Below are 106,451 nucleotides of genomic sequence, written 5' to 3'. Positions count from 1 at the left end.
TTATAGTTGTTAATTGGTTAACAAACATATATACGTTTGTTTGATCGATAAGCCATCAACAAAATAGTGATTCACCACTACTATTTGTCCAGAAAAAAATGAAAGTGATCTTCGTCTTGCATTCCATACCATCTGTATCTGTGCCCACGAGGATCTGCGTGTACCAAAACCAAACTCTCTGGTGTATAGTGGGCAAAGCCCGACTGACGTCAACGTAGAAATAAGTTTCGATAACGTTTTCACCGTCGAGTCTCCCATCCAACTTATTGCGGTCTACCAAAACTCGACACCGGCGATTTCAATGTTGGTGCGGCATACGAACCTCGCCTCAGAAATAACCGCGACGTCACGGAGTTATGTCGGACGAACGAACGAACATCTATTCGACCTCGACGTAACATTAAGTACCAAATTTTTGTGCTTACGATGGGGCCCGATTCAGTGATAACCTGTGACAATGTGGTGCGATTAATATTCTGTTTTGTGCTTCTGTTCGCATCAAATGTTCAACAGGTGAGATAACCGTTGCCGTGACTGCTTTTTGCCCATCCCGCGACATATAACGTACTGTTTATTTTAAATGTCAACATACATTTTGTTATTTAGCTACGATTGATGAATAATTTCAACATAAACCTTATGATGACACTGCGTTATTATTAAATTTAAATTTAAAGTCTATAACCGTTTAATCTATTAATCTTTTTGTAATAACTGTTCCATTTGCTCATAATCCGTAAATATATTTATACGTTTAACTGTTTAATATATTTTCTTCTAATTGAAAACGTATGTTCTATAAATATTCAATAACCTAAATAACCCACCTGCTATGACTAATTATTATTGAGAGAATCTTCTAGGTATAGGTTTCATAACGTCATTCGTCCTTTCCTCACATACTAATTTTGCGATAATTGTATATTGACTCATTCAAACAAACGTGTGCATTGTGTACTAAACCAACAAAGCTCTGGAATGCGGCTTAATGTAAAAAACGTCTTTTAAAATGAGTCGCTTATGTTCCAGGAAGTTAATAGTTATGCAAATATGTGATTCTAAGAAAATATTCTTGGGCAATAATCGTCTGTTATATCATATACTAACGTGAAAATTGTCTAGATTCAATCGACTATATCCGTGGAATCGACTATTGTTAGCTCGTGCCACTGTCCTTAAAAACGATCATTTGTTACCTTCCTTCTTTGCCATTCTTAAGGCTATTCTTAAGGATATCACGTTCGAGTTCGCGTTTAGAATTCTCTTTGCTAAGAATCAAACCCACATATGTTACAAAACAAGGCCGAATCGGCGAATTGCCGCATATGCAATACACACCATTGACACAGCTACCCACATCCAAGTGTTTAATGGCCTCCAATCAAGTCCAAACAGAATTGGGCGTAACTAGAAACGATTATACAACTAAAATTACTTTCGCAAGATGCTATAACTCTCCGTCAACTAACGTTAACGTTAACGTTCACGTAATTGATGCGAAGAATCTTTAACACCATCCGGAAAACACGCGAGATTGTTTTGGTCACGTAATTCCGCGAAACGTTCTTTCCAACAGTGTTTTAGCATTTCCGTGCACAGTTATAGTTTAAGAAACTCTATAGTTTTAAATTGGTTCGACTACGATTGCATTAAAAGAAAGCACTTGTAACGGACACGTGCTTCTCGTACAATAAAGTTGTTTAATTTGCAATAATTGGACAATTTTGTGGTTAAACTAAATCCGGAAAACCCTTTCAGTTTAATTGTCAATAGCTATTTAGCTATCATGTGGTACTTGATTAAGTCTATTAAGTACTAAGACTATTATCGTCTAATAATGTTAACGCAATTACATCGATGATTCTATATTTGACGCAGCATATCGAAAATGAATGGAAATAAAGCAATTTCACTCTTATTCTGTTTTATGGTATATGTGGCGATTGTGGTAAACTCAAATATTGTTATTTACTATTTCCAACAGTAATCTGTGGTCAATATTTGGTTAAACACGATTTTTATATTGGGACGTTTTTAAATTCCTTGTTATATTTTATTTTAGATTGTGGTAAATAATATTGTGGTTATAAAAAAATAGACAATGAGATAAATTTATTTCAATCTATATCATTCTAGGAGATATTTTTATTTTTCCAACCAGAATGATGTTGGAGAATTCTAGTAAAAGGAAATTTTGAAAAAGGATTGTTTCAGTGTGTAGTTTGCAAGAGGTCAGGAGTTGATGACGAGTTCAATTTGGATTACTTAATAGGTTACTGTACTCTTCAATTATTAATAACATAATTTCCTGTGTTTATAGCATCATCGATCACTCTCCTGGGATGAATCGGAGTTTTCGATCAACTCCTACTAAATTAGTTCCACAGTTTCTTGGGAGAGTTACGCAAACATCGCTTCTACACATTAATCTCTTATATACAGTAAAAAAATCTAGAAGAGTAATCAGAACAACGTTAGCGTCATATTCTATAAAAAATCAAATAGATACTAATCATTTTAATTTTGCATCGTAAAACATAAATACAAATCAACGCTTAACCTAACGTTAAGTAGAAAGTTAGCTACTAAAATCCAAGAAAAAAAAAATTGAAACCGTGTTTCACCAGTCATAGATTCCAAAGTTCAAGAAAAACTTTAACTTTATATTGCAGATTTCAGATTGCACCAAGAAATCTAAAAGAAGCTTAATATTTGGAATTACATTAGTCAAATTTTAGATTTCAAGATAAAACAACTTATTAGGAGATGGAAGTCTCAACAGAAGGACACGTAGTAATTCCTAAAATTGGCATCTTTCCATTATATCCCAAAGTCTTCAAACTTCCCGCGGACAATTTATTTTGATGAGCCTTTTTAATAAGACACAAATCCAAATAAAGTTAGAGCATTTTAGAATGTTGTGAACAGTGATCAATTTACTGGGCTTGGTTGATCTGCTGATCAATATATCCTTGAAACTCTTTTAAATCATATCAAAATCATTCTTGATTATTCTTTTATGCTCGTTAAGTATTCTAGTGATGGTTTGAACTAATTAGAACCATTTTAATTCAGAACATTCAGATTTCATCATATTCTAAATTCTTTGAATGTTCTGGAAATTTCCATCTTTAATGTTATCAACTTACTTTGTGTTTTTCAAACAATAATCAAATATTTCTAATCAATTAGTACCTTTTTGACATACCAACACGTTTCTTTAATTCCTAGTATCTTTGAAACAGTTTCAAAAACCATTATAATCAATTCTTTTAATCCCTTATCGTCTCTAAATATTATAGAGATATTTCTAATTCATTGGAATCATTTTGAATCACACCAAATCACCTTTTTCCATATTGTAATAACTTGAAAAAATTTGAAGAAAATTTTTACGTTTTTGACTATTTTCTGGTATCCTTGAAACTCTTTCAAAAAGCATCAAAATTATTTTGTTTCATTCTTTTATCCTCGTTAAGTACCCTCGCGATGTTTTGAATCTATTAAATCCATTTTGAATCACACCAGTTAACTTTTCTCATATTCCAAATTCTTTGAATTTTCTGCAAAACGTCTTTTTTATGTTTTTAAGTTCTTACGTGTTTTTAAACATTAAAATAAGTCTTCTTTATTTCCTGGTATCCTTCTAACAGATTCAAAAAACATCATAATTAATTCTTTTATTTATTTCATTGTCTTTTAACATTCTTGAGATGTTTTTAATCCATTGAAAGTATTTTAAGCCACAAATTAGCTTTTCCCATGTTGTAATAACTTTTTAACTTAGCAAGACACACATCTAAACAAAGTTTGAGCATCATCAATCAATTTAATGGGCTTAATTGTTCTGCTGATCAATAATAAAACCGATGTTTTACACGTCAGCTTTCACTATATTCTGAAACGTTGGAAATTTCAGAAGACCATCCTCATCAACTTTTCTACCTCCTCTCGTTTTTGATAAGTAATTTGAAAACGTTTTCAGCCGATATGAGCCATTTTGACATATCCCAGTCAAAATATTCTATTTTCTCATATCCTTGAAACTCTTTTAAATCATATCAAAATCATTCTTGATTATTCTTTTATGCTCGTTAAGCATTCTAGTTTGATTAGAACCATTTTAATTCATAACATTCAGATTTCATCATATTCTAAATTCTGTGAATTTTCTGGAAATTGCTCTCTTTAATGTTATCAACTTACTTTGTGTTTTTCAAATAATAATAAAATATTTCTAATCAATTAGTACCTTTTTGACACATACCAACACGTTTTTTTTAATATTCCTAGTATCTTTGAAACCGTTTCAAGAAACATTATGATCAATTCTTTTAATCCCTTGCGTTTTTAAGTATTATAGAGATATCTCTAATTCATTGGAATCATTTTAATTCACATAAAACCAGCTTTTTCCATATTTCATTCTCTTATCCTCGTTAAGTATCATCGCGACGTTTTGAATCTATTAAAACCACTTTGAATCACAACAGTTAACTTTTCCCAGATTCTAAATTCTGTAAATTTTCTGCAAAACAGCTTTTTTTATGTTATTAACTTATTACGTGTTTTCAAATAAAATAAGTGTTTCCAAGCAATTAGTACCATTTTGAGACACACCAAATCTTATTTATAAGAAAATTGGAAGGAAATTAGTGTTCTTTATCCTGGTATCCTTCTAACCGACTCAAAAAACATCATAATTAATTGTTTTAATTATTTCACTATTCTTTAACATTTTTGAGTTGTTTTTAATCCATTGGAAGTATTTTAAGCCACAAATTAGCTTTTCCCATATTGTAATAACTTTTCTAACTTGTTTCGTCTTTGGCAAGTAATTTGAAAATGTGACACTTTAAATAACGATGAAAAGTCTATAAGTTGCAGCAGAAACTGCTTATATAAAGAATACTGTTACCTTTTTGTTTCGGCAGATTTAGATAGTAGTATAATAATCATTTTGTGATAAACAAATTGTATTTATTGCTATAATCTCATAATTGTTTGGTTTTCAAAAGTGTCCTTGATGTACCCCTATCAGAATTTCTATTTCTTTGAATATCACGTCATCTACTCGCGCTGTTGCTGTTTGCCCGTGGAAGTAATTTGAAATTATTCTTTTGTGTCTGAGGTCTATCATTCTCTTTATTGGCATTTGTGTGAGTTCCTAGACCTTTACGGAATCCAAGTTGATGTCTGCATCTAGTTTTCTGTACATTCTATTATGGATCACTTTCAATAAGACTTTTCATGTCTACATCTAGTTTTCTGTACATTATATTATGGATCACTTTCAATAAGACTTTTCATGTATTAGCCATTAGGTTTATCATGTGGTAATGGCAGCAATATTTTGTACTGTTCTTTTTTTGAGGGTAATGAAAGTTAAACTAAAGCTAGAACTAATAGTAGCACTATCACTAGAACTAACACTAAACCATGGTGATCTCATGGTTGCACCTTCGCATTGCTCGTAGAATTCTCGTTTCCAGCTACAATATGTCGATGATAGGCAGTACTCCACTAGTCCTGCGACATCCTTCGGCAAACCTTACAGGATGAGTTCTGGCGAAGACCATTCACCAGAGTGGTGAATAGAGATTCCAGGTCGAAACTTGCCAAGATATCCTGGGGGTCTAACTGTATACTCCTGATTGATTCTACAAAATGTGTGAAATCTCTGACATTTAATTCTGTTTTACCTGTAAAAGGACACAGAATCTTGGCAACGTGTTTTACTAGTTGATAGGTGGGAGAATTTATGGCACTGACAATAGGGCGTTGTGGGACATCTTGTTTATGGATTTTGGGTAATCCATATACCTATGGAGGTACTGGGTCCTGTACAAATTCTTACAACTTCTGTTGCTCTGCTGAGATTCCTGTAGATTTTCACAATTGTTTCATCTTCCTGGCTATCTTCTCGGTTGGGTTCTTTTTTATTTTCTTTAATGTAATGAAAGTTGATAGCAGCCATTTATTTGGTATCATTCAGTTTTGTGCAGTTTCGATACACTTCCTTGTTTTTTGAACTTATAAAGTAATAAAAAATCTTCCGTTACAAAATCTTTACTTGAAATGATTTCAATAATACTCCAAACCAGCGAAAATTAAATCAAGTATCAAAAAGTGCCATTCAGATTGTGTCAGGTAAAAGTGTTAATCTCACAAAAACGTTGCGGTGATTAATTTAATAGAATTCTAAAGAAAAAATGTCGGTTATTAGAAAAAGGGTTCAACCATAACAATGTAAAAGTTGCTTAACAGTTTATATAACAGTTAGTAACAATAAACTCCGACACAATTTTTGAGCGTAGTAATAGTAACGGTACGAAATTTAAGTGTTACGAAACGTTTGCAGTCCGCCCGTTCATCACTTCAGCTTTGCATATCAATGACCAACGTTAAAAACAGACTATCAAAGTATGACAATCTTTAAGTTCACTGAACTGTTATTTAGTGGTATCGCTCTGACCCACTGGAAACTGCGTTTCCGGAAATCGATGGCACGTCAAAATGTAAATTCAAATTTTTAAAACAGATTACCTTAAAAGGGGTATAAAAATGAGTCATTCATATCATTTTTCGATTATAAATACATAGCAGTAAATCAAGTTGGATATATCGCAATATGTCAGTTATATAACATGAATTTAAAGATTTATTTAATTTATTTTTTAATTTTATGAATTCAATAATTTTTTATTTGCTTTTAAGGACAATAACATTTCTTATTTTAACTCACGAAATAAGCGTAGATTTCTCCGTTTAAACTCACATCTGGAGGTAAATGCCAAGTGAAAGTGGTCATGTAAATCAACATGTGGTCAGACATGATATTTTATGTAACGAAATGGCCGAACGATTTTATTCACAAAAGAAAAAAGATTTTCAATTCTCTACGAATCACTTACGATAAAAGGAAAGTGGTTGGACTTTCAGATTTTTTATTAAAGCATTATTTTCATGCAATTATAACCAATCGAAGACCTTTCGCGTTTAAGACGTAGCAATAAACCTAATTAGCTACTTAAGACCTACCATTACATTTGTGGTCACGCGAGAACTCAATTATAAATAATGCCGTTTTTATTTATGATTTTACGATGAGGCAATTATATTTGAAGTTTTATCGATCTTGATCTTTAATGCAACCCACACACGAAACATGACAAAATAACGAAATAATCCCGCTGGACATGTCTTCACTTGTAAGGAATTTTTTATTGTATGTTTTATGATTGTGTCCACGTAGGAAGACGTTGTCGGAGTCCAACATCCAAAAAAGGCGTCTCAGAAATGAAAAAATTTAACAATAAACCTACACGAACATTAACCAACAATACCAATACGAAGTATTTGTCCTTAATTGAATGTTGTATTTCAAATACATTATGCATCTACGATTGTCGTGATAATCTTTAAAAAGTGATAGTACGTTGTCTTCACATCCTTGACCTTATAGAAATACCCCTACGTATTTACTTAAGAATTTATGTATTCAATGTAACACGTGTCTCCATAATGATGCATAATAAAAACAAAGATATTATTCAAACAATGAAAATATCTTAATCTTTACTTTTTCCTAACTAACTTTCTTGTGTAAGCTTCTGCGGAGCATTCAGAATATAAATTTTCTCACTTAATCTGGTTCGGGTTCTGACCGCTTTCCCTTTCTTCATTAAATTCTCTTTCTCTGACCTTTCTCTTAAGTTTCAATGTTTAACAACCCGGAGGAAAAAGGAAATTTCTTTTACATAAAATTACGATGTTTTAATTAAAATTTATTCCAGAGTAAAATTATATGGTATTTAAAAAGGCATGTAACCAGAAAGTCAATGATCGAACATTTGCAAGGGTAATTTGAGAGAATTAAGTTTCACAAACCGGACCCGGTGCGCGATCGTAATATCCAAGTTATTGTTGGTGGTCAGTCGGCATTAAAACTATTCGCCTCTGATTAGAAAGTTTGTCCGCAGACAATTATTTCACTGGAAATATCAACGAGGAATTCGTCCTTGGTTTCAAACATGTTAACACACCTTTTTGAACCGCAAGAAACACCCAACGAACAAAAGGCGGCCGCCGTTTGTTAAGAAAACGTGCGTTTGTTGCTATTCACGTGGCTTGTGATGTGGACTCACGGGGATAAAATAAATTTATACGGAACAGGACCGGAAAGATAAATGTTCATGATATATTTTGTTATTCTAGACCAACGTTTTTCAAAATGTGTTCCGTGAAACCATGTTTGCTTAAAACGAGTTTCTTTAGTAAAAAATATTTTTATTATATTCCTTTCCTTTGTAATAATTAGAAAGAGGTTCACAATATCTTGAGTGCGCTATTGTAACTGATAAAATTGGACAACAAAAGCCCATAAACATTAATCGATTCTTTATGGCAGCGAACAGTTGATAACCCAGAAAATGTTATCGCATTTCAGAAAAAAAGTACTGATATAATAATATCCATGGAGGAAATAAATTGAAAGCTTCCGTTATTGTTGATAAATAAAAATTTCTCATACCTTTGCGATAACTATTTTTCTTGAAATTCTTTATGATGCAAAAAGACGCTAAGTGTAGAAATTAATATTGATTTATTCTGCATTAAATTTATTAATAAAGAGAAAGTGATACTAAGTTGGTAAATTGATTAATTAAAACTTCTATAATCGCTATTATTTGTAATAGTTAAGTTGCTCTAATACTACTTAGAGATTTTGAAACATTAACGAACAGTTAGAGAGAGTTTGGAGTTATAAAGGAACATTTCAGGTTTGGTTATACCACATTATAGAAGCCTAGAAGTTAGGGTTAAATATAATAATTAATTTCTCCAAAACGGCTTGCAATTAAGAATTATAACTTTTTGAAGTTATAAAGAATCGTTTGAGGTTAGGTTATGCCAAATTATAGGTGACCACGGTGATCACTTTATTTTATATAAAACTAAAATATGTCGATTTCATTTGGCGATTGTTGTAAATGAGATTAAATATAAAAAATGATTTTTCCAAAACGGCTTGAAATTAAGAATTGTAACTTTTTGAGGTTATAAACAATCGTTTGAGGTTAGGTTATGCCAAATTATAGGTGACCACGGTGATCACTTTATTTTATATAAAACTTTAAAAATGTCGATTTCATTTGGTGTTTGTTACAAATGGAATTAAATATAAAAAATGATTTTTCCAAAACGGCTTGAAATTAAGAATTGTAACTTTTTGAGGTTATAAAGAATCGTTTGAGGTTATTTTATGCCAAATTATAGGTGACCACGGTGATTACTTTATTTTATATAAAACTTTAAGAAACCCCGATTTCATTTGGTGTTTGTTGTAAACGGGATTAAATATAAAAAATGATTTCTCCAAAACGGCTTGAAATTAAGAATTGTAACTTTTTGAGGTTATAAAGAAACGTTTGAGGTTAGGTTATGCCAAATTATAGGTGACCACAGTGCTCGCTTTATTTTATATAAAACTTTAAAAATGTCGATTTCATTTGGTGTTTGTTATAAATGGAATTAAATATAAAAAATGATTTTTCCAAAACGGCTTGAAATTAAGAATTGTAACTTTTTGAGGTTATAAAGAAACGTTTGAGGTTAGGTCATGCCAAATTATAGGTGACCACAGTGATCATTTTATTTTATATAACATTTTAAAAAACGCCGATTTCATTTGGCGTTTGTTGTAAACGGGATTAAATATAAAAAATTATTTCTCCAAACCGGCTTGAAATTAAGAATTGTAACTTTTTGAGGTTATAAAGAAACGTTTGAGGTTAGGTTATGCCAAATTATAGGTGACCACGGTGATTACTTTATTTTATATAAAACTTTAAAAATGCCGATTTCATTTGGCGTTTGTTGTAAACGTTATTAAATATAAAAAATGATTTCCCCAAAACGGGTTGAAATTAAGAATTGTAACTTTTTGAGGTTATAAAGAAACGTTTGAGGTTAGGTTATGCCAAATTATAGGTGACCACAGTGTTCGTTTTATTTTATATAACATTTAAAAAAACGCCGATTTCATTTGGCGTTTGTTGTAAATGGGATTAAATATAAAAAATTATTTCCCGAAAACGGCTTGAAATTAAGAATTGTAACTTTTTGAGGTTATAAAGGAACCTTTGAAGTTAGGTTATGCCAAATTATAGGTGACCACGGTGATTACTTTATTTTATATAAAACTTTAAAAATGCCGATTTCATTTGGCGTTTGTTGTAAACGAGATTAAATATAAAGAATGATTTCCCCAAAACGGCTTGAAATTAAGAATTGTAACTTTTTGAGGTTATAAAGAAACGTTTGAGGTTAGGTTATGCCAAATTATAGGTGACCACGGTGATTACTTTATTTTATATAAAACTTTAAGAAACCTCGATTTCATTTGGCGTTTGTTGTAAACAGGATTAAATATAAAAAATGATTTCTCCAAAACGGCTTGAAATTAAGATTTGTAACTTTTTGAGGTTATAAAGAAACGCTTGAGGTTAGGTTATGCCAAATTATAGGTGACCACGGTGATTACTTTATTTTATATAAAACTTTAAAAATGCCGATTTCATTTGGCGTTTGTTGTAAACGTTATTAAATATAAAAAATGATTTCCCCAAAACGGCTTGAAATTAAGAATTGTAACTTTTTGAGGTTATAAAGAAACGTTTGAGGTTAGGTTATGCCAAATTATAGGTGACCACGGTGATTACTTTATTTTATATAAAACTTTAAGAAACCTCGATTTCATTTGGCATTTGTTGTAAACAGGATAAAATATAAAAAATGATTTCTCCAAAACGGCTTGAAATTAAGATTTGTAACTTTTTGAGGTTATAAAGAAACGCTTGAGGTTAGGTTATGCCAAATTATAGGTGACCACGGTGATTACTTTATTTTATATAAAACTTTAAAAATGCCGATTTCATTTGGCGTTTGTTGTAAACGTTATTAAATATAAAAAATGATTTCCCCAAAACGGGTTGAAATTAAGAATTGTAACTTTTTGAGGTTATAAAGAAACGTTTGAGGTTAGGTTATGCCAAATTATAGGTGACCACAGTGTTCGCTTTATTTTATATAACATTTTAAAAAACGCCGATTTCATTTGGCGTTTGTTGTAAATGGGATTAAATATAAAAAATTATTTCCCCAAAACGGATTGAAATTAAGAATTGTAACTTTTTGAGGTTATAAAGGAACCTTTGAAGTTAGGTTATGCCAAATTATAGGTGACCACGGTGATTACTTTATTTTATATAAAACTTTAAGAAACCTCGATTTCATTTGGCGTTTATTGTGAATGGGATTAAATATAAAAAATTATTTCCCCAAAACGGCTTGAAATTAAGAATTGTAACTTTTTGAGGTTATAAAGGAGCGTTTGAGGTTAGGTTATGCCAAATTATAGGTGACCACGATGATTACATTATTTTATAGGTATAAAACTTTAAGAAACCTCGATTTCATTTGGCGTTTGCTGTAAACAGGATTAAATATAAAAAATGATTTCTCCAAAACGGCTTGAAATTAAGATTTGTAACTTTTTGAGGTTATAAAGAACCGTTTGAGGTTAGGTTATGCCAAATTGTAGGTGACCCCGGTGATCATTTTATTACCACAGTGCTTGCTTTATTTCATATTACATTTTAAAAACCCATCGAAAAAGTCAAAAAAACATTCTTAGTAATTTGATTTATTTCTCTAAACCGGTTTCGATACTTGAAGTGTTCATCCTCAGGAGATTCTATTAGAAAACACATTTGTATTTACAATATTAACCTATCTAAAGTGGTTAGATTGATATAAAAAATCATAATGTCGAAATTTATTGAGCTAAGGAAATAATTTTCAATTAATTCAATATTAATTACATTTCCTTTAAAACGGTTTCTGTTTCATGACGATATCTCAATTCATTATCGAAGCACTATACTTTAAATTGCATTTTTATCGATTAAACCTCAGTAACCACAGAGTTGAATTAGAAATATTATAGATTTTATATTTATTATAACATAGTTTTTACTACACCTTAATATCTCATTTCTACTTTTATTGATATGATCTTCTATGATAACATCGAAATTTCTAACGATAATGAAATAATTTCCAACTCATTAAGTGTTAATTAAAATCTATTTTATTTCACAATTACATCTCAATTTATTCTTGAGATGCAATGTTGTAAATTGAATTTTTATCAACTTAACCTCAATAACCACAGAAATAAATTAAAAAGTCGGGATTTATAGGAACAAATGATTTAATCTTGGTGTATTGAAAATAGATTAAATTTATTATATGATATATTAATTTATCTTGATATCGCGAATTATTTTTAAGATATGATTTTTGAAAGTTTTAATTTATAAACTTAATCTAATCGTGTGTCAAAATTTGCGGAAATTAAATTAAATTTTGCTCTGCAATGGTTCGTATTTCATGATGGTATCTCAATTCATTTTGCCAATGTATTGCCAATGCATACATTAAACGATTCAGAAATTCGTTCATGACTTTAATGAACATATCTGTTTATAATTACCGAAGTATTTAGTATCCAGAAGAATATGCAGTCAATAAAAGAACCAACAGATCACCAGTAGTCAACTGATCAAGTAGTAACTGTCCTTGTTAGCCGTAACCATAGAATATTTAAAACAAAATAACTCAAAACACGTAGAGAAACGACACATACACCTGAGACCAAGATTTTGTATGAACAGAGGAGAGACTCAGAAAATGTACACGAATTGTAACTAAAGTGAGGTAGGGAGATAACCTCAGCCCACTCCTGTTCAATTTAGTGACGAACGAAATAATTGACAAATCGATGCAAAGGGCGTTCAAGTTGGGCGAGAAGGCTATAATGATGCAGTCTTAATCTGTGAAGAGAAGGAGGTGAGGAGATGAGGTTATGTGGTTGAAATATCTTGGAGTAAACATTACTTCTGGACGGGCACAAGGGCTTTTTCGAAACAAAACGATAAAAATCCTTCAAGCAATTGTCGGCTACTCTTTGCTGAATGTGGGGTGCAGGACATAATTAGATGGGCGCACGTTAGACGGAAAGGACAAAGAGGCCATGCCGGCAGAATTCCAGAACACAGATGGTCGAAAGAAAAAACAACCTCCTGAACGTCCCTGAAGAGATGATACGAAAACTGGACTTCAGCATCCCAGTCAAGAATGCACTATTAAAATCGGTCTGAAGGGCCGAAGCGTATAACTCACGAACTCATTCCACCAAGGTAGGGGTAACTACCAGGAATTTACATCTCAGAAAAATATCTCTTCAAAGTATTGTTTTTATACAAAGAATTAGTATATTAGTAATAATATAATAATAATAAAATTTTAGTATATTACGATACAAAAGAAATGTACTAATCAAAATCATGAAAACATGTTTTTGGGGTCAAAAGTTGGGTTGGATTTGATCAACATTATTGAAGTTCTATCAGATCACAATTCTTTTTGACAATTACTTTAAGAGTCATGGACTTTTATATATTTTGGAGAAAATCTATTTCAAGTACTAACAGGTACGATACAATACACCACAGAACAAAAAAGTCTGCATCTTTGAAATGAACGTTTAAAAACAAACATGGTATTTACTAATATTTTCATGATATAGAGAGTTTACTTTTGTCTTTTGCGTCTACAGTAAGTAAGTATGATGTAATGCTGAATCACCAAATGTGTATTTTGCATACTACCACAGCATGGCAGTGTATGGCATAGCAATATGGGGTGCTTCCATAAAAGAAGTTTTCAAACTACAAAAGAAAACGATAAGAACGCTAGTAGGTCTAGAACAAAACCAGAGTAGTAGAGGTCATTTTAAAACTCTAAAAATACCGACATTACCATCCTCATAATATACTTACGTGCCTAGACTATATACACAAAAACAAGGATTCACTAACCACAATTACAGAGTCTCGCCCCAACTCCACCAGACAAGGAGATTGACATCAAACTTCCATATCACAGAACACCAAAATCACAAAAAAATTTCAACTATATATCTATAAAGTTATACAATGAATTAATCATCCCATTTAAAAACATTGAATATGAAGAGTTTGAAGAGACAGGTCAAGAATATGCTCTTAGAAAAGGAATTCTACTCCATAGACGAATACTTTGCAGCAATGAAGATAAACTTTATTTGTCGAGAATATTGTACATTTTGATGCATATTCAATAAACTTATTATTATTATTATTATGAAATCCCATCAAACGGTGAAAAGATGGTCAAAAGAGCACAGAGAAAGAATCGATTTAACTCAACCTCGTATATTCTCTTCATATAATCTAACCATGACAGGAGTTAATCTTGTAGATCAATTAATTAATGATTATAGGCTCACAATTGGGGGAAAACAGGTGGTGGCTGTTATGGACTTACTTCTTTCATCTAAACATTCTAAGCAGAAAAATTATTTGTTTAAAAAAAAATCTTTTTCCAAGAGTAGCCCTACATGTCGTTTTCCAACATCTGTTATAGTAGACAATGCAGGTCTAGGTTAGATTTGTAGGGAAAAGTTATGTATTTTGTATTTCTTACCTTGTGATCCGAAATGAGTTAACTTTCCATCAGTCATTGTTGATGCAACATCACAGTTTGAATGCTGTTGATCAGTTTAGAGAAGGTTTAGTTGGATGATGCTTTTTAAATCTGCGCTTTAAGAGATTTTAGCGCCACTTTAGAACGACGAGTAGCTTCATCGTAAAGTAACTAGCTTTATTATTCACTTTCATGGTTGATTTCTTGCGATTTTGTTGCATTGTTAACATAGTTCTAACATTAAGTACACCACGTGAAAAAGCAAAATTTGTAGCATTTGTGGTATGATGTTGGAAGATTAGAAATTCCACAAATAAATTTTATACAGATTTTTAATATTGATGATTAAAAAGTTTCAAAAATGTATTGTTATTTAAATTTTTGTTGTTTCTTAAAAATATTATAAGTTAAAGTTATTTGAAACTTTAACAAACAGTGTAGTACTAGTAAACTATGCACAAGACACACCACGGGTAGGTAAAACAATACCATTCCACCTTGTACAAAGTCCTGATAACATCCCAATCAACATTCACAACGTGTCGTTTTTACGTGACCCGACTGAAAATAGTATACACCCATAGCTACACGCATCCTTGATTTTAGATGCACTTTAGCCCTCGCATGATACCGGTTTATATAAAGTATAAACCGGGGCCGGTTTAGCTTTTAAAAATATCATTTCGCAAAGAGTGAAAAATTTTGATTTACGACCACCCTACCGCAATTGTATTATAACAATCGTCGAAGAAATATAGGGATCGCTTCATGAAACAGATGGCCGGTTGTTATTAGGTCTTGCACATAAGCATGTGATTTATCGTCCTTCCACTGAACGCAATGTAGTCTCGCGGTTAAGAAAAATAAAAAAAAATGTAATTAACATAGGCGATTTATAGGTATTATTATTAAGGGTTCGACGGAGTAAATTATAGTACCCTCATCTTAAAGGCTGAACGTGGCGAAAAATCGCCGTGAGATATTAATGAAAACCGCGGAGGGTTTATTATTAGCTTGGAAAATAAACTGCGGGTTGGGATTCTCTTAAGCGCAACATCTCACAAGAGATTATCTCTCCTTGGGGGTCACGCAGTGGCATGTAAAAGAACCGCGGTTCAGGGTCTTTAGGTTTGCAACTCATGTAAACGTAACGACTAAAAATAATGGTTAATACGAAACGATATTAAGTATCCTTAGTACTTCCGTCCTTTGCGTGTATAATTATTACCATCGCTTACTGTGAAACGGTACCAAGATCTTAATTAGTTTTACTGTTCTTTCGACTTATAGTTCATTATTAGATAATCTAATAAATTATCACAATTAATCGACCGGAATTCCTTTTAGTGAAACTATACTATAAAGTACTATAAACAAAAAAAGAAATTAATTACTTCGTTTTTAATTATTGCATCTTTTAATAGAGATTTGTAAGATGTAATTTTGTTATTGTTTTCAGATATGGTGTCAAAGCCCATCAAATGAATTTGTACCGCAAGTTTCAGCGACTTGTAAAACCGGCCACATGAACATAAAAGTGGCGTTCAATAGCAGTTTTCTTGGGGCAGTTCACGCCCGAGACTTTAGAACGCCCGCTTGCATGGTTCACGGAGATGGAACCAATATGGTCACGCTGGACATCAACCTTCTGGCCACAAGAAACACCCCGGACTTTTGCGGCATCCTCATCAACAACGTAAGTGCGCTTTATGGTCCGTGTCATATAATCGTCGGTCATTAAAATTATCTTCAGCTTGGCATAAAATGCAAAATTCGAAGAAAAAACTTTTTTTTAAAAGCCACCATAAAGATAATAGATTCCATAAAAAGAATAACAAAAAAAAATAAGAAAATTATTGAAATTTCATGTCCATAATAAACAGTCAATACCATTCCTTACTTGTTGGCCTATATTCTCGATTTAAAACGTGATCGTCCTTGGCATTTAGCAGAAAACTCTTAAACGAGCGTTTATAACAACAAAATGCGCCATTGATGTTATCAGATTCGGTTAACAACTTGCAACGTACAAAGTAAATAACGATTATAAAATGTAATTGCACGTGGAAGTACCGTTAAGAAAATCCGGCTTGCCAATTATAGAATCAACCAGAGCGATTCCGTCTCTCTCGCTTAAATGTCTTTAACATTACGCTTCTTCGATGCGAAGGCTTCTTAAGGTGTTGGATGACTTTCTAAAGTGTTGCTTTCATAAGTAAAAGTAACGGATCAGTATCAGATTATACGCGTTTCTATAATTTTTCCCAATAAATTATTATTAATTAAGAAAATGAAACTATAAGATTCGTTTAAAACTAAACATATCATAAAGTTTGGATCGATATTACAATTTTAATTTAGTTTTTACTTTATTTTATAATTACAACGATCTACATCTACAATCTATAATTAACCAATTATTCCAGTGGTTATCTAATTATTAAATGCTTCGTGAATGAACGCATAAGTGCATGTGGCAAAGTTACTGTAAAGCATAAAGACATAAAAGTTATAAAGCTAAGGGTAAAACGGTGTATTAGGGCAAGGGCTTCATGAGAGCAATGCAACTCCGGCTTGTGGAAGAAATAGATAAGAAAAAGACTAATTCTACAGTAACGTAAATATTAATTAAAAAGGAAGTGGCAAAAAGACCCCACATTGCTTTTTTTTTCAAGAAGAAGATTAATGTGGAATTTTCAATTGAATAAACATGATATTTAAATCTGCTTTTTACTTCATGATGATACATCAATTAGTTGTTGAGATACAATTTTTGAGAAATTAATTAATTTTATTCTATGCAGTCGTAATTTCAAAAAAGATTTAAAGAAATGATCTATAAGTCATTAATTACTGATTAAATTTGCTTTAAATTGCTTTTTATATCATACCGATATCTCAACTAGTTTCTGAGATATTATTTTTTAAAGATCAACTACATTTATTCTATCATCTACTATTATGATTGTATTCAAAAAATCATACCTACAAAGTTTGAACATTTGAAGAAATGAGCTTTAAAATACTGAATACTGTAATAAATTTGCTTTAAATTGTTTTTTATTTCATAGTAATATCTCATCTAGTTACTGAGATACGATTTTTTGAAATTAAATACTTTTATTTTAAGATCTATGCTTTGGATATATTCTAAAAATCATAACTCCAAAATTTATAGATTTGAAGAAATGATCTTTAATCTATTACCAATCTAATACCAATTAAATTTGCTTTAAATTGCTTTTTATTTCATTATGATATCTCATCAACTTTTTGAGATATGAGTTTTTAAAATATAAACACTTTTATTTTAGTATCTTTGATTATGGCTGTTCGGGTTGTGTTCAAAAAATCATAACTTTAAAATGTGAAGATTTGAAGAAATGATCTTCTATATATTAAATATCAGTTAAATATGCTTTTAGTTGTTTTTTATCTCAAAAAGATATCTCATCTACTATTTGAGATATGATTTTTTAAAAATTAAATACTTTAATTTATGATTTTGGCTATGTAGGGTTGTATTCAATAAATCATAACTCCAAAACTTGAAGATTTAAAGAAATGACCTTCAATACATTAAATACCAATTAAATTTGTTTTAAATTGTTTTTTATTTCAAGAAGATATCTTATCTAGTTTTTGAGATACGACCTTTTTTAAAATTAAATACATTCATTTTTGGATTTATGATTATGGCTATGCAAGGTTGTATTCAATAAATGATAACTCCAAAACTTGAAGATTTGAAGAAATGATTTTCAATACATTAAATACCAATTAAATTAGCTTAAAAATGCTTTTTATTTCATGAAGATATCTCATCCAGTTCTTGAGATACGATTTTTATAAATTAAATGCTTTTATTTTAAGATCTATGATTATGGCTATGCAAGGTTGTATTCAATAAATGATAACTCCAAAGCTTGAAGATTTGAAGAAATGATTTTCAATACATTAAATACCAATTAAATTAGCTTAAAAATGCTTTTTATTTCATGAAGATATCTCATCCAGTTCTTGAGATACGTTTTTTATAAATTAAATACTTTTATTTTAAGATCTATGATCTTGGCTATACAGGGTTGTGTTCAAAAACTCATAAATTTAAAATGTGAAAATTTGAAGAAATGAGCTTCAACAAATTAAATACCAATTAAATTTGCTTTTAATTGGTTTTTATCACAAGAAGATATCTCATCTAGTTTTTGAGATACGACCTTTTTTAAAATTAAATACATTCATTTTAGGATTTATAATTATGGCTATGCAGGGTTGTATTCAATAAATGATACCTCCAAAACTTGAAGATTTGAAGAAATGATCTTTAATACATTAAATACCAATTAAATTAGCTTTAAATTGCTTTTTATTTCATGAAGATATCTCATCTAGTTTTGAGATACGATTTATTTTAAATCAACTACTTCTATTGTAAGATCTATGATTATCGGCATGCAATGTTGTATTCAAAAAATGATAACTCCAAAACTTGAAGAATTGAAGAAATGATTTTCAATGCATTAAATACAAATTAAATTTGCTTTAAATTGCTCTATATTTCATGGTGATGTCTCATTTAGGTTTTGAAATACAATATCTTAAATATAAATTACTGCTACTCCAGCTTCAATATATACGGTTATGTAGGGTTGTATTCAAAAAATCATAACTCCAAAAATTGAAGGTTTGAAAAAATGATATTGAATACATCAAATATCAATAAAATTTGCTTTAAATTGACTTTTATTTCATGGTGATATCTCATCTAGTTCTTGAGATAAAATTAAATACTTTTCTTTTAGGATCTATGATTTTGGCTATGCAGGGTTGTATTCAAAAAATCATAACTTTTAAATCTGAAGGTTTGAAAAAATGATCTTCAATACATTAAATACATATTAAATTTGCTTCAAATTGCTTTTTATTTCATGTTGGTATCTCCTTTAGTTTTTGAGATACGATTTTTTTTAATTAAATACTATTTTAGGATCAATAATTTGTAGTTATGTAGAATTGTATTCATAAAATGATAACTCCAAAACTTGAAGATTTGAGCTTCAACACTTTAAATACCAATTACATTTTCTTAAAGTCATTTTTTATTTTATGGCGATATCTCAATAAGTTTCTGTGATCTGAGACTTTAAAACTTAATGCTTTCCACATTATCGTTACATTACAATTAGTTTGCAAAGGAACTTAGAAGATCTAAAATCTATGATAACATTAATGCACACTCAAAACTTCGGAATTTGAAGAAAAAATTTTTATAGTATTTCAAACGATAATAAAACTGTTAGAAAAATGATTACATACAGGGTGTTAAACCATGTAACCTCTGTTAGTAATCAAGTAACCTCACATTACGGTACACAATAAGACCTTCAACCTAGATTATATATCTTTTTTATTTCTATTTAACCGACTGTATAGCGTTAACTGTAAGAAACATAAAATACCCGCAAATTTAATTATTTCTGTAAAACTGTGTATTATTATAAAATTTATTTCTTTTTTTTTAAATTAGAAAACCGATGAACGTTCAGTACCTATAGCGGTTAGATTGCACAAAACCTTAGAATTAGCCGAAGATAAATTCTACATTATAACTTGTGGTAAGGTTGGATTCAGAAACGATAACAACAAAACCTCGCTAGTTTCGCTAAGGTTAATTGACGGAACAAGAAAAGTGAACCAAGCCGTTTATGGTAGAAGATACAGTCTAAGAGCGGAGCTTTCCGAACCAGATGGAAGTCATGGGTTTAGAGTTAAATCCTGCTTTGCTTTTAGCAAAGCCAATAGCAGCGTTAATTTAATCGATGACAGAGGATGTCCTGTAAATCCTGATGTAATAACACCATTTACTTACGACGAAGCAAATAGTAAAGCCGACGCTGAGATTCAGTCAATATTTAAATTTCCTGAAGGATCCCAAGTTCACTTTCAAGTATTTTTTTTGTTTAAAATTAAGATGATTTTTTTTAATTGTTTTTATTTTTAGTGTGAAGTTGGATTATGCAAAGGAAAATGCCCCGAACCGATGTGTGGGGATGGAACTCAATCGAAAGCTTTGATTACTGATAGAGGGGAATTATTAGCCGCCACAAGCGTTTTCGTTTTAGATCCAAGCGAAGCTCCTTTAGTTCAGGAACTTTACGAAGATGATGGAACGATTCGTCCTTCGTGGTTGTTATGGTTGTGCATTGCTCTTGGTATTTTGTTTTTAATCATGTTGATCATCAATATATTTTTGTGTTCGGCGATGACGTGTGCTTGCGCTCGAACTGAAATTATCGAGAAAGAACCCAGTATTATCGAAGATTATGACCCTTATAGATCTTGGCATGGAAGTCAATATGGATCTAGGTATGAATTAATGTGATTATTATAGATTGTTAAAGCTTACTAGTCAATGAAGTGCTATATCTGTTTCATTTTTATTGTTTGTTTTGTTAATGCTTTACTAAACGCGCAAAGAAAAAGATAAAAAAAATTGTATTTTGTTAACTATATTAATAAAGCAATGTTTAAAAGAATCTTTTTTGTTTTCAAATAAAATTTTGATACGAATTTTCGTAGGTATTCTTTAAATGGAGCTCTTCAAAATCCTAAAGGATACACTTCAGGCGGATCAACAATGAATTCAACAAGATCTGTATCATCTCATAGTGATCATTACGCAATAGTCCATTCCAGACCAGGAAGTAGATATAAGCATAGAGGACCACCTTCGAATATCGGTAGTCATTATAGCGGAAAATAAGTATTTTTTTATTATAAAATTAAACCACATTACACGGCGACGAGGTGCTCAATTACATTCTCAAAAGAAAACAATTAATAATAATCACCTTTCCGTTCCTGTAAACTCGTTAATTTATTTAGACTCTAAATTATTAAAATCGTTAAGAATCATTAAATCGTTTTTGTATTTATTGAAACGATTATAACATGAAAAAAATTATTAATAATTGACGTGATGATAAACCTAAAAAAAGTGAATATAAATTTACCAATTATATAAGTATGAATGAGAATAACTTAACTTTAATATTTTGTTATCTAACTTTAGGTATGTAATTGTAAATATAAATAATTTAATAATTAGCGTTTTTTATGTAACAAAGTAGCAACATGCAAACGAGTGTGCATTTATAACTCTATAAAAGAGCTTGTTTAAATAATGTAATATATGATTCTGAACAAAAAAAAAGAAAACTGTATTAAATAATTCGAAATAAAGTTTTTTGTACATAAAAATTGATTTCTATGATTAATAGATTTCTGTATACCGCAGTAAAGCTATTCTATTTAAGATGGCTCTCTTTTTCAATAATAAAACTCAAAAATTAAAATGAAAAATACTTTTTTATTTTAGTACACAGTTTTTTTTGTTTATTTCATTCATAACAGCGACATTTATCACCAGGACATTTAGATGGATAAACAATACATTGATCCATACAGTAAACATCCGCCCCTGTTCGACCTTCCAATTCACCAACAGCATCGCAAGTAGTCCTAAAAAAATTTAAAATAAATTATGAAAACAACTTATTATTATAATAATCTTACGGGCATTGACACACACTCTCCGGGCAATTAGGCGGATACTTCAAGCAATTAGTTTGACACCAATCAGCCATGCCAGGAATTACTTTGTATAATTTATGGGGAACGCAAACTTGTTCGTGAACAACTAACGGATAAACGTTGTAAGGTTCCGGTTTTTGATAATCCCTATAATACAATAAATAAGGATTTTCAATGCCTGCGAAAGCCGGAGGGACAACACCCCCGGTGCTTGTAACAACGCGAACATCGGCACAATTTCTAAAAGTTTCCGATGCTCCACATCCTTGTGCTAACGTTCCATTGGGACATTCACCCCATTGATTTCCGGTATAATACGTCCATTGTAAAACGCATTGGGTGCAAGTAACGTATGGGGGTAATTGAACTTTATAAGTAAAAATGGCCTTTTTCTTGCCATCCTCAGGAATGTAATAACTTGTATCTTTCGATCCTGCGATATACAGAGGGTATCGGTCAAAACATTCTTGCGTGGCTTCTTGCGCTGGGTTATTATTTGGGCATAATTTTAAATCAAATCTTCCGTAATGATTTGCAGTTAATTCAATTTCAATTTCTATTTGTTGTCCAACACTGTAATGTCTTGATAAAATTCCTTTAGCAAAAGTTCCACCAGCTTCGTGTGGTCGGGGTTCTTTAACTTGGTAAGGATCACCACAAATTCCACATTTACCACCATTTTGTTCCCATTGTACTAAAAGAAATTTAATTATTTATTTAAAGTACAAAATATGGGCTTTTAAAATAATTTTAAAAATTTTAAACAAATTTGTTAAATCATAAAAATATTTTCATTGGCTCAAATGATATCGAAGAAAAATTGTATGTTACTGTTCATTATTATAACCTTCTGGATATTTCAATAAAATGTACCATATCATCATGGAATTGTTATTAATTGGGTTTTATTTTCTGATATATGTATATCATCATAATATCTTGAATTTCTCAAAAGTTATCAAAGACAAAGCTTTATATTTGAATTGTGACCATATTAAGCATTTCCAAGAAACCTCATTTTAAAAATTCTAGCTATCTGAGTAGAATGTGATATATCACTATGAAATTCTTATTAATCAAGCTTTATTTTGAGATATTAATCATCTAAATGTCTTGATTGACTCAAACGTTATCAAAGTAAAAAATTGTATATTATTTTTGACAATTTTAAACTCCCATTACATCCAGATTTGAATAATTCTATTAACATAAGCAGATCGTATCATATCACCGTGCAATTCGTATTTCTTGATCTTTCTTTTATGACATAAAGCATCAAAATATCTTGAATGTCTAAAAAGTTATCGACGAAAAAGTGAACCTCGATTTTAACCGTTTCATCTTCTTCTAAATAATCCGATTCTAAGAAATGTAGACAATGAGTTGTAAAATATCATATCATCGTAACATTTTTATTAATCAAGCTCTGTTTTATGATATTAGTCATTTATATGTGTTGATTAATTCAAATGTTATTGAACAAAAACTTGTGTGCTGTTTTTGACTATTGTAATCTTACATTAGAGTCTGATTTGAATTATTCTCTTCATACCACCTGACCATATCATATCACCATATTTGGTGGGCTTTCCTTTGTTATATACAGCATCACAATATATTGAATCTCTCAAAAGTTATCAACGAAAAAGTTTTATGTCTCTAATTTCACCTGGTTGTAAACAATCCGATTTTATGAATTTTGATACTGAACTGTAATTTATCATATCATCGTAAAAATCTTATTTATCAAGCTTTATTCTAAGATATCAATCATCTAAATGTTTTGATTCACTCAAATTTTATGTAAGAAAAACTTGTATGAGGTTCAATCAACCATCATACTTTGATTTATCATATGGGATATACTTCTAAAATAGTTTCAATTTCCCAAATGTTATTGTCTTCCGCCTTGTTTTGCACACCTTGATTTGAAGAGTTGTAGATACTGAACTATAAAGTGTCATATCTCCATAAAATTCCTATTTATCAATCTTTATTTTAAGATATTAATCATCTAAATGTTTAGTTTTACTACAATCTTATTAAAAAACAAATTTATTTTGATTTTGACAATTGAGCTCTCATCATATCGAAATTTGAATAGTTCATAATATCTTAATGATTGACATTTCAAAAGAAAACTAACCGTGCTCAATATTCCTTCACGGTATAATTGACATTACAAAGAAAAACTAACCTTACTCAACATTCTTTGCCGAGATGATTAACATTTCAAAACAAAACTAACCTCATCTAACATTCTTTCAACATCTATAAAAGATCGTTTTGGTGTCGTTTGAATATTTTTAATAGACAACATGAGATAGAAATAGCTTGTCGGTATATGTCCAAATAGTGTGAAATAGATGGAAAAATTCTCTTAATTAACATCGAGGAAGAAGTAAAAATTTCTTATATTAGAGAAGCTGAATTGTGTGAATCAAAACTGTTGTAATCAGTCACAACCTTTGATTATATATAATATGGATTGAGCCAACGAGAGAGATAGCTTGCGCAAGGTGATCGAACCGAGATAGACATAGAAGCGTACTGCCATATAATGGGTGTACTGATAGAAGTGAGATAGATATAGAAGCGTACTGACATATAATATATCTATCTTTGTTACACTTTCACATTATCGCTTTCCATCTGCGTCTATTCACCTTGAGCAACATTTTTGTTAGTAGATATATTCAGTTAGCTCAATCCATATTATATATAATCATAGGTCACAACCATTTACACTGTATTGAATTTCTACAAAAAACTGATTTTGGTGTCTTTTGAAAATGTTTCAAAGATAACAGTAAATAGATAAAGCTTATTGATATATGTCAAAATAGTTCAAAATATTTGTAAACATTCTCTTATTACTTGAAAAGAACGAAGAGATTGAAATAGTTAAAGAAGATATTTTCCAGAGTATTTAAAGGATTTAGAATATGGATAATACAGGCTGGTGTGAATTAAAATTCTTCTAATCACTCGCAAACAACTTGAGTATACACAACTTCTTTAAAAAATGTATTTGGTGTCTTTTGAAACTTTTTGAAAGATAACATAGGATAGAAAAAGTATGTTGGTATGGGTTAAAATAGTTTAAAATGGTTGAAAACAATCTCTTATTACTTGAAAAAGATGAAAAAGGTAAAATGGTAAAGAGAAATATTTTTCAGAAAATTTAAAGGATATAGAAATTGGGAAAAGCTAAGTGTTGTGAATCAAAATGATTTTAATCACTTTTAAAATAACTATGGTATACTTACCCTTTATAAAAAATGATTGAAAACATTTTGAAAACATACCAAGTTTTAAAAATGATTCATAAATAACAGAAAATAGAAAAAGGTTATTGATATGTATCAAAATATTTCAAAACATTCTCTTATTACTTAAAAAGGGTGAAGAAGTAAAAATAGTTAAAAGAGACATTTTGCAAAAAAAATCTAAAAGGTTGGAATATGGGAAATGCTGTTTGATTTGTATCAAAATGGTTCTAATCACTTCTAAAAAACATTGTTTTGGTATCTCTTGAACATTTTTAAAAGATAAAAGGAGATAGAAAAGTCTTCATGGTATGTGTCAAAATAGATCTATAATGGTTGGAAACATTTTCTTATTACTGGAAAAGAAGGAAGAACTTAAAATAGTTAAAGGGGATATTTTTTACAATATTCAACGGATCTAGAATATGGAAAAAAATGATTGATGCGAGTTAATAAGGTTCTAATAAAATAAAAGCAACTCGAAGATATTTAACGAGAATGATCGGATAAAAATAAAGAATTTCGGCATCCTTTAAAGGTGGATGGTGAGAGTGTCAAAATGGATCAAACCTATTGAAAGCATTTTCAAGTTACTTAATAAAGACGCAAGAAGTTGGAAAACTTAATGAGAGTGTTTTCCAGAAAATTTAAAGATTTAACTTTTTAACGATGTTACACAAGTTTTATTTTTCTATTAGTTGAGGCAAGGTAATTGTAATCAATTATTTGTAGTGTTGAATTCGTTTCGCTACAGATACAATAGGCCAAACTGATTAAGTATTATGCAAAAAAGTTCTATGTACAAAAAGTTATATTTGAAATAAAAATAATTCACAAAAAATTTACCTGTAAACCCTCCACAAAACAGTTCATTATCATTATAGTTTACTGGGTTTGGAAATCCAAACCGCCACATAGAATTTCTCGCCGGCGGATCCATAAGTCTTCCATGTCCTCTCACATACGAGGTGAAAAAATAAATCACCGAACAACAAAGAAACACAAATCGCATCTTCAAATAAAATAAAATAAATTAAAATATGCACATAAATCAACAATATTTCTACAATTTTATTTTAGAATAAAAAAAAAATTAAAAAATCTTTTTTGTATGGGAGGACATAAAATTGGTTTTATAGATGGTGTTTTGCCATTGTATGGTCTTATTTAAAACAACAGGTTTACGACCGATAAGTTGAAATTATGGTAATGACAAGAACTGGTCTTACGTTACTCATGCAAAAACCGAGAAGTAGAGATTAAATTCTTTGACAGTCATCTCATCAAAAAAAACAACGTAAGCATAAAGTATGTCTTGAGATTACCATATTATCCATGTAACAATTATAACGTATACGCTAATGTCGCGTTCTTTCACCTCCAAAATGTTCATTGACCGATCAAGGTCGGTGTAAGCTCAATTTCGAGAATGTGCGTGCTTAAAATGTGACATTGGCATTGTATGCATTATAATAAATCATTTAACCGCAATTTATGATGGTCAATGCAATTTTATACAAAGCGTATCTTAATATTCTGATTTCGCAATTATATATTTCCATAAAGAAAGTGATTTTAAAGTGATCCTTTTTAATACTTTCTTAACTAATCGAAGTTGTAATCCTTACTATCCTTTTTATTTCTTGAGTATTACGGTCACGTCTTTGTTGAGTTTCAATTTAATTCGGTTTGTTAATATATCCTTGAACAAGTAGGTTACGCACCCTTGCATACTTTTGGATTGGACCAACAAATTAAATATCAATAATAAGGAAAAGATTATAATGAGTTTAAACTGGTTTTAAAATCAATTAGACCGCCAATTTATTCATCTTGTTAGTGTTGTCAAACAGGAACTAAAAGAAGTTGGCATTAACTTTTTAGGGTTACTTATTAGGTTTTGAATGTTAAGGTCGTATTTTATGACATTAATTTTAACCGAATCGTAACTTAATTGTTATTCAAATAACGTTCGCAACTACCATTTAATGGTTTAACCAAATTTCTCTTACTGTAAAAACGATACTCAATTTAACACAGATTCTTTTAATGAACTTGTTTTCAAAAAACTTGTGATTGTTAAGAAAATCGTGATTCTTTGTTTCTTCTTAATTTTGAATCCGGTTCCTTAATCACTATTTTTGTTTACGCCCACTGTTTTGGTTGTCGAAGTCAACAACCGCAAATAAAGAACATTTAAAATCAAAAAAATTAATTAATACAAATTATGATTTGTTTTGATTCAACTTTCATAAAAAATTAAAATAATTTAACTTTTTATCAATTACTTACTATGAAAAAGAAGATTTTTGAACGAAATCACCTCACATGTAACCCGAACCAGTTGATGGCTCAAGTTATACTAAGGTGGTCTCGCTATGTCTTCAGTGTTAAGAAGGTCGGGAACGGTGTTTTGGCAGTATTCTTTTAATCAAGTTGTCCCAAACAGGATTTTTTCCTTTGAATCACTTCTATAATTTTGGTAGATTACCAACGAATCGATTCTGAACATTATGTTGCCTTCGGATTCTTTTAAAAGAATCCATTATGATGAGGTTTCAAACTTTATATTAAAACTTAATATTTGTATTCATGAAATTATTATTGCAAGGAAATTATTAGTGTAATTAGCTAATTAAACGAAAGTCTAAAATAGAAGAAATCATCGATGGCTCGAAGACCATTGAAGAAATAAAGCACTCCGTATCGTAAATGTAAATGAAAAAGCTTAATTTCTATTAATTAATGACATTAATGTAGCTCGTCATTTATAAAGACTTTGGAATCTCTACTTTGAGATTATTCAGGACAACACTTGGAGCAAAAAAAAATGTATTTAAGATTCTTTGGATATTTTAATTTTTACAATGTGAAGTTTATATTTAGCTAGTATAATTACCCATATAATGTTTGTGGTTGCTGGAAATAAGATCTATGTGATAGGTTCCAGATATTTTCTACTACGCTCAAACCCTTTCTTAGTACCTACCATGGTCATCGAAGTCTATCAAGTTCTGAATTCATCGTCTATCTAATTTTTCTATTTGACCATATCTATTCATCAGAGCGACAACATCGATCATCAGATCCATATGAAAAAATTGAAAGACAGAAAATATCAGCAAAGTCGTCCAACTACTCTATACCTCGTTGATTAAGTTCTGACTGTTTTTTTTAAATAGATGTACAACGACTAAATCTCCTCTTGTTGGGAAAGAATGCTTACCTCTCAACATACTAACATTAAGTATAAGGCATATATACTGGTTTCCAAACAGCAGTTAATTCCAGAATATATATTTCTGGATTTGTATGATATATATGGAATATTTTTCTCTTAGCTCTATTCTCCTTCATTTAATCACTAGCACACACATGCGAATATGTGATAGATGCTTCGAATGTAGCTATAATACCATGAGGACCAAAAATTCAATCTCAGCCATCTCTATTGCGGTCTTTCGACACTCTGATTTGTTGTACAGGGCTTCCACTGGATGATCTTTTTTGGCTAGCTAATACTGCCTTGTCGTATGACGTCTTCTGCCTATCGCCACTTCAGGTCATCATTCACCGCCACTACGTCTGTGATCTTAGTGCGCCTTCGTATCTCCTCATTGTGCACTCTGTCAGTGAGACTGATCCCTGGTATTGCTCTCTCCATGGCTCATTGGTTTGTCCATCACCTATCAACAAGAAAGCGTTAAATGCAATGTTATTCATTAGATAATCTATATCTACTTATGCAACAAAACAATTTTTTAAGAATTTTTACAGCTTGGTTTTAAAGATTTGTATACTAACACCAGTTAGGCCTTATAAACCTTCTTCAACAGACGCACTTGCGACTTTTCATAAAATGTGCCTAATTAGAATGATACCTGCCCTTAGCGCAATCATTTTCCGAGCTTAATCGTCACCCCATAAAGGCAAAGCGTTTTCAACATTTTCCATAATTTTTTTACTGGAATATGCAACAAATATTTAAGATTCAAGGGTTTAAGGAGTACAGATTGAATCACAAGTTTCTTAACGCATAATCCATAACCTGAGCTGAATCAGTTATAACTACATTCTAGTTGGAAAATAGAAATTTCCAAAGTACAAAAGTTGATCATTTTTGTTACTGAAACTGAGCATACCTCAAAAATTAAAAATGATAGAAAAAAATGTTTTGTGTATAAAATGATTATAATTAATCAAAAATATATAATCCATAACCGGAGCGAACCCAGCTATAACCATGTTCTAGTTTGAATGTGAAAATACCGAAACTATTAAAATTGATGTTTTTCGTTGCTGTAGATAGTGTAGATGATCATAATACAAAAACTAAAAGCGGTGGAGAAAAATATTTTATATAAAAATTCATTATAATTAAACAAAAATACATAATGCATAACCAGAGTTAACTCAATTATAACTATATTCTAGCTAGAATGTGGAAATCTCCAAAGTATTAAAATTGATGTTTTTCACTGCTATAGATGATCATAACACAAAAACTATAAGTGGTGGAGAAAAATACTTTATATATAAATTGATTATAATTAAACAAAAATACATAATCTATAGTCAGAGCCAACCCAATCATAACTATATTCTAGTTGGAATGTGGAAATACCAAAACTATTAAAAGTGATGTTTTTCGTTGCTGTAGATGATTATAACTCATAACACAAAAACTATAAGCGGCGGAGGAAAATATTTTATATATAAATTAATTATAATTAAGCAAAAATACATAATCCATAACCAGAGTGAACCCAGTTATAGCTATATTCTTGCTGGAATGTGGAAATCCCCAAACTATTAAAATTGATGTTTTCGTTGCTGTAGATGATCATAATACAAAAACTAAAAGCGGTGGTGGAAAATATTTTATATAAACATTTATTATAATGAAACAAAAATACATAATCCATAACCAGAACTAACTCAATTATAGCTACATTCTAACTAGGATGTGGAAATTCAAAAAGTATTAAAATTGATGTTTTTCGATGCTGTAGATGATGATAACATAAGAACTGAAACTGATGACGGAAAATATTTTGTGTATCAATTAATTGTAATTAATCAAAAAAACATAATCCATAACCAGCGTGAACCCAGTTATAGTTATATTCTAGTTGGAATGTGGAAATCCCCAAACTATTAAAATTGATGTTTTCGTTGCTGTAGATGATCATAATACAAAAACTAAAAGCGGCGGTGGAAAATATTTTATATAAAAATTGATTATAATGAAACAAAAATACATAATTCATAACCAGAACTAATTCAATTATAGCTACATTCTAACTAGGATGTGGAAATTCAAAAAGTATTAAAATTGATGTTTTTCGATGCTGTAGATGATAAAATACATATCGATAGTTTTTTTACTTGAATAAAATCTTTGCTATAATATTTTGTTATCGGACATGAAAATCTCAAAAAAGCGCGAATGGGGTCATATAACTAGAAGTTATATCTTATTACACTGCTGTGGAGGTGGGCTCCATCATCAATTTTTCTGCTTTCAGCTTCTCTCCCACTATAATACTGGAATCTTTCATCCTGCCCATCCCCAATATCTCAATATAACACTTTACACACAAATTCACAACACTAACATTCTTTGCATAATACCACAACAAATATCCTCTCCTAAAACATCCTAAAACCTATCCCATTACACAATTCCAATTTTTTGCCAACTTCGCAATTTCCATCTCCATTAATTCCTCTTTCTGCTACTTCCCTTACAGAACTTGATATCTTTCATTTCCTCCACAATCACTCAAAATATTATGTTTAAAACCAAGTTCTCATGTCTCCTATTTTTTTAACATCACAATAATCACTGTAGCGTCTGTTTTTGTCAAGCTTCGCTTATTCTTAGAAATATTGTTTCACCTAGAGATCTTGAGTATATCACTAAATACATAGCTTTACTTAAATATTGAATACGCTTATCTATTGAGGTAAAAATGTTTTGGTTCATACTCGATAAATAAGATTTGTAAATTCCAATATCGTTGGAATGTATACGTTGTTTGTGGGCGTAAAGAGAATGCATTCACATCATAGGTGTTATTGTATAAAAGAAATTATTTTCTTCACTTGTTAAATAACGCATTAATGTTTAAAAAAATATTAAATTCCAAATTAATTTCTTTATCACGCAACAATTATTATTCACGGTATTGAAATTGATAAGAAAATCTCAACTTTCTTCATTACACAGAACGTCTAAACAGAATTCCATTGTATTTCAATACAGTAACTTAATAAGGGTATTTCGAAATAAACCTTTGATATCAAGTTAAAACGAAATTTAAATTTTTATCGATCTAACAATGTTTCATTTCTTGGTAACTACAATAGCATTTAGTCACATGGCTGAGTGTTGTGGAAGTACTTATAAGAGCATTTCTAGTGATACAGTATTAGCTAGTGCGTGGAGGTCTATTGATTCAGTCAGTACGAGTTTAGTCGGTATATAGTGTGGTGGTCGTGTGCGAAGTTCATCAGAGCGTAGAAGCCGGAAATTGAACAAACACCCACGAAAATATTTTTATTTAACAATGAAATTATTATTGTTATTTTTTATTATTTTACAAATATATCCTAGTTTTAACGTTTCTAATAAAATCAAAGAAGTTCATAAAATATCGGGGGATATTAACTTAGTTTATTTGGAAGATTGCGAAAATAAACATCATGAGGAAGCTAGAACGACGAGAATTAACTCGGTTATTTGGATCGTTGATAGACTTAATGTTCTTCAAATCGCAACACCTTTAACTTTTGGCTTAGAGATATACGATGTATGCAATGAAACTCAATATTACGATGTTATTTATCAAATATTTCAAAAACAAGAACAGAAGTTTACCGTTGGAGTAATAACATCGAAATTTTTATCTTTACAATTACGAGAATTTTGTAACGTTTTAAACATTCACGTTATGAATATCGAACGAAATTATAAACAAATAATTTCTGGTACTATTCAATTATTATCGGCGTTGAATTGGAATGGAAATTTATCTATCATTGCGCAAGAAGGTGATATTGTTGAGGAAGTTTTGACTTCAACCCGAGAGGCTTCGTTGTGCGTAAAAAATGTTTGGGTAACAAAGTAGGTTTTAGTTAAAACTTTTTGGGTTTTGTATTAATTTTTTTTTATCACAGGGATTTAGAGATATTACAATTTTCTCCCAACAATCAATACGTAATTATAGGAGATGGAGTTTCGATCAATAATTCATTAATAATTTCATCTAGTTTGAAAGACGTCAAAAAAGCTATTTTTGTTCTTATTGATGGTTCAAGATTAGAAAGTAAGATTTTATAAAAATTAAAAAACGACAAATTTTAATTTAAACTTTTTAGCTATTCCAGATGGTTCATATCTCATTCAAGGATACAACGAAGATACTATTATCGATTCTAAAAAGCCACCAAAAATCGTGCCAACTCCAATTTTTTTCGACGTAGCAAATCCTTTCATTAATTTCGCAAAATCACTCAAAATTTTTCTACAAAATAATTGCAACATAACGAACGACTTATTATTATTACCTTGTATAAAAGATAAATATTTCATGCAAACAACACTTTCATCGTCGAGTAATTTTAAGATTCTTAAATTTTTCGAGATAGAACCTCTGCAAGGGAAATTTAATTACGAAATATTTGTTTCGGAAAATATCGAATCGGAATTTGCACCACTTAAAAAATTAGCAATTTATAACGTGTTCGATGAAACATTCATTGAATTGAACGATAACAATGATTATTTCGAAAAAATCGCAAACACTTCCGATGATTCCGATAATAATTGTAAGAATTCTTTAAGTTATTGTGAAGAGAATTGTTTAAATTTTTGGTCAGAAAGAAAATCTTGTTTTTGGGTCATAAAATTACGTTCTGACGATTGGGTTTATGCGATTTTAACGATATCCCTTTTAGGTGTTCTCTTTTGCATTGCTATTTTTATATTCATCATAACACGTTTGTGTAAAAAACAAATATTCGAAGGGAACCCAACTTTAACAGTGTTGCTTTTAATAGCTGTTATTTTAATGTACGTTTCAATCGTTCCATTCGCAATTGATGGCGATGATGATATAAAACCAACAATAATCTTGTTTAGATCGTTTTGTTTAGCTTTACCATATGCGGCGGCGTTTTCATTGATACTTTCAAGGGTAATTCTATTAGCTACCGCTTCAAATGAGGTGGGATTTATGTCTCACGTTGCCGGAGTCGTTCAATCTTTTTTAACCTTTTTTATATTTAGCGTGCAATGCGCTTTATGTCTTCAAATTGTTGGTAGATGCCAAGAAGAAATCTTCCACACGCCCTTTGTATTTTATCTTTTATCGTACAACGCTATTTTATTAATACTTTTATTAATTTTATCCCCACTTGTTGCCAAATCTCAAAGAAATTACAAAGAAGGTCGTTATTTTGTTATCGCAACTATTTTAATAACTTGTAATTGGTGCTGTTGGATTCCTGGATATTTTATGCTTGGAGATTATTGGAAAGATCTGATGTTATGTGCCGGATTGGTTGTCACCGCTAGTATTCTTGTTGGAACGATTTTTATACCAAGAACTTATTTAATAACCGTATCTGCAGCTCGAGATCGATTTACAAGTGCTTTGCCATCATTAGCTGTAAATACTTTGGATGTTTATCAAGCAACCGGTCAGGTAAATTTTTTTTCTATTAATTACTCATCCTTTACTTCACTACTTAAGTTATTTCATTCGTTGATTAGATGTATATAAACAAAAAGAAACACCGCACTGCACAAGATCGTTACAGTTTACCACCTTCCAGTGCTTGTGCTTAATTAGTAAGTAGTTAGTGAAATGTTTTGCATAAATAATTATAAGGATTTCCTTTATTGCCTGTTAAAGAGACGTACTATTAATTTCTTCTTCTATTGCAGAATGTTTACGATTGTGTCAACGTTACAGCGATTAATAATCATGCAATCGTTGCTGAAAAACGTAATACAATTCAAGAAGAAGTTTATTGCAGTTCTCCAAGTGATCAAGGATCGACAGCATCTACGATTAATCCTGATAAATTAACTCGTTTTTAATGGGATTTTTCTTTATCAGTATAATTAAGTTTGTTTAAAAGTATTGTAATGATTTAAAAATATTAAAATTAAATAAATTTTTGTTGGGACTGATTTGACTTTTTGTTTGACATAAATTTTATACAAACAAGTCCCTTAAGATGATTATAGAAATCTTATTTTTGTTACTATTTGGTTAAAAGTATTCCTAGAAAGAGCTGATATCTATATTGGATTTCACTCATTTCTTGATACATATACATACTTACAAAATAAGTTTTGTATTAACCTCTGTGTTTTTTAAGAACTAATATGGTTGAAAACCATTAGCAATAGTTTCTATCTTCAAACTATATTTTGCTATTATGACCATGACAACATTGAAGTTTAGTTGCTAAAAGGCAAATCCACAAATAAAGACGACTAATCTTAGAGGGAAAAATTGATGACTTCGCATGATTATGGTAGAAATGCATGGTATCGGTTGATTAAACCGAGGTCACATGCAGCCAAGGCGCTACATTTAATACCAAATCCACTCAAAACTTGTTAACACATACTACAACATCTCGGTGGAGAGTGATCTCTGCTAAACATAGAACAAGAAATTTAGGATTTTGTGTTGATTATGACTCCGTCGCTTGCGGGCCAAGCGATATATTTGATATTACACTTATCCGAAGGTCAATAACACATAATATAATGTTATATCTATATATATGTAGAATAGGTTTTCTTTTGCAATTTCGCCGAGATCTCTTGTTGTCAAGGCAATTGGTATAACACATAGATACCAAAAAGATAAGCGAAAAAGATAGGAAAAAATGTTTCCTGACTTTTAGTAGAAATAAAATAGAAATGAGTAAGCTAAAGCAAAGAAAAAAGAAAAAAAATCAAAACTCTGAAGAAACGAATACACAGATGTGCTAAATACTTTATACCCAATCCAACCCCAACATTATACAGGGTGAATACAAGCATTCAATGTTCTCGTCATTGACTGCCGAACTCTTTCAAACACACCAGCGTCGTTTGTAATTGAGTTACACCCAACAATTCTTCGATTTCGCAAATCGTCCAAATTCTCCACTGGAGTAGCGTAAACTAATGACTTCAGAGATCCTCAGAAAAAATAACCCAGGGGGTTAAAGTCTGGGGAACGAGCAGGTCTTGACCAATACAGCGATATCCGTATGTTGCTGTTAAATAATTACGAGCAACCAAACTGAAATGTGGTGGTGCACCATCGTACATAAACTACATTGCAATTCCTGTCGCGTATGATACATCCTCCAGAAACTCAGGCAGCTTTTCTGCCAAAAAATTGCGATACACCACGCCAGCAAGTCTTCCTGGTAGAAATACCGGTCCGATTAGATAATCATCCACAATTCCAACCAAAACATTCAAGGAGAATTGATGTTGAAAATGATCTTCACATACCTGATGCGGATTTTCATCTGCTCACACATGATTATTATGAAAATTCTTTATTGTATTGCTTGAGAAACTGGGTTCATCGGTAAAAAGAATCTGTGTAGAGGGATGCGAACTAATGTTTGTAATATCCATTGACATAATGCAGTACGTGGAGGAAAATCAGCAGATAGTAGTGCTTGAAGGCGTTGAATGTGATATGGATACAACAAATTGTCCTTACGAATTTTCCAAACTGTTCAATGACTTACATTCAAAGTATTTGCGCTTCTCGCGTAGAACTACCAACATCTTCCTCTATCATGGCCACCACATTCTGTTCCAATTGTACCGTTTTTGCAGTCATTGATCTTCCTGGACCTCCACTTCGTTTTAATGAACCTGTTTCACGAAGACGTCGATGAATGTTTTCGAAGATTTTTCGGTCGGGGACATTACGGGCAGGAAATCGTTGGATGTAGAATCGTCTAGCTTCTGATGAGTTGCCATCAGCAAATCTATACATGAAATGCATGTCAGTATCTCGCTCTGTAGCTTCGAAACAAAGGGGTTTATCAAAAATCATCATAGGATAGAATACTCTTAGAATAGGCCAAGAAATAACCCCTTGAATTTTTGCCGCGTGCTTACCTAACACCCTGTATGTAGAGTCCACAAGCAATCTACAGAAATATAAACGCGTAATTATTGAAAACACAAAGGTAAACATACCTCGAAGGAAGTTGCAGATTTAGTTAGTCAACAAGATGTTTCCCATAGCAGAAAGGAGTACTAGGAAAAGAGTGGAACAAAAGTCTGGAAAAGCCCAATTTTCTCGTAAATGCTCCAAGAATTACACAAAATTTTGTATATGACCATCTTCTTATACTGAGATTCGATACATAAAATTTACAATGTTGCCAGATTTAAGGCAACCTTTGACTTTTGACAACTTAAGGCTTTTTTGATGACAACTACGTCGAACGTTTATTCATCCAAAATTGTGATTGAGTTTTTTATGATTTGTTAAATGACATCGTGCTATATCCCTTCTATTATAGATATAAGTTGCTCAAATAACATTTCAATATGTCCGGTATTTGTTTTACCATTTTTATTGGAAAACTCTCTTACCGTTTATACTGACAGCGTCTGCCTTAAAATTATAATTTTGATTGGTACGAAACAATCAGTCCATAACTTCAACTTGATATCATATTTAACTCCAATCAAATTTACATAAAAACCCAAATTAAACTCATTATTCTCAATATCATCTTTCAATGGTACACATGTTTTAACAACCGAGGTTCTGACTATCCCTAACCATCGCTGAAACGTCTGGCAACCGTTTTGCGAACCTAATATTCTACATTGATCTGCTTGCAGACCATAGACGCGTGATCCATAGAAATGAACCATAGTTATCCAATCCTCTGCTTTATTGATAAAACACACTATGTTGCAAAAACGTCTATGTGGTAGATGCCTTTAATTCATCCATTCTGTCGGAAGAAAACACCTCCATCAAGCTCAACACTATCAGTCTTAAGACTTTTATTAATATCCTCAACGTAAAACCTACGTAGAACGTTTCGACACTCGTGAGTCTCATGTTTCTTTAACTACCAGAATGAATGCATGAGTTTCTTGTAACCTGGGATGTGGTCTAGAAATGGAGGAGATCCTTTCGGCTTTGATAAAACTCTGTAAATTGAAATTGTAAACTGAAAATATGTATCTCAGAGTGCTAACTTCAAATAGGTCTACAATTTAATAGGTAATAATTTAATCAAAAATGATGTGAGTTTTAAGCATCGACTACCTTACCATAAGGACAAATCGTGTTATATACCGAAAATTGATTATAATGAAACTTTTGGATCAATTCATTAACCATCTTGTATAATTTATGATTTAACGTGAAAAAGCAAAAACGTTTTCTTAAAATTTTTGGTCTTAAACAGATTTGGTTTAAATATAAAGCACCATGTGTGCGATACTCGATAACTGGTTCCCTTAATAGAAAAGCGATGAAGTGGCAAATACCCTATCCTTTGGCGATTTATCGTAAATTGGTTAAACCGAACTGCCTCGAAATGAACCAGTGTGAAACCGGAGGGACTTTTAGTGCATTGCGATCCGTTACTGAAAACGGATCTTAACTATGTGGAAATCCCTTCTTGATTTAAAAGATTCAAAAATCTTAGTATTCGTTATTGTTTATCTCTCTTTCCTTTTGGATAATGTTTTATTAACGGTCGTCGGTAAGTATATCTTTTAAAAAATAAAAATCTATTTATTATTTAATTTTTAACTTTCAGTTCCAATAATACCGGATTACTTATTTTCAAAAGATGTAGAAAACTCGGTTGCTAACCGATTATCTTTAAGCCCCATTCAAAGAAAATTCGAACAATTCGAAAAAAATAACGGCCCATTAGGAGCACTTCTGGCCTCGAAAGCTTTCGTCCAATTAATTTTTACACCCGTAGTGGGATATTTAACAGGAAAATATAATTATAACGTTCCTCTTTTGATTGGATCTTGCAATATGTTAATAGCAACTATACGTAAATTACAAAAATCATTTTATGTATCATTTAGCTTTATATATTTTTTTTTTAGTTTTTGCTTACGGAAAATCTTATGGGGTACTCGTATTAGCGCGAGCTTTACACGGAAGCTCTTCCGCAGCAATCGGAGTTAGCGGAATGTGTATTTTAGCAAACACCCTCCCCAAAGACTATCGATTACGATTTATGCCGATAGCGTTTGGAGGAATCGCGCTTGGAGTATTAATTGGATATCCTTTAGGAGGAGTTGCTTATCAGTTTATTGGGAAATCAGCGCCATTTTTGATCATAGCTTTTTTTATCATTATAAATATCCGTATGTTGTTAAATAAATTAATAAGCTATATTAAATAATTTTTTTTAATAGTATTACAAGTAATGAGACTTGAAAAGTCTTCAAATACAAATGAAGAGGATGGTGTTGATAATGTAAATTGGATCGAATTAATGAAATACCACAAAACTATTATTATAGCTGCTTCGATTTGCATCTCAACTGGTGCTATGGCTATTTTGGAACCTTGTATTCCGATGTGGATGATTGCTCATTTTGATCCTCCACCAAGTAAATGGCAACTTGGAGCTGTTTTTATCCCTGATAGTGTTGGGTATTTAATTGGATCGAATTTTATAGGTTAAATATAATATAATATATGTTTGTAAATAAATTAATTAATTTACTTTTAGGATTATTATCAATAACTTCTTGGAGGATCGCTTTAGGAGCTATGACTCTTATTGGATTATGTTGTTGTGCAATTCCTTTAGCTGCCACAATAAGTAATTTAACCCTACCTCATTTCGGATTAGGTTTCGGAGTTGGTGCTGTTGACGCAGCTTTAGTTCCGTTATTAGCAAATTTGGTTGATATGCACAAAAGCACCAAATACGGCCCAATTTATACCCTGCAACAAATGTCCGTTAGTTTAGCTTATTGTTTCGGACCTTTACTTGGAGGTCAATTGGTGAATATCTTAGGATTTCCGTGGCTTATAAGAATAGTCGGATTTACCAACATCATATTTTGCCCATTTTTAGTTTATTTAGAAACAACTAAGGTGATTAAAGTAAATTAATATTTATTATAATTATAGTAAAATCTCGATATAACGATTTAATTTGTACTTTAAACGTGCGAATGTCTGAACATGCACTGCAAAACACGAAACTTTCTGGTTTTAGGTCTACTGTTAGTTCTAGTTTCAGTTCAATGAAAAATATACAACAATTTAACACTGAATAACAACTAAAATTAGAACTAACATTTCATTAATATTAATGTTTCGAGATTTAAATCCGCTAAGTTGGCAATGATTATAATTGAGAGATAAATTGTTGCGGATAGCGTTATGTTGGTTGGTTACAAATAATTTTTATCCACAACATTTTCTTCAAACATTTTTAATTTTCGAGATATATTCAACATTTTTATCCAAAAACGTTGAAATCTTGGTTTGGGTTTTTTAGGGTTTATAGCTAAAACTGCAAATTAGCTTGAAAGGTATTGTTTATAAATAATATCTTTGTGGGTGTACTATGAACAATTTTTATTAATATTATTTTCATCCACAGCTATTAATTTTTGAGATAAAAACGATTTTCTTCTTAAATGTGTAAAATTTGACATGTTTCGGGATTTAAATTCTCTAAGTTGGCAATGATTATAATTGAGAGATAAATTGTTGCGGACAATGTTATGTTGGTTGGTTACAAATAATTTTTATCCACAACATTTTCTTCAAACATTTTTAATTTTCGAGATATATTCAAAATTTTTTCCAAAAGCTTCAATTTCTTGGTTTGGATTTTTTATGGTTTATAATTAAAACTGCAAACTAGCTAGAAAGGTATTGTTTATAAATAATATCTTTGTGAATGTACTATGAACAATTTTTATTAATATTATTTTCATCCACAGCTATTAATTTTTGAGATAAAAACGATTTTCTTCTTAAATGTGTAAAATTTGGCATGCTTCGGATTTAAATTCTCTAAGTTGGTAATCATTATAATTGAGAGATAAATTGTTGCGGATAATGTTATGTTGGTTGGTTACAAATAATTTTTATCCACAACATTTTCTTCAAACATTTTAGATTTTCGAGATATATTCAAAATTTTTATCCAAAAACGTCGATATCTTGGTTAGGATTTTTTATGGTTTATAACTAAAACTGCGAACTAGCTAGAAAGGTATTGTTTATAAATAATATCTTTGTGGATGTACTATGAACAATTTTTGTTAATATTATTTTCATCCACAGCTATTAATTTTTCAGATAAAAACGATTTTCTTCTTAAATGTGTAAAATTTGACATGTTTCGGGATTTTAATTCGCTAAGTTGGCAATGATTATAATTGAGAGATAAATTGTTGCGGATAATGTTATGTTGGTTGGTTACAAATAATTTTTATCCACAACATTTTCTTCAAACATTTTTAATTTTCGAGATATATTCAAAATTTTTTCCAGAAACTTCAATTTCTTGGTTTGGGTTTTTTATGGTTTATAACTAAATCTGCGAACTAGCTAGAAAGGTATTGTTTATAAATAATATCTTTGTGGATGTACTATGAACAATTTTTATTAATATTATTTTCATCCACAGCTATTAATTTTTGAGATAAAAACTATTTTCTTCTTAAATGTGTAAAATTTGACATGTTTCGGGATTTAAATTCTCTAAGTTGGCAATGATTATAATTGAGAGATAAATTGTTGCGGATAATGTTATGTTGATTGGTTACAAATAATTTTTATCTACAACATTTTCTTCAAACATTTTTAATTATCGAGATATATTCAAAACTTTTATTGAAAAACGTCAATTTCTTGATTTCTGTTTTTTATGCTTTTTAACTAAAAATGCGAACTAGCTAGAAAGATATTGTTTATAAATAATATCTTTGTAGATGTATTATGAACATTTTTTATTAATATTATTTCCATCCACAGCATTTAATTTTTGAGATAAAAGCGATTTTGTGTTAAATACTCCTAATTTGGAATATTTCGGGTTTTAAATCCGCTAAGTTGACAATGATTATAATTGAGTGTTCTAGGTCTAGTGTTAGTTCTAGTTTTAGTTTAATATAAATATACAACTACCGAACGCTGAATAGCAACTAAAACTAACACTAGCATTAGAACTAACACTAGACCTAGAACTAGAATCATTCGGGTTTAGTCGTCTTAAGACACGTACGGCTAAACCCGAATGTTTGTATTTCTAGATCTAGTGTTAGTTCTAGTTTTAGTTCAATGAAAAATATACAACTATCTAACACTAAATAACAACTAAAACTAGAACTAACACTAGCATTAGAACTAACACTAGACATAGAACTAGAATCATTCGGGTTTAGCCGTCTTAAGAGACGTACGGCTAAACCCGAATGTTTCTAGTTCTAGTTCTAGTGTTAGTCCAACTTTTAGTTCAATAATAATACACAACTAACTACTACAAATTTAAATTTTTTTTGTTTGTAGAAGAAGCAACCACTATCTGAGGAACAAACCTTACCATCTTACGCATCTTTATCGACGGAATCTTGCGAAGATTGGGAATAAAATATGATGTGCATTAAGTGGTGTAAAGAATTGAATCTATTGTAGAGTTACTCAACTTATCCATCGAGAAAGTAATTTAATATTAGGTTTTCCTCTCAGCTTTAGGGGATAAATCAGTGTTCCCCGGGGTACACGGTCGGACGCGTACTAAATTCGTTTGAACCGACCCGCACCACTTAACTCGATATTCTTATTTGCGTTGTAAGTTAAGAAGAATACTTTGTTTATCTTTGCTTGGGTTGCCCCAGAGCATATAGGATCGATTTCACAAATGAATACAAATGTCACGAATCTTTCTCCTACCAGACAATATAAAATCAATCTAACTTTTCAATATTTCTTTTAATCTTACCTAAAACCTAACAAATTGAGTTAAATTAAATTAAAATAAATTAAACCCAAATTATGTTGTACATATTTATTTTAATCGCCACATAGACTACAAAGCATTTACATACGAATATATTTATAACTTTATTGAGATAATGAATTTTATTATTACTAACATACATTTTGGTGTAGATATATCACAAAAAAAATAATAAAAATTTAATATTTAATTTCGAGGGTTTGAATGTAAACTGTACCTGCATTGATTACAATCGCAAAATCCTGGGACATAAACTGGACTTGGTAAAACAGGTTGGGGGTTAAAAAGTGATAAAAATGGGTAAATACTATGCATGTAAACTTTACTTCCCGCCAATAAATTCCCATGGGGACCCATTTTCCCATAAACCGGTTTAAAAGCCGAAACGTAATCATCCTCACCCCCTTCATCAACAATTTTCTTTTCCCCATCCGTTTTCTTAGCGTTGGCCAAATTGAAATGTTCGATGGCTTTTAATAAATCATGATTACATCTTTTTAAAACTAACTCCAAAACGGATCGTTTTTTATTTGGAAAAAGCTTGCAAAGCATATCGATAGATGCAGGACTAACCGATATTTCTTCGGATGGTTTTTCAGGTGTTACAGGACGTCCTTTAGGAAGATCTGGGGATTCCGCCATAGGAGATGTAACCTGCATCCCAAAAATCTTTCCAGGTGGGAGATAATCGTAGGTTGTGCCATTTTCTGCTGCCGCTAAATGGAGGGCAATTGCGTCTTCAGCTGCTTGTTGACGTTTTAAAGCGACCTAAAAACAAAAATTAATTAAAAAATGTTCATTGTAAAAATAATCTAAACAGTAGATATGAATTGTAAACACGAGTTTTGTTGACTGTCGAATCAAGTGGTGGGTATCAGGTTTTACTTTGTTTGCGGAGGCAGCTCAAGTTTTTGTGTCATTTGACACTCATCTAATGGAATATCGATCTTTTTTTTATGAACACAATAAAATCTATTCTATTCTTTTTACCTGAGCGGCCATAATCCTTTGTCGTTCTTTAATTAACCCACATTTAGTACACGAACAATTCTTATAAATACACTGCTTCTTATGTCCCCTTAACGTAGAAATCATCCCATGGTTTCTACATCGAGCGCATTTCGGAACTCGAGCAGATCTACTTTGAAGCATCTCCTAAATTAATGTTATTAATAATGAAAAAAAAACTTGTAAATTTCATTCCACTTACCAAATTTAAATCTTACGATTTAGCAATGGTATTTCACACTTGAGTTCTTGCGAAATGACTAAACGATACGCTGAAAAGTTACCGCGAGTTTATTTCATCCTTCAGAAGTTGGACCAATCGTGAAAAAGCGGATGCTGGTTTCCCAGGGTAAATGATCCGTAGCAACCAATCGAAAACGGACAGGAATGTTGTGCTCCGCCCGTTTTGTATCTGAAATTTCATATCCTGAAAACAGACTGAACCAAAACACTCTTATTGTTCAATTAAAAATTCTTTTTTAAATATATATTGAATGTTACAAGTTTATAAATGTTGGTGATCTTTATTTAGTTTTGCAGTAATGATTTCGAATATAAAGTTCGCGTTATAACATTTTTATTTGAAATTTTTCTAACAAATTATATGGAATATAAAGAATATAAAAAGGAATATAATACATAAATGTAAGTATTAATTTTTTTCGTATTCGATTGTTCATTTTTTAAGTAAGAACATCTCGAAGTTTGTATATCAATAAGCTCAATAATTATGTTATTTTTTATAGTTGCTTAAATCCAAGTTTTCTTTATATAATCAGAAATTGTTGATATATTAGTTAGAACAAAAATCCATTGTCTTTTACTGTGTCATCTAAAGTGAGGTGGACAATGTGCAAGTAGACAAAACATTTTTTATAAGATTAGTGCAAATTACTTCTAGATGTTATGTGATGAATTCAAACATAAAATAAAAAAACCTAACAACTCTATTTTCCCGCTAAATTATACTATGTTCATTACGATGAAATATTTAGTTTTTGAAATTTAACATGTTCACGTGCGTTTATAAAATCTGACAGGTCTTCTGAAGACGGCCAGGTGGCTGAAATTAATAAAGACAATTAACAAAATAAAATCTATCACCTTAGTAAATAAAGATTTATTACCTACTTTATCCAAGAAAGGGTGAAATGAATATTAACTTAAATTATATTTATAAAATAAAAAGTGATCGAGTGATCGAGAGAAAAAAGGGCATAAAAATGCAAAAAGAAATTGCATTTTCCTCGCGCGAAACAAGGTATGAAAGAAATTTGATTATGATATCACTGGATATGACAAAAACTTGCACAGACTTCTGACTTGAACATAAAACTTTGAATCTCTTTGTGTTTCAAAGTAGCTTCAATAATAACAAATCATTATCAAGCCTGTAGGTGTCAACTAAATCTCGACATGACGTGGAATATCAGTCATAATCGGAAGAAGTAGAGCATAATAAAGATGTACACAGCGCACTTAATAACCAAATTCCATTTAGTACTATGAGACTTAATAACCGGTCTGCAGAAAACTAACTTATTTGAACCATAACTGAGCTTATACAGGTGTGTTTGTAAGTCGTGGCATAATTTTAATCCAAATCTTAGGCATTTATAGGTTTAGACCAAAAATTTGTACACGAATCGTCATCATTTTTACTCTAGTATTTGTGATTAAAATTATGCTACGACTTACAGAAACATCTGTATACAATAAGTACAGGATAACGTATGGACTTTGAATCACCGGTTATTTTGATTTTGATAGATAGAATGACATTCATGAATTGACAGTAAATTAGTTTTATGTTGGAAATTTGCAAGATAGGGCGCCTTTTGCCCCATTTGCATAAAGACTTCGGTATGAAGGCTTGCAAAGTTCAATTAGTCCAAGAACTGAAACCTCATGACAATTCGATGCATTTTCGGTTCGTCCAATGGGCTGGAAATTGTTTTGCGTTTCTTTGAAAGTGGGCAAGGAGCCGGAATTGAAAAAGATTACATGGACAACGTTTGATTTCAACAAGGCGGCGTTATTTGCCTCACAGCCAACGTAACAATTGAACTTTTGAGCACCGGTAATGCATATTGAAGCAGTTATTGATGCTGTAGAATACTGTGTTAAGGATGATCTAAATAAGTACATAGTTATTGCTGCTTTGCCAATCTAGTTTATGGAAGATTTAACGAAAAACACCCAGACGCTATTATTAAGACCTTTAATTACATCCATAACAATCCACAGTTTCGTGTGGTTATGAAATCTTTGGCCTAATCTGTTTAAAGATGCTGTTGGTCGTAACAATATAGTCAATGAAACCAATAGGTGATGAATTAATGACTTTTTTGATCCCCAATCAAATGGTGTAGGTGAGACGACGTTGCACCACATTCTTTGCATTTGTGTTTTTGGAAACAACATTGGTTTCTTTGCAATCATGTTAATAAGATGCTGCAACAAAACTGGCCTCACCCAACACGCCTACCTGGGAGTCATTAACCTTGGCAAAAATAGCTAATATTTCCCAATTTACCTGGCATTGTGCAACATCCATAACCTTACCCAATATTCTTACCAGGGAGTCATTAACCTCGGTATACAAAACTCACCTTACCCAACACGGCTACCTAATATTTTCATAACCTTACCCAACGTGTTTACCTGGGAGTCATTGTCCTTGGCACACTAACACAACAGGTCCTGACCTTGTCATTAACCTCAGGATCTCGGCATACACATTATCCTCATCTGTGGCTTTCCTGTTTAACCTGACACAAGAATCATCGGTTGGTCTTGATCTATTTCTCTTAATTCCAGTTCCAATATTATCATCAAAGAAATCCTGAATGCGATGTATCCATATTATTACTACTTCTGCTGGATCCATTGTTTGTTTGTTATTATCTGTTGCAAATATGTCCTGTTGCTGAATATTCGTTTTAGTTATTTTGTTATGCTTTTATGCATGTTGAAAAGATCATGTTTTTGTAGTTCTTGACAGCGTTTTTTCATAGAATTTTCCTTTGTCTCCCTAAACAAGAGCAGAGTTAGGAGATTATGCTTCTAGATTGCATTTCATTCAAGCGAGGTACAAATGCTTGAAATTTTGAATATGATTTAGACATTATTGGCATTACCTTTTCAATAAATACATTTTTATGAACTTTCCATTGAATGAAATGAAAAGAATATACGGAGTGTTAATTAATTATCGTATCCGACGTCATCATTGCAAGTATGCAACCAAATACGCAAATCGCGTATTGCAATACCACTACTGTGATATTGGTTGCATACTTGCAATGATAACGTCGGGTACGATAATTAATTAACACACTGTATTTGGTTGTGTGCATAGAAGCTGTTAACGTCAATCAAAAATATACAACAGATTTCAAAACATGGTAGTAGGCATAATTACTTCATTAAAAGAACTAGCAGACACAATTATATTACTATCGTCGTCTTTCTAATCAAAAAATGTGAATTTTGGGCAAAGTTGAAAGCATGTAATCAGCAATATACATATACATACAGTGCTAGCGTAAAGTAACCCCCCCCTGTTTAACTTCTGAACAGATTGAGATATCAATATGAACAAAAAAACGTCAGTTTCTATATTTTATCAGCACAAATATTTTCTTATGGAAAATTTTGGTATTACTTTTAGTTTTTCCGGAAAATGGAACAGCTTTGTTTTTTTAAATGGAACACCCAGTATATTATGGTATCTTTCGAAAGAATAAAACAATACGAATTCAACGATACCTCACAATCAAATATCGGTTTATTAGTTTTTTACATAAAAATTAAACAAAATGCGGAATTTCGCCGGAAAAACCAACGTTCTTCGTTGACTACCTGTCGAGATACAATGGGCCAGATAAATGGTGAACGGTCAGTTAAAGGTCGGTCTACGCTCGGATTAAGCAGGGTTAAAATCAGCAATTCTTTTAGAATGTTTTTATGAAACAATCAATACAAGAAAAGGATAAAAAGAAAGTTCTTTTTAAAACTTCTAAGAAAAAATTGTCATAACAACAATTTTAAAGTTTGTAGGTACTTTGAAATTTTGTATTTAAGGCAGCATGCAAATATTTTCCTTCATTTCTATCTTTGAATTCTACCCGACCAAGTATAACCAAAGAAAGGCGAGATCAAAATGGCTAGAAGGAGTTTAGAGCACAATATCGAAGCAATTTTAATATTCGCTCGTGCTGACAGAAATCTACATGAAACAGAGCGACAATTTAAGGAACGATTTCCTGAACATCCAATTAGTCGAAAATATTTTTAAGAGAGGTTGTGAATAAGTTTTTGGAAACTGGAAGCGTCGAAGACCGCCAAAGAACTGGTCGTCAGATATTAACAGAAGTATTTAATGTGCCCATGATGTCGTCTGCTGCTATCGCATCAACGTGTGATGTGTTAAATATTTCCGCGTCGTTGTTGGACGACGTGGAAATACTTAAAGAAGAATAAATATCATCCATTTTAAATAAAAATGCTTCATGAATTAACAGAAGATGACCCTGATATAGAAGAACAGAATTTTGTGAGCTAATGGCAAATATGGTTGAACGAAATCGATTATACTTGAAACATATTTGTTTCAGTGATGAATGTACTTTCTTTTTGGGTGGAAAATTGCATCGGCGTGATGTTAATCCACATGAATATCGTGACGTTATCACTCAATTTCATTAGAAAGTAAATGTTTTTTTTCAAGACTTTTGCAAATTGTACAACAGAATTCTGACGATTTTGAAATGGAATTAGTGTTTCATCAAGACGGAGCACCTCCACATTATGCGCCAATGGTACGAAATTATTTTGATAAAAATTTTAATGGACAACAAGATCACCAGATCTGACACCTTTAGATTTCTTTTTATGGGGTTATTTAAAATCCAAGGTATATGAAATTCCGTTGAGTAGTATTGAGGATTTAAAACAAAAAATTATTGACGTCTGCCAAAATATTATATTGATCATCACATGTTAAACCGTGTGAGAGAGGAAACAATACAAAGATGGTACCACTGCCTAGAAGTTCAAGGTAATCATATCGAACAATTTACTTAATATTTGATTCTTAATAAATAAAAAATTCTTTTATTATTCAATAACAACACTAAGCAAATTTTTCAACCGTTACCTATACTAGCAAAATCTTTAATAAGAAAATTTCATTTCTTATATTGACTTTTTTTCTTTATAAATATTTTTTGATAAAATATGATTAATTCATAAATTTAATATACTTCCAAACAACTTTTATTTCATTTCTAAAAAAAATAAGTAATTGAACTTGCAATTTTAAATCCGTCTTAGCTCGAGCGTATACCGACCGTTAACCTACCGTCCACCATTTACCTGGCCGATTGCATTTCGACAGGTAGTCGACGAAGATACGTTGGTTTTTCCGGCAAAATTCCGCATTTTGTTTAATTTTTATGCGAAAAACTAATAAACCGATATTTGATTGTAAGGTACCGTTGGATTCGTATTGTTTTCATCTTTCGGAAGATACCATAATATACTGGGTGTTCCATTTAAAAAAACAAAGTTGATCTATTTTCCGGAAAAACTAAAAGTGATGGCAAAATTTTCCATAAGAAAATATTTGTGCTGATAAAATATAGAAACTGACGTTTTTTTGTTCATAGTGATATCTCAATTTGTTCGGAAGTTAAACAGGGGGGGGGTTACTTTACGCTAGCACTGTATATTGCTGATATAACGTGCATTAGCCTATTACTCTAATTATTACTCTATTTCTGAGGATTTTGATACAATGACGTATAAAATATAGTCAAAGCGAATCTTTCAGTTGGCTTAAATAAAAAATGAAATGATAATATTCGAAATTAATATAAAATTATCATAACTTATAATCAAAATGATTTTTAATTATAATTTCTTATAAATTCATTATGATGTTAAATGTAATAATCTTTGGATATAAGATATCGGCAAGTTTAAAAGGAGTCAGAAGACTTCCGCAGGCGACGACGGGTGACGTATTGCTGTCAGTACGTTAAATAAACATCGGTCCATTAATTTGTTGCATAACATATGTCACCCGGTCCGACCACCCAAGAATTATTAGCGGTGTTGGAGTACATATGTGCACTTTCAAAACGGGGTTCGGTACATTATCTACACTAAATAAACGACGGTTAAATCTAATTTTAAAGATACAGAACTATTTATATCGGTTTCAATAATCCATGAAACTAAACTAAAAGGAAACTACACCAATCAATCAATAAGCAAAGTTTCCTTGTTCTCATCGCATGTTTGCAAAACTAACATTAATAATAAAAACTTCAATAATAACTTTAGTTATGGAATTAATAAAATTACTTTCAGTATTTCTCAACATGTTGCTTTCAGCGTCCGTTTTATTTCTGTGTGTGTTAACTTCTTCGATTTTAAATCAAACGAAATCAAATAATGAAATTGGTCAAAATTACACGAGTCAAAATGAAAATATCGAAGAATGTGACAAAACTCCGTTGAAATTAACTAAGAAACAAAGTTTGATTATGAATCAGGTTGTAGCGAACTATATTATTAAGAAACCGGAGAATGAGTTGTGCGAAATTCACAGTTTGGAATATAAGAAAGCTTTACGCGCTTTCGAACCATGGGCTTTAAAAAGTATTTAATTTTTTAATCAATTTTCAATGTTTTCAAAATCACATTTTAGTGTTTGATTCGTCATCAAAACTACAACCAGGGATCTTTTCCGGTAATTTAATGGATTTTGGTGATTTCTCTCAATGTATTAATATCGAAGCAAATACTTGTTCTGGAAAAATTATTGGAAAACATTGCAGTGTCAAAATTGTACCGACACAAAATATCATTAAAAAAGTTTTAACTTTTAGAAATATAAGTGAAAAAGTAATAAAATTAAATTCATATAAATTACTAATACATCAAAAAATAATTTCTTATTTTTAGAGATTTGAAAAAATGCAAGGAAGTTTAGAAGGAGCAAGTCTCCAATGGTCAGTTTGTATCCCAGAATCTTGTCCAACCCAAGATATTTTATCCCATTTCACTAAACTAATAAAATCATTAGGGGAAGGTTTAGATTTAGAAATTACGCTAACAGATGACGATTGTTACAGCGTTAAAGATGCACCAAGTTTTGGTACAACCCAATATTTCGCAATGTATTTTCTTTTTAATTAAAATTCACCAAAAATTAATTAATTTTTATTTTAGAGGATTAATACTATTTATATTTACAATATCAGTACTTTCGACAATAATCGATTTGATAAATAGACGTCGAGCAAATGACAAAAGCGTTTTATGCAGGATATTCTCACTTTACAGTAATACATTGTATATTTTCAGTTATAACACCCAAAATTCGTTGGGTTTTAATTTTTTACACGGAATACGATTTTTAAGTATTTCCTACGTGGTGCTTGGACATAGATTTTTAATGACTTTATTTGTACCAGCTGTAAATTCTTTGGATTTAACAGATGTAATATAGAAACTTAAAATAACTTAATTCTTGTACTATATTACGTATTATTTTAGTGGTTATTAAGATATCGAAGTACAATTATAATAGGAGGAACAGTCTCAGTTGATACGTTCTTCATGTTGAGTGGACTTTTAGTAACTTATTTCACTATGAAACAACTTAGTAGCAATAATGGAAAAGTTAGTTTATTTTTGTTTAATTTGCATAGATTTATTCGATTAGCCCCATCTTATGCGATTGCTGTGATGATTGTGGCTACTTTAATTCAATTTATTGGATCTGGACCTTTATGGAAAAAGATGTCGAAAGCTTTACAATTACCTTGTCAATACTTTTGGTGGTCTGCAATATTAAATGTACAAAATTATGTTAATCCAAAATATTTGGTATGAAATAATAATATATTACTCCTACTATTTAAATATTATCATTAGATTGTTGAATATGTATATAACGCCTATTAGTTATTTTATAAAATTGAGTAACTATCTGAAATTTTAGTGGCAAACGTGTAGCATTTCTGCAAAATGTTCTGAAAAGTTTTGAAAATTCTTTGGAAATTCCAGATCATCTTTAAAGATTTTTAGACATTGCCTGAAACACTTAGAAACATTCTAAGAAACAGAAACTACGAAATTTTTTGAACATCCTGAGAAATCTTAGAAAATACATTTGACACATCTGCAAATCACAGAACATCGTTAGAAATTTCCGGACATTTCTACAAAAATTCCTAATTTCTTAAATTTTGAAAATCCTAAGAAACTTGCACATGAAGAGGTACCTACAAGATTCATCACACCACCACCCATAACAGAAGATGTCCTTAATCGCACCCTTTTCTAAAGTACCACGAGAATGCTTTGAAACATTTCTGTAAAATTTCTGAAATATTTTTTGTAAATTTAGACACAATTTAATTGTTTTTGAAATGCTTTAGAAATTCAGTATATCTTCAGGAATTTTTATTCGGCGTTTACTAGATATCTTTGAAAGTTCTAAGAAATCGCTGTGAAACACTTTAAGAATCCTTTGAAATTCATTGCCATTTTTGCAAAAACCGCTAGAAATAATACGACAACGTCTCAGAATTTCTTTCTCAGAATTTCTGTTCAAAATTACAAACATTTAGAAAACTTTACCCCTTTATAAAATCTCTTGTTAAATCCCCGGAATCTCAAAGCTTTAAGGGAGTTCTGAAAAGTTTTAGAAATTCTCTGGTAAGTTTCTAATATTCTTGTAGATCTTCAATTTTGATCTCAATTTCAGTACATCCTTAAAAAAGACATTGTTATTTTTGAAAATATTGTACAACCTAAGATTGGCTTAGAAATTAAGGGATGTCTTTGGAAATCCTAAAAATCTTTGGAAGTTTTCTGAGGAACCTCAGTAAATCATCGGAAAGGTTCCAAATATTTTTGACACTCTAAAACTTAAGTTTGTGCAGAAATCTTTAAAGATTTTCTAGAATATCCAAAAGTATCTGCAAACTATTGGGGATTCTAGAAAACCACTACAAATTTCTCAACATTTTTGAATTCTTAGAAAAATTGACTATTCTTTAAATCTTGAAAATCTTAGAAATCGTTTTGAAACTGTTATTTTCGTAGATCTTTAAAAATCCTCTGAAAAAATTTGATATATTCGCAAACTCTGTGAAGCTTTTGGAAATCCTCTTGAAATTCCAAGTCATCTTTAGATATCTTCTTGAATAATTCTAAATTCAGCTACATTCTAGAAAACGTTTAGGCATTACCAGATATTTTTAAAAGTGTTGGAGAAGATTTGAAAGTACTCTGGAAAAAAAAATTTAGAGAGTATCTGAAAATTCTATGAGATTTCTATGAATCCTGAATTTTGTAAGAAAAACTTGGATATTTAAAAAAAATTAGGTATCTTATATTAATATTAGTTCTTTTGAAAATCCAGAAAACCTAAGTATTCTTTGTAAATTTTCTTTCAATCCAAGCCCAAGAATTAAAAAATTAATAATAATAAATTGCTGAAAAATAAAGCGATTATACTTAATTTTATAAAATAACTTTACACGACCTATCAATATTTTACATTCCACCTCTAATATACATATGTATATAAAAAATATAAATTTAAACCTGAAATAAAGTTACTTTATAGTGTATTATCCAAACATGGTACTTAACCAACGATTTTATTTATTATATGTTCTCCCCAATATTAATATATCCACTATGGAAATGGAAATACATGGGATGGTTCATTTTATTTATAGTTTATCTATTAAGCATATTTCTTAATTTTTACGTTGCTTGGGTTAATAAATATGGAGCTGGGATGTTAGTTACGTAAGAATTAAAATTTAACACTCAATATACATCTAAAACGATTAATTTTAGTACTAATTTAGCACATGATGATTACTTTACCAATCATTACATTTCCCCTCATACCAGAGCGGGAACTTATATCTTAGGCGTTGCTCTTGGCGCCATACTTTATAAAACTAGAAATAAAAAAATCAAAATGAACGCGGTTACCGTTACATTCGGTTGGATGTGGAGTACAATATTAATGGTTAGCACAATTTTGGAGAATCATATTTTTCAAAGAGAAGATCATCCTTATAATAGATTCGAAGACAGTTTTTATATTTCAATGTCGAGATCAGCTTGGACTTTGGGGGTGATGTGGATGGTTTGGGCTTGTAAACACGGATATGGAGGTTTTTTTGGTTTGTTTAAAATTACTAATAATATTTATATATTATTTTTTAAGGACCTGTGAATTTTCTTTTATCACATCCAATATTTCAAGTTTTGGGTAAATTATCGTACTCAATATTCATATGGCATATGTTATTACAATTTTTAAATAACGGAGCTTTAAAGTTACCCATTTATTTCTCGGATTTTAGCATTGTACCTACAAAAATTCGTCAAAAAATTAGATTATTTTTATAAAATTCTTTTTTTAGGCTTACAAATATCTTGGGGATATGTGCTTAATCGTAGCTTTCAGTTTTGGATATACGATAATTTTCGAATGTCCTTTCCTCAACATATCTAGAATATTAAAACACTAATTGTCTCGTTATAAACACAAATGTAGTTGAAATAATAAAATAGTTCCGCATAATTTTTTTTAATTTCATTTCCTGACAATTTAATGATACAGTAAAATTATTAACTTGTTATCGGTAACATATTACTCACGTCAATGAAGAAATATAAAAAGCCAGTAAAAATTTATTATAATAACTCATTTAAAATGTTGTTACCACTTTATGTGGTATTTTTAACCATTTTCACATCGAAAGTTGTAAGTCAAACAATTTCAAAGAATGAAACTGAAAATATTTCATACGATACGGAAGATCTTGACGAATTATCGATGATTCCTCTTATTTTAAGTAAAAAACAAAGCTTGATAATGAACCAAGTTGTTGCTAGTTACACTTTGAGTAAACCAAATAACGAATTGTGTGCTAATCATAGTCGAGTTTTTAAATACGCTTTAAGAGCTTTTAAACCATGGGCGCTTAAAAGTGAGTTATTAAATAATTAAAAATATTTTAAAACAACTAAATTAATTTAAGTGTTTGACTCCTCATCAAAATTCCAACCTGGTGTTTTATCCGGAAATCTTATGGATTTTGGGGCATTTCGAGAATGTTTAAAAATAAAAGCAAACACTCAATATGGTCAATTAGCTGGGCAACATTGCACAATTAAAATTCAACCCACCGAAAACATCGTTAAAAAAGTCGTTATGTTTCGGGGATTATCCGAAATGGTTTGAAATAACTCCAAATCTATGTCTTTATCTAATTAATTTTGGTTTAGAGATACGATAAAATCAAAGCTTTAGTTGATGGAGCAAGTATTTATTGGTCAGTATGCATACCAGATTCATGCCCAATTGAAGACATTTTAAAACATTTCACGAAATTAATTAAAACGTTCGGTGAAGGTTTAGATTTAGAAATTACTCTTAACGAAGATGATTGTTCGAGTATAAAAAATGAACCGAAATTTGGACGGAATCAATACATTTTTAGTGGAGTTTTATTGTCGATAATATTAATTTGTTTGATATCTACAATCATCGATGTTGTTCATCGGCGTAAAAATCCCGAAAAGAAAACTTTATTTCGAATTTTTTCTCTTTATAGCAACTCATTATACATTTTTAATTACAATAATAATAACCCAACAGGATTTAATTGCATCGATGGGATTAGATATTTAAGTATATCTTATGTTGTCGTTGGACATAGATTTATGATGACTATGTTTGTGCCATCAGTGAATGCTTTAGATCTTATTGATGTAAAAAACAATTAGTAATTTTTTTTTTTAATTAATTTATTAATTTATTTTAGTGGCTTTTACGATATAGAAGTACGATAATCATCGGTGGAACAGTTTCTGTTGACACTTTCTTTATGATAAGTGGAATGTTATTGACATATCATTCAATGAATCATCTAAGCAAAAATAACGGAAAATTAAATTGGTTTTTCCTCAATCTCTACCGATTCATGAGATTAACACCACCTTTAGCTTTTATTGTAATAACCCATATAACTTTAATACAATTCTTAGGATCTGGCCCTTTATGGAAACATTCAATTAAAACTCTTCAATTACCATGCAAATATTTTTGGTGGAGTACCTTATTGCATATTCAAAATTATATAAATCCAAGTCATTTAGTACGAGATTAAAAAATCTTTAAAATTATTGTTTTAAATTGGTTAATTTTAGTGTTTAGTTCAAGCTTGGTATTTAACAAACGATTTTTTATATTACCTTTTCGCCCCTTTTCTCATTTATCCGTTATGGAAATGGAATTATTTTGGATGGATTATTTGGGGAATCGCTTACATTTTAAGCGTTGCCATTAATTTTTATTACGCTTGGATTAATAAATATGGCGCTGGAAAATTAGTTAGCAACACTTTATTAGTTGAGGATTATTTTACAAAACACTACGTTGTACCTCATATTAGAGCATCGACTTATATCTTAGGAATCGGTTTAGGAGCGATTTTCCATTTTACGAGAGATAAAAAAATTAAAATGAACGCAGTTACCGTAACCGTTGGATGGATGTGGTGTTTTATTTTAATCATAACGACAACAATTGGAAATCATTTTTTTCAATTAGAAGATCATGAATATAATAGATTAGAAGCTAGTAGTTTTATTTCTTTGTCTAGATCTGGATGGACTTTTGGTGTGATGTGGATTGTTTGGGCTTGTAAACATGGATATGGAGGTGACTTAATAATTTTATTAATTAGCAATTAATTTTTCTTTAGTTATATTGAAAATATTTTGATTATTTAGATATCACGTATACATGGAACCAAAATATACCAAGTTGCTTCATTTAGTTGTTATAACGTTTTAAAGTTGGTTAGAAAGTTTCTTTAAAATGTCCCACATGATTTAAAAGAATCGTCTCTGTCCCTTCCAAGGTTATTAATAAAAGTCACTTCTATCGATGTCTTTTATGTATGTAGCTTAGCGGCGACAGAACCTAATTAATAGTCAACTGTCAGTCTGGTATGTATCATGATAAACTTTCTATAGAGTTCATTAAGGGACCCTTCTCTTCCGTCGTAGAGTTCTTTCGAACTTTAATAGTACATAATACATAGTTAACACGATTGGTTTTTCCTACCTATTATCTTGCTCTAAGTCTAAGTGTTTACTATTATTAATTAAAATAAAAATTCTCCCTTGTATGAAGAATTATGATATGTGCCCTATCTCTCATCACACCTCTTGCAAATACCAAGAAGTCCTACATTTCGTTATCATCTTCTTCTTCATCATTTCGCAAAGAGTGGTTAACGATATACAATGTTGTAACTTTTCTTTACATTTTCACACTTTTTCTACACTAAAATTAACTCTGAAACTTTAAAAACTCTGAGTAACACTTTTGCTTTAGATGAAGAACAATTAAAAATATCAATATATTGCTAGAAACTTCGATATCTCCATAGTTATCTCGAGAAGTTAGTGCACAATGATCTTATTTTGGAACAGATTGAGCGATTTCTTTTATTTGACACCTCGGCAGATATGGAATCTTTGGTAAGATGTCAACGTACTACTTCATCATATGCGAGCCCCTTTGAGTTCAAAATAGATAGGGTAGGAAATGATATCTTTATGACAAAACGAACAACGGCGAAACAATTAATACGTGTTATAAAGGATGGAATAATCTCTATCATCCGGTGTTATAGAAGGAGAAAAACGAAGACCAGTGTCTTCCAGGATTACAAGTCTACATAGTGTTAATAACACCCAAATCAGAATGCAGGCTACATCTATGTGGCAGCATTATTCATTAATACCTATATCAGCTGATTTTCATCTATTATGACACACACTTTTCAAAAGATAAAAAACTGTACAAAATCCTCAATGCTACTGTCAGGTAAAATTAGCGAACACTTAACTGTGATCTGCGGATTAGTTTTATGAGACTTGTTGACGAAGGATTTGCTTATAAAAATAGCTAGAAAAGAAGTAATCAGGTATGGCATATGCAGGCAATATGTTTGGTGATAAGTAATATTATGATAGTCACAAAAGCTTTGAAGGAACAACAAATCAGGCAATATTTATTGTGGAAATACGCTCTACAGCAGGAAATTGGATATGTCCACAGAAAAAACGACGTATATCGTAATGCAAGAGAATCTACAAGGACACCTCAATCAACAATCAACATGACCTGACATCACAGCTGAATTCATGCAACAGCACGATTAGCCTAGAAACAAAAAAATCTCCATCAAGAACATTAAATGGCATTTAAATTGGCATTTGCTAGCATGTATTCTGTAATAGCAAAAAAAAAGTAGATGGTCAGTGTTAAAGTGGACAGTAAAGAATGAAACCAAGAATTCACGAAAAGAGTAAATGAAAAAGGGTCTAAGCGAAATCACTCTGGATATCAATATACCCAGAGACCAAAGCGTAGGTGTAGAAGACTCTGTTGGTAATTTGCATTCGAAGTGGACAGCTAGCAGGTCGTCTATAATTAAAAGATTGATTTCCACTTTGTTCTGTAATCCGACCTATAGCTCGTCACCTTTTAGTTTGACCGATTCATCGAAGCGTCGTCGAAATTAGTAAATTTCTTTTTTGACTTATAGTGTTGTCGGTTTATTTCCCGAAGCGATTCATCATCCTCCACGTTATGTCCGATTGGATTAACATTCTTCAGGAAGAAATTCAATTATCATCTCCATGCCATCCTCTCTATTGATGTTGTTTTTATGATGATAGATTTCTACGCCTCTCTGGTCATCATCTGGTGATAGTGGCTACACCTGGTAGTTCCGTGTGAGAATGGTCTGCGACTGCTGACTGCTCTGTTTTTCCTTCCTTCCATATCTTCTTCTTGTTAGCCGTTGGATGTACTTCGACATATAACCATTCTTCTTTCTTCAAATTTTCTCTGTCGCAAAATTCTAGTGTTTCGTAGAAATAATTAGGTTGTGCATCATTATATAATTTTAAATGGATACTTAAACATTGTTCCTTTTGATCCTTAACCATTCAGATTTCCTCCAGGTGTAAGTTATTACACCCTGAGTCTAGATCATTTGGACGAGATGACTTTATCGCAGATGGTATGAAACTATTTTCTTGTCTTTGTTGTGATCCAAACATTCGTCTTTATATTTTTTTCATTCAATCATCAATTAGCGTTTGGACATGCTGATTTCATTGAACGTTACAAATGCTATAAATAAATATTCTTCAATCAGAGACCTTTGATATTTCATGGCCATTATTTTGTTGATGGCTTCTAATACGCCGTTCAAACTCTTCATAATCTTTGGTTTCTAGCGTGATATGGAAAAGAAGGAAAGAATAAGAAAAAATGTAGCTGTTATGATTAGAATAATCTTGGAGTCAATATCCTTGATGGATTTTTTCATTGATTTTAGATGCGACACAAAACTTAAACTAACGATCCATGTTTTCAATTCGATTAGATAATCGGTTGGTGATTTTTTACTTGCTGGATATTGACTACAATTTGCACAATTGAAAATCTCTAACATTAAAATATTTTCAATACAACTATATTTTAATAACAAATAATTTAATAAAATATTTTTTAGGTCCAATAAATTATTTTCTAGCACATCCAATATTTCAAGTTTTGGGTAAATTAACATATTCAGTTTTCCTTTTACATTTATCCATACAATTTTTGGATAATGGCGCATTAAAATTACCGATTTATTTCTCAGATTTCAGTTTGGTACAAAATTTATTACTCTACCTTAAAATTAAATATCTCTAAATATTTCTTTTTAGTACTACAAAGTTATTGGTGATTTAGTTCTTGTAACATTCTTCGCCGTTTTTTACGCCCTCATATTTGAGTGTCCATTTGTGCGCTTAGCAAGAATGTTAAAATAAAAACTTTTTCTTTGAATTATTTAGAAAAACACCTTAATAAATTAATCACGAATAGCATAACGTGCCTCGACATTATTTTCTTTGTCAATCCATTCGTGAATTATTAAATAAAATTTCCACAAGAAATCGATATTCATTCAAAACAACAATCGTATCGGTAACATCGTCATTATCTTTATTGGTAAAATTCCAACTTGAAATTTAGTTTGTTTAAAAATGTTTTCGTGGAAACAAACCAAGAGGATAAGAAAAATTCCATCTATTCTAAAATATATCCGTTATTTTCTTAGCGAAAGTAACATTCATGGTCTTAATCATCTTGCAGAACCTAGGAGAAATATTTTGGAATACATTATATGGACCACATCAATTATTTTGTCGATTTATGGCGCGATATTATTAAGTAGAAAAACGTTATTGAGGTATCAAGAAAATCCAACAGTGATTTCGATGGAGCGAAATCGATTTGCATGGAACACTTCATTTCCATGCGTAACTATTTGTCCCACAACTAAAATTAGCGAAGGAGCACTTGAAGAATATTTACACAAATCAAATGCTACAGATAAAGTTAAATTAAAAGCATTTATTCTTTCTTTAGCATCAGCAACTTACACAAATTTTGATAGCGTTGTTCCATACGATGGAATTGAGAGTAAAGATTACATGGATTTATTATTTAAATTGAAATTTGAATTTAAACCTTCAATAACTGGTTCAGTTGTACACGCCGAACATATGGCTTTACAACAAACAGTTTTGGAGTTAGGAATTTGTTATAGTTTTAATTCACAATTAGCTTATTATAACTCGGAAATGTATTGGAAGGAAAATAAGGACGGCTTAGTTGAACAACATTCACCGTTTTATGTTAATCCTTTGGATGGGGAGGTTTTCACTAACATCGTTAATATGTCGACGGGATATTCAGTAAAAATATCACATAAAAATTTATTTGAAATAATTATTTTAATTATATTTTTAGATTTTTATCCATGGTCCTTACGAAACCGCTGATATATCAAGCAAAAATATAACCGTAACGAACGGATTCTTTTTACAAATATTTCTTACCGGATTATCTTTGTATAGTTCCGAAAGAATTAGGGGATTATCAGTGACCCAACGAAAATGTCGCTTTTATGATGAATCCAATCTACTAAGATCCCCCGTTTACTCCATGGCGCTTTGTAGAATGGAATGTAGAGCAATGTTATCTCAAAAATTATGCGGATGTATTCCACATTTTTATCGGAAAATCAATGGGGATAAAGTTTGCGACGTTCAAGGCTTGCATTGTCTTGCAAAACATAAAGGTAAAAATTTGTTAGTAAAAATTAATAAAAAATTAGTATTTATTTAATTTTTAAAGAGCGGTTTATTTCGATGAAAAAGGAATGTTTATGTTACCAAAATTGCGAAGAATCCAATTACGTTGTTGAAGATACTGATTTAAAACAGTGGTTCTTAGGGTCAAGTTTATTATGGGGGTTGAAAGAATATCCAACAATGAGGTTAAAACGTGATGTTATTTTTGGATTTTCAGATTTGTTAGGTAAATGCGGTTAATACAATAAATCTGCGTTAATTCGAATCAATTTACAAGAATAATTTTATATTAAAGTAATTCAAATGAAACGTAATAAATGATATTATCATCCCCTAAGATTTCGCCGAAATGGTACTAACCAGAATTGTGAATCCTCCCTAAATAATCTCAACCTAAGTGATTGTGTAAGTAACCCTCTACCTTATAACTCTATTAATTACTCAATTACCACTCAATTACTTACACCATTAAGATTTCTGCTAGGGATTCCGTGAATATCAGCCTGCTCATAATTTGGGATATAATATCAAAGCAAACGTATGCAACCATCTCTCTGAATTCTATTTAGTAAAGAAATGAATGTTGTTTGAAGAACCAACAGAATAATATATCGAGCTGCTGATGTTTTAAAGAAGTTGAATGAACTTGATGTTGTTATTTAGAGAGTGATAATACAGTTTTAACGAGCAATGGTAATTTTGTTACACCAAATTCTCGTGATCGATTGAGTAAGACTAGTTTTGTTTTCCGAATAGTAACTCGATCCTTATTTTGAGGAGTTAAGAAATAATTTATATCTTAAATTATACCTAGGAGATTCTACTGTAGGATGTGATATAGAAATAATATGACTAAACATAAATTTTTTCTAATAGAAGAATTTATAAGAAAATCTGTTCATACGAGTTAAGTCAGAGAAAGTGAAAATTTAGAAAAGCCACTTTGACTTTATTTTGAAAAATTAGGAAATGATGTATATCTTAACTTAAAGCTAAAAGGTTCTATTTTCGGATTAAAATAATATGATTTGACAGCAAATTTTGTGAGTTTTATGAGAAACGGTCTTCTGCGTTAGAATTCAAACTCGTATAGAAAAACAGAGAGCATTAGGGGAGTACTACGAATATTTTTTTGTTTACATGATACATTTTTATTCGTAAGATAATATATGAAACAAACGAAAGTGAACAGAAAATTACATAACATATTCTTGAACCAAAAGACGCCCAATTTAAGTCGTGAAGGAATCAGAGTTGCAGAACTTAGCACATATCGCCGATTATTGATAGCTGACACCAACTCCAAAGAAGAAACAACAATAATCTATGAAAAGCTAAAACCAACAGAACTTGAGAAACAAGAAAGAAGCGTGGTGTGCGAAGAAGAACTCCATAAATTTAAGAAACCTAGAAGAGCAAGAAGTAGACATAGAAGTCCACTAGTATCTCAATGATAGATGGAATAAGTTCAAGATAGGTAATCGATAACATGGATAGCAACTAAAACATACAGTACAAAAACTATATAAGGATAAGGTAAAACAGAAGAAAAATTTGGGAATAGATTTAGGAGAACAGATACAAGAATAGCAAGAGAGGAAATCTACGAACGGAGGAGACAGGACTTCCCTTGTTTCCTGTCTCATGAGCAAAAACAGCAAAACTAGAAACTTGAGAAGAATTTGGAATGACGTTAACTGTTTTTGGGATACCGCGAACGCAGGTTGAGAAACACTTAGGAACAGAATTTTCGAAAATTCCTTTATCTATTAACTATCTATTAACGTTTTAGAAATATCAGGAAATTGATCAAAATTATAAAAAGGCTAAGTTAGCTGTTATTTTTTTATTAGTAAGCCATGCACTACGTTCGATATTACATCAATGTCTGAAAGAAATAATGCAATTTACATACTATACGTAGTACAGCACATATCGATGATATTTTAAAGTTTTTTCTACATTTACTTATAACCTATGACAATGAGGGTAAAGGAATCTCAAAATCCCATATGCTTCCCATGTAAATGATAAAACTTTAAATTCATTCGAACTTTAATCTGTGGCCCTAAGGATATGAAGATCTCAAAATCACATATGCTTATAGAATATAGGTCATCATTACCAAATCGTAGCTTTCCGTTAATAAGAACGCTCATTTCTTGATCTCTGAATCTACCAGAGCTTCCTGGTGCACGCATTATTGCCACTTTATATCTCGCCAGCTTAAGAGTTAGCCTAATAGTTACAAATCATTTGTAAATTAAAGTTGAGATCCGTACACATCCCAGCGATATCTTACTAAGCTCTACTGATGAAATGGGAAAATGTAGTGGGCGGAGGAGAGACAACATATTTAAGAAATGTAGAAAGATATTAAAATCACCAATAAAATTCTTTCATTTCTCATCTCTAACCTAAATCCACCCACGTACTTGTCACATCTCCCTCTGCCTGCCTTTTTTCCTGGTTCATACATGGATCTTACGTTCCATGTGTCCTTTAGCTTGTCTATTTACATAGTTAGAACTTATTACTCCGGAGAACTTAGTTCTGAGCATCGCCATGATGATTTTTTATACAAAGGATTTCCGTAGATTCCTAATGCAGTAGTCCTTTTGATTGCTGCATCTTTTCGCCGTTGATTGTTTGACAATTCCTACAACTTCGAGACCAATTTCTCAATCTCAGTACTAAAGAGTGTCTTTCGTCTATCGGTTCATTCACCCGAAGTTGTTCAGCAGTTGTAGTTGGATCACTTAAGCCGCTGATTGCTCGGTTCCTACTTGGATTTGCATTGCCCGCCTTCTACCACGAGGAGGTGCAGGTTCAGATTTGTACTTTATTAGGATTAAGATCAAAAGGCATTTCTTAATCCCCCCCGAGCTTTAGAAGGCTATCATTTCGCTAGGATTATTTTTATCAAGAAATGTCTTTAAGTTGACATTTGCTAATATAGTCATGGTTCGTAAGAATTTATCATAAGTCTGATTCATCTCGATTACTATTTCTTATAAAGTTTATGAGCAATATAGAAAAGTGTTAAATGTCAAATGACGTCACAAATACAGGAGCATCTGTGATTTTAAAGTCTCGATTCAGTAATATATCTATCATAAGTTGTGGATAGCTTCAATATTTAGGAAATACGTGCCACGATCAGAGATGTGAACGTATTCAGTACAGAACACATTGCTTGTTTTATCAGTTATCATATTGGAAAGACAAATGTGCTTACATAGCCATAGTTCATCTAATCGCTATGACATAAATGTTTCAACATTAAGAAAGTCTATGTTATCGTCACCCATCGCTGTACATAATCCATAATCCGTTTAGAGAACTAAAATGAATTGTAAATACATCCAACAGTAATTTTCATTAAAAATACCCATCCTTCTCCCAAAGTAGCAGCCGATACAAATCAAATCTATCTATAGTTAACAAAAATATAATATGTAATTTTAAAAACTCTAACGATAGAATATGTGCTAGTTCTTGTCTACATTTGTCTTCTCTCGATTAATTATGAGGCACTTAGTCGTCTTCTACAAATTATCCAGAACACTTCATTAAGAATATTTCTTACTATTCTTGGACAAATTGTTGATGTTTTTATTTGTCCACTGCCGTGTTTTTTGAGAGTTTTTTTAATTAAGATACAACATTACATTTCACGTTATAGTTCAAGTTTTATGGAAAGTTTTTATACAACTAACCCGGATTAGATAAATACTGATTACATTACACGGTACATTACAAAAATAAAATTAATAATAAATTACATAAAACTGTACATACATATTCGAATTAGCGCAGTTTTGCATTTATATACATTTAACCTAATCAATTTATTTTTTGAAACCCAATTTTAGTTTACATCGGCGGAATGATTGGTTTATTTTTAGGATGTAGCGTATTGAGTTTAATCGAAATTGTTTACTTCTTCACATTACGTCTGTTTTGGTATTGGAAGAAACGGAACGATTAAATCCGCGTATTTATTCATAACATTTTAAACGTCCACGTTATATCTTGCAGAAAACTAGATTGTTCAAATAGAAGCCGTGTCGGTTATCACAATAACAACTGTAATATTTTAAAAATAGGGTTACTACCATTGACACACTATAAAAAGATAACATTTGTACGTAAAGAATTGCAATACCGATACGGAACCGTATCAGAAAATAAACTCAAAATATCTGATAGGTCAGAGGTTGTTTTTTAATTGCTTTATCGTTCGTATTTTTCCTCTCATAAGATACTATCCCTCGCTAGTAAACTGATAATTTATAGAAGGCATGCAGAAGTAAACATGAATCGCGTGCTACTCGATCGTGTTTTTAGAAATGATCGTTTCATTTCAAGATTTTATGTAAGTAATTATTTTATTTGTTTCCTTTTTAATTTTAAGTCAATTATAATTTTAGTCGAATAGAAAAATCATAGCAATTAGACGTGAAGATCAAAGCGTTTGGGAAAGACGAGCACCATTTTCACCAGCTCACGTCAAAAAATTAGTTAAACATGGTGTTAAAGTTATTGTACAACCAAGTAATAGACGAGCGTATCCAATGCAGGCTTATATTAACGCAGGGGCGATTGTGCAAGAAGATATTTCAGAGGCAAACGTTATTTTTGGGGTTAAACAAGTCCCAATTGATCAATTGATACCAGATAAAACTTATTGTTTGTTTTCGCACACGATTAAAGCTCAAGAAACTAATATGCCCTTATTAGATGCAATTTTAGAAAAACGAATTCGCTTACTAGACTACGAGAAATTAACCGATGAATATGGAAATCGAGTTGTTGCTTTTGGAAGGATGGCTGGGATTGCAGGAACAGTTAACATCCTTCATGGACTTGGGTTAAGACTTTTAGCTTTAGGCCACCACACTCCTTTCATGCACATTGGTCCTGCGCATAATTATAGAAATTCTAGTATGGCCAAACAAGCTGTGAGAGATACTGGATATGAAATAGCTTTGGGTTTGATGCCAAAATCTATCGGGCCATTAACTTTTGTTTTTACGGGTTCCGGAAATGTATCTCAAGGGTCTCAAGAAGTATTCCAAGAACTCCCTCACGAATACGTTTCCCCTGAGTTATTAAAAAAAGCAGCTGAGCATGGAAGTTTGAACAAAGTTTATGGATGTGAAGTACGCAGAAGCAGCTATTTGGAACGAATCGAAGGTGGAAAATTCGATCCAAACGAATATGAAGAACATCCTGAACGATATATATCAACATTTAATAAAAAAATTGCCCCATACGCTTCGGTTATCATCAACGGAATTTATTGGGCTGTTAATAGTCCTAAATTGATCACAATCCCCGATGCAAAACATTTATTAAAATCCGCACATACACCTTGGTTACCAACGTCAGTTGGAGCTCCAGCTCTCCCACACCGGATGTTAGCTATTTGTGATATCTCAGCCGATCCTGGTGGATCCATTGAGTTTATGAACGAATGTACCACCATCGACACCCCATTCTGCCTTTACGATGCCGATAGAAATAAAGATACTAAAAGTTTTAAAGGACCTGGAGTATTGGTTTGTAGTATTGATAACATGCCAACGCAAATTCCAAGAGAGAGCACCGATATGTTTGGAGATATGCTATTCCCTTACGCCATCGATATCATTAAATCAGATGCAACAAAACCCTTAGAAAGTCAATCATTTTTACCAGCGGTTGAAAGCGCAATTATAGCTAGTAATGGAAAACTAACCAACAACTTCGAATATATCAATGAGTTACGAAAAGTTGGAATGTAAGTAATCACACAAAATATTAAATTTAAAATTAATTTTTTGATTTTCAGCAAAAGTTCTCAGCAAGGAGCTGATGGTGTGCAATTAAAAAAAATAGTCATCCTAGGTACAGGTCGCGTTTCAGCTCCTCTCGTTGAATACCTCCATAGAGACATGGACGTTGGAATTGTAGTTGCTTCGGAAGAAAAAGATCAATGTGATGATCTTGCAAGGAAATATGGTGGTGTTGAGAGTCGTTACGTTAATGCCATAGAAAATCCAGCATCCGTACAAGAACTAGTAAAAGGAGCTGATGTTGTTATTTCGATCCTCCCTGCCCCAATGCATCCAGTAGTTGCAAAAGCGTGCATTCAAGAAAAAGTACACATGGTTACGGCAAGTTATGCAAGTGACACCATGAAAGAACTTCACGAAGCAGCGGTTAACGCGGGCGTAACGATCTTAAACGAAGTTGGACTTGATCCTGGAATTGACCATCTTTTAGCTTTGGAGTGCATCCAAGACGTTCAAGCATTGGGTGGTCGAGTAACATCATTCGTATCTTATTGCGGTGGTTTACCAGCACCAGAATTCAGCGCAAATCCTCTTAGATACAAATTTTCTTGGTCCCCACGAGGAGCACTTTTAAACACTGTATCCGCAGCTAAATACCTGCGAAAAGGACAAATTGTTGAAATACAAGAAGGTGGAGAGTTGATGTCGTCGACAACTGATTTAGATTTCTTACCTGGATTTAATTTGGAAGGATTCCCAAATAGGGATAGTATGGTTTATGCGAAATTGTACGGATTACAAGACGCAGTTACTCTTTTAAGAGGAACTATTAGATACAAAGGATTTTCGGAAGCTGCAAGAGCCCTCCAATATTTAGGATTATTAGACACCAACCCACTTCCCGTTCTTCACACTCAAGGTCCAGATATAACTTGGAGACAATTAATTTGCAATTTATTAGGTCTTGAGGACGCTAATATGTTAACGGAAAATCTTAAGCAGAAAATATCTGAACGAGCAAACACTGAAATTGCTGTTGAAGTTTTAGAAGATCTTGAATTATTTAGCGATCAAAACGTTGTTAAATGCGGAACACCGTTAGATACAATTACTTATTATTTATCAAGAAAACTTTCTTTAGGTAAGATAACCGATTAGATAATAATTATTTAATGAAGTGATTTAATTCAAATTTCTTAATTTAGAAAAAGACGAAAGGGACTTGGTTATTTTACGTCATGACATTGGAATTGTTTGGCCAGATAACAGAAAAGAAGAAAGAGGTATAAATTTGGTGGTTTATGGAGATGTGGGTGGTCATTCAGCGATGGCTAAAACGGTTGGATTTCCAGCCGCTATTGCAGCAAAGATGGTTTTAGATGGTAAGTAATCTTAAAATGTTAAAATGTTTGAATCAAATTTAATTTTTTTCATTGTAGGTGAAATTCAGCAGAAAGGAGTTGTTTTGCCGTTTACCCACGAAATATATAGGCCTTTATTGTCCAGATTGAGATTAGAAGGATTATACAGCACAGAAACTTCTAAGTTTACATAATTCTATAATTGTACATATAATAACTAAGCAAATAAATATAAGCACAGCAAAATGAGAAAGATTTAGAATATGATCTTGTTAAATCAGAAACATATAACATTGTTCGATCAATGTATCTTATCCAAAATGATCCAATTAAACATTCGCTTCCTATGTCTCTTTCAGTACTTCAAATGAGGAAAACCAGCCTTAGTTGAAAGTTTTGTAAAGTAGCTTAAGTAGCTTTACACTTATTTACTTGACGCAGCCAACTAAAAAAAGATGAAATTGACTCTTTTTATATGGTAAGGTAAGAAAATCATTATAGGTAAGCAAATCAACCGTCGAAAGTCCAAAACAACCTATCAAGATCCTTTCAGGCAGGTGTGGGGCTAGGCCAAAGGGGATAGCCAATCTGTTTAACATCGCTCTGGAGAAGGCAGTAAGACAATCAGGTATAGAATATAGAGGAACCACTATTAATACAGGATATCTCAAAAAGATGTACTCACACTTTAGCTGTCGCTAACATGCTGCCTTTTTTGTATTGCAGGTGTAAATAATTAATCACAGCATCAGAAAATCAACTTAGTTTGGAAGATCGAAAACGCCATTGAAGTGCAAAAACGATTTAGAAGGGAATTTACAAAACCGTCGCCAACGTGACGGAACATTGCTCGCATCAGAGACTAATTTGAAGCAGATGGACCCGTCCAGAACGTCAATAACAAATGTTCTGAACGACCACGTACATCCACGAGCTCTGGAAAATAAGAACAGGTGCAGGAAACACTCCTTCGATCACCACAGCAATCTCTTCGATATACTGCTAGGAAAAAAACTCAAAAGATAGCATCTATCACATCATGAAGCAGCTGCACTCTAAATGCTACATTCCAACTGTAATCCATGCTCTCAACGAAGACGATCCTGACCACAATGTGCAGAAGATGCAGGGTTTCCACAGAAAATTATTCATTAATCGCCATAATTGCACGTACTGGTGTCCTGTATATACTCATGTAACACTTGAGCATCTAGGTGTAACAGTGGAGTGAGATATCCGCATTGAGCATCATAGGACTATTCTTTTAACGGAACTGTCACTGGTGAAAGATACCTCAACTTGCTTCAGGAGTTAGTCGGTCCACAAATTTCAGAGATGTTTGGTGATGACGACGAGATTTACTTTCAGCAAGATGAAGCTCCCCTCGTGATGTACGAGCTCACCCCGATGCAGCTTTTCCAAACACATGGATTGGACGAAGGGGTACCATTGAATACCCTGCGCGTTGCCAAGATCTCACGCCCATAGACTTCTTTTTGTGGGGATATGTCAAAGACAAAGTTTATCGCACCAAACCAAGAATAATCGATGCATTGAAATTGGAAATTGAAAGACAATGTCGCGATATTCCTAATGATGTGTATCGTAACGTTTGCGTATCCCTTAGTGCGCGTTATCATCGTTGTTTAGAAAATAATGGTCATCAATTTGAACATTTGCGAAGATGATTCTTCAATTACATTTGTCTTTTGTATTCATTTCACTTTATGTTCAGAAATAACGTTTTTCTCGTTATTCGAAGTGTGAGTACATTTTTTTGATGCACCTGTAGAAGCGTACAGATACTAACATACGTCGACGACATAGATTTCTAGATTCTTGCTATTATAGCAAGAACAAAAATGGACCTCATAAAGGCCTTCAAATCATTGGAAGGGGTAGCAGAGAGACAAGGGTTACAGCTAAATACGTCCAAAACAAAATATATGAAGGTTGCTAATAACTTTCAGCTAACACCACCTGAAGATCTGATTAGTGAACCAAACACGTTTAAAGGTGTAATCCCAGTGTGAACCCAGGTAAATGAAATTAATATAATGGTTGCAGAAATTAAGAGAAGACTGTATATAGCTAATAGAACTTACTTTGGACTGAGAAAACTGTTAACGTCATGCGTGGTAACCAACAAAACTATTATTATTATTGCTGCCGGGCCTTGCAATGAGCCATTCGTTGTTTGAGACCCCTGTTTCTTCCTCGGAGCCTGCGGCAGATCTGGTTTGCCATGATGGCCTTTTTCCTCACCTTATCTAAGTGTGAGTTCCAGTTTAGTTTACTGTCTAGTATTACCCCTAGGTATTTAACTTCTGTTTTGGGGTTAATAGTTCTGGTTTCAATGAAGGGTGCTTTTATTTGTAGCTTCCTTCTCCGAGTGAAAGGGACTATTTCGATTTTATTGGGATTGATGCTGAGCCCATTGCTTCTACACCTAGTACTGGTGTATCATATTTACCTCGGATTGTGATGTACCAGGTCATCAGCATACCCTTGCATCTTAAATCCGTTTTTAGTTAGGTGTTCATCAAGTCATCAACTACCAGGCACCATATCCATCCTCTTAGCGCCTTTATAGTCAGCGACTCGCCTCCCAAACTGGCTATGATCTGCCGACTTGTCAACATGGCTGTACACCACTTGATTGTCGACGGATATCTTTTACGTTTAGAGCCTATTCTATGGATTCATAGGAGGTGTTACCAAACGCAACCTCTATGTCTATGAAAACACATAGGGCTATCTCTTTGGTTGCAATTGCCTCCTCTAATGTGCTAATCAAAGCATGGAGAACGGTAATTGTTGATTTTGCTTTCTAGTAAGCATGTAACCAAACAAAAACTAAGGTATTAATATACAAAACGCTTATAAAACTTGTCCTCACGTATGCGTCAGAATCATGGACGATGACAAAAAATGAAGAAAACCTATTGGGATGCTTTGAAAGAAAGGTACTCCGCCACATATACAGGGGTGTTTAGGAAAACGGAATATGGAGAAGGCGTTACATCTTTGAGTTGTACCGCCTCTATGAAGAGACGAATATTGTACAATCTGTCAAACACAATAGGTTAAGGACGATGGATGAGAGGGAACCCCTAAAGCAAACGTTCCGCCAAACAGTTTTTGGAACCCGCAAGAGAAGAAGGCCTAGAAGCAGATATGAGGACCAGGTGGAAGAAAATCTAAAAATGCTAGGCGTTAGAAATTGGAAGGCCAAGGCACGAGATAGAAGAGAGTGGAAGCTGATCCTAGAACAGGCCAAGACCCACCACAGTAATTTAGCATTATCCGGGACGCCGTTATATCGAAAACGGCTGGGTGGATTTCAACGCGATTTTGACCAAAATATGTCAAATAATTGCGATTATCGGATACCGTTATCAGTTTTTCAAAGTTATGTCTCTCTAATTTTTATAGAGCGATTTAAGCAAATTATAAATTAAAAAGAAACATAAATAAGCCATGCGGGGAGAGGGGGTTAAGTCCAATCGGAAAAAAGGGTGCGTTCCAGACAGTACGTCGCGCCTTCATCTTATCTACATAAAGAAATAAAGGCGCGACGTCGTGTCTCTGAAACACACACCAGGACCATCTTTTCCTATTGGACGGAACCCTACTCTCCCCGCATGGCTTATTTCTCTTCCTTTTTTAATTTATAATTCGTTTAAATCGCTCTAAAAAAATTAGAGAGACATAACATTGAAAAATTGATAACGGTATCTGATAAACGCAATTATTTATCAGATTTTGGTTAAAACCCCGTTGAAATCCACCCAGCCGTATTCGACATAACGGCGTCCAACTAAATCGCGATTTTCCGCGAAATTATATGGAATATCGAAAAAATAAAATATGGCCCTCATTAAGAACACATCAGGCTACCACCTGTTTACAATTAAAAATTTTTTAATCCGATAGTTTTTGAGAAAAAAAATCACAAAGTAGACAAAGTTGCCGGTACCGTAAAAAATCGGGTACTTTTTTCATTTAATTCTCGATAAAAAGAAAACCGCGCATCCGAAAATTTTCAAATTAACATAGGTTACGTAGAAATGTTCAGTGATTACAACAAACTTTGGCGCAATTTTTTTTATCGAACGTTTGCGAAGATATCGATCTTAAAACCTTGACTTTTGACACCGATAGTTGATGACGACATTACCAGGATTTTGGTACATTGAAGAAGGGCGCTAAAATAAACAACAAATGAGTTAAAATCAAAATAATTAATGAACATAAATAGTTAATTAGAAACTTAATTTGACTAAAATTGGAAGAAATTCTATTATATAAATTGACTGTATTAAAATTAAAAAACTACGTTTAAAATTAATTTTATTTATAATTTATTACACACAATAAGAAAATAGTCTTCGAAAAAAAAAAAACAAAACGTATTAAAATAAATATTGCAATAATAGTCACTGCAAAGATACTGCAATGGTCTTAATTAATATAGTATAATCTATCAAAATATAATTTTTTCAATATACATAAACATACAGGACAATTCATGTATTATAAGACAGTTTTTTGGATGGCGTTGAAGCGTAAATATTGAGCAAATTATCATCTAAAACAGTTGTAGCTCCAGTTTGATATCCGAGATCAGTTAAATCAGTGTTATCCGCGTATGATTTGCCAGTGAAATTCCTAACAGACAATCTGGCAATCTCTTCATTAGCAAAACTGGCGGATAATTTTTTTCTATATCCAAAAGATGACTTAGGAGTATTTGAGTTTGAAACATCCATTTCAACATTGTTTTTTACTGGTGTTGATACTTCAATTTTATTGTATTCAACATCCCAATTAATAACAGAACCGGAACTATTTGAAGTATTAGCTTCTTTCATAGAAACATTACATTCTGTAAAACTATTAAATTCAGTCTTCGGAATAGGTCCACAAACATCTGGAACCATATTCATGGTTGTATCTAAACTCATACGTTCTTCAAAATCGATTCGAGTTCCAGAACTTCTCTCTCTGTAATTGCTCCTATGAGCACTAATCGGCGATAAATTGCACTCATCCAAATTGAATGAACCATCAAGGTTCCTATCAAAATTTTCTTCAAACCTTATTGATTTGAAGGTGGGTGATAAATGTAAATGAGATGGATTGGCAGTAAGTGGAGATAAATGTAATGATTTTGGAGGAGAACTTTCGATTGTCTCACCATCACTCCTATCACATTCTTCAATATCAAATAATTTTTTATAGAGTAATTCATCTATAGGTGGATTTGAAGATTCAACACATTTTAATTCTTCTGGATTAAAATATGGTTGGAGTGCTTTTTCTAATTCTGGTGGTAAATCCATTGGGAGACTTAATGCAGTTTGTGTAGATACTGGGATTATATAATATTAATTAAAAAAGTGATATTAATTGTTGTTCTTACCTTCACAAGTTCTCTTCACATCCTTAATAGGAGTTTCCACCTCTTTAACTAAAGGTTCAGGTTTGCAATCATTATTAAAAGGACTAGGGACAACACTTTGACTAAAAAAGAGATCAATTTTGGCTTGAACATGAGATTCCATTGTGTTATCAAAATGGTGATCGCATTGTCCTGCTGCAGTTTCATCAATATCCGCAGGTTTTATACATGAAATATCATCAATACTCCACTTGAATTTATCTTCAACTTGTTGACTAGATACTTTGAACGCAGAAGGGCTACACCAAATTAAATTAATGAATTAAAAAAATAATTAATATAAAACATTAAATCCACCTAAATACATTTGTGTGGAATCTTTCTGATAGATGAGCTTCGAAAGGGTTCCTCAGTCTTGTGTACCTCGAGGGCGGTGTAAAATAATTATGTCTTAAATTAACACTTTGCTTAAGTTTTGTTGTTGAATTCTTTTGCGATACTTTAGACGGAGTTTCAGTTTCAGAACCACTCGGTTTATATTCTTCCATATTTCAACGCTTAACTTATCTTAAAGCGAATATTCGAACATGTCCGTTATAAAATGAATAAAAAACCCGAACCGCCAAACCGGACCGAGAAAACCGTTGATAGTGGGACTTTTAAATTTAACTCTCTCACTTGACGTTTGAGTCACGTTAAAAATCAACATTTAAAAATTAAATGTCCCTAAGAAATGCAGTTTTAAGAATAAATTTTGTTTCAATAAAAAATTAAATGTTAATTGTGTTGTGGTTAAAATTATAATATATATTTAATGGTTATTAAGTAAAAAAAATCTCTTAGGCTTTTTGCGAGAACTTCCACTTGACGTTTAATGTAAAAGTTAAATATCCCCAATATAATCTTAAACGATTATTTAAGATTGTTTTTAAACAAATTCTGTATATCTTTATTAATGTTAATTTTTAATAACAAATAAAGGTTGTTAATAATAAATTGTTTTGTATGTAATATTTTTTTAATTAATTCGTATATTATTTCTTTTGACATTTCATTGTAGTTACACAAAATGTCTACAAGTTAATACAAAAACAAACAGAAATTATCTAAATCTAGATTTAAAAGTAATTTGATATTAACATTTGAGTATAATTTTATTAATGTTTTCTCACGATTATTTCATCTCCTTTTAGAATGACCTTTAAGAAAGTTTCACAGAGAAAATATGTGTCAAAAAATATGGATTTTACTACCAATATTATTTACATATGATTAATAATTTGTTTCGGATTTCTCTGCCTTAAGAAACCACAAATGTAGCAAATGCGACCAATTAATTCGTCAGTTTAAACGCTGCTTTCCAATCGAGATATTTGTGAAATGTTATCCTTGGTGAGCGAAATACATTTTTGGAGTTCAAGGGATGATATAAATGTAAAAAATACCGATTACGGAGCTTTTAGGTGCGTTATTTCATAATTATTGCTTTAATTTTATGATGATTATAAATCAATTTTAGTTATCATTTAACCAAAGATGTTGGAAATGTTTACGATAGCACCAAGAAGTCTTATTGTGAGAAAAGGGGTGTTGCATGGAACTTAACAAATAAAAGACCACACAAATTGAAAGACAAACTTAAGGAATTAGATGTTGGTGTATTTTTATAATAAGTAAATTAATTACATTCCCAAGCAGCAATCTTAAGTCAACCCAAGTTGATAAATGACATTTTTTAAGGATACAATATTGATTTGTTGTTTGCTATGTGTGGAAAGAGACATAAATCATCTATTAAAATGTTGATAATGTTTCAGATTCCCATAAAAAAGGTGTGAACACATAAATAATTAATATAAAAATAATTTTGAGGTTATTTTGATGAAGGTATTCACATTTTTATGAATATATGTATGATATAAATCCATATTATATTGATATGGAGGATATTTATTCATATGTTGAGTTACTTTTTATTCCTAACATCTCCATCAGTTATAGTACTTATGTTATAGTTGATTTTATTAAGAGAAATCATGCATTTTTGTGATTTATGCTATATCTCTAGGAATTGATGATAGATAAAAATGAAATAAGTATGGATTATGATTTTTTGATGCATTAGAAATATTTTTTATTCACAATGTCTTTCTACATCAGTTTTAGTACTTATGTTATATTATAGTTGGTTTTATTAAGAGAAATCTTCCAATTTTGACATTTTGGGGATTTGTGGTATATCAATAGAACCTGATAAAAGCTCGGTTTTCCGCTCGCGTAATAGCTGCAAATTCTTGAGCTCGCACCTGCCAATGCAGTTTAATATTAAAACAAGTAAATGCTTCACAAATTTATGAATTATTTCACATAGATATAAAAACGCATCACCTAAATGATGACCAGTTTCAAACTGCAATAACTTTTGAGAGTATTGCTCGATTTGAATAAGATTTTTTTTATTTGGAATCAAATCTTCAATTTCAGCAATGGTGAATAACGCTATTGCGTGTTTTCTTCCTACACGTTGAAGCTTGCTGAGGGGTGCACCGACAAAATAAATTAATTTTAAACATAAATGGCTTGTAGTCTCGTCTGTTCTGATCACTTCTGTTTTTTTTTCAAGTTTCTATTGTTGTTAACACCAAAGTTGCAAGCTCTAATAGGCCCCATACACCAGCAAACAAATTGCGCAAACTGACGTTGCACAACAGGTTATTGTGCAAACAAGGTTACCCATACACTATACACAATTTTATACAAACACAAGCAACTGTTGTGTTGTGTACGCACGGAAACATACCATCTGACGAAGCAGTGTGGATGGAAGGGTGGTTAAAGAAAAGATCACTTTTTAGCCACCCAAATCTTCTCAAAGAACTTAAGTTCACCATTAGACTATAAAAATTATTTACGAATGGATCTCACTATTTTTGGTGAATTATTGGTCATGGTACCACCACTTACACAAAAACAAGATACAATATTGAGAGAAGTAACATAGCCCAAGCAAAGATTATTTGCTACTTTAAGGTACCTTGCAACTGGACTTACCTATGAGAATTTAAAGTTTGAAACAGCTATAGCTGAAAGATTATCCAAGATTATTCCAATTGTTAGAAGTTGATGTGGGCGCAAATGGACGCGTTTCGGATGGAGGGGTTCTCAAATAGGGTCCTACAATAAACTTGTATAAAAAGCCTGTGTATTCCTGAACCGGGAAATTTATGATCAACAGTAGTTGTCAAAATGCCATAATATGTTTTCGTAGGGGACGACGCCTTCCCATTTATGATAAATTAATGTATCCATTTAGCAAGCTCACCAACGAAGGAAAGATATGTAACTACAGGATGTGACGGTGATTATTGAAAATGCGTTTGGAATACTAGCTTCTCGGTTCAGACTTCTGTTAAATTAAATTAACCTATGTCCAGAAAAGGCTGTCACGATAGTATTCGCATGTTGCTACTTGTACAACTTTTTGCGATATAAAAAAGTGGAATGTCATTTCCAAGGCGGTGCAGATATTGAAAACATAAACACCGGAGAGTCTATAAATGCTGGCTGGAGAGCAGGCCCCACGTTAAATACACTACAGCCACTCCAAGGAAGAAACAGTACAATTACAGCAAAAGAAATACGAGCATAATTCTGCAATTACTTTAATACTGTTGGAGCTGTTTCTTGGGAAAACAAAATATTTCAACAATAAACTATGGATCAATTTTTCAGTATAAGTTTTGTGTTTAATAAAAATATCATGTTTTGAACATTGTTGTAGCATGTAATTATTTAATGTATTTTATCAAAAGAAACTGTCGTTATTGCACAATGTGTCGCACGATGAAGGATACATTAACATTTTGTTTGATCCATGATTTGCTTTAATTTATGATGGCGCTCCGAACAAGCAGCGTTATCTTGTAGAGGTTATAACTTTGGTGTTAACAATAATAGAAACTTGAACAAAAAGCAGAAGTTATCAGAACAGACAAAACTACAAGCTCCTTATGTTTAAAATTAATTTCTTTTGTCGGTGCACCCCACAGCAAGCATCAAAGTATAGGAAGAAAACACGCATTAGCGTTATTCATGATTGCTCAAATTGAAGAGCGCCAAAATGGGGAAGCCACCTGCAGAAATATTGGCAAAGGGTAGACCTTTCAAAAAAACCTTATTCAAATCGGGCAATACGATCAAAAATTATTGCAGTTTGAAACTGGTCATCATTTTAAGGGATGAGGTACTAATGGTGAATTTGATCAGACAATGGCTAACAAAGTCCAATTTTTTCATGAATTCTACGCCAACATAAATACAATTTTAAGTAAACGATATTTGGACACTAAAATTTTAAAGTTTGCTGTTTGGGCTATAAAATTTATTTGTACAAATCCTAACCTCTTAATATTTTTAGGACCATTTAAATCAAAGTAAAATTCTTTTTGTTTCCTGTAAAGATGCACACGTTTATTTGTTATTAGCAAAAGGAATTTTGGTTAGTATTTTATATAATGTTCAAACATGTGACTTAATTTCAATTAGTTTTGATAAATTTCTTAGTACCAAAATTCAAAATGAACCCGTTTGTGATGGTAAGGATAACTCACTTCACAATAATTTAATTTGTCTTATTATATTCTCTTATAGGTTATATTGATAATGATCATATAGTTGCTGTTTTATCTGATGGAAGAGTTTTTGGTTATGGGGGTAGTTGGAGGGAAGGTTGGTCGATTGAAGGTGGTCCCCGACGCTATGTATATTTATATGGTGAATACATGGTGGTTTGGGGACGCTCTGGAGCTGAACACCCACAACCGTGGAGTCCTCTCACAAAAGATCATCAAAGAGCTAATTTACACTTATATTGGGTTGGTTCAAGAGGAAGCGATTTATTAAGCTATAAAAAAACTTCAGCTGAACCAATTGCTGTTGTTATCAGCAAAATTTATTCAAAAAATTTAATAGTTGTGGAACAAAATGTATCTCAAAGAGGTGCTGTTTCAGTTGAAGTAAACGTTTTAGAATTAATTAATAACAATTTAAAACGGGCTTCTGTAACAGCTGTACCTTTACAAACTCAAGTTTGTAGTACATCATTAAGTAAAAATGAGATTTACCTTCTTCTTTGCTGCATTGATGGAAGCATAGCGCTGTTAAATAGAAATCGTGGTTCAACAAAAATTGTAAAAGCTTCCTTTATTCCAACTTTGGCATGTTGGCATGATTCGAATTGTTTAGCAGCAATTGGAAATGAAAACGGACAAATACAATATATTGATGCGTCGTTAAATTTCTTACGAACACAAATTTCAACTGAAGATTTTACACCAACAAATATAATAGACGTTTCAAGTTATTTTAATACTCGCCCAAACGTAACATTATTAAAATGGGAAGGAAAAGATTTGATTTTATGTTTAGAACATGGACCTTTAATTGTTGTCACTCACGATAGAAACTCTTTACATTTTCTATCCGTTATACAAAGATACTTAAAAGACGGAAAAACCGATAAAGCAGTTAATTTATTATTAAGTTGGGAATTTAACGAGGAATGTTTTGCTGCGTTACAAAAAATCGTTACTTATTTGTTACGTTTACCATTAACGGAAGAAAACGCCCAATTGTTACAGAACGCTTTAGGATGTTATTATAGCCCGCCTATTCCTTTAGATGCGGAGGCGATTCATAATTATGGGTTTCAAGTTAAATGTTTGACAAGGAGGTTTTTTTATCAATTAATAAGGGCTTCTATGTTTGAAACCGCTTTTCTTCTTGCTGTTGATATTGGACATCATGATTTATTTATGGATTTGCATTATATTGCTGTTAAAATGGGAGAAACTGAAATGGCAGCAGCAGCTAGAGCTCAAGCTTCTACTTTATTGAGTAGTTGTTCAAGTGCTGGTAAATATTTTTTTGTATTACTGCTTTAATGTTAATTAAGTTATTAAAAAGAAGTGAAAAATTTTAAAGTTGCGAAATGATACTAATAATTTTGGATGATTTTAAATATTTAATTTATATTCAGTTGTTTAAACAGGGTTGTAATAAACCTTTGGTTCAACATAATTCTTATATTGGTATTGATGATTTTTAAGAAAATTCGATTTTATTTGGCACTGGTTGTGTGGAGAGTCTTTAATATTGTAAAAGAACCAATAGTAGGTGATTTGGGACATGATGTCAGAAGACACAGGTTAACCAACAATTTTATAAAAATATGTACTGGTGATCTGTAGACTGTAATAGCTTATATTTTACTGTTAGATTGCGCAAATGTAAGTGGGGTGAGTGCTTAATCGAAGTTCGACCAAACTTCCTGCCATTAAGTAAATTAATTTGAGTTAGTAATAGTGGTTGGCTGACTGTCAGGATATTGGCACTGTTGATAGGCCATAAATAGGACATAAAATATAAATACGCTTTAGAGAAAACGATGGGTGCTTTCGGTTTCCGTTTGATTTCCATGAATTTTCATTGACCACCAGATAACGCGTCGTTTACGTTCATCAGCAATGTAATAGTCTTCTTCAATGCTAGATCCTGAAAGAGTGGTTTCCACAATACCATCAACGATTTGCTTAACTGTATTTTTTGCCTTTCATGGATCTATAAAATTGACGTTGTGTCTTATGTTTTACATTAGCCATAGGTATAAATACTTTGTGAGTATACTCTACCAATATTCAACAAACTGTAAAACATCGTCAAGGGTCATCTATAGGGATTCTTGATACCGTATACACTGAGATATAAGTTCATTAACAATATCAACGCAACCTTTAGTGGAGTTATAGAAACTATTTATCGTCGGCTTATATTTATCTCTGGCGAAATTGATAAAGATACTATCAATGTGTTTTGTATCATATCATGATGCCATGTTATCCCTGGCCTTTCTTTTATATTTACAAACTTTAAGTGTCTTTTTTCTTATAGTTCCAACAATTTTTGTTCTCTTGGCTGGAAAATCTAGGACGAAAGGAACTGATTTGAAGTGAATGTCAATTATTCTGTTTCTGACAGTATTCAAAATATGATTTGCTAATCTGTTTACTACGCTGTTTATTTTGCCCTGTTGTGTGTTAATTACCACAATCGACCATCCAAATGCCATCCGTAAGGAAGCATATCTGTTTCGTTTTAATAATCGTGCTACCCATAATCACTGACCTTTAATCACTAAGTCTAACCCAGCTGCTGGGTTAATGTTTTGTAAAACCTGTCGACAGTGGACCATAGAAGTATTCATCCTCTACCATTGGGATGGAAGGGTCTGGTGTCAGTCTAGAGCAGTGTTTCCCAATCTTTTGATATATGTGTACCACAATTGCTGTTCTTCCGCATGCGATAAACTTTCTGGCATGGGTGTTGTGTTAATGTTAAACGAATATCTTATCCATTTAATATTTTTGTTTAAATCAGGGAAATAGTTTTAACTCTCTTTTGCGATAAATTTAGTTTTGCGATGGCAGCGTTCACTTTATCATGAACGTGAAACAATGAAATTTCTTTGCCTTGTAACCATAAGTTGAGGCAATTTAAAACAGAGAATATGCCTGCTGAGTGTGTTAGCTTACAAAGCCATTTCCATTCATCTAAACAATTTCTCAACTCTAATTAATTTGTCATTAAGAAAACATTTGTGGTAGTGGACCAAGGAATGTGGGAGGGGATTGAAACATTTAGGGTTGGGGCGTTGGTAGAGTCGGATCACCAGCCTCTAGAAGTGTGCATAAAGGGATCGAGGGGAAGAAGGAACAGAAAGATAATGGAACATGGTGGAAAATACATCAGGGTAGATTGGTCGAAAGAGGGGATAGAATGTTATAGGGGAATGTTGGCAAGCTGAGGTTAGAGGATGGAGGGGGCCGACGGGTTGAATGAACTAATTGAGATGGTTAGGGAGGCGACGTTGAAGAAAGAGAGTGGGCGACAGGGAATTAGACTGGGAAGAAACGAATGGTGAATGCAGAGAGGCCACGAGAGAAGCCAGAAGGAAATTGAGACAGTGACAGAGAGGGAAGGTAGAGATAGATAGATATATAGAGGCCAGGAGAAAATACAAAGAAGAATGCAAGAAAAGGAAGAGGGAGCTGAAGGAAAGGGACGCTGAGAAGATTAAGGACAAGAACAAGAAGGGGGGAAAACTGTATGGATTGTTTATTGACCTGAAGGCTGCATTCGATAACGTGGATAAAGAGAAGTTGTGGGAAGAAATGAGGAGGAGAGGTATCACAGAGAGAAGAGCAGTGAAGTATGAGGAAATGATAGAAGCAAGACCGCATTGCAGGATCCTAGGAGAGTGCTGGAGGGATATTAACGAGATTAGGCTGATCTATGGGCAAAGAGACAAGGAAGTTTTTAATGTAGTTAACGATTTTCACGCTTTCACCCAGAACTTTCTGTAGATCAGCGAGCATCTTACGCGATGTCAAAGCGTCTCTGTGTATGCAACAACGTGTCTTGCAACGAATCCTTTATTAGTTCCGACCATACGTCTTCCTCCATCTGTGCTTATTCCAACACATCTATTCCAATCAATGTTGTGCATAAATTTGTTCATAACATTCTCTAGACTCTAGAGAATTCCTCCTGTCCGAATACATTGCGCCAAAAATTGGCGGAGGTGGGGTTATGGTCTGGGTGTGTTTCTCCTGTTATGGACTGGAACTCTTGTTGGGTTGAGGATGGATGTTAGTATCAAGACCTGAACCCCATTGAAAACCTGTGAGACGAATTGGATCGCCGAGTTAAGGGGTTCAACAGCTTTCAAAAACATTGAAAAGAAAAAAAACAAATAAAACAAAATACCAGTAGTCATTATACAAAACTCTACCAAGTACTAATACGTATATGTATATTTTACCAGAACTGTAAAAGAGAAGTTGGATTCATCAAGTGGATTCATGTCAGAAAAGATAAATAAATGAGGTGATGTAAGAGAGAGTTATAAATATTTGCATCAAATTTGCATCCACCCGAAATATTTGAGGACAGGCGTTATTGTGTTGCAAAAGAATACCATGTTGTTCATCAAGACATTTTTGTTTACTAATTCCATTTCAGTTGCATCATACGCACAATATTCTTTTAGAATGCTTTATTTGTCAGGTCTAAGCCATTCTTGTTACCAGTAACGTTTCAGTAAAAAAAATGTTTGCTTGGGTTGCTCTTTCTTTTTGTTCCTCTCATTCAATCTCGACGACTTTATGATTAAACGCGAAAAAGAAAATAGAGCCGAATATATTCAATTTCTCTTTTTTCCTAGACTCTTTCACACATACTATAGGTAAAATGGTTGTTAATATCTTAAAAAATACTTTATAATTTTCACTTCTTTAAACCTTCAAATCCTTTTTTAATACTTGTAATAATTCTTTTAGCTTCTGATTGTTCACGTTCATCTTGTTCGCAATGTTCAAATTCAACAAGCGAAAGCAGTAGTGAAGAATTAAGCGAAACTGAAGATCAACCAGACGTACAAATCCAACCGACTCAATCTCACAACGATAACTACCTTACAACGAATTTTAATAATTCGAATCCCAAAACTTACGGCTCCTATATTCCCCCAATTCCAAACTTAGATTTACCAAAAGTCAATTTTACGAAATCGACTTTAACAAAGCCGACTACTTATCGCCCCTTTCCTTCGAATCAGGTTCCTCCTTTACCTGTTACGGCTCCTCCTTTGCCGGTTCCACCTGTTTCTTCTTCAGTAAACGAGCAATTTAATAACGGAACATACCAATCGCCACAATTTTCTTATTCGATTCCTTCCGTTCCTTTTAAAATTCAAACGAAACCGTTTAATTTTACTATTCCGAATAAGAATTTTCGATCTTATAGTTTTACTTCAAGTAATTATGCGAGTGAATCTCAAAAGCCAAGTGTCGTTCCTCCACTTCCCACCCAATCTAATTTTAATCAACATAATTATTCGCAACCAAATTTTCCATTACCTAATTTAAGTTCATCATATTCTAATTTATCACAACCCACCACAAATTTTCCTACAATTTACACTTCTCCATTAACATATTCAAATTCGTCTACTGATCACGTTTCAAGACCTTCATCAAGTCCAACCCCGACCACTTCACAAAATACAAACACAAAAAAAGCTCAGGCAAAGGTCAAATTTTCGGATACAGTGACTGCTTTTATCGTCCCTGAAATAAAACGACCTGTTAGGCCTAGTTTACCAGCTCACGTGATGGATCCCCAAAAAGAACTTGCGGATAGTTTACCTTTGTGTCATCCGAATGAGGATTATTTAAAAGATTTTGCGCCGGTTAAGAAGAATGAGAACAGTGAAAGCCCCAGTCCAAAAATTAAAGTTGTACATTTTGGGGTTGTTTGAATTGAACTTCTTGTGGTGGTGGGATAAGATTTTTTTTTAATTTATTTAATTTTATTAACTTAATTTCTGTTAAAAAATTTCTGATCTCTTCAAAAATATTATGGTGCTACAAACTCTGATTAGAATTTCAGTATTACTCAAAAACTGATATATTTCTACAAAATGTTAATACTTTTCTTAAAAAATATCTTCTATATACGCATATCTTAATAAATATAAATATGTATGTAGAATATGTAGATGTCAATTAAAAAATAATTATAATTGAAACTTGGTGTTAATTGTAATATTATAACTTTTTTAATGTTAATATGATTTATAATAAGATATTTAATTTTTATGTGTTCAAATACCATGCAATCAAAAATGATTGTGATTTAATATTTTATTTATTTAATATCAAAAAAAAAACCCATAACTTGTAATTTATCCTGGATAATTCACTTTTTCTTCTCAATCATTGTTAATTGCAGGGTGTTATTAATATTTTATCGCTTATTACCTCAATTATTACTAACAATACTCAGCTTAAATGTTAATTAAAATATGTTTTGATACCATAACAAACTGATTTTGTCAGTATCGAGTTGTGCCTTGCAATAGAAATTGTATTCTGCTATATACGACCTTAAAAAGCAAGTAATAAGTGCTATGATCATTAAACAAATACGCAACTTTTTTTAATTTATATTTTTATACAATTACTACAATTTAAATAAAAAACCTTTCTTATATTTTATTTTTTTCTTGCACCTCCCATAGATTCTAAAGTATCCTTTAATTCCAGTAATTCCTTATCAGGTATATATCGATCTTCTTCATCTTGTTCTGTGTGTTGCACTAAATTAACCTTTACTCCTATAGGAACACAAGCTTCAATTGCTCTTAAAAGAATAGGTAACTAAAATCAAAAAATTACATTAAATTATTGCAAAGGATTTATATTTGAAAATATTTACTTGAGTACTTGGACAATCTGTAATTTGCACAGTTCTCCGATACGTTTTCAAATGATATTGACTTTCAACAATTTCACTATTTGGTTTATATGTTGAAATAGAAAAATCTTGATGTGGTGAGGCCCAAGAATCTTCTACATTTATATCCATATTCGTTGCTATAGTATGAATTAATCTTTGGTAACTTTCAAGTAAGGGATAATCATAACCTCTTATTTCTATATTTAATGGTTCGTGAAGAGGTATTTTCGGTTTTAAAGCGTCTAAGTAATCCGGTTCATAAACATTCGTACTGTATGCTGTTGATATGATACATTTTCGGGGTATTAATTGTAATGTTCTTCGTAATAATTGTAAAGAACTCATTTTTCGAATTGTTTCTTAATTAACCTCAAAATTTGACAGATTAAGGTTATGTTTGGTTGGTTGGTTGTCTATCTGTTTAGGCGTTTGAGTTCGAAAATTTAATAAAATTAATGCTATTATCATGTAAGTTCATTAAAAATAATTATTAACATTTTATTTTATGCGCAAAGATGTAAACGTCAGTGTCGGTTGTATAAGGACAATTTTAAAACCCTTATAAAATTGTCGCAAATTGCTGTGACCAAAAAGGTTACTAAAAAGTCCTTTTATAAAGGAGTCTAAAGTTTATTTAAATTTTGCAAAACTTGTCAAAACCGTTACAAATTTGTTCCAGAATGCTGCAGCCATAGAATCATTAAAAACTGGTGAAAAGCTAGCTCTAAACCATGTTCATAAATAAGTAAATTTATTCAAAGATGTCTAAAATCAGATAAAGTGTATCGTTGGTATCACAAAATAAGCATTAAAATGACACCAGTCAGCCGAGAGTTTTCGAATATGATTGTAAAGTTGTGAAAAGTTGACATAAATTTGTTTAAACTTATTAAAAATGGAGGAAAGCCTTACAAAATTGGGTCAAGTTGATATAGGCGAAGAATAATTTAGACCTAGTTAAAAGTCAGTTTTAAACTTGGTCGTAAATAGCGTCAAATAGTTGTAAAATCGTTGAAAGTAATTGCAATTCATTTAAAAATGTTGGAGAAATCAAAATTGGTTGCAATTTATCTATTTTTTTTTAATTGTTATAGGGAACTATTTAAACCTGGTCAACAATCTACTTCATTCAAAAAGTATTAGCCGACGAGCTACCATTTACACAACCTTAATGTAAAAGAGAAAATTGTCAAGATGGTTTGCGGCCGAAGCGCTAGGATCTACTTTGTTAAAGAAATATTAATCGTGACATTACAGTTTACACCAGCAACGAGATAGTAGCCGAGGTTGCTTGCGGTTGAGGTACTAGAATCTACATCGTTAATGAAATATTAGCCGTGATACTACAGTTTACACAAGCAACGAGATAATAGCCGAGGTTGCTTACGGCCGATGCACCATAATGTACTGTTTTAAAGAGATAGTAGTCGATGTAGCTTAAGGACTAGATTCCACCTCCTTAAAAAGATATTAGTTGTGATGCTACATTTTTTGCCGACAAAAAGATAGTAGTAGAGATCGCTTGCGGCCGAGTCGCACACAATTTACTTCATCCAAGAGATATTAGATGAGAGAGATTAGAGAATAACGTAGTGGCCGAGGTTCATCTTTTTGTCAACAAAATACAATCTTTTTGATGTTTTTGAATGATGTGCAGATCGCACTTGGTGATTGATGGAATTAATGTAAAGGAATATACAATATAATCCTTAATATAATCCAATAATATGTTAGGTCAATTGCTTGTCAACAATAAACATAAATTCGATCAAGACCTTAAAAGTGGCATCTATAAACTTAATTGTGAAGATTGTGATTGCTTTTACATTGGTCAAACGGGACGTAACATAAAAGCTAGATATAAAGAACAAAAGAACAAATTCAAAAAGTAATTCTGCCTTTTTCAAACATTTAACTGAAACAGGACATCTCTCTAATATTGCCCTCCTAAAAGGCCTAAAGAAATCAAAAAAGATGGATCTTTATGAAGAATATTTTATTAGACCACACAACAAATCTAATCCAAATCTTTTAGTTAATGATTATACGGATTTCCACCGAAGTAGATTATTTTCCGCTTTCCTTTAATAAATATTTTGACGCATATCCCCCGCTCTTTGCAGATTTTGTCACCTTTCCCTGTTTGACTTTATTTTTACCTTTACAATTTGTTTAACGCTTAACCGTTTCGAAACGTGATAACATGTACCGAGTACTCTCATATATTAAGGTAATTTTAATCTTTAATTATTTTAATTAATATTGAACATCACCCCGTTTTCTTACAACTAATTTTACTTTTTGATAGTTTAAATTATTTTTAGATTTTTCGAATTGTTCTTTTTGGTCTTTCGACGCCTTCGTTATGTTATTCATTCTTATTTCATTGCAACCACTGATGTAACTGACGGTAATTATTAGTTATTTTATCCACCTTTAATTATAATTTTGACACCTTATGTTACTTTACAGGTACCTGATGACGCTTTTATGAAAAAGCGAAACACGTGAAGTACAGATTGAAAATTAAAATAAAATAAACATCATTGTGGAGCAAAAGATTAGTTCTTTTTGTCTTTTTAATTTATTAATTTACACAATGAATTTGGAGTTAACCATCGCCAACTCAAGATGATGGCGGCGCAGACAACAATAATTGGTGGAGTACAAAGAAGACAATTAATGTGGTATGGCTACATTCAATAAATGGGTAATGAAAAAATCCAAACAAAACCGATTAAAAAGCTACATGAATATCGGGGATTCGAAAGGAAATGTCTGAAAGAACCTTATCATCAGGAGATTGGGATGACCGAAAAGGTTAGGGGTTGGCAAAACGCTATAAACCGATATAATCTTAACCATCATCCATCGTCTCTTAATGATTTGCCCCTCTTTTTAAGAATGTTGCCTATCACATTCTCCCAGGTCTCCTATAATGACTTCCATAAATGCTCTGGATAACTTTCATCATCTTGAATATTTCTCACACGTGGTCCTTCCCACATTCTCTCTCTTTAGGTATTTTCTTTAAACGTTCTTTAAATGTGTGATCCTGTACGCTGTGACTTCTGAATCCACTGTGTGCTGCCAGAAGTGTAAATTCCATCTTTGATCTTAATCTATGCTCTATCGCACACTTCTTTGGCCACGATAATTACATATTTCTTCCTTTATTATTTTCTATATTCTTTTTAATTTTCTCCTCTAGTCCAATAAATAGAAGAAGTCTACTTTTGTAGATTTCTCTATTTTTCATAGAAAACCATACATATACTAATCAGCTATGTTTTCAGTTTTCAGATCTTGCCTTCTTTTGGTTCTTTTCTCGTTTAAAGTGTCGGTACTGATTTTCTCCACTTTCGAAATTCGCTGCAGATTGTTAAGTCTATATCTTTCATTAATTTCACAGGCATAAATCCTTCATTAAAGACATATGCTGCTATGACTATACACATTCCTACTGTTTTGAACCCATTAAAAACATGATTATAAGAACCAAATTCCATACACAGCTGTTGAAAGATTTATTGTTGTTTTGCAAATTTTTCTACAAGCATGTTTTTAAGAGATCGTCGGCTCGTTATACCCCATAAATCGGTTTTAGAATCTTTATTGTATCGAAGATCTCTTTGTGTTTGGAAGTTTTGTTCCTGTTTTCGTATTTCATTTTATGATAGTCATATCAGGAGTAACGCTTCGGTGTTGCTCTCTTTGCTATAACTTTGTAAATACTTTGAATTTCGATTTGTGATTTTTGTGGTATACATAATAGATATTCCTTTAGAAATATAAAAAAATGAGCTTATACAGCAATGTGCTCTTAACGAGATATTACCTAAAGTGATAGTAGACGAGATCGTTAGCGGCCGAGAAGCTATATCTTATTTCGTTAAAAAGATATTAGCAGAAGTGCTCGAATTGACATCGTTAAAGAGATATCAGTCGATGCTAGCTCTCTCTCTATTTGTTTTTATAATTTGTTTATTAAAAGAAGATTTATTTATAAATAATTTGTAGAGATTTCACAAACATTTTCCATGCTATCAATTTTTCATGAATAATTAAAGTTTCTTATGAATAAAATACGTTACTAACATCAATCTCAATTTAAATCCCACACTCGTTTCTCATTCGACAAAATATAAAAAAAGGTAATAACATTGGAAGACAACTTCGCATCTAATAAGATCTGGTGGAACGTGCGCCTTTTCCGTGCTGTCAAAAGTGGTTTGAGTGTTCGTTCCCCTCTACTTACCGCCACCCTCAGAAAGGAAATGATTAGAACCGTGTCGCCAGTTTCAGGCGAAATCGATGTTCGGCCCCATCTTTTGCCGAATCGTACTCCTTTAATAAAAAAGATCGTCATTTCTATCATCTTTTTGATCGTGAGACAATTTTGAGATTGCTTTAATTACGAGAAGTTTATTCTAAGATTTATGTTGATTGAATTTTGTGAGGGATAAGGGTCGTTAATGAAAAGAAGAAATAGTCTGCTGAAAATATCTACACTTTAAGTTGTAGGAATTTAAATGAAATTGTTTCTTGTGTGCTTTTATTTTTATTACAATTAAATTATCCAAGAAAAGTTTATGCCCCTTCTCCTAAAGGTCTCAAAATTAATTCGGTTATCTAAAAATATTAAAAATTTAAAATTAAGTTTAAAAATAAAAAATAAGTTTCTTACGTGGGCAAGAGGAGGAAGAGATAACATAAACATAACGCATCTAACAACGTCATCAGGACTTAGTACTCTAATATCTTTCGGAAGATTCTTTAATAGTTCTTCAGTAACTAACCCACCAGCAATAGCAATTTCAGTGGCAACACCACCAGGACTCATACTCTAAAAAGAATATTATTAGAAAATTTTTTTAAATATCTATGTTACTTTTTTATACCGAAATACGAATTTTACTTTTCTGTTTAGCTAATTCCAATCGAAGATTTTCAGTATAAATTTTTAACGCATGTTTAGAACTTGGATAAACATTTAATAAATCCGACATTGTAGGATAATGTGCTGCTGTACTACTAATATTGATTATATAACCATCTATATTATGAGCTTTCATAATTTGAATTGCTTCCTTACAGGAAATAACAACCGCCATAAAATTAGTTTCCATCACTTCTCTAAAATGTTCAATCGATCCTTCAGCTAAACGTCCGTTACGAATAACCCCGGCATTATTGATAACGATTTCAACTGGACCAACGTTATCAACAGTCCATTTGTAAGCTTGTAAAATATCTTCTTCTTTCATTAAGTCGGCTTGACAAGGATAAAATTTTCCAGCTTCACCTTCGAGTTCTTTTTGTAAAGCTTCTAAACGATCTTTACGTCTAGCCAAGCCCACAACCTGAAATTAAAAATAAAATAATTATTAAAGTTGTTAAAAATTTAATAATAATAAATTACCTTCGCTCCATCTTTTACTAAACGTTTCGCTAACGCAGCACCAATGCCAGCACTACTCCCGGTTAACAAAATAATTTTATCTTTTATTGAATCCATTTTATCCAATTACTTTACTCAACGAGGTGGTGAAAGCAACTAACCAAATATTAAGTTTTATGTAAGGCCAAATATAAGTAAACCCAAAATGATGACCTTGCGGAATACGATATCTAATCAGAGGAATTATCCTACGATGAGAATTCGAGTTTTCAAGTAGAAAAATTAAAAACAACATGACGAATTGTTTTAGATTATTACGATTCACGTGGGAAAATTTAAGATTTCAAATGTATTGGTTTAAAATACAAATAAAGTTAGAGATACATAAAAAAAGGAATGTTATGAATTTGTTATTGGGAGTATTTGAAAATTACAGGTAAAAGGCACCTATAAGCTGCATTTTTTATTAGAGGGGCTATGTTGAAATATTGATACACCCTTTGGGGATCGCATTCACTAGGACTTTGGTGTTTTATACATGAGTTTGACGATAAAAATGTCAGAGAAACGACTATTTAAGTGGTACGAAGCATACGTCAAAGAAGTTATTATTGATGTGTATAGTGTTTGAGTAAATGACAGAAAATGGATTACCTAAGTAGTGAGATGGAATCGTATTAAATTGAAACTAAGAATTTTTTGGTCATGTCGTAATATTTGCCGCCTGACTTCTTTGCTCCCAAAATTCCCAAAATTTTCAAAGTTAATTCGAAATTAGGTCATTTATAAGATAGAGCTAATCGAGCTGTTCCCAAACCTGATAACCAGATGAATTTAGATGCGAACTAGAAATGGAACTGCTCTCTATAATGTACTTGAAGAAGTTCTGAGCTTTTTTATCACCACCTTGTCATCACGGCGAAACGTAAAATGCCATTGACTTATTATGTTCTTCTATGTTCCTTCTGTGTTCTTTCTGTATTTTATTCCTCTTTCATATTTAAGTAATGTGAAGAATGCTGTTGCTTTTAGCTTATGAATCATTTTATTGACAACTTTTATTGCTTCTGCCTATTCTAGACATTTGAAACCTAAGTAATACGATTACTTAATTCATAATTGCCTACAGCCAGAGGAATAACCTACAAGTGGTTGTTGGATGTGACGCCAATGCGCACCACACAATGTGCTTTTTGACTACCTATTAAGGTAGGGGCTTACTGCTACCTTTGTTAGCAGAAGACTTTAGTTATCAGAAACTTTCACGAATTCAACGGGTAGCTAGATTGGCAATCTCTGGTACGATAAGCATAACGCCAACTCTAGCAATGGAGGTTCTGCTTGGCCTATCTTCTCTGTATTTGCATATAGAGAAAGTGGCCAGAACAACCATTTACAGATTTAAGCAATATGCTCAAAACTGTTCCGACATGTCCTGCCAATGGGCTGCGGAAGGCATTATAAGCACTGATACTATGCTATCATTGCCGTCAGATTTGGTGAGGTCACTATCAGTGATTAATGATCGATACGAGATTGTACTGCCTGAGCGGCAGGTCCTGGATAGAAAACGAAAATTCTCTGGTTCAGGCTCAGGATCAAAAATGCCGGAAGGTTAGTTAAGAGCAGTCCAATGCTCTTAACTAACTTTTGATTCTGCCAGTTTTAGACATTTAAAACACACCTCAACATTAGGACATGCGAAACCAAAGTAATACGATTTTGCAAAGATATTACGTAATAAGTTATCTTTTACAGTAAGATCAGTGGGAACAACTTTATTATACATTTTCCACATGAAGCGTAGCTTAGTTCTCCCGGTAAATACAATTTACGCATTGTTTGGGTTCTTACTTTTTTCAACCCAACCCTGGAGTTACACATAACATTTATGGCATTATCATCTAAAATTAACATCAGAAAACAACTCACTAGGGGTTGCCCTGTATCAGACCATGGACAATGACGTCATGACGTGATAGTTGATTGAGTACGGATGGTGTAATAAGTACGGCAATTTGCGTTGGAGATGGCTGAGGTTGAAACTATCGTGAAGTTTTATACATAAGTTTGCTTACACATGGCCGGGTTCGCTTGGAAATGTTTTACAGACGTTGTACAATGCTATTGATGCTTGGTATTAATTTTTGACAATGATGAAAACTTGTTCTAAAAAATCTCCAACGTATCCAAAGAGCAGATGACTCGACAAATGCGTAGAAAAACTTAGATATTGCTTAGAAATTTGTCTAATTTTTCTAAAAATAGCGAGGTTGTCGCTGTCTCGGTTTTGTCGAGGTTGGTTCAATTCAACACTTCATTGATTTGACTGAGTAGGAAGTTGGAATTTGCCAAAAAGGCTGTGGAAAGCTTTATGCCACTTTCCAACATTTCTGCGACGTTGAATCCTTATTTAGTCTATGCATATTTAGAGTTGGAGATAGTTTCTATCTTCAAAGATGGTGTAATTTCTCGAAATCGTAGAGTCTGGTCATAATTCTCGTTCATGTAAGAATTCTCCAAAGCAAGATGATTTTATATGCTGTTTAAAATTTTGCTTGAATCATGCCATAGAATGTTCAGTTATTGTAATAGTGTGAAAAAATTATAGAGTCTCTTATGTTATGTCACCAGAGTAATGATAAATGTATAAGAAAGCTAGGATTCTCAACGCAACCCTTAGATTAGAGATTACATATACCGGCTTGCTGGAAAGTTTTGGATATTATCATATTTCCAAAGCCAAGAAGACTTGCCAAATTACTTGCCAAATTATATTCTGGTAAAAGAACTCAACAGTAGACCAAGTGCATATTATAACTGACACCATTGAACGGGTCCTAGAAGAAAAGATAGCTTGTTCGGCAGATTTCCTAGATGCGGTACAAGCCTTTGACAAAGTATCGAACGATGGCTTGATTCACAAATTGAACAAAATGCTTCCAAAGCAATACGTAGAGATATTAACGTAGTATATCTCGGGCAGACTCTGTAGAGTTAAACAAAAAGGTAAAAGCCGGAATTCTCACGACAGTGTACTATCCTGGATCTGCTATAACCTAGTGACATATAAGAGTTGAAGGGGACTACTGTGAATGGACGATAATGTTGAGCGAGCTGAAATCCGTCCACATTAATTTTATAAATACACTGCAAATAGATCCACCACCTCTAGATATAAATGGCACCATTGTCCCATGTGAGAAAAACTCCAAGTATCTAAAAGGCATGAATCTGAATTCTGCAAAGAGTGGAATTAGTCCTAAAGTACGGACAGTTTTGTTGGCTAATTGGTAAGAACTCCAAATATTCAATCTCCAACAAATACTAATTTACAATCAGATGCTGAGAGCAATATGGTACTACGGTATCCAGCTCTGGGGTTATGCTGGTGATTTGAACATCAAGTATATTCAAGTATTTCAGAACAAAGTGATATTCCGATATACATAGAGATCTTAGGATTCCGATCAATCAAGAAATTGGAAGGTTTGCTGAAAAGTATGAAATTAGACTTCAACACCATGTTTGAAGGCTGAAGAGAAAATAATCATGTTTTGTGGTGTGTTGTGTATAAAAGCCAAGCACAGTGCGTGAGAACAAATCTAGAAGACATCAATGAAATTTTAATTGCCACATTTAAATAATTTTTAACTTAGTTTTAATATAAGCGATAATCGCTCTAACATTGTCTAGAATTTTAAACAGGAGTTCGAGCTATTTTCAGTGAATCCGTGAGAAACCGAATACATACCAATGAGAACTGAATAGAAGGAATCCAAAAATATCCATCGATTTAACTCGTTTTTTTATGTACTGTTTAAATATAAGAAAGAATTCCCAAAAGATACAATTTCATTTAATCTTACCAATAAATCAAAGTATAATCCTTCTTAAAGGAACGGTTTACAATTCGATACGTAGAATTTGCTGTATACTGAACGACGATTTAATGCTATACGAAGCCTTGATATATTACCGGCAGCGTGTGCAGAAAGTTTCGAAAAAAAAAGGTTGTCCCGAACCCTATGGAGCAATAGAATCAAACTGCACCAGTGGGTTTACTATCGGGTCATTATTTGTAATTCGAAACAGAAAAAAAGAACGGTGTTTTATTGCATGTGGTGGATTCAAAACGTTCATTCGGAAATTATTGACACAAGAGAATACGAATGGATGTGAAATCTATTTACCCCCAAAATTGCAAATAAAAAAAATACAAATTTCATTAATAAAAGAAAATGTGTTTTCGAACAATATTTTGATTTCCATAACGTGTAAATTGATCGACTAATATTATTTACATAGAGTTATACGGTAATAGTTCAGCTTGTGTAAGTAAAACGACCGTTATAACTCAATATGATCAATACTTGGTGAATATTAATGGAATATAGATGATGTATCGAGTACTTTGATGTTTGATTATATTAATTAATATGAAACTTTATAAATTCCGTATTATAACATAACATGGTTTACTAAAATTAAAATCATATTAAAACTTTTTTATTTACTTATTACGCTTTTATTTTATGTTCCTTAAATGTTTTATGTTATGTTTATATAACATTTATATTAAAACGTTTACTAAACAAGAGAATTTAAACTAGAGTTGCTTTAGCTTGTCAGAAGCATTGTAGCAAGCTCACCCACCAATTAAATAACGCAATTTGCGAAATGGTTACTACGCAAACTTACCTGTACCATGTATCCAACTACGAGTACCTATATTTACTTGTAGTTCAGTTCAGAATACCTCTAGAGATAGACGTGAAATCATCTTCAGTATTACACCGAAATTTAATTACGGCGACCGTTTTGAAAAGCTCTCGTTAGCCTCGATATTACAAGATACTTCTGAATAAACATTTACGTTTTAGAAGGAGGAAACCGTTTTTTTATTTATCAGGGAAAAAAAGAATCTATTCGCAGGAAGCATAATAATATGTGTATATCTACTTCGAGTTCAAACATTCAACGTTTGAAGATTCCGAAATTTATAAGAATTGTTACTTTTGAAGTATTCCTTTATTTATTTTTTTTTTATAAAAAAAAACAAAGGAAAAATTAAGTATTTCGTTGTATCAAGATTTTAATATCAAGATAAATCTTGATAATAAAATTCTACAATACATTCTAATTAACAAAGACTTTTATATCCTCGCCCTTCGTAAAAGAACATTCAAGGCTAAGAAACCATTTCAGTCCCTTGGAATAATTATAGAACCCCGGTCCTTCTGTTCTTCTGAAAAGCGGTCCTTATACATAATTGAAACGATACACGAAATCCCAGGGGCGAACACAGCTTATCTTCACCACTTGTTTCCTCGCCTGGAATTTGCATCCAACCGAAAACGAAACAGAATTGTGTATTACCCCACATTCGTTCTAAATTAACTGTGTCAGTTTTGTAACGTTCGCCACCCCTAATTTACCCACTTTCCAAGTTGAGTTGGTTTATTACGAATGAAATACGTCATTTTTGCAACGAACACTTTATTTTCATGAAGTACCTTATTATTATGATGTTTTTTTAATTATTCAATTTTTTTTTTGTAATTACTTTTCAATTTCACGTCTCGTTGGAATTTGACGAGGAAAAATTTGTAAGGGAAGCGTCGAAATGAGTGACATAATACTCCCGGGGAAGAATTCAATCTGCTCTGGGAGTATTTAACAAAATAAGAAAGTAAGTTGTTACTAAAAAAATCAATAACTACCGATGTAATAAATGCCGAGGAGTCTCAAATAGTCACATTATTTTATTGATAAATTGTTTAAGTGTCATCGTTACAATTATGATTTGATATCTTGTTTTTATCGCGATTTTATTTTTTCAAATTTTTATCGTAGTATTCGAAACATTTTATTATTTACTTATTATGCAATTTCATTCCACCAATTTTCTTCTATACATGTCAACTATAAGGTTTGATTCATATCTTTGAAATTATAAGAGATGTACACGTAGTTACCGTTTTCAGTTACTAAACTGAAAATGGATGATATAATATTTTATTGCTCTTGGACATCTATGGTGATTGAAATATCTCCTGATAACTCTTCTTAATTTTTTTGTTATTAGCAGAGCTCGGAGTGTTCAGGAAACGTTCGCTCCACCACACGAAGCGTGCGGTTCCTTCCGCATGTTTCGTTTTACGTCGCTGCAATGCTCCTTTCAATATCTCCATTAGTTCGTGAGATGAACTTTAGGTAATTTCTCTTTAGATGTAAATTTTATGCGTGGTTAGGTTAAAAATTTTTTTCCTTGTTAATGTGTAATGATGGAAACATTAAACCTGGTCTATTTGTATAGACTTGCATAACAAATCAAATGCTGCAATCGTTTTTTCAATATCTCCATTAGTTCGTGAGATATCATCTTAAGAAATTTCTCTTGAGATGTAAATTTTATACGTGGTTAGGTAAAAAATTTTTTTCCTAGGTAATGTGTAATGATGGAAACATTAAACTTGGTCTATTTTTATAGAATTGAATAACAAATTAAATGCTGTAATCCTTTTTTCAATATCTTCATTAGTTCGTGAGATATCATCTTAAGAAATTTCTCATTAGATGTAAAGTTTATGCGGGGTTAGGTTAAAAATTTTTTTCCTAGGTAATGTGTAATGATGGAAACATTAAACCTCGTCTATTTGTATAGAATTGAATAACAAATTAAATGCTGCAATCCTTTTTTCAATATCTCCATTAGTTCGTAAGATATCATCTTAAAAAATTTCCCTTGAGATGTAAATTTTATGCGTGGTTAGGTTAAAAATTTTTTTCCTAGGTAATGTGTAATGATGGAAACATTAAAGCTGGTGTATTTGTATAGAATTGAATAACCAATTAAATGCTTCAGTCCTTTTTTCAATATCTTCATTAGTTCGTGAGATATCATCTTAAGAAATTTCTCATTAGATGTAAAGTTTATGCGGGGTTAGGTTAAAATTTTTTTTCCTAGGTAATGTGTAATGATGGAAACATTAAACCTGATCTATTTGTATAGAATTGAATAACAAATTAAATGCTGCAATCCTTTTTTCAATATCTCCATTAGTTCGTGAGATAATAATCTTAAGAAATTTCTCTTTAGATGTAAATTTTATGCGTGGTTAGGTTAAAAATTTTTTTCCTTGTTAATGTGTAACGATGGCAACATTAAACCTGGTCTATTTGTATAGAATTGAATAACAAATTCAATGCTGAAATCCTTTTTTCAATATCTCCATTAGTTCGTGAGATATCATCTTAAGAAATTTCTCTTTAGATGTAAATTTTATACGTGGTTAGGTTAAACATTTTTTCTTAGATAATGTGTAATGAAAGAAACATTAAACTTGGTGTATTTGTATAGAATTCAATAACAAATTAAATGCTGTAATCCTTTTTTCAATATCTTCATTAGTTCGTGAGATATCATCTTAAGAAATTTCGCATTAGATGTAAAGTTTATGCGGGGTTAAGTTAAAATTTTTTTTCCTAGGTAATGTGTAATGATGGAAACATTAAACCTGATCTATTTGTATAGAATTGAATAAGAAATTAAATGCTGTAATCCTTTTTTCAATATCTCCATTAGTTCGTGAGATATCATCTTAAAACATTTCACTTTAGATGTAAATTTTTGCATGGTTAGGTTAAAAAATGTTTTCCTAGGTAATGTGTAATTATGGAAACATTAAACCTGGTCTATTTATATAGAATTGAATAACAAATTAAATGCTTCAATTGTTTTTTCAATATCTCCATTAGTTTGTGAGATATCATCTTAAGAAATTTCTTTTTAGATGTAAATTTTAAGCATTGTTAGGTTAAAAATATTTTTCCTAGGTAATGTGTAACGATGGAAGCATTAAACCTGGTCTATTTATATAGAATTGAATAACAAATTAAATGCTTCAATTGTTTTTTCAATATCTCCATTAGTTTGTGAGATATCATCTTAAGAAATTTCTTTTTAGATGTAAATTTTAAGCATTGTTAGGTTAAAAATATTTTTCCTAGGTAATGTGTAACGATGGAAGCATTAAACCTGGTCTATTTATATAGAATTGAATAACAAATTTAATAGTGCAATCCTCTTTTCAATATCTCCATTAGTTTGTGAGATATCATCTTAAGAAATTTCTCTTTAGATGTAAATTTTATGCGTGGTTAGGTTCAAAATTTTTTCCTAAGCAATGTGTAATGATGGAAACATTAAACCTGGTCTATTTGTATAGAATTGAATAACAAATTAAATGCTGTAATCCTTTTTTCAATATCTCCATTAGTTCGTGAGATATCATCTTAAGACATTTCACTTTAGATGTAAATTTTTACATGGTTAGGTTAAAAAATGTTTTCCTAGGTAATGTGTAATGATGGAAACATTAAACCTGGTCTATTTATATAGAATTGAATAACAAATTAAATGCTTCAATTGTTTTTTTAATATCTCCATTAGTTTATGAGATATCATCTTAAGAAATTTCTTTTTAGGTGTAAATTTTAAGCATTGTTAGGTAAAAAATATTTTTCCTAGGTAATGTGTAACGATGGAAGCATTAAACCTGGTCTATTTATATAGAATTGAATAACAAATTTAATAGTGCAATCCTCTTTTCAATATCTCCATTAGTTTGTGAGATATCATCTTAAGAAATTTCTCTTTAGATGTAAATTTTATGCGTGGTTAGGTTCAAAATTTTTTCCTAAGCAATGTGTAATGATGGAAACATTAAACCTGGTCTATTTGTATAGAATTGAATAACAAATTAAATGCTGTAATCCTTTTTTCAATATCTCCATTAGTTCGTGAGATATCATCTTAAGACATTTCACTTTAGATGTAAATTTTTACATGGTTAGGTTAAAAAATGTTTTCCTAGGTAATGTGTAATGATGGAAACATTAAACCTGGTCTATTTATATAGAATTGAATAACAAATTAAATGCTTCAATTGTTTTTTTAATATCTCCATTAGTTTATGAGATATCATCTTAAGAAATTTCTTTTTAGGTGTAAATTTTAAGCATTGTTAGGTAAAAAATATTTTTCCTAGGTAATGTGTAACGATGGAAGCATTAAACCTGGTCTATTTATATAGAATTGAATAACAAATTTAATAGTGCAATCCTCTTTTCAATATCTCCATTAGTTCGTGAGATATCACCTTAAGAAATTTCTCTTTAGATGTAAATTTTATGCGTGGTTAGGTTCAAAATTTTTTCCTAAGTAATGTGTAATGATGGAAACATTAAACCTGGTCTATTTATATAGAATTGAATAACAAATTAAATGCTTCAATTGTTTTTTCAATATCTCCATTAGTTTGTGAGATATCATCTTAAGAAATTTCTTTTTAGGTGTAAATTTTAAGCATTGTTAGGTTAAAAATATTTTTCCTAGGTAATGTGTAACGATGGAAGCATTAAACCTGGTCTATTTATATAGAATTGAATGACAAATTTAATAGTGCAAACCTTTTTTCAATATCTCCATTAGTTCCTGAGAAATCTTTTAAAATTTGTCTTAAGAAATATCTCTTTATGGATGTAAGCTTTCTGTACGGTTAGGTTAGAAAATTTACTACCACATGTTTTTCAGGATCTAATTAATTCCAGAGACGTTTTTGCAACGTAGCCAAAGAAACACACCTTCCCCAGGTTAGAACAGTATATACAAGGAGCTTCAACTTTTAGTATTTGATGTCCAATTCTTGTGAACGATGAGTGGAGATGCTTCAATAACAAAGTTGAACGTTTCGTATTTAGTGCCTATTATCATGCCAGTGGAACAACTTCATAAACTTTTTACACTATATTCTGTTAGCAGTTTTTGGATTACAAACCCTAGATTAGATCAAAAATAATATTAGGTGAGTTAAAATTACATTAATTTTGATTAAAATTTAAAAGTTGTATCACCCTGTATGTACAGTTTTTTTTTGAGACACGTAATCATTCATGTAGTAATAATGTTAACAATGTTATCTGCTGGGGACAAAACTTTATCAATAAATACTCTTTTTCCAGCTTATCACAACAATATAAACGTCGTATATTTAGGTCGGTTATGATGAACAGCAGCAAGCTCACCTACGACATTGATTTATATACATAAATATTTATAATGATCGGGAGTAAAAGCAAACATTTTTTTACTGCTACCAGGTGACGATTCCCAGGATGTAGTCGAAACATTAATAGATGTGGCCAAAACATACTTGCCCTTTCTTAATTTCAAATATACATATTACATATACAGAAAGTATTTTGAGATGGTTTATGTTTAGATATTTTATACACAAATACACACCCAAAATCCTGATCCACGGTGTATCTGTGGTCATTTTACATCTCATCTGTTTATTATCTCGTCAATTGACCACGAAATAAACGAATTGGCGTAATTCTATTTTCCATCACCTCCACCCCCTCGTATTTTGGGTTACTAAGCTAAACACGAAAATATTTGGAAACTATTCCCTAAAGAATTTTGCTTTTTCGAACTATAATTATCCGTATGAAAAACGACCTGTTGAAATTAGGTCAGGATACGTCTGACGTGGTTACCAAATATTTCATTCTCTCCCGATTAATAGACCGCTAAAAATGTGATTCAATCGATCATATGCCGGACATCAATTACAAGATAACTCAAATTCGTTGTTGAAGTTGTTCAAACGACGTCGGTGAACGAAAATTAAACTGTCATGGAGGACGAATGATGAAGTAATTGAACTGGAGGTTCATTTGCAAACCGCATTCTAATTTAAAATGTTGGGGAACGAGGAGAACCGGAAACGAGAAAGTTGATGGGGAATTGTGGTTGTGATGGAAGAGGAAGTTTTAAAATTCTATAAGAAGAGGACTTCATCTCGACATCTTCGACACTTTAAAAAAGGCAAAGTGTCCGCTTGAATCAAATTTGCGAGTTGATTTAGTGGGCTTCTGTTATGGTAATTTTAGACTGTGTCGGACGAGTTTAGTTTTTTTTATAGAATTTTTTGTAATTCAATAAAGTGTTTTTAAATTGTACAAGAATTTTTAAAATGATAATAATTTAAGCTTCGATTCGAAGTTTTCTGAACCTCATTGTTCGAATTCCTGCTAGAAGTTATTAAAATGTCAGCCAGCAAAAATTTACGGCAGTGTCCAGCCATTATGTACCCTTCCCACCAGAAAATTAGCGAATACCGCAGAAGGCCGCGTTGTTTAATCGCCTCAGCAATAAATTTCTATTGATAAAGTGCTAAATTTAACCGTGCCGGCGTCGGCGGCGTCGCCGACCAGCTTCTGCCAGTTATTTTCAAATAAACGCCCAGTTTAATAGCGTGTAAACTGCAGGTATACGCACAGACTGACGTCCGAAAACATTTATAACACACCCGTAAATTTACTGCCTCTCGTTGTGTACTTTTACAAAGTCGCTGTCAGTCATTGGTAAGCTTTTAAGATAAAGCTTACAAAGACCAAGGATTTATTTTAAAAACTAGATCGAGTAAACCAAACGAAATTTATCATTGTCGCATAAATAATATAAAAGAAAATAAACACATCAAATGGAGTGAGTTTATTTAATGTAGACCGTGCTTTATAGATCATAAGCATTTGTATCGAATCTGGTTGTTTCACTTGTTCCGGATACATTTCGACGAAAACCTAAATGAAGGAAATGTTATCGTTAAATATCGGTTTTATAGAAAATAACGAGGTTAAGCATTTAGGAAAACAATTACGTTAACTTGTTTTTTGTTTTGCTTTCCTTGAATGATTCTTAAGTATTTAATCCCGCAAGCAGGGTCGAACTAAGCAATAAATATTTATAACCGTTTCTCATGCTGAAAAACAAATTTTTGAAATTACCAAAAATCTTATAAATAAGTTTAATCTTATAAACAATTCAATGCAGAAAATTTGTAAGGCTATTATAACCGTTGAACAAAGAAGGAAGTTTTCTAACATCCTTCAATGCTTCAAGCAATACAAAGAATTATTGATCCAGTTGTAGTGGTTGTCAAGTCCATACAGAACTATAACAAAAAATTTAAAACCTCGAAATCATAATATTACCAACGTCAATGTGGTTGAAAGTAATCGGCACCAAACTTCAAATAAACAATAAGTTCCTCCCAGAAATGGTTATTTCAATCACGACTTGCTACTTTATAGTGTACTAATCAGATCGCTGATGACTTATGCTTGCCTGGTTTGGTCCAATACTTCTGCAATTAACATCAGAAAACTTTGAACATTACTAAACTTTGACTCCATGAACCTGTCCACTAACGAGCCTAAGATAAGAATCCTCTCTCTTGAGTCCCGGATTCCAACAAACTGCAAGAGTTCCCAAGTGATTTCGTTACCATTAAGTATGGAGGGTTGAAACCGATAACATTTGATTTGCCCGTGCAAAAAACATAACGATAAAAGGAGGGTTATTGATTTGTTGAAATAAGACATGTAGAAACTGATCATTTATGCTAACCTTAAAATAATGCTATTCAAAAACTTTGTTAAAAACTTTCTTGGAAATACGCAAAATTACACCAAAGTTACAAACTCTTGGACTGATTCAACACCCTTCATACAATATCAGGATTTAATGCAATTTACAGTCAATGGAGAAGGACGATGAATAATAGGAATAATACTTTATAGAACTTATTTGATTGATACTCAAGTCATCCGGTCTTTTGCTTTCATTTGTAAGTCAAGTTTGGAATCGAACACCATTTATGAACTCCAACAAACACATTTTCTCTTAGTTTCATTTCCGACAGAAGACGAAACTTCTCTAAAACCTACTTAAAGTATTGACCATCTTTGGCTACAGTTTTATTAATCCTAATCTAATGCCTATATGTGCTGTGCACTTTTCGGGTTCTACATTACTTGTTTTATACTAAACTTTTGCGGTATCGCAGTTTAAAATTTTTGGTTTCACCCATATTCATCGGTTGCATTGTAAAGGTGGAATTGGATGATAAAATTGAAGTTGAGTGGATGAGCTTGACAGTTATCGATTAATAATAACTTTTTAGATTTCCGACAACCAGCGATAGAATGGCTTCGTCTATTTCAGGTTGCGTTCCGTCCCGTTTTTATTTACGGGATGATCCAGATTGATTTCAGCTATTTGTCCATAGTCCTTTAAGTTCGTTTTGATGCTTAATTAATCGACTAATGGTCGTCTTTGCAGAGATGTATTCGGTAGTATTCGATTTGTTCTCGATATTTATGCATCTGAGAGCAAAAGTAAACAAAGCAAAATTGTTTAGAATAAAATTTGATAATAATAATTTATTCGTGGTTTTCATACATTAAGTATTACCTGCAAGTACTAAAAAAATACAAAAACGAGAAAATACTGTTCAAGAAGACTTGCTGGTGGGTGAAGGATCGATAATGGTCTACGTAACAGTCTGGCCAATAGAACTAAAATCAGCACTAAAAAATTCGTCAAAGTTATAAAAGGCACCGGCTGTCAAGAACGCTGTAACCGTGCGTCTAAAAGATAGAGTTGGACTTGTTTGAATGTTAGAAGGTAACGCATTAAAAAATTTATTACCATAATAATTCAGTCCATCTCGCGCCCTAGTCGTTCGGCTGTAATTTATAATAAGGTCATTCCTATTTCGGGTATTGTAGTTGTGACAGTCATTGTTTTTTAAGTAAGAAGGCAGATTTTTCCTAACGTGCATCACACAAGTGAGTATATCCAGGCAAGGCAATGTCAAAACTGCAACACAAAACAAATTGACTAAATTTCTTATAGCGAATATGCTCTAGTTTAATTTTTTTGTTATCTGAAAAATTTGTTCATCCCATATTAGCTTCGAATATAAATAGATACTGAGGTATTTAATAGGTTTAAATTGATAGTTTGAATCAAGTTGACGAAGAGAGAAATGCAAAACATGTGTTTTAGACTGATTTAATTTAAGTTGATTGATGGCGAACCACTTTTCAATGCTTTTATGTGATAGCACGATCTGTTGTCTCAATTCCTGTGAGGAGGCTGACACATTTAAGGTCGTGGTATCATCAGCAAAAAGTATACTTTTTGATAAATCATTGATAAAGATTAAGAATAATATGGGACCCAATACAGAACCTTTTTATCATTAAATGATACACACTGTTGACAGTCAGATAAATAGGATTCAACGCTTTTCGTACAAAAATTTAATCTATGAAGTTTGTTCAACCAAAGCACAAATGGTCAGTGGTTAACCGGCCCTTCCTAAATCCAAACTGATCATTAGTTAGTAATTGATTACTTTTTAAATAGCTAAGTTATTTGGAAATTTAAAATAATTTCAAATATCTTCCCAACTACACGTATAATAGATATAGGTCTATAATTAGACACGTCGTGTAAGGAACGGTTCTTGCGTATAGGTACAACTTTTGCAATTTTCAGACAGTCTGGAAATACGGAAGTGCGAATACATTCGTTAATAAGTTTAGCTAATGGAATAACTATAAGATTTTTGACTGTTTTGATCAGCTTGGCATTTAAGGAAAATACATCAAAACTATTTGTATTTTTTAGTTCTGCGATTACATCGCGCACTTTACCGTAGGAAACCTCCTGAAAGGAAAAACACATCTCAACTAAATCATTACATTGCATACCCTCGCCGGATTCGTCACTTACACCAGTCTGGGGTTAAAGTTGTCAGCGATAATGTTAGTCGTCTGTTCTCGTCTTTGAATTAGGTTGCAGTTTCTAATTACTGTCCAAGTTGCTCTTTGTGTGTTATTTGAACTATTTATGTATTTGCTGTTAGCTGTTTGTTTCTTATCTAATATAGTTTCCCGATACAACTTTCTAAACTTTTTTAAAGTTGCTAAACTGATAAACGGCGGTTCACACTTGTGTAGGGCAGTTAATTGTTTCAATTTATCCCTAAGTTTTTTTACATCATTATCAAACCAGTGAATCAAGAGCAGCGGTTAAAAGATTTGTGAAGTTAGAAAACTTACTGTTTATGTCTATGTTTGTATCTTCAACAATGGAAAAATTGATTTTTTCCACACACCTATAGAAATGTAGTAATTCATGTTCAGTAACAGGTCTATAAATACGCCTAGCTTGTTGTTTAGATGCTAGGTGTATAATTTTACAGTCAAAAGAAACTGCCTTATGATCAGAAATACAAGTTTCAATAAAAGCAACCCTATAAGCATCATGATTAAAATTAGTAAAAACTGTGTCTAAGTAAGCACGACCACGGGTAGCTTGACGGTTTATTAGTCCCAGACCATAAGATTCACATAACTGGCACAACTGCCTTGCCTAACCCGTCCCAGCACGAAAATGTACGTTAAAATCGCCTAATTTCTTGGTCAAAATTAGTCTAGAAAGTAGAATATTGAATTTATTAAGAAAAGCGTCAAAATTGCTGGAAGGTGAACGATAAATAGTTAATATCGGTATGTTTTTAAAAATTATCCCCACGAATTCAACATTTGAATGCCGCGATACAATATTTATACCATCAATAATATGTAAAACCACGATTTGATCTAATTTTCATATTTTTCTCAATTTTTATGCATCTGAGAGCAAAAGTGAACAAGAGCAATATTGTTAAGAATAAAATTTGCTATAACTTTTCTACTAAAACTTTTCTTTAATATGTTTCGAATCTTATGTGCTACCATCAATAGAATGTAATACCATGATTTCATCTAATTTTCATATTTTCCTCGATATTATTGTTCTTTGTAATATGAAAGTTATGTTCTAACTAAGGCGGAAACACAAAAGAACATTAAAGGAAATTACAATCATAATACGACTCGGAGAAAGTCGCTAATCATAACGGCTCGCCAGAACGATGAGACAAATTGGACCAATTAATCGAATTATTGGACCGAATAAGCGGAAATAAATAGTTATAGAAAGTTGCGATTTTATATATTTTCTCCCGATTAAGGGGATGTTTCTATTAACCGGCAGACCCATTAAGCGGAATGAACTGGAAATGTTTGCTCTTATTGCCAAGATGTTCCTCTCCTTGAGTTTAGATTTTTATTTTTTCCATTATTAAGGTCAAATCGCTAATCAAACTTTTAGCTCCTTCAAAATACGTTTTAAATTTCCTATAAATTGGAACTTATACGATTAGATTCTTTAGGAAATGTTTATGTAGATATAAAAGTGCAGTGACGTTTTGATTTCTTTCTATTTTATTTATCGTGTTAAATCTATATTCTACATTGATTATGGTACCGTGCATTTTTATAACCATTCAATTCCAAGAAAACGTTTTTCTTGCGATTGGATATCGAAACGTTTACCGTCTACGATTAGAATTTTTTTCCCCACCAACAAATATTGGTATTAGATGATTGATATCGTTTCTATTTTCT

At 31.9% G+C, this 106,451-nt stretch overlaps 13 protein-coding genes across 14 annotated transcripts; 8 read left to right on the top strand and 5 right to left on the bottom strand.

Annotated features, from left to right (window-relative positions):
• The first annotated feature begins 330 nt into the window (after window positions 1–330).
• Window positions 331–21,702, top strand: LOC111421052 (uncharacterized). The gene is made up of 5 exons (XM_023054168.2): window positions 331–513; window positions 16,052–16,288; window positions 20,123–20,542; window positions 20,597–20,961; window positions 21,175–21,702. The coding sequence occupies exons 1-5, from the start codon at window positions 427–429 to the stop codon at window positions 21,356–21,358; spliced, it is 1,293 nt and encodes a 430-aa protein (XP_022909936.2). The 5' UTR covers window positions 331–426; the 3' UTR covers window positions 21,359–21,702.
• A 242-nt stretch (window positions 21,703–21,944) lies between these two features.
• Window positions 21,945–27,837, bottom strand: LOC111421053 (uncharacterized). The gene is made up of 4 exons (XM_023054169.2): window positions 27,750–27,837; window positions 26,304–26,469; window positions 22,171–22,882; window positions 21,945–22,116 (listed from the first exon to the last, which is right to left on the bottom strand). Exons 2-4 carry the CDS (start codon window positions 26,467–26,469, stop codon window positions 21,996–21,998), a joined length of 999 nt encoding a protein of 332 aa, XP_022909937.1. The 5' UTR covers window positions 27,750–27,837; the 3' UTR covers window positions 21,945–21,995.
• Window positions 27,838–31,801: 3,964 nt separating this feature from the next.
• On the top strand, window positions 31,802–34,659 carry LOC111421158 (bride of sevenless). Of its 2 annotated transcripts, XM_023054306.2 has the most exons (5): window positions 31,802–32,586; window positions 32,640–32,788; window positions 32,841–34,168; window positions 34,237–34,314; window positions 34,411–34,489. In XM_023054306.2, the coding sequence occupies exons 1-4, from the start codon at window positions 32,030–32,032 to the stop codon at window positions 34,309–34,311; spliced, it is 2,109 nt and encodes a 702-aa protein (XP_022910074.2). In that variant the 5' UTR covers window positions 31,802–32,029; the 3' UTR covers window positions 34,312–34,314; window positions 34,411–34,489. The 2 variants fall into 2 exon arrangements, with proteins under 2 accessions (XP_022910074.2, XP_022910073.2); XM_023054305.2 differs by lacking the exon at window positions 34,237–34,314 and having other exon boundaries at window positions 34,411–34,659.
• A 3,463-nt stretch (window positions 34,660–38,122) lies between these two features.
• On the top strand, window positions 38,123–42,591 carry LOC111421132 (putative mushroom body vesicular transporter portabella). The gene is made up of 6 exons (XM_023054270.2): window positions 38,123–38,228; window positions 38,286–38,534; window positions 38,590–38,853; window positions 38,905–39,171; window positions 39,225–39,595; window positions 42,029–42,591. Exons 1-6 carry the CDS (start codon window positions 38,129–38,131, stop codon window positions 42,107–42,109), a joined length of 1,332 nt encoding a protein of 443 aa, XP_022910038.2. The 5' UTR covers window positions 38,123–38,128; the 3' UTR covers window positions 42,110–42,591.
• LOC111421148 (doublesex- and mab-3-related transcription factor dmd-4-like) lies at window positions 42,562–43,893 on the bottom strand. Its single transcript, XM_023054291.2, has 3 exons — window positions 43,690–43,893; window positions 43,470–43,634; window positions 42,562–43,247 (listed from the first exon to the last, which is right to left on the bottom strand). Exons 2-3 carry the CDS (start codon window positions 43,629–43,631, stop codon window positions 42,666–42,668), a joined length of 744 nt encoding a protein of 247 aa, XP_022910059.1. The 5' UTR covers window positions 43,632–43,634; window positions 43,690–43,893; the 3' UTR covers window positions 42,562–42,665.
• Window positions 43,894–47,270: 3,377 nt separating this feature from the next.
• LOC111421133 (nose resistant to fluoxetine protein 6-like) lies at window positions 47,271–54,092 on the top strand. The gene is made up of 10 exons (XM_071201240.1): window positions 47,271–48,549; window positions 49,890–50,156; window positions 50,206–50,402; window positions 50,463–50,677; window positions 50,730–51,000; window positions 51,057–51,389; window positions 53,140–53,327; window positions 53,379–53,704; window positions 53,758–53,900; window positions 53,957–54,092. The coding sequence occupies exons 1-10, from the start codon at window positions 48,489–48,491 to the stop codon at window positions 54,062–54,064; spliced, it is 2,109 nt and encodes a 702-aa protein (XP_071057341.1). The 5' UTR covers window positions 47,271–48,488; the 3' UTR covers window positions 54,065–54,092.
• Window positions 54,093–54,337: 245 nt separating this feature from the next.
• On the top strand, window positions 54,338–59,454 carry LOC139428885 (nose resistant to fluoxetine protein 6-like). Its single transcript, XM_071201241.1, has 7 exons — window positions 54,338–54,526; window positions 54,578–54,774; window positions 54,825–55,310; window positions 55,364–55,696; window positions 55,749–56,262; window positions 59,141–59,283; window positions 59,340–59,454. The coding sequence occupies exons 1-7, from the start codon at window positions 54,373–54,375 to the stop codon at window positions 59,442–59,444; spliced, it is 1,932 nt and encodes a 643-aa protein (XP_071057342.1). The 5' UTR covers window positions 54,338–54,372; the 3' UTR covers window positions 59,445–59,454.
• A 191-nt stretch (window positions 59,455–59,645) lies between these two features.
• On the top strand, window positions 59,646–64,793 carry LOC111421134 (pickpocket 9). The gene is made up of 4 exons (XM_023054271.2): window positions 59,646–60,374; window positions 60,430–60,760; window positions 60,817–60,999; window positions 64,649–64,793. Exons 1-4 carry the CDS (start codon window positions 59,661–59,663, stop codon window positions 64,762–64,764), a joined length of 1,344 nt encoding a protein of 447 aa, XP_022910039.2. The 5' UTR covers window positions 59,646–59,660; the 3' UTR covers window positions 64,765–64,793.
• Window positions 64,794–65,004: 211 nt separating this feature from the next.
• On the top strand, window positions 65,005–68,176 carry LOC111421131 (lysine ketoglutarate reductase/saccharopine dehydrogenase). Its single transcript, XM_023054269.2, has 5 exons — window positions 65,005–65,151; window positions 65,207–66,558; window positions 66,610–67,694; window positions 67,759–67,935; window positions 67,993–68,176. Exons 1-5 carry the CDS (start codon window positions 65,092–65,094, stop codon window positions 68,106–68,108), a joined length of 2,790 nt encoding a protein of 929 aa, XP_022910037.1. The 5' UTR covers window positions 65,005–65,091; the 3' UTR covers window positions 68,109–68,176.
• A 4,074-nt stretch (window positions 68,177–72,250) lies between these two features.
• Window positions 72,251–73,994, bottom strand: LOC111421122 (aurora kinase A activator-like protein bora). Its single transcript, XM_023054262.2, has 3 exons — window positions 73,676–73,994; window positions 73,340–73,617; window positions 72,251–73,288 (listed from the first exon to the last, which is right to left on the bottom strand). Exons 1-3 carry the CDS (start codon window positions 73,864–73,866, stop codon window positions 72,444–72,446), a joined length of 1,314 nt encoding a protein of 437 aa, XP_022910030.2. The 5' UTR covers window positions 73,867–73,994; the 3' UTR covers window positions 72,251–72,443.
• Window positions 73,995–74,351: 357 nt separating this feature from the next.
• LOC111421082 (WD repeat-containing and planar cell polarity effector protein fritz) lies at window positions 74,352–84,427 on the top strand. The gene is made up of 6 exons (XM_023054212.2): window positions 74,352–74,442; window positions 74,512–74,781; window positions 74,838–74,970; window positions 77,736–77,913; window positions 77,969–79,231; window positions 82,714–84,427. Exons 2-6 carry the CDS (start codon window positions 74,699–74,701, stop codon window positions 83,691–83,693), a joined length of 2,637 nt encoding a protein of 878 aa, XP_022909980.2. The 5' UTR covers window positions 74,352–74,442; window positions 74,512–74,698; the 3' UTR covers window positions 83,694–84,427.
• On the bottom strand, window positions 84,352–85,069 carry LOC111421091 (mitochondrial ribosomal protein L48). Its single transcript, XM_023054223.2, has 2 exons — window positions 84,653–85,069; window positions 84,352–84,594 (listed from the first exon to the last, which is right to left on the bottom strand). The coding sequence occupies exons 1-2, from the start codon at window positions 85,016–85,018 to the stop codon at window positions 84,430–84,432; spliced, it is 531 nt and encodes a 176-aa protein (XP_022909991.2). The 5' UTR covers window positions 85,019–85,069; the 3' UTR covers window positions 84,352–84,429.
• A 4,096-nt stretch (window positions 85,070–89,165) lies between these two features.
• On the bottom strand, window positions 89,166–90,319 carry LOC111421109 (farnesol dehydrogenase-like). Its single transcript, XM_023054245.2, has 4 exons — window positions 90,096–90,319; window positions 89,575–90,036; window positions 89,361–89,519; window positions 89,166–89,305 (listed from the first exon to the last, which is right to left on the bottom strand). The coding sequence occupies exons 1-4, from the start codon at window positions 90,189–90,191 to the stop codon at window positions 89,264–89,266; spliced, it is 759 nt and encodes a 252-aa protein (XP_022910013.2). The 5' UTR covers window positions 90,192–90,319; the 3' UTR covers window positions 89,166–89,263.
• Window positions 90,320–106,451: the final 16,132 nt, after the last annotated feature.

The sequence above is a fragment of the Onthophagus taurus genome, chromosome 1, assembly GCF_036711975.1.
Source record: "Onthophagus taurus isolate NC chromosome 1, IU_Otau_3.0, whole genome shotgun sequence".
NCBI classification, from domain to species: domain Eukaryota; kingdom Metazoa; phylum Arthropoda; class Insecta; order Coleoptera; family Scarabaeidae; genus Onthophagus; species Onthophagus taurus.
Note: the sequence above shows the minus strand (reverse complement) of the source record. Positions and strands in the feature narration are given on the sequence as shown.

Bases quoted from the DNA above. Each gene is read 5' to 3' on its own strand.
- LOC111421052 (XM_023054168.2), top strand. From the start codon at position 427: ATGGGGCCCGATTCAGTGATAACCTGTGACAATGTGGTGCGATTAATA. The intron at 514-16,051 runs GTGAGATAACCG...TATTGTTTTCAG, and splicing joins TCGCATCAAATGTTCAACAG to ATATGGTGTCAAAGCCCATC. The intron at 20,543-20,596 runs GTATTTTTTTTG...TTTTATTTTTAG, and splicing joins GATCCCAAGTTCACTTTCAA to TGTGAAGTTGGATTATGCAA.
- LOC111421053 (XM_023054169.2), bottom strand. From the start codon at position 26,469: ATGCGATTTGTGTTTCTTTGTTGTTCGGTGATTTATTTTTTCACCTCG. The intron at 22,883-26,303 runs GTAAATTTTTTG...AATTTCTTTTAG, and splicing joins GTTTTGTGGAGGGTTTACAG to TACAATGGGAACAAAATGGT. The intron at 22,117-22,170 runs GTAAGATTATTA...AAATTTTTTTAG, and splicing joins GAGAGTGTGTGTCAATGCCC to GACTACTTGCGATGCTGTTG.
- LOC111421158 (XM_023054305.2), top strand. From the start codon at position 32,030: ATGAAATTATTATTGTTATTTTTTATTATTTTACAAATATATCCTAGT. The intron at 32,587-32,639 runs GTAGGTTTTAGT...TTTTTATCACAG, and splicing joins AAAAATGTTTGGGTAACAAA to GGATTTAGAGATATTACAAT. The intron at 32,789-32,840 runs GTAAGATTTTAT...TAAACTTTTTAG, and splicing joins TGATGGTTCAAGATTAGAAA to CTATTCCAGATGGTTCATAT.
- LOC111421132 (XM_023054270.2), top strand. From the start codon at position 38,129: ATGTGGAAATCCCTTCTTGATTTAAAAGATTCAAAAATCTTAGTATTC. The intron at 38,535-38,589 runs GTAAATTACAAA...TTTTTTTTTTAG, and splicing joins TATGTTAATAGCAACTATAC to TTTTTGCTTACGGAAAATCT. The intron at 38,854-38,904 runs GTATGTTGTTAA...TTTTTTTAATAG, and splicing joins TTTTATCATTATAAATATCC to TATTACAAGTAATGAGACTT.
- LOC111421148 (XM_023054291.2), bottom strand. From the start codon at position 43,631: ATGCTTCAAAGTAGATCTGCTCGAGTTCCGAAATGCGCTCGATGTAGA. The intron at 43,248-43,469 runs GTAAAAAGAATA...TTTTGTTTTTAG, and splicing joins AAAGGATTATGGCCGCTCAG to GTCGCTTTAAAACGTCAACA.
- LOC111421133 (XM_071201240.1), top strand. From the start codon at position 48,489: ATGTTAAACCGTGTGAGAGAGGAAACAATACAAAGATGGTACCACTGC. The intron at 51,001-51,056 runs GTAATATAGAAA...GTATTATTTTAG, and splicing joins ATTCTTTGGATTTAACAGAT to TGGTTATTAAGATATCGAAG. The intron at 51,390-53,139 runs GTATGAAATAAT...GTTACTTTATAG, and splicing joins ATGTTAATCCAAAATATTTG to TGTATTATCCAAACATGGTA.
- LOC139428885 (XM_071201241.1), top strand. From the start codon at position 54,373: ATGATTCCTCTTATTTTAAGTAAAAAACAAAGCTTGATAATGAACCAA. The intron at 54,527-54,577 runs GTGAGTTATTAA...AATTAATTTAAG, and splicing joins TAAACCATGGGCGCTTAAAA to TGTTTGACTCCTCATCAAAA. The intron at 55,697-55,748 runs GTACGAGATTAA...GGTTAATTTTAG, and splicing joins ATATAAATCCAAGTCATTTA to TGTTTAGTTCAAGCTTGGTA.
- LOC111421134 (XM_023054271.2), top strand. From the start codon at position 59,661: ATGTTTTCGTGGAAACAAACCAAGAGGATAAGAAAAATTCCATCTATT. The intron at 60,761-60,816 runs GTAAAAATTTGT...TAATTTTTAAAG, and splicing joins TTGTCTTGCAAAACATAAAG to AGCGGTTTATTTCGATGAAA. The intron at 61,000-64,648 runs GTAAATGCGGTT...ACCCAATTTTAG, and splicing joins TGGATTTTCAGATTTGTTAG to TTTACATCGGCGGAATGATT.
- LOC111421131 (XM_023054269.2), top strand. From the start codon at position 65,092: ATGAATCGCGTGCTACTCGATCGTGTTTTTAGAAATGATCGTTTCATT. The intron at 67,695-67,758 runs GTAAGATAACCG...TTCTTAATTTAG, and splicing joins ATCAAGAAAACTTTCTTTAG to AAAAAGACGAAAGGGACTTG. The intron at 67,936-67,992 runs GTAAGTAATCTT...TTTTCATTGTAG, and splicing joins AGCAAAGATGGTTTTAGATG to GTGAAATTCAGCAGAAAGGA.
- LOC111421122 (XM_023054262.2), bottom strand. From the start codon at position 73,866: ATGGAAGAATATAAACCGAGTGGTTCTGAAACTGAAACTCCGTCTAAA. The intron at 73,618-73,675 runs GTGGATTTAATG...AATTTGGTGTAG, and splicing joins TTCCACACAAATGTATTTAG to CCCTTCTGCGTTCAAAGTAT. The intron at 73,289-73,339 runs GTAAGAACAACA...ATATAATCCCAG, and splicing joins TGTGAAGAGAACTTGTGAAG to TATCTACACAAACTGCATTA.
- LOC111421082 (XM_023054212.2), top strand. From the start codon at position 74,699: ATGTTATCCTTGGTGAGCGAAATACATTTTTGGAGTTCAAGGGATGAT. The intron at 74,782-74,837 runs GTGCGTTATTTC...AATCAATTTTAG, and splicing joins ACCGATTACGGAGCTTTTAG to TTATCATTTAACCAAAGATG. The intron at 79,232-82,713 runs GTAAATATTTTT...TAATTCTTTTAG, and splicing joins GAGTAGTTGTTCAAGTGCTG to CTTCTGATTGTTCACGTTCA.
- LOC111421091 (XM_023054223.2), bottom strand. From the start codon at position 85,018: ATGAGTTCTTTACAATTATTACGAAGAACATTACAATTAATACCCCGA. The intron at 84,595-84,652 runs GTAAATATTTTC...TTTTGATTTTAG, and splicing joins CAGATTGTCCAAGTACTCAA to TTACCTATTCTTTTAAGAGC.
- LOC111421109 (XM_023054245.2), bottom strand. From the start codon at position 90,191: ATGGATTCAATAAAAGATAAAATTATTTTGTTAACCGGGAGTAGTGCT. The intron at 90,037-90,095 runs GTAATTTATTAT...TTTTAATTTCAG, and splicing joins TAGTAAAAGATGGAGCGAAG to GTTGTGGGCTTGGCTAGACG. The intron at 89,306-89,360 runs GTAAGAAACTTA...TAATATTTTTAG, and splicing joins CTCTTCCTCCTCTTGCCCAC to ATAACCGAATTAATTTTGAG.